This window comes from Rhinolophus ferrumequinum, chromosome 8 (assembly GCF_004115265.2).
Source record: "Rhinolophus ferrumequinum isolate MPI-CBG mRhiFer1 chromosome 8, mRhiFer1_v1.p, whole genome shotgun sequence".
In the NCBI taxonomy this organism is placed as follows: domain Eukaryota; kingdom Metazoa; phylum Chordata; class Mammalia; order Chiroptera; family Rhinolophidae; genus Rhinolophus; species Rhinolophus ferrumequinum.
The window spans coordinates 19,675,436-19,819,614 of record NC_046291.1 but is presented as its reverse complement, the minus strand read 5'-3'; the positions used below and the strand labels follow the sequence as shown (position 1 = coordinate 19,819,614).

The window sequence follows — 144,179 nt, the reverse complement described above, 5'->3', positions numbered from 1 at the left end:
CGGGTAGTAAATGGCCATCAACTGTGATTGGATGTCCATCAGCTGTGGCTAGTTGGACGTTAGCTGTAACCAGTGAGCCACTGGCCACTAATATAACTGCTATGGCTTTGTTAGCAGAAAATGGGGGCTAGCAAGAAGATGGTGGCTGAGCTGGCAAGTGTGGATTGCAGTAAGCAAGTGGGGTTGGTTGGCTGGTAGAAAAGTGGACGGCAGGTTGCAGATTGTGTGGCTCCTGCTTCCTGTGTCTCCAACCCAGCCGCCAGCAAGACTATAGTGGTATGACTCCCCTACCTATGGCTCCGTGGGTGTTCCTTTTTGGCCTCACCATATCCTGCGTTCTTATGTGGGGAGCTGGACTAGAGACCCCGCCTGACACCCTGCATGACAACCAGTTAATGATTAAATTACTAGTTTCAAACCCTCATTATAAAGCAATAATGTCAACTTCCTTGGTTTTCTTGATTGCTTGATTTAAAAGATTTTAACTCAGTACCATTAGTTAGTCCATATGCTAACATTTGAGAAATATTTATACCATGAGAATTTTTTTGGGTGTTTTATATAATACTACCAAGTACAGCAAGAAGCACACTTTAGGGTTTATGCTGATTAAGAGAAAATAAATCCAGACTCCTGAATTCTAAAACCAATGTGTGTTCTTTCTTCAATCTCTTTGTGTAGAAAAATGGGATTTTGATTTTTAAAAAAAGTAGAAAAAGAGGCATAGCTCCCTAGAATTCTGTGTTCGAGTTCTCAGAAAAATCCTGATTTCTATTAATCCTTTGAGTTCCAGCAGCAGAGCCACTGAACGTTTTGTGAACTTGACCTAAGCTTCTGACTTCTGAGTCTGAACCTTTCTCTCTGCCCTCCCATCTTCTGGCTTTTGCTAAACTGAAGATGGACTCCCTCTCCCAAATGCAATTGACAAGGCTCACTGTCACTCTCAGCAAAGCTATACCACGTGCAAATTATTTGGCTATTTCTCCAAATGCTATGGAGTAAGTGGGATGCCATCTGTACAGGGCGTTTCACAGACTGTTGCTCTGACTTTGGCATTTAAACAGTGCTACAAGCTGCTATTGTGGCATAATGGGCTACACCAGCTAATTCTCAAACTTTCAATGATAAAAAAATTAATTTTTTTAAATTGTTCTCTATAACTTCCAGTTGACAAAGACACCTGCCTAGCAGCACCCGAAGTATGTCCTTCCCACTTCCCACTTCCCACTTCAACTCAGTGTACGCAACTATCGTTTACAACTAAGACTACTGGATAACCCAGTGCCAGAATCTGGGTGTTCTCTGCCCTAATTCTGAGGCAGGTGGACTGGGAAACCGATAATAATGTTGGGCTGAGGAAAATCCATCCAGGCTTTGGCTCATGAATCACAGGCAGCATGAATTAGGTAAAGAGACATACCAATTTCCTTTGTTGTCTGCTCCCTGACTCTACAGTTCTATAGTTGGTGCCAACGAAAACCCTGGACAACCACCCTTTATCTGCATGAGACTACTGTTCTTTAAAACAAATGAAATAACATACTCATGAATCTGTCCTCACCCTCATCTTTTCTATGCACTGACAGAAAGCATATTCCAGAATGCAACCAGACAGCTGCAAGGGTGATCATGAAAGAGCAATGAGAAAAGCCATTGTGCCCAGCTACAAGAGAAGTGCACTATGTGGAGATAGAGAAAGGAAAAAAGGCTGCTAGCAATCCTTTTGGATATATACTGTTTTTTAAATCCATTGGTGAAAAGTATTTGAGAGAAAAAACAAAACAAAACAAAACAATGGGTGTAGGGAAAAATGACTCCATATTAGAAAGCAGAACTAAATTCAATGAAAGTGCTTTGTGTGTATTATTGCATTATTCTCTTTACAGCCACATAAGTTAAACACTGTGGGCAGGAAAAGTTAATTTTTCTTCTAAAACACAGTGGGATCTAGTCCCCAAACGCTTTGGAATCTATTCACTAATTTAGCACATTTTTATTTCGTGTCTACAAAGTCATGGTCCTGTAGCAGCTATCAAGCCTTATCAGAGACAGATGGTGTGCATGTCACTACATGCTGAACTCTCCGGAGTCACAAATAATCAAATTTCAACTCAAAAAAATGTAAATGACCAAAGAGAAGGAAAGAGAAAGTGTTACAAGCATGCAGAGGAAAGAAAAAGGCACCTCAAGGGAAGGGAATTAAGAACTTTGAGTTTCCCAGTTGCTTGAGTTGAGGCCTTAGTTAGAAGGTTAGGGATGAGTGGAGGTGAGGAAGAGCATGCCAAATCAAGGCACTGGCAGGAGTAAGAAATGAACGAAGAATATGATCTAAGACAGAGAAGGGCAGCATAGACGTGGAAATCCTTGAAAACTCAGCTAAGGGGTCTACAGATTTTTTTTCCCCCACTAGAATGCAACTGGTGATTTTTAAATGTCAAAGTGAAAATATTAGTACTTTGTTTCAAGAGTCAATACAAAACAGACTGTAAATTGAATTGAAAGGGAGGATTGAAGGATAGTCGGGGGAAAAAAAACTGTTGAAATAGATTGAGTGTGATTTACAGAAAGCCTGTCTTATCATTATATTATTTTACAGCTGAGGAAACTAAAGCACTCAGAAGTTAATATGTTCAAAGTCATACAAATGAGTGACAGAGTCATGACCCAAGTCTGGAAATCTAGTTCCAGAGTCCATGCTCTTAAACATTCTGCTGTTGGACTTCATTATATTAAGACTTTTTAGTAATAAATTGTCCTTGCCAGCATTCCGAAAGCTAAGAGCACTGCCATGACATTGCATGTAATAAACAAATACTTAACGTATAAATAAAAGTAAGAATAAAAATGTGAGCGATCCAAAATTTCTATAATAGGCAAGTATACAGGCATCGATTATGAAACACATTGACCATGGGCATTAAAATAATGTTTCAAAGAATATTTAATGGCATAGGTATAGTTTCATAATATGGTCAGTAAAAAAAAATCAGATTATCAACCTACATCTACATCTATATGTGTGTAGCATAAACACAGGAAAGGTTTATACAAAAATATTTACAGTTCTTACCTTCAAGGGAGGATTTGAAGTGATTTTTATTATCTTTATTTTTCTGCATGCTAGGATTTCTCTGCTTGACTTCTTTAATAGAACTGCACAATTTTCTAGTGCCAAATAACCCATTTGCTCAGGGTTGTCACCTCTTATACACATTTCTTATGTAGACAGAGCCTCAGAGCTTCATGTTTAGTTTCTTTAATGTATTTGAGCACTAAGCAGGTACCGGACCCTGTGTTAAGCATTTGAGTTACAACTGTGAATAAGACAAATAGAATCATGAACCTTACAGCCTAGTGGAGAACAAGACATTGAACAAATAAAATGTGATAGTTGTTTCAAAAGGGAAATTACAGGAAGCTATGAGAGTAGCCACAAGTACAAAGGACTGGCTAAGGAAAGAGGTTTAAGATAACAAGTAGATGTGAAGTAGTGTGGGGTGAGAGTATTCCAGGATGAGCAAAGAGCATGCATGATGTCCTCAGGAGAGGGAGTGTGGAAATGGAGAAAAACACAAGGATTCTGGGAAGTCAATAGAGATCCCCGCCAGTATGGAAGGTGAGGAATTTTGGAGAGATACTGTATTATTTCCCATGACTTTGTCTTGCAGGTAATGGAGAGCCACCATTGTCCTGTGGAGACCGGTCTGGAAAAGGGAAAGAGAAGTTGCAGAGAAACAAGTTTTTCTAGAAAGGATGGTAGCTTGCACCAGGAGAATAGCAATAGTTGAGGAAAAAAGCAGATGAATCAAGAATATTTAATCAGCAGGACTAGCTTGGGTGTGGTTAGTGGGGGTGAGGAAACCATGGAAGACGACTCCCTGATGTCTGTTTTGAACAACTGAATAGATGGATGTAACTTACTAAGCTAGAAGCCTCTAGAGGTGGAAGAGGTCAGCAAAGAAGGAAACAGAAACTTCACCTCTAAAATCTAAACTAGTCCAACAAACTTCTGATGTAATGTCTACACTTCCTCATGAAAAGTTAAACTGGCAGAATAAGCAGCTGATCTAGAATGTAATTTTCAAGGACCTGGGAGGGAGTGATTAGCTTTTGTTAAGTCTTATAAAGATGAATGGTCCTCCTGACAGCTGGGATTTGAAAAGAAATACAGAAATTCAACCACTTAAATAAGCAATGACTTAAGTAGAGCTTAGCATCATTTGTCATCCAGACAAACAGGCAGGTGCCTCTTTCTGCATGGGTTCTCACTAGAATCTGGAGGAACACATCTTAGCTCAATTAAAGCAGCGTGGTAAGCCGCTTGCTCTCAGAGCTTGCCAACACGGTTATTGCTTCAAGATGGATTCTGTCTTTAATTAGTAGGAGCTTTAAAGATAATGTATTGTTTTCAAATCCTTTTCTGATACTCCTTTCAAAATAAACTCTTTTGTGATCTCATTCCCTCAAGGGTTCTCAAGCAGCACCACTCAGTGATGCCAATGATTGATTAGGTACCTGGAATGGCATCTCATAATTCCCAATGGGCAGATCAGAAAGACCACATGAGTAAGAGCAGGGCTTGGAAAATTAAAATGTTTACAGAGGCAAGGCAAGTTATTAGACTGCGTAACAGAAAAAATGCAAGCAATATCAAATGATAAATAACATATTGCTGAGAGCTGGTAACACATTAGGGAGTGGTGAAGCCTGTAGCACTATGGACTGTGCTTGCCCTCTCCAAAAGCAAACTAACTACTCAGCTGATTGTTGCTATGCAGGAATATGGGCGTTGTGCAAGCTTTTTTCTTTTATCGTAAATTTTTCTCCTGATTTGTATAGATTAACAACTACTTCATTTTTTTCATGTGTAAACCAAATAAAACAAACTTATCATAGGCTGTCAACTTGCAACTGTGATAGAAAAAAAAAAAGACAAATTTGCCAATATTTTTCAGTCACACCTTAGCTGAAAGAGGTGGTCCTTTCTGATTATGAATATCTTTACTATCTAGTATTCCCATTTACAAACAAGTTATGAATACGTTTCCCATGTGCCCCTGACAGGAGGAGGTGCTGGAAAATTTAAAACTTTGGAACATATTATCTTTGAAAGAAACGAGGCTGAAAAACTATTTGTGGCATAGTCAAACTTTGTAGATAAATCCTAACTAACTGAATCAAATCCATTTTTTTAAAATTATATTTCAGTGTTTGTTAGGCAACAGCCTAAGACAAGACAAAATGGAAAATGTGGCCCCTGCCCAAGAGGCATGAAATCTACACAAGGAAAACAAAACATTCCCAAAATAAAAACACCAGCTGGGAAGGAGACATAATTAATGAAACATTGCCAAGAGTATTGTCTTGCTGCAATTACCAGGTGTTTCTGACACTTCAACAGAGACTGATGACTCGTGGTGAAGGGGACAGACCAGGGACTCACATTCTCCGAGTTCTACGTAGGACTGAAATGGAGTGTAAAATTTTCATATGCTGCAGTGCCTCACTTCTGTCAACAAAATGAGCAAGCAAAACTAACTGACTGCAAAGCACGGTAATAATTCTTAATGATAGTCGTCCTACAATTACACATTTGCCTTGAACTTTACAGAGAATTAATAGCATCAAATTGCCTTCCTCTTCCAGGTTCACCTCAACCTATTTTTAAAGGATTTTGCTCTTGCTGTCTGACTTTTAACAAGATTTGAGTAAAGGATTAGGGGAAATAGATGGGGCACATACCCTGTAACCAACATAATAAGATCCCAATTTTGTTTTTACAAAATTTATGTATGCAAAGAAAAAAGACAACAAAGAAATAAACCAACATGCACTGTTATCTGTGAGTGGTTGTTATCGCAGGTGATTGTTACTATAACAGCAAGCAGAAACCCACCATGAGTTCTCAGTATGGCTTCTACAAATCCATTCTGCGAATTGGCTGTGCCTTGCCTTTCACAAAGTTCTCAAAAATTTTTTCTGGTGACTCTTTTTTTTTTTTTTTAATTAGTTCCAGGTGCACAAAACAATGTAATAGTTAGACATTTATCATTTATATCCCTCACACAGTGACAACCCCCCTCCCCCCATCCACTATCCCTCTGACATCGCACACAGCCATTACATTTCCACTGTCTACATTCCTAATGCTGTATTCCACTTCCTGTAACTACATACATAATATATAAACTTGTAGTTGACATTCATTATTGTTCAGCTTCAGCTTCAGGTGTACAGTGCAGTGATCAGGCATCTACATCATCCCTGAGGTGGTCTCCCTAACGAGACAAGTGTCCATCGGATACCCTACAAAATCCTTACAACATCATTGATTACATTCCCCAAATTTACTTTCGTAACCCCATGGCAATCTTGAGGTTACTGACTGTGCTCTCTAATCCCCTCTCATTCCCCCTTATCCCCACCCGCCCTCCCATCTAGCAACCCTCAGTTTTTCCTCTATGTCTCTGAAACTGTTTCTGATTAGTTCATTCATTTATTCTTTTCTTTAGATTCCACATACAAGTGAGATCATATGATATTTGTCTTTCTCTGTCTGACTTATTTCACTTAACATAATGTTCTCTAGGTCCATCCATGTTGTTGCAAATGGTAAGATTTCTTTCTTCTTCATGGCTGCGTAATGCTCCATTGTATAAATGTACCACAGTTTCTTAATCCAGTCATCTACCGATGGGCATTTCGGTTGTTTCCATGTCTTGGCTATTGTGTATAGTGCTGCAATAAACATAGGATGCATAAACTTTTTTGAATTAGAGTTTTGGATTTCTCCGGATAGAAACCTAGGAGTAGAATTGCTGGATCATAAGGTAGTTCCATTTTCAGCGTTTTGAGATACCTCCATACTGTTTTCCATAGTGGCTGCACCAATCTGCAATCCCACCAACAGTGCACCAGGGTTCCCTTTTCTCCACATCCGTGCCAGCACTTGTTGTTTGTTGATTTATTGATCATTTTGACTGGGGTGAGGTGGTATCTCATTGTGGTTTTTATTTGCATTTCTCTGATGGTTAGTGAGGTTGAGCATTTTTTCATATGTCTGCTTGCCATCTGTATGCCCTTTTTAGAAAAATGTCTCTTCATGTCCTCTGTCCATTTTTTAATTGGGTTGTTTGTTTTTTTGGAGTTGAATTGAGTGAGTTTTTTATAAATTTGAGATATTAACCCCTTGTCAGATATATCATTGGCAAATATCTTTTCCCATTCAATAGGATCTCTTTTTGTTTTATTGATGGTTTCCTTTGCTGTGAAAAAACTTTTTAGTTTGATGTAATCCCACGTTTATTTTTCCTCTTACTTCCCTTGCCCGAGGGGATATATCAGTAAAAATCTTACTCCAGGTAATGTCTGTAAAGTTTCCTCCTATATTTTCTTCTAGGAATTTTATGGTTTCAGATCTTACATTTAAGTCTTTAAGCCATTTTGAATTTATTTTTGTATATGGTGTAAGGAGGTGGTCCAGCTTCATTTTTTTGCATGTGTCTGTCCAGGTTTCCCAGCACCATTTATTGAATAAACTGTCTTTACCTCACCGTAAATTCTTGCTTCCATTGTCGTAAACGACCATATAGGCATGGATTTATTTCTGGGCTCTCTATTCTGTTCCATTAATCTATGTGTCTGTTTTTATGCCAGTACCATGCTGTTTTGATTACTGTAGCCTTGTAGTATAATTTGATGCCAAGTATCGTTATACCTCCCACTTTGTTCTTATTTCTCAAGATTGCAGAGGCTATCCAGGGTCTTTTATGGTTCCATATAAATTTTAGGATTATATGTTCTATTTCTGTGAAAAATGTCCTTGGTAGTTTGATATGGATTGCGTTGAATATGTAGATTGCCTTGGGCAGTATGGACATTTTAACTATATTAATTCTTCCTATCCATGAACATGGTATATGTTTCCATCTATTTGTATCTTCTTTAATTTCTTTCTTCAGTGTCTTATAATTTTCTGAGTACAGATCTTTTACTTCTTTGGTTAAATTTATTCCCAGGTATTTTATAGTCTTTGAAGCAATTGTAAATGGGATTGTTTTCTTAATTTCTCCTTCTGGTATTTTATTATTAGTATATACAAATGCAACTGATTTCTGAATATTTTATATCCTGCTACTTGACTAAGTTCATTTATCAGCTCTAATAGTTTCTTGGTGGAGTCTTTAGGGTTCTCTATATATAGTATCATGTCATCTGCATATGATGACGATTTTTCTTCCTCCTTACCAATTTGGATGCCTTTTATTTCTTTTTCTTGTCTGATTGCTGTGGCTAGAACTTCCAACTCTATGTTGAATAGAAGTGGGGAAAGTGGGCAACCTTGCCCTATTCCTGATCTTAAGGGGAATGGTTTTCGCTTTTCCCCATTGAGTATGATGTTAGCTGTGGGCTTATCATATATGGCCTTTATTATGTTGAGATATGACCCCTCTATTGCCACTTTCTTAAGGGTTTTTATCATAAATCGCTGCTGGATTTTTCAAATGCTTTTTCCGCATCTATTGATATGATCATATGATTTTTATTTTTCATTTTGTTAGTGTGGTGTATCACATTAATTGATTTGCGGATGTTGAACCACCCTTGCATACCAGGAATGAATCCCTCTTGATCATGGTGTATGATCTTTTTAATGTATTGCTGAATTCTGTTCGCTAACATGTTGTTGAGGATTTTTGCGTCTATGTTCATTAGAGATATCGGCCTATAGTTTTCTTTTTTTGTAGTGTCTTTGTCTGATTTTGGGATCGGGGTGATAGTGGCCTCATAAAAAGTGTTTGGGAGCCTTCCCTCCTTCTGGATTTTATGGAAGAGTTTGAGAAGAATAGGTGATAATTCTTTTTTGAATGTTTTGTAAAATTCACCTGTAAAGCCATCTAGTCTAGGGCTTTTGTTTGTTGGGAGATTGTCGACTACTAAATTCAATTTCCCTAGTGGTACTCAGTCTATTCAGGTTTTCTGTTTCTTCTTGAGCTAGCCTTGGAAGGTTGTATGCTTCTAGAAAATTTCTTCCAGATTGTCAAATTTGTTAGCATGTAGTTGCTCATAGTAATTTCTTAATTTTTTTTTGTATTTCTGTGGTGTCTGTTGTCACTTCTCCTCTTTCATTTCTGATTTTATTTATTTGGGTCCTCACTCTCTTTTTTTTGATGAGTCTGGCCGAAGGTTTGTCAATTTTGTTTATCTTCTCTAAAAACCAACTCTTGGATTCGTTGATCTTTTGTATTGTTTTCCTGGTTTCTATATCATTTATTTCCGCTCTGATCTTTATTATCTCCTTCCTTGTACTCCCTTTGGGCTTATTTTGCTGTTCTTTTTCCAGATCCCTTAAGTGTGAAGATAAACTGTTGATTAGTGATTTTTCTTGTTTCTTTAGGTAGGCCTGCAATGCTATGAATTTCCCTTTTAGGACTGCTTTCGCTGCATCCCATAGATTTTGGGTCGTCGTGTTTTCATTTTTGTTTGTCTTGAGATATCTTTTGATTTCTTCCTTGATCTCATGGTTGACCCATTCAGTATTTAGTAACATGTTATTGAGCCTCCATGAATTGGTGTGTCTTCCAGTTTTTTTCCTGTAGTTCATTTCTAATTTCATAGCACTGTGGTCAGAGAAGACAATTAGTATGATTTCAATTTTCTTAAATTTATCAAGACTTGTTTTGTGGTCTAACATGTGGTCTATCTTGGAAAATGTTCCATGTGTGCTTGAGAAGAACGTGTATTCTGCAGCTTTGGGGTGAAATGCTCTGAAAATATCAATTAAATCCAAGTGGTCCAATGTGTCATTTAAGGCCGCTGTTTCCATATTGATTTTCTGTCTGGAAGACCTGTCCCTTGCTGTCAGAGGTGTGTTGAAGTCCCCTACTATGATAGTGTTACTGTTGATCTCTGTCTTTATGTCAGTCAATATCTGTTTTATATATTTAGGTGCTCCTATGTTGGGTGCATAGATGTTTACTAGGGCTATGTCCTCTTGTAGGATCGATCCCTTTATTATTATATAGTGCCCATCTTTGTCTTTTAATATCTTCTTCATTTTAAAGTCTATTTTGTCAGATATAAGTATTGCAACTCCAGCTTTTTTCTCATTTCCATTTGCATAAAATATCTTACTTCAACCCTTCACTTTCAGCCTGTGTGTGTCTTTTGATCTGAGGTGAGTCTCTTGTATACAGCATATGCAAGGGTCTTGCTTCCTAACCACTCAGCCACCCTATGTCTTTTAATTGGAGCATTTAATCCCTTTACATTTAAAGTGATTATTGATAGGTACATAGATATTGCCATTTTTTAAATTGTAGTTAGATTGTTTTCATCTTTCTCCTCTTTACAGAAGCCCTTTTAATATTTCCTGCAATGCTGGCTTGGTGGTAATAAATTCCTTTAGCTTATTCTTTTCTGAGAAGCTCTTTATCTCTCCTTCAATTTTAAATGATAGCCTTGCTGGATAAAGCAGTCTAGGTTGCAGGCCTTTGTTTTCCATCACTTTGAGTATCTCCTGCCACTCCTTCCTGGCCTGCAATGTTTCTGTAGAAAAGTCATTTGATAGTCTTATAGGAGTTCCCTTATATGTAACCCGCTGTCTTTCTCTTGCTGCTTTTAGGATTCTCTCTTTGTCTTTAACCTTTCCCATTTTAACTATAATGTGTCTTGGTGTGGGCCTGTTTGGGTTATCTTGGTTGGAACTCTCTGCACTTCCTGGGCTTGTATGTCAGTTTCCTTCACCAGGTTAGGGAAGTTTTCGGACATTATTACTTCAAATATGTCCTCGATCCCTTGCTTCCTCTCTTCACCTTCTGGTATTCCTATGAAGCCCATGTTGTTGCGCTTGATGTTATTCCAGAGGTCTCTTAAACCGTCTTCATTGTTTTTTATTCTATTTTCTTTTTGTTGTTCCGTTTGGGTGATCTCTGCTAACTTGTCTTCTAAGTTGCTGATTCGATCCTCTCCTTCATCTAACCTGCTGGTAATTCCTTCAAGTGTGTTCTTTATTTCAGTTATTGTATTCTTTAGTTCTAACTGGTTGTTCATTATGATTTCCCAGTCCTTCTTTATGTCGTGATTAAGCTCCTTAAACATTCTTATCATCACTGTTCTGAACTCTGTCTCTGATAGGTTGGTTAACTCTATTTCATTTGGTTCCAATTCTGGAGGTTTCTTCTTTTATTTGGGACATATTTCTTTGTTTCCCCATTCTGGCTGACTCTCTGTGGTTGCTTCGATGTGTTAGGTAGATCCCCTAGGGTTCTTAGTTTTTGCTGGGTTATCTTATGTAGTATGTGTCCTTTATATTTGACTTGTACCACTTCCTTCTTCTAGTCTGTGTGTGCTCCAAAAGTGACTCTTGTGTTGTGTATATTGTCCTGTTAATGTTGATCTTTAATTGCTTTTAGCTTGTGAGGAGGTGGGATTGACTGCTAGGCTGACTAACTGTGAGACTTGGCTCTGCCCACCACAGGGTGTTCTGCTGCATGAGGGTTGACTGCTTAAATGAGGTTTGGCCTCTATGGGCTCTTGTGCCTGTAGAGAATTCCCTCTGGGTGTGTCACTTGTAGGTCAAACCCGGTAGTACTCTGGTTTGGTCTGGAGTTGGCCTCTGGGTGTGTTGAATCTTGTGCCTCTTGAGCTGGGCCCTGGTGTAGGGTAATTTCAGAACAAAGCAAATCACCAAGCACAACAACAACAACAACGAAGAAAAAACCAAATACATTCACATGTAAAAACAACCAATAACCCACACCCAACACAGGCAAAAATATCAAAAAGCAGCACCAGTCTTGGCTTAAGCCCACCAAGTAATCTCTAGGTTGTCCTCTGATGTACCAAAAAGTTCTCTGCATATTGTGCAGGCAGAGCCGGTCACCTGGTGCCCAGAGTGACCTTGGGACTGCAGATTTAGATGATTGGGGCTAAGGGGTCTGGATGGTAGTTTCTACAAAGTCAGTGTAGTTTCTGCTCTTGCCTGCACATATGCGAACTGAGAGTAACACCACCAACCCTGTGCCCAGTTCTCCTGAGTGTAGGGCACTTCTTCCGTGTGTGTGTGTGTGTGCAGCATGTGGCAGGCGGGAGATTTCTGAGCTGCTGAAAGCCCAGAGCTGCATTTGCCACTTACTGCTGATCCCTGGGAGTGTCTCCACAGTTGCAATTGCCCTGCCCTAGGCAGGCCAGAAAAGGTGGGGTCTGGGGATGGAGGGGTCTTTTCTCTCCCAGCCCAGCAGTGTCACACTCTTCCCGCAGGCAAGAAAGGTTGGGGGCTGGGGATGGAGGTGTCTTCTCTTTTCCAGCCCAGAAACATCACACTCTTCCCAGCCTCTTCCCTGGGTCAGAGCTGCACGCTGGTCTTCCCAGATCCTGAGCACTAGGGCTCCTTGAAATCTGACACAGTTCAGGGGCCAGTTTAAGTCTCTGGAAGGGCAGGGGTAGGATTGGGAGAGTGGGGGAAGGGGCCCAGGTATGGAGTTTACATCCTTTGTCAGACCTAGGGCCCAGTTTGAGGTCTCAGCTGAGATTACTACATCAAATGCTGCATATGCTGCCCTCTCAGCGGGAGAGATCAGCTGTGGGACGTAGGGAAAGAGCCCACCTCCTGGCGTTTGTGGTCTCTGTTCTGTCCTGAGATCCCCTGCATCTCTGCAGCAGGGGACATGGGATGCATCCACTCTGTTCCCTTTCCTCTTCCCCTGGTCACCCAATTTGCCCACGTTCAAGTAATCCTCATACGAATCTCTTAGCAGTTCTCTGTGACGAGCAGAGAGTCCTTTGACGAGTTAATGATGTTCAGTTAATGATAACCTCCGGAGGAGAACTCAAGAAGTCTGCCTCACTGCCACCATTCCTATGACGTCACTCTCTGGTGATTATTAAATAATAAAAAGTATAATCTCTCTGGATAATAAAAATTTCAGTCTGGCATTCCTTGGAAAATGCCCATGGAAATGACTGTTTCTTTTACAGGGTACTTTTGCAAAGTCCTCAGTGATTCAACTCTGACTACAGTTCCTTCTCACACCCTGATTGACTCTCCTCTAAGATATTTCTGACACTCACTCAGCCCCTGGACTTTCAATACTCCACATCCACATTGGGGTCATATTGTCCCTCCATATAGTATTCTGAAAAAGTCTATTTTAATATAATCCCAGGCTGCTCCTTTCAATGGGGTCTATATCTGTTCCTCAAGAAACACTTTTGTCCCACCTTCAAAGGAAGCACAACTCACTCCCAGCATCCCTGGTCAGTCTCTTACCTTAGGATTTCTCCCGGAAGGAATCTCACCTCAGTTCTGACTTCACCAGACTCCAGGAAACAAATGTGAAGCCCTCCAGGTAGATCTTCTGAAACCCCTTATCTCACTTGGCCAAAGTGAAGAAGAAGCAATTCAGCTCTTCTATGCTCTCCACGTGGAAGATCACCCTGGGTTAACACCGCTGGCAGATTTCTCCATTTCTTGGCATAAGTGTTCCACATCTCACTTTAGAATGTGGGTTACATGAAACCTATTGCAGTTTTCTTCACCTTTCAAGTTTCTACTGAAACTCATTGATAAAAGGAATAACACTTTAACATATTGCTGAATTATTTTCTTTTATATGTTTTTCTCCTTTTTTCTAATTTTCTTACATTTACATGAATTACTTGATTATCAGAGAAAAAAATGAGTATTCTTTTCCCTAAGAGTATCTAATATTAATTTTGGGAAACAATTTGGCAGCAGTTGCACATATTTGTTCAACAAAAAATTTAAACATTATTTTTAACAGAATCAAACATAGGATAATTCCCTTGAAATTTGTAATTATAAAATATTTACAAGCTTCTCTTAGAAATTTGCCATATGTATAACCAGAAAATACCATCTCTATAACAAGTCACCATGCCCAAATCAACACCACTTCTTTCCTCATTAACATTTCTTGTTGTAAAGAGTCATGACGATAGATCAAAGGTTTATTAAGGAAAGACTACCTGCTACCTAGAAAAGGTTTTCAAGAATAGCACACATCTGGCAAAGTCACCATTATCCAGGGACTTAATTACAGCTCTTCTGTCTATAAATTCAACTTGATTAGGGACAGTAGAATTTATCAGACTCGGGATAACCAAACAAAATCATCTAAGAATGACATATGTGATATATATGTAATGGGTCCAAATGTCAGATCACAAACCTAGTTGTTCAATGTTACTTTCTTTATGTTCCCTATCTGAATTTGTCTTGTATTTTGAAACTTCATGCTGCTGAGTGAAGAAATTTAATATTGGTCATATCATGGTTATCTGTTAATTTAGGGGTTCCTTCCTCAATTTAGGATATCAACTCTGGAAGGGGGTGAAAGGCTTACGTAACTCTGGGGGAGGCCAATCTGGTCTTCTACTCTACTTGATGAAACACACTTTCCTCAGGAAAAAAAGCCTCCCCTGCCTCTTTCTTACCAAATTCCCTCCCACCTCCCCAAGCACTCACAGGTTGTCATTAATAGAAGTTGGCAGCTACCCCAAAGGAATCACTCTAAAAAATAGCCTCGAGCCAACCTGCATGAAAAAGAAAAGAAGTATAAACAAATAAATCAGAGGGGCAAAAGGCAGAGCAGAAAAAGTGGGCAAAGTGGGATAAGAAATTTAAAATTTATTCCATTGCCTGCGATTTCAAAAGCCATGATAAACTACTTTGCCATTTTCTGACTTCAGAAACATCCTTGTGGATTTAGGGGCTAGTACCAAGAAAGAGCTCACAATCCCCCAAAAAGACAGTGTAATGTTAACTATGGGCAACTCATCTTCAAGAAAATCACTGAGTCTGGTAGGGGATCATTTAATAAATTGCAGCCCTCATGCACTAAATGGTGCTTCTGTGGCCTGCGGAAGTTAATTTTTTTTTTTTCAAGAGCTCAGTAGGCATCCACCATATCGCTACCCTGCTGAGATCTAACCCAGAAACGATGTTGGAGCCAATTCTTCAATAGCACATATTTATTACAAGCCTGCAATGCAAAATACAACTCAGATCAGAGACAGAGTGTCTTTACGGCTGGGTTCCCAGAGAGCACACATAACCATAATACACAGTGGAAGGTAGCAAGTGCCCCAGGGAAGAAAAGATGGAGTGTTACAGGAGCTGAAAGGAAGGCATAGAGTATTTCAAGGAAAGGAATTGGGGACAGCTTTCTAGGGCTTTAAGCTGAGTTCTAAATGACAAGGATGTGGACGTTTGGAGGTGATGGAGAAGGGCAATCCAAGGACCTGGCATGAGCGGAGGCAAACAGCAGGAAAGGAAGGGATTGTAGAAGGAAGGGAAAATAGGTTGAAAACACAGATTAGGGCACAGACAAGGACGACCTTGAAAGTCTACCTAAAAACTTTGGAGGATGTTTTGGCGTTTTGTTTTGCTTCTCCCCCCTCTATACTTATGGTTATTGACCAATGGAGTATAAATATCAGAGCTGTGCTTCATAAAACAATGGAAAGGAGACTATAAAGTGGATTAGGGGGCAGGACTGGAGACAGTGAGAAACAAGTCTATTGAAATAGTCCCAGTGACATCTGCAGAAAGTCTCATATGGGACTGTGTCACCCTGCACCTCTGGCGATCCCAGACCCACCACTGCAAGTGCTTAAACATGCAGGTTAAGTAATTGTTGAATGAAGGAGATGAGGGAGAGAGTGAATGAGTCAAGTTCTTCACCTAGTAAAAGATTGGGAAATGTCACTTGAGGAAGACAAATGACTTTTGAGAGAAGAATAAACTGAGTCTTACAGATAAATCTAAAATTAGGTGCAAAGTTTAACATCATCTGGCAGGTGAGAAGTTAGGGTTGTGAAGGACTGAAATGATCTTAGAACTCTCACTGGTGTGCTCTCTCTCAAAGAATAATTTAGCAAGTATATTCTCTTTCCCTTGTTACCCCACCTAACTGCTATAGCCTCAGAATATGTGCAACAAAGCACAACTTTCATTAAAATATAAATTTTTAAAAAACCCTGGATTGCATTTTTTTTCTAGATATAAAAATATCCTCTGCTCACTAAAGGTATATAATTTAATTAATAACTTGGAGAATTCAGAAAATCACTTGTAATTCCATCCACAGAGATAAGCAGACTTAACTTGCATAAACCATTCCAAATATATGTAGATATATGGGCTATAAATCACTGGATTGGTAGATTTGCAGATAGAGTCATATACATTGCTAGGTAAACTTTTTATTTGGAGTGGTCATCTAAGCCATTCATTACGTGAAATAAATCCCTGTGCTTTTTTGTTATCTTAAAATTTTGTCGTTGCTTTTATACCTCACAGAGTCATCTCAAGATTAAAATCTACACTGAAATTAAGGAACTCTGTTTAGCGATCTCTTGGAGCACATTACTGTCCTTACTTTAATTAGTTATAATATGTATATAGGACATTTGCTGCGAGGGAGCTGGCAGCCCTCGTCAAACTCCAGGAAGTAAATAGGAACCACTTTTAATCTCAGTGCTCAGATTCATAAAAGCAGACATCCAGCAGTTCATAATGAGCTCCAGGTCACCTGGTCCATGAAAAGCAGGCCTAGAAATCAAAGCCAGAGTTCTTCAGACTGAAACTCTTACCTAAGGATAGAAATCTCTTCATAGAAGGTTCCATCTCGCAGACATGGAGCTGAGACGTAGTCTATTTCAGTCTCTTTCCTCTACAAATGTGAAAACAAAGGTGTTGAGAGTTGGATATCTGGTGTAGGCCATGTGGATGGTTAATGACTGATCTAGATAGTTCTTTCCATTGTTTTAATACTGGACAGTGGACACAGTTTCTTGACTACTGGGGGAGAAAAGATATTAAGGCAGATGCTTTTCAAAAAAATGTAAAAGTTAATTAAGGCAAATCTTGAGTAGAAAATTAGAGTTCATGAAAAATTAAGAAAAGATAGTTTGACTATTTTTGACTTGATGAAAGTGATTTAAAAGTTAATTTCATTTTTCTAAACTCTGCTACTTCAATGAGTTTTAAAATTAAGTTATTAAGTCAATACATGTTTTATGACTTTTAATTAACTTTACTTCTTAAACATTGCATAAAGCTTTGCTACACATTTAAAACAGATTTTGTCAATATGTGATATAATCCTATTCTTTTTACTTTGTGTATGTGGGGGACTGTGTGGGTAGATGTTTGAAAGGTCATACATGAAAATATTAACATTGGATGGTGAGATCTCAGGTGATTTTTATTTTTTTCTTATCTGTACTTGCATATTTTCTCATTTTTCTGTTATATGTATATATTTCTTATACCAAAAATAGATTTTGCCAGTGAATTAATGATCTTCCTAGGCTTTGTGGGGAAAACAGCCATTTATTGTATTTAAAACGCAATGTGTGATTTGCTCATCGTGGCAGATATACTATGTGTGGCTTTCCTGCTTAATACCCATTGCAGCCTGCTTCCAGTACGTTTTCCTATATTGCAGTGTTTGGAAAACTGAAAAATGGTGTTGTTCGACTCCTTTGCAGCTAGGGTTCCAGATAAGACTTGGGTTCTGCCAATCAGACACCATCACGCCCAGCTAGAATTTGAAAGGCAGGTAGTGGGGTGCACGTTATGGAAGATCACAGCAGAATCAGTGTCTTTCTTCAGTCCCTAGTCTTCAGCTTCCTGACTCTGCAGCTACTGGCAGCAGTGGTGGCAACTGTCCTGATTACAAAGGGGGAAGTATTGATTCTGGGGCCAGGAGTTGTTCCTGGAAATTCTACCTACTACCTGCTTCTGCTTTTCTGATGATATGATGATATCATCTTATACATAGTAAAAACCCATTCTGCTTAAAACTAGCTTTGATGGTTCTATTGCTTGCAATTGAACATGAACCCATGGAGTCATGTTCAAAATGTTCTTGTACACATTTATTCCAGTCCTTAAGCTCTACCATTAATTTTTCTCCTTTTGTAGTTACAACAATAATACCTGCCTGTTGTAAAAAAATAAAAATAAAAAAATCAAGCAATACAAAACTTATACGTTGAAAAATGAAAATCAGTCCTCGTGCTCCCTAATCCTCATCCTATATCCTAAAGGAATCCATTATTAATAGTTTGCTCTTTCATATCCTTCTAGACATTTTTTACACCTATTGGAAGTATGAAAACACAGAGGTATTTTTTTCATTTGTATAAAAATTATATTATACTACGTAGACATAAATCCTGCAAATTAATTTTTTTTAATCTTTTCATATTTGTGTGTACTGAGCTACCTGGTTCTTTTAAACTACAATGTGTTATTCTCTATTGTGGCTAAACTGAACAATTCTATGGATGGACATGTTAACTGATTGATAAACAATGTTGTAATAATCATCCTTTATCACATATCTTTTTGTGTGGATTTGAATATTTATTGAGATAGGTTCTAAAATCTAAATGAAAAATAAAATTAAATGTTAGCAGATTGTATTTAGCAATGTTTTTGAAGAATAATGTCTGTTTTGCTTATTACTGTATCACTGGTGCTCAGAACAGCATCTGCCATGTAGAAGACACTAAATAAATATGCATGAAATGAATGCCAAATGAATGATTGAAAATAGATTATGAAATGCATTAATTCAATTTACCACATGAATGGATTAAAGTCATATATATACATATATATGACCATATATATATATATATATATATATGAACGTTATGATGGATGTCCTTACAAATGAGATAAAACTCCACGTCTATTCTTGATTTTTAAGAAAAATATTATACATCAAAAAGTAGAAGAAAGATCATTAACCTGATAAAAGGACTTATCAGAATCCAACCGCAAAATATTTCTAAATATTTATAAAAGACAGTATAATTACTTCTTTCAAGTACTCAGTTATGAATAAAAATAAACTCATAGGCCTGAGATAAGAAAGAGTGCAAAAGTATTAAAATAAGATACAAAATATTAAAGACCCATAGACTCCCACAAAGAAATGTAAAGCATATCTAATCAAAATGCAAAATCATCAGCCACACAGGGGCATTAATGTGATGGAGTTTACTCGGAAGCAGTTCATCATATTGGAGGTAGGCCTAGTGGTCCAATTTTAATATCTGGAAACTAGAGGGTCAGACAAGGAAAGGTGCATAGGAAGCAACAACTGGGCTCAGCTCTTCTGTCTCCTTTCCAGTATCCAAGCCTCATCAACAGAAACAAAACCTGTTCACCTCTTTTTCTAATGTTCTGTTGTATCAATTCTACATGCTTCTCATCCCCTACTTATGGTCATTTTGTAGGATATGGACAGGTTAAAAACAAAGCTCTATTTAACTTTAGAAATGTCTGTGATACAAATTCAAATTATAAGAAACAATCAAGTATCCTATAATTTGGAATATGACATAATTATTTTAAAATATAGGTAGCTTTGTTTGTTCTTATATGGAAAAAACACCCTGAGATGTATTAAGTGAAAAAGTAAGCTAGCCATTTATATAGCATAATCATATATTCATCATTTTTGATTCTTTGTAACAACTTCATTGAGCTATTATTTACATAAATTTACCTATTCACAGTGTACAATTTAGTGATTTTAAGCATTTTCACAGAGTTGTACATCTATCACCATAATTTTGTTACAGAATATTTTCATTATCCCAACAAGAAACTCTGTACCCTTTAACAGTCAGTCACTCACCATTGTCCTTCCCTCCATCTCAGGTAACCACTAAACTGCTTTCTGTTCCTATAAAGTGGCCTATTCTGAATGTCTGATAGTAGTGGAATCATACAATAGGTGGCCCTTTGCAACTGGCCTCTTTCACTTAGCATAACGTTTTCGACGTTTATCCATGTCGTAGCATATATCAGTACTACATTCCTTTTTATGCCCCAGTGATATTCTGTTACATGAATATATCACATTCTATTTATCCAGTTGTTGGTAGATGGACATTTATTTGGGTTGTTTCCACTTTTTAGCTATTATGAATAACACTTCTATGAACATTAGTGTACAAGTTTTTTGTAGATGTATGTTTTTATTTCTCTTAAGTATATATCTAGGAATAGAATTGCTGGATCATGTGGTATCTCCATGTTTAACATTTTAAGGAACTGTTAAACTGCTTTCCAAATTGGCTGCATTTTACATTCCCACCAGCAACTCATGAGGATTCCAATTTCTCCATATTCTTACCAACATTTGTTATTGTTCACCTTATTTATTGTAGTCATCATACTGGGTGTGAAGTGTATCTCATTTTGGTTTTGATGTACATTTTCCAAATGACTAATGATGTTGAACATCTTTTCATGTGCTTATTAGCCATTCATAGATCTTCTCTGGAGAAATATCTATTTAGATCCTTTGCCCATTTTTCAATCGTGTTATTTGTCTTTTATTACTGAGTTAAAAGAGCTATTCATATATTTTGAATACTAATCCCTAATCAAATATATAATTTGCAAACATTTTCTATTCTGTGGGTTGTCTTCAACCCACATTGTCTTGATGATGCCCTTTCAAGCACAAAAGTTTTTCATTTTGAAGTAGAACTTATCAATCTTCGCTTTTACGATTTGTACTCTTGGTGTCATGTCTAAAAACATTTTGCCTAAGCCAAAATTTGTGTGGACATTTTCTAAAGCACATTAAAACTTATATAAGAATATGTGCTTTTTTTTTCTCTAAAGAGTCAAAGAAATGCTAACACTGGGTAACTTTGTGGAGAAAAACAAAGGGAAGGAAAGAGAATTTTATGTGTGTGGTTTGAATTTTTTATCGTCTGTACGTATCCTGTTTACTTTTAAAGATTTTTTTTAAAAAATCATCTTTGCTAAAAAAAGCAATTTACCGCCAATGGCATTTTAGAAGGCCTAATAAATGACAATCCTGTTTTCTGCCCGAATTCAGAACCAGCTGAGATACAGATACAGGAATCAGACACATGGAAGCCATAGCGTCAACCCTATTTTGACACAGCTGTATTGGTGGGAATGGCCTAGTGTAAGAGCCAAGTGGACTTGTTAAAACACCTTGACCCCAACCCCCCACACCCTGTTTTATACCTAGAAACAGTCTACCCAAAAAAAAAAATTTGAGTTTAAGAGTGTGCACATTTCCTGAGGATCAGCGCCTAGCACTGTTCAGGGAAAAAGACAACAACAAGAGACAGGATCCTCCATGCCTAGGAACTTTTAATATACTGGCTCTACCCAATAGAAATCTGTAAATCAATGCCTTTCACCCACCAAGCAATTACCTTGTTCTGCCTCCAGAAAAGAACTAATTGTGGAGGCAAGAGGCTTAAAGCATTTAAGAAAAACTCCTCTCCATTGACTACAAAGAAGTAAAGAAACAAGTGTCTCCCCCTAACAATTACCATGGCATATTAAGATATAGTAGGTAGAAATTTGTACCTAGATATTGTATATTCTTATATCTTGTTCCTGACAATTCATTATAAAATTGGTTTGTACATAACAGTATTTGGTAATTAAGTAGCAAATTAAGGACCTAAACCACCTTGGAAATGCCCAGGCATCTGGATAGGCATTATATTTCCTATGAAGGAAATTTGGGGACAAAAAGCTCAAGATTTTAGGATATAGTATTTATACTTAAAAAGCAGAAAACAGAATAAGATTATTTAATTTCTAAAGCACAAGAATGGAGCTGGGAGTAGAAAACTTTTAAATACAGAAAAATAATCAACAGAAGAGTTACTGAATTATTTCTTACCATTGTGACAGGCACTGGATAAGGCCAGAGCTTTCCAAATCATGTGCTATAATACCTGGTGTCCCAAGAGATTGGTGCTGTTAGCCCTCAGGAAAGATGGGCAGAGTGTGGAGTCATTAGAGCCCACAAGTTGGCCACTTTCAGGCAGATCGGTCTTTTTCATTTCCCTACTGGGTCACTTAAAGATTAATATTTGTCAGTGTTTGTCCTGATATGAATGACATTGGAAAACACTGACATTATTAAGATATAGTGAAGACTAAGGTAAGGACATGGCTTTCAGAAACCTCACAGTTCAGCGAAAGAAATAGACATGTAAATAAATAACTATAGTTACTAAAATTGAATTCAGTTAAGCGGTAGAATAGAAAGAAGCAGAAATGAGAGCCTCATTCAGGGAACCACAATAATAGCTTATCTTTGTTGTCATTACTGTGTGCAAAGCCCTGTACCAAGCAGTTTACAAACATTTCTCTTGTGCATAAGGACCCTCATAGGTGGGTTCTATTATAATTCCCTTTCCCAGGTGGAAAGATCAAGACACAGAAAGGTTAGGTAGCTCAGTTTCATAGTTAATAAGTAGAGGAAACAGGATTTGAACATCGCTGTTTGAACCTGGAGACTATGACCTTAAGAACTGACCATAAACAAGTTCCAACACTCAGTTGTGGTCAAGAAGAAAGTATTTAAATATCACACTCAATGCCATCTCTCAACTGCCTTCTCGTTTAATTTTCAGGACACTTTTTAAAGTTCATTCTTGCATGAAATCATCAGATTGAATAACACTATATTGTAAGCATCTAAACAACCAGTTAAAAAAAATTAAAAGCATAACATACATTTCAAAGTAAAGCTCTAAGTTAGGAAGCAGCTGAGCTCACACTCACAGCTCAGTGAGGACAAGCCAGGTAATAGTATCTTTTTCATCTTTGGGTCCTTCGCACAGTATCTAGTATAGATGAGAAACTCAACACTATTAGTTGGATAAATGATTGAATGAACAAATAAACAAATAAATAGCTGCTGGACACACAAAAAAATAATAGTCACAGAGGAGAAGCAAGGACATCTCCTTATGCAAAAAGTAGTAGTGCCTTAAATATCTCCAATGATAAAAAACAAAAGCTATATAAAGATCATAGTTCAGAATGATGATATTGAGCTTATTGCATTGTTTGAATTCTAGAATATCACATTTCCAAAAGACAAAGACGATATCTAGTCTGACTCGATTTTGTAAGCCTCCCTTGTGACCTAATAGGACATCATAAGACCACTATTGGAACACATCTAATGATAAAAAGCTGCTTGTGACCAGCTTAAATCTTTTAATAGACAGAAGTCTTCCTTATCTTGACCTAGTATCAGTTTTCCTGTCCTAGTTCTTTTCTTGAAATCACACAGGAGAAACCAATCCTTGTAGCTCATGATGGCCCATCAAATATTTGAAAGCATTTATCATGTTTCCTTGTTTGTACTTCCATATCTTTTCTGTATTCCTAGAGTACCATTTCTTCCTATTGATTTCATATGACATGTGCATGTGTGTTTCAACAAGATGGTGGCATGATTAATGGAAAGTGGCCACAATCACGATTAGAGGCCTGCAAAGTCCTTTAACAGCACATATTCATAGAGGCAAAATTATGTACTCCTGAATGGAGACAGAGCTTTTCAGTTCTCCAATGTTCTCCATGGGAGTAATAGATGTAAATACTACCTTCCCCTCCTCCCAGAGTGAGAATTCTGCTAAGAATATGGGCTCACTTTTGCATTTTCTTTGGACAATTTTTATATCCTCATGACTTGCTCTCCCAACTGCCTAGTCTAGAGTCTGTGTTTATATACTCACCAGGTACAAAGAAATAAGGCAACACGACCCTGACCCTAAATATTTACTGTGAGACTGACTTTGAAAATGTCAAGTTTATAGAAACGTCCCTCAGCAAGCCTAGGTTAAGTTTCATTCGTACATGCCCAGATTTTTTCTCTTATCCTAATTTCCCTCCTCTGGTCTTGCTTAACTTTTCTAATATCCAGTTTTCCATTCCAGGAGAATGGAATGAAGTTCCCACATGTGATGGGCTAAATCAGTACTGTTGTAGAAAAATCAATTCAGGCTCAGAATATAAAAACAGGATTTTGCTATTGATAAGAACTGTCTTGCAGGATGTAACGGGTACTGAAAGAAGAAACCACCATATAAAGTTCCCTAACAAATCTACATGACAGGCTTCAGTTGGTACGCGAGCATAATCTAAGACCCTCCATGATTTGCTTGTAGTCGGCAGGGTGGGTGGGTGACAGGACATTCAGTTAAGGAAAATGAGATCTCATGACATTCAGTAGGAAAGGGTGGAATGTGTGCTTACACCTGAGCAAACTACACGAAGTCTATATGAAAAGGGTATCAATATCATACATCTGAAAGAGGTCACAGACTTGAACAAGAAGACATTTAGGACCTCTAAAAGGTCACAGTGTTTGTCCAGAACAGGAGGGAACTGTAGATTTATCAAGGTGTCCCAATATCTGTCCAGGAACATAAAAATATTAAGGAACTCTGTTAGTTGAGAATGTTATCTTTTTGAAACTAGGACAGAGTTTCGTGACTTGTGAATCCTGTTTCCTTCCTCAGGACAGAATAAGCTGAGTCTCATTTCTAAAGGGCAACTTTTCCCTTCACCTCTCCCTAGAGGAGAAGCCTTCCCATTGCTCACTATGTTGGGAGCTGTGTGTTGATCATGTTTCACACTCCTAATCATCCTTTAGTCACAGGGACTTTTAATGTTTTGATGTGGGCAGAGAGTAGTTTCAAACTGTCATTACTGAACTAAAACAAAGAAAAAGTTTCTATATATTTATCTGGCCTTCTAAGTTGAAATTATGCTAAGGAATTATTAATATTAATACTTCTCTCTTTCAAGAAGTCATTTTTGCCATTTAGTAATGAAACATAATTGCACAAGCTGATGTTAATTTATGACAATGAAACAATAAAATATTGATGAGATAAAAATCCCTAGTCTTCAGTAATGAGAACAGGCATTTAAATCAATCCTTCACACTAGCACAAAAGCAACTTTTCCAAAACACTAACCGGTTTGTATTTATTGCTTACAACACTTCACTAGCCTCTCACCATTTGTAAGATAAAGTCCAAACTCATTATCAAGATAAAATATTTCCTTCTTGGTTGACGCTTGCTTATTGCTCATATTCCACCACTGAGATCTGATCTCCCTTCATACCACAGCAATACTAAGCTACTTATAGTTCCCAGACACACCATGCTATTTTATGCCTCCTTGCTTTCGTGTTTATCATTCTAATAGTCATCCCTTCTTCAATGTCCACCCAGTAAGATCCCATTCATCTTTCAAAAACAAGCCCAGACTTTCCCTACTCCAGGAAATGTCTGCACTAAAGCTTCCCTGAATGAATCACTCCTTTCTCTGCCACTTCTGCACTTCATCCATATTTCACTTAATTACAATATCTTGTATGCTCTTTGAAAACAAATTAATTTCTGTGTCCTAGTACATAGAATGCTATAAATGCAAGCACTCTATAAAAATGTTAAATTACATGACAGTGTAGGTGATTTGATAAACAAATACTTTTTTATAGACTCTGCGAAATGAATGCAAATACTAGTACTTTAATGTAATATAGCACAGACTTGAGCCTCACAGTAATCTTGCAAAGTAAACCAGACAAAGATTTTCATATCATTAATACAGAACAGCTAGAAAGTGGAAATGCTAGGATCAGAACCCAAGACTTTGACTCTCACATTGTCCAATACTCTATATACTACCTACTTTGACAATAAAACATTCACACTCAGACATTTTTCTCAACAGGTATCCTGATGAGAAAGATCCCTCTGGAATGAATCTCAAAATAATTATGCTGAGGGAATGAAGCCAGACAAGAAAGAGGGTATACCATATGATTCTATTTATATAAAACTCTAGAACAGAGGTTCTCTAACATGGCCAATTTCGCTCCCTAGGGAATATTTGGCAATGTCTGGTGACATTTCGGGTCGTTACAAGTGCAGCAGAAGTGGTACGTGCATCCGGTGGGTAGAGACCAAGGTTGCTGATAAACCTGCTGCAATGTACATGACAGTCCTCTACAGCCAAGAAATATCTGGTTCAAAATGTCAATAGCACGGAGGTTGAGAAACTCTACTACAGAAAATGCAAACTAGTCTATAGTGACCAAAAGGAAATCAGTGGTTGCTTAGGGATGGAGGGCAGAGCACGGAAGGATGGGGACAAGGGGTTACAAAAGCCCACCAGGAGGCTTTCAGGGCTGATGGACACGTGAACTGTCATGACTTTAGCGATCATTTCATGGGTATAAACAGATGTCAAAACTAATCAGTGTGTACGTTTAAATATGTGCAGATCATTATTTGGCTATTATGCCTCAATACAGCTGTTCTTTGCAAAAAGTTAAAAGTTAAATGATAGACCAACAACAGAAAGTTCCTATGGTATCAGCCAAAGGTCTCAACAAACCTCTCTAACTCAATATCACACTTATTAGGGGAAACCACAACCTAGCTTCAGGATGTCATCATTATCTCCAGGATAATCTATACGCTAACTTTTCAAGCATCATCCCTGGCAAGGGATGATCTGTTACCACTTCAGATGGTGGATTAGAGTTGAAAATAATATAGTAGAATTATAAGGAAAACTCATAAGCCAAGATGTGGGTGAGCGTTTGATACAAAGCGCAAGGGGTTTATTTATATTTTAAACAAACCAACACAGAACAGAGATGATATACATTAAACACTGTCCATTTATCATTGGGGGGAAAGTCTGCTGTTGAAATTAAGCACCTTGGAAGCTCCCATCAAAGTAGATGTGTTTTGTGGATCCTATAGAGCCACCTCCAAGAAATGCTCATTTTTAACAGTGCTAACTTTCTTCCACCCCTTTAGTTGGTTGACTGGTACCGTTAGACAACCAGGTAGAATGCTTAATGTGAGTAGGTGGTAAATCTCACCAAAATTCATACAACCCTTGTTGTGCTTGGTCCAGACCATTTGTGGTAGCCAGATTATAAGATAGCCCCCAATGATCCCACCTAATTATACTGACATCCTTTTATAGTCTTCTCCTACTTTGTACCAGGTTTTCTGTGTGACCAATAAAATATAGCAGAAATGATAGTATGTCACTGTTCAAAATTAATTATAAAAGGCACTTCAGTTTATATTTTGGTTTCTCTCTCTCTCTCTCTCTCTCTCTCTCTCTCTCTCTCTCTCTCTCTCTCTCTGATACGCACTCTGAGTTAAGCCATGACCCATGTCATGAGCAGCCCTATGGAGAATCCCATGTGGTAAAGAACTGAGGCTGCTGACCAACAGTCAGCAAAAAGCTGAGGCCAGCCAACAGCCATGTGAAGGAGGAAACTCTAGCCCCAGTCAAGCCTTCAGATGAAAACTTAACTACAATCTCATGAGAGATCTTGAATTCCTGACCCTCAGAAACTCAGATGATAATAAATGTTTGTTGTTTTAAGCTGCTAAATTGTGGAAAAATTTATTATGCAGCAATAGGTACTTAATACACCAAACTATTACTGAAACATGGGAGTTAGACATAAGCCTATATCTTAGGTTGACCACACACCAACCTAATAGCTACTTCTTGGATGGCATCCCAGAGCCTACAAATTATTCAATATGCTCTTTGGATGATGGAAGAAAAGGAAAAAGGATGTGGGGTGGTCAAGGGAGCAGATGTAACCTGATCTTGGGTCTCTGGGTCTGTGTGAAGGAGCTTGGTAAAGGAAGGACATCCCTGTGATCCAGAACAAGTACCTAAAGCTGATAGGGAAACTCAACATGGAGACTGTCACAGAGATCTTTCTTATGTACTCATTCCAACCAAAGAGACTAAGGGCTGGGGTGTGATTCACAAGCTAAGTAGAGATTTATTGCAAAACATTTCACTGAAAACATGCACCATTAGACCCACAGCTTTGGATATGGGATAAAGCATTATCTCCAGAAGACCTCAGTTAACATACACTTGCCACATGGGGGAGGAGCAAAAACCCTTTTCCATGATTACTTATGGCAGAAGAGAGGTTGGTTAATATGGTTAATTGTTTTCTTTCAAAATGCTTAAAGAGGAGAGGAACAAAATGAGAATAGGGACAAAGGTTGTTTCAAAGGTAGTGCTATCAGGGACAGCTGATTACAAAATGAACAAACAACATCAACAATAACAAAAAGAAACCCAGTATAGTGGTTCACAACCTAAGCTGCCTAGGAGAATTATGTAGGGGGCTTTTAAAAGTTCTAATGCCTCCATCTATTACTTCAGTGTCTGTGAAGGTGAGAAGCAGGCAGCAGTGTTGTTTTTGTTTTTGTTGTGTTTTTTTTTAAAGCTTACTGGATGATTCCAATATATAGCCACCATTGAGAACCACGGAGCTGTGGGATATGAGACATCCAAGAAAAGTGCTGAAAGAGTAAGGAGGAAAAAGGGAAGGAAAAAAAAAAGCCCTGAATTCAACAAATTTGTCATGCCTCTTTTACAATAGCCTAAATGCTTTAGCTGCCTGTTTACTTGACAACATAAACTCATCAAGCTCTCTCGGTATTCTATTCCTCATTTCTCACAGCATCAAGCATGTTGTTGACATTCTAGAAATGTTAAATAATAACAATGGTTTGCTGTCATTTTTTTTTTCTTTATAGTTGTCACTATGATAGAGCTGGCTGGCAGGTTTTGTTCAGCAAGTTCTAAGTATTTGGACATTACAGTGCTGGTCAAATCAGTCTACCACAGACCTAGGGCAGTGAAAGCACAAGAGGAACATCAACAGAAGCAGTTCATGGAGTGTCACCCTATTTTTCCCGCAGTTATGTGGCTCCATTGGCTTTCCGGAAAATCTGGGTCGCTATCTCTCTTCCCTTATCTGGCAGCCATCCTATATCCCTCCTCATTGCTAAGATGTTCTGTGGCCTAAACCCAAAATCTAGCAGACTGTCTCCCAGAGAACTGGCCCTCTGGCTCTTCACCCTCTTAACAAGACATTTCTAAGATAACCTGGTATGAACGTTTTGGGTAATTTAGTAAAAGGAGTACTGTAAAGTATGCAGGGTCTGGGGAACCTTCCAGGTGTTGATAAGGAAAACACAATTAAGGATCAAAGCCTTAAGAAAATTACATTTCCAATGTCATATATAATGACCTTGAATTGTGAGTAGTTAAGAATTATTCCAGTCCATTCTCTCATGTGTCTATCTGGAAACCTTATATTACAAAATTCAGGCTTCTGCTTTGTTTTAATAACGTCTTTAGGCTTCCACAGGGGATTTCCTTAATATGCAAAGATGTTAATTGGTGAACAAGAAACGTACTGGAAGGACTTCATGACCTACAGTTATTCTTTGGGAGAGTTAGATTTTTTTTTTTTTTAATATATGAAAGAATATTTGTGCCTCATCTTCATGGGGAAAATTTGTTGCCATAATTCTATCAACACGAGGCTATTGTGTGTTTTAGAATTGTGAACAAGAATTTCCTCTGTCAGAGGTATCATCCCAAGACAATTTAATGATAAAATAAAGCAAGAAAAATACAATCCTCTTGTGAATGCAAACAACTAATTTAATGAAGTACACAGTAGACAAAAAAATGAGGAAAATGCAAACAAGATTCGACTTTTCATTTATATGAGCCCCCCCCCCTTTTATTGGATACATACAAAAGGTTCAAAGTTTCAAGTTTTCGTCTTTCTAAATCAGAGACCAAGAAGTGCAAGGATGTAATTTCTGTTTTTAGTAAAAAGGACTTTTACCAGAGTAATGCCACATATTATTACACAGAGCCCATTGAAGAGAGGCAGAAGTGTATTAAAAAGTAGTGTTAATTTTGGGGGGTAATTTGTATGCTTGAAGTTTCTTATTATAATAATTTGAACTGGAGAGATGCAATTATTATGTAGCAATGACTATTGTATTAAAGTCTTACTTGTTCATTACCTGGTTTCATGTATGTTTTTATTGCTGCTTTGTGAAATTGTATGGTGGCACCTGTGTCACATGAAAGCACAATGATGTACTCGTACATGCCATATATGCATACATAGGGCCTTTAATTTTAGTACTGTTTGTAACTTCAGATAACTGGATAAAAACTAAATATCCATCAATAGGAAATATTTTAAATAAATTATGATTCATCTATTCAATAAAATACTAGGCAAGTGTTAGAACAGTGAGGTGATTTTTGAAATCCCCCTTAATATAGTTACACGAAAGTACAACATTCAGTTTAGATATGTAATATGCAATCATTTGAGGGACAAAAGGGGGATTACACATGTATTTATAACTTATATATGCATGGGTCAATAATAAAAGAATAACGATTATGGAGAAGAGGACTAAGAGTAAGAATTAGAGTCAAAAAGGAGAATTTTTACCTTTTCTGTGTTATATATTGTCTGAATTTTTCTTTAGAAGACTTCAAAAGAGACAATGTGGTATGTATGTGCATAATCATTATTATTAATTTATTCCTGTGCCCTGGGGCAGGGAGTTAGTTAATATTTGAAGTGCCTTAATTAGGAATACACACTTAAATAATTATTAATAATAATTAGCATATTAAAGTATTAATCAAAAACCCACATTTCACAGACAAATATAATCACATCATCAGTCTTGCTTTCTGATCAATAGAAAAGTTCATATTAGTTAAAAAATAGATTTTTTTGATTTATTTATGTATTTAAGACAGATTTATTAGGCAACTATATGATAACAGGCATTTTTGGCACTTAACCTATACCAGTGAACAAAAAGATTCATATCCTTGTAGCGATCTAACATTTTTTAAAGATTATTTTATTGATAAGACAGTGGATTTGACTTTTGCTTCCAGCCATGACGGACTAAATAGCCCCGATTCCCCTCCCCCAACACAATTAGAAAACTAAACATAGTATGAAATAAATGTTTACAGACACTGAAAAATAGGGAGCCCAGGTCAATGAATTCTAAGAAAAAGGTAAACAAATAAGGTGAACGTTACTTGTTGCCCTCGCTTTCTGCCTAGAGGCACTTTCAAGACAGTAGCACAGAAATGAGGACATTAAAAAAACCACAGTGGTTTTGCTGACTAGAAGAGACAAAGATCATAGTCATGGAAGCAGCTAAAATCTGCAGGGCAGACTAGTAGAAAAGAGAGTTCACAGAGAGGAAGAGTTCAAGAAATCTGCATAGACATACTCTTGAGTCAGAAAACCTACAGGGTGACTATCAGCTGAATAATTCTCAGTGCTCACACAGGGCTGGGAGACATCCAAATGTCATTAGCCAAAGTGGAGATTTCACTGAAGCACTGGCCCCTACAGTAGAGACCCCAGAGGCCCATGCCTAAGGTATGAGGCTAACCTAGTCCTACAGCAAGGACTACACAAGGCACACTCTAACAAATTTTAAGAGTAAGCCTCAAAGGTATCACACTGTCTCAACTGCCTGACAAAACAAAATTCAACATTCTTTCTAAACCAGACAACAAATCTTGAGTCATGATAATGTAATATTACAATATCTGGCATCCAATCAAAAAGTATTAGACATGGAAAGAAGCAGAAAACTGTGATCCATAACCAAGAAACAAAATCAATCAAAAGAAAGTCACTGAATGTCAAATTCAACAGAATTAACACACACACACACACACACACACACACACACACACACACACACACACAGAACTTTGAAACAGCTATTATAATTACATTCTCGGATATAAAGGAAAACATGAACAAAAAGAAATGGAACCTATAACAAAGAACTAATAGGTACTGCTAGAAATGAAAAGTACCGTATCTGAAACGGTGAATTCATATTATGTGATTAATATTGGATCAGACACTGCATTGACTTGAAGATATGACAAAAGAAAACACCCAAACTAAATCAGAGAAAACAATAATAAACAAAATTAGCAAACAGTTACTAATGGGACAGCATCAAGAGTTCGAATATGTGTGAAATTAAAACACAGAAACTCAAGAATCAACAATGTGGACAGAAAGAAAAATTTTAAATTCAATGGCTAAAATTATTCAAATTTGTTGAAAACTATAAACTTACAGAAATCCAATACGCTCAACAAACCACAAGCAAGAACATCATAATCAAATTGTTGAAAACCAGTGATAAAAAGACAGTTTTAAAAGCACAGAGAAAAAAGGCATATTACTTAAAGGAAAACAAAAAGGAAATTACACTGATTTCTCATCATAATTTATTTAAGCTAAAGATAGCAGAATGACATTTAAAGTGCTGGGGGGAAAAGAAACAACAAATATCAACCTAAAGTTCTATATCCAGTGAAATTATATTTTAAAGATGCAGGAAAAATAAAGGCTTTTATCTGATAACAAAAAGAAAGAATTGTTCCTTGCAAGCCTGTATGTAAGAAATATTAAAGGAAGTTCTTCTGATTGAAATAAAAGGATACCTCTTGAAAACTCAAATCTCTACAATGGAATGAAGGGAGATAGATATGGTTAATATGTAGATAATATTATTTATATTTTCTAACTTTTTAAACTATTAAAAAGAATATATTGTGGAGTGCACAACATATGAAGAAATTCAATGGTAACAATAAAGCAAAAAAAATAGCTGGAAGAAATGGAAATACATTGTTTAACGCTTTTATATATGAAGTGGTATAATATTATTTGAAGGTAGACTCTGAGAAGCTAAAAATATGAGTTATAAATTCTGTAATATCCAATAAAAAATTCAACAAAGAGGTAAATCTAAAAGGCTAAATACAAATATTAACATGAAATAATAATTTATATATTCATATAACATGAATTTATATAATATATGAAGAGTCAGGCCGGATACTATATTATTTGTCTGAATTTTGTGTTGTTTGTGGTATCTGTCAGATGCACAAACGTGAGATTTTTTAGATTTCTTTTCTCTTTCTAAATAAATACTCATTTTTATCTCTAGTTTTGTATTTGGGATTTTGTATTATTTTTTTCTTAACGAGAGTTCTCAGAACTATTTAAGCTTTAGGCCACATAAGAACTTTAAGCAAGTTGCTGCCAGAGAGCCTGTAAAAACAAAGAGTGGCTCTCCATCAAATTTCAGAACAGGCAGTATGACTGTTTTTGTGACTCTTTACTAATAAAAGTTTTTATATGTGACAGAATTGGGCCTTGTTTGCAATGTAATATACTACCCAATAAGGAGACTGCCAGGGAAAAGACCAAACTAGGGTAACCATATAATTTGTCATCTAACCAGGACACTTTTAAGAGTGCTAAGCTACTAAACTGAATGGGGCAGCACGGTAACAGGCATAAACAGAATATGGTCCAAGAAATCTGAACCAATTGCCCCTCACCTCTCTCTAATGACCGGATGCTACAGAACACCTCCGAAAAGTAACTTTTGACACACCAAATAGGCTTAGATCAGTGTGTAACAGGTTAAATTTATATATATATATATATATATATATATATATATGTATATATACATACATATGTACACATTATGTACATTATACCTGTATATACATATATAAATACACATGTGTATACATATGTACTTGGGTGTATATGTATAAATATGTATGTATGTATATACACATATACATATATAAGTTTGTATGTGTGTATATATGTGTGTGTATATGTGTATACACATATACCTGTGTGCATGTGCATTTACAAGTGTATACATATGCATGTGCATATATATGAATATATGCATAAACATAGATTCTCTGTTGCATACAGAATTATGTATATATGCATGTCTATGTACAAACGTGTGTATACATGCCTGCATGTATATACATATGAGTACATGCACATACATATGCATATGACTGTATTTTAATTTTTCAAAAATAAAAACTAAATCTGTTGAGGTTTTCTTAAAAAATAACTTAATCATCACTTCAGATACATAGTCTCTTCAGGAACCATTTAAGATGTGTTTTTAGTGCCACTTTCTACGCAAAAGATACAGATACCCAAGAACAAAATGAGGGACATTTGTCAGGCAGAATAATTCTATTACTTGCATTATTTGTCTTTTTATGGAATCCAGCTCTCCATTATTAAGCACAGTAAGAAAACTACAGACCTCAAGACTTTCTCAGGACCTTGTCGAGGCAGAGATGAGAGTAGGGAATAAGGGAGATATTTAAAGGGTTCTGAAAGCAGGAGCTACATTGTTTCTGGGTATCTGCTCTCTGCATAGCTGGTCCCCAAATGGAACATAATTCAGAAGCAGTATCAATTTCCCTTCATTAAAATCCCATGAAATAAGTGAATATGACTAGAATTTTCACAATATTCTATTTTGGTATGATTTCCTTAGAGGGTAGAATCTGAAGCCAAACAATTGCCATAAAAAAATCATCAGCATTTTGACATGTAGTTTTAAAGATTTTTGAAAATCGTAACTATTAATGACAGATTCTCTGTGTCTATTTCCCATTTGGAAAGAAATATATCATATCATATTTCCACAAACTGTTGCCAATGGGTTTTCATCGGAAGAGGTTCTGGACACATATGTCAGTCATCACCCAAGTTTCCAAATTCAAGGTGACGGCAGAGTCATTAGGAGAAAATATAGACTTGGTGTGACTTCACACTTCGGTGATTTTTTGGTTTCTTGTTTGACAGTATGTTAAAAGCAGTGAAAAGTGAAGATGTACAACACAGAAAACAAAATTGCTCAATTCTTAGTGTCCATGAGTAAGTCAACATTTATATTAAGAACAGTTTTTCTTAAAAAGACTCTTCTGTCAATGACTACAATGAAAGAAAAAAAAAGACACATTGATCAATAGAACAGAATAGAGAGCTCAAAAATAAACCCAGGCCTATATGGTCAACTAATCTATGACAAAGGAGACAAGAATATACAATGGGGTAGATAGTGTATTCAAGAAGTGGTGCTGGGAAAACTGCAAAAAAAAAAAAAAAAAAATGAAACCTAACCACTTTATTACACCATATACAAAAATGAACTCAAAATAGATTAAAGACTTAAATGTAAAACCTGAAACCATAAGACTCCTATAAGAAAATAAGCAATAAACTCTTTGACATCACTCTTAGCAATATTTTTTATGATACATCACCCCAGGCAACTGACCAAAATAAAAAATAAATAAATGGGACTACATCAAACTAATAAGTTTTGCACTACGAAGGAAACCATCAACAAAATGAATAGACAACCTACTAAATGGGAGAAGATATTCTCCAGTGATACATCGATAAGGGAATAATATCCAAAGTCTACAAGGAACTCAGACAACTTAACACACACACACACACACACACACACACACACACACACACACACACACAATCCAATTAAAAAAAGGGCAAAAGACCTGAATAGCCATTTTTCCAAAGAGGAAATACAGATGGCTAATAGACATATGAAAAGATGCTGAACATCACTAATCACCAGAGAAATGCAAATGAAAACCACAATGAGATATCACCTCACACTTTTCAGAGTGGCCATCATCAATAAATCAACAAACAATAAGTATTGGAGAAAAGGGAACCCTCGTGCACTGTTGGTGGGATTGCAAGTTGGTGCAGCCATTATGGAAAACAGTATGGGAGTCCATCAAAAAATTAAAAATAGAACTATGTTATGACCCAGAAATTCTATAATACTTCTGGGTATTTATCTGAAGAAATCCAAACACTGCTTCAAAAAGGTATATGTACCCCTAAGTTCACTGCAGCACTATTTACAATAGCCAAGATATGAACGCAATAGATGAATCAATAGATGAATGGATAAACATGTGGTACATATATACAATGGAATATTACTCAGTCATAAAAAAGAATGAAATCTTACCATTTGTGACAACATCGATGGACCTAGAGAGTATTATGCTAAGTGAAATAAGTCAGACAGAGAAAGACAAATACAATATGATTTAACTTATATGTCGAACCTAAAAATCAAAATTAATGAACAAAACAAAATTAAAAATCAAAATTAACGAACAAAACAAAAAAAACTCATAGAGAACAAATTGGTGGTTGCGAGATAGGAGGGTGGATTGGAGGGAATGGGTAACGAAGGTGAAGGGATTAAGAAGTACAAACTGGTAGTTATTAAAATAGTCACAGGGATGTAAAGGACAACATGGGGAATACAGTGAATAACATTGTAATCGCTATGTAAGGTTGGTACTAGACTTATCGGGGACATCACTTTGTGAAGTATATAAATGTCAAATCACACCTGAAACTAATATTGTACGTCAACTGTAATTGAAAAATAAAAATTAAAACAAGACATCCCTCAATTTTGTTCTTTAAAAAGTTTATGTTTATTCAAACCTTTTATTTTTTCATATAAATTTTAGAAAGCCGGTTTCTTAAATTTCATAAAAGCATCCTCCAGGTATTCTAACTAAAATTGCATTGCATTTAAGATTGATTTGGGGGGAAAATTAAATCTTTACTATGTTACATAATCTCATCCTTGAGTAACCTCTATCGCTTGACTTAAATAAAGTCTAACTTTTACTAACTCAATTAACTTTTTAAAAATTTTCTACTTAAAGACCTGTGTTTTCTGTTAGGTTTATTCCTGAAAATTTTATAATCTCTTTTTTTATTATGAATGTTATTGTACATGCTTATATTTTCTACTTAGTTTAATTATCTTTCACAGAAGAATGCTATTGACTTTTGTATGTGGAATTTGTATCATGATTATTTATTATATTTAGCTATTTTCTCCTTTCTGTTTACTTGTTTTTCTCTTTCTGGGATTAATATTAAAGAGGCTTGACATTTTTACCTCTGGTTTTTGTTAATTTTTCTTTCATTCTTTTCACTTTTTACACTTTTATGATGCCTTCACAGAGAGTCCCTCAATCTGATCTTCCAGTTTACTAATTCTTACTTCAGTTGCATTCACTCTTCACTTCAACCCATTCATTAAGTTATTTCAACAGCCCAAATGTTAACTGAAGAGTACCGAGTCACCCTAATTGACATCATGTGGTGTAAACGAATTACTCTACTGAGTTCTGCCGAATCTTGACCCACAAAATTGTGAGATATACATTTTTCTTAGAGGTGCCATTAAATTTGACTTAGTTTATTATACAACGATTGATAACCAGATCATCATGAGATGGTGGGAAATAACATTGCTACTTTGAGAGACAGAGGAATCAAATCCCATACTAGATTTTGAAAAGAAGAACCTAAAACTGGCTTAACCTAGACTTTAAAAAGAAAATAAAAGCAGCCCAGACTGATTCCAACATAGACGAGCTTTTCCCTGCTCCTACCTTTCAATGATGTCACAGGAGTCATGGCATCTTAGAAACGTCAAGCTCCCAGGGGCCTTCCACATCATTGGATTCATCTGTGTGGACCATTTGGGGGGCACTTCTGTTCATAGTGCTGTCACCTGTTTATTAACTGAAGTAGCTAGCCTCATTATGAATACATCAAAATGTGCTTATGTTTGCTCTTTGGATTCTCTGAGTGATTTTTAAACCACCTTTTTGATATTCTAAGAGCCTCTAATGAGAACAGAAACCATCAATTCTAAAAAACATTAGGCTGCAAAAAAGAACAGCTATTTTTTACTTTTTTATTTTTTTTATTTATTTTTGCTGTCAGTTGACAGTCGCACAATAGCTCGTCATTTATCAGGAGGCCTCACTAAAGAAGACAACCTACAACTGACCTTGAAGAAAACACAATGTATTTTCCTTTAATTTGCCTCAATCATGTAAAACTCAAAAGCCAGTTGCCCAAGAGAGACCACTAAGTAGTGATGTAAGGGGAACAGGAGTGTGAAGTTGTGAGATACGCTAAGCCCAAATAATATACCAAATGGAAAAGTAGAAAGGTCTTTGGGAAAGTTGTTGGGTTTTTTTTCCTACTTAGCCTGTTTCCCCATACATAAAAGGAAGGTAATAATACCCATTCTCAGGACCAAAGTGAGAATTTATATCTACTCTGCCGGAGAAGCACTCAATAAATGGGATCTGTTAGTTTTATCATTAATAAGGGAACAATGAATCTCAGTAATTCAGAATAGGGTTATAACCTAGAGAGGTCATGGAAAAAAAGCATTTTGTGAAGATGTCCTTCCAAAACCAGTGACACCATAGATTAACTAGAAAAACACCAGCAACATCACCACTAAGGCTCTTGAGGGCACTGGATCAGAGGCCCGGAAGTCAGTTTAGGTCAAGTATTCAAATGGAGTCAAGAGGATGAAGAGCTCATGTAGACAGAGTTTTGACCCGTATAGCCTATCCCACTCTCTGCCATTCTTTACAGGGCAATTTGCCTTGATTAATTTTCATCATAATATTTAAGAACAGCGAAATCTGTTGGTGGAAGGTAATAAAAATAAAATGGGGGGAAGAGATGTTGTTATCAAGAATTTCTCTTGGAGACGGCACTCCCAGTTTGGAAGAGTATTCTGATAAGGGTAGCAGACACTGTAGCCCATGTCTTCTTGTATTTCTCTTCCCGTTTTTTTGTGCCCCTTCAGCCCAGCTTTAATGTGCCTCTCAGAAGCCCTTTTCTTTAAGGGACAGTGACATCTTTTCTTTGAGGGACTATTTTGCTCAGGCTACTGAGTCCTTTGCCTACATATAGAGCCTCAAGTACAGCAGTTGTCCCTTACCTGCGGTTTCACTTTCCATGATTTCAGTTACCCGTGGTCAAATGCAGTCTGAAAATATTTAATGGAAAATTCCAGAAATAAACAATTCATAAGTTTTAAATTGTGCACCCTTCTGAGCAGTGTCAGGAAATCTCCTGCCATCCCGCTCCATCCCACCCGGGATGTGAATCATCCCTTTGTCCAGCATATCTACGTATATTGTGTATCCTACCTGCCTATTAGTCACTTAGTAGCCAGGTCGGTTATCAGATCAACTATCATGGCATCACAGTACTCCTGTTCAAGTACTATTTTACTTAAGAATGGCCTCAAAGTGCAAGAGTCATGATGCTGGCAATTTGGATGTACCAAAGAAATGCCATAAAATGCTTCCTTTAAGTGAAAAGGAATGTATGTGTAGGAAAAAACATAGCATATATGGGATTTGCTACTATCTATGGCTTCAAGCATCCACCAAGGGTTTTGGAACATATTCCCCCGTGGATAAGGGGAGACTAGTATACATGACAGTTTATTACCCTTCAGGTAGGCCCTTGGCCAATGAAAAGAATGGCCTTCAATGGAAGGCCAGTCTTCTTGCCTCAAGCCACCAACTATGAGGGGTAATTTATACTCCATAGAAAGGTCAAGTGCAGGACTTCACCTGAGATTATACCTTTGCTTGGTTTCTTCCTCTTGAGCTCTGCTTCCTTCATTCCTTGTCTCGGTTTTCCTGGGAGCACCTTAAATAAACAACTTGCACTTGAATTCTCATCCCAGGGTTTGCTTCTAGGAAGCCAACCTAAGACCATGAGCCACTTAGATGTTGGCTGTAACCCCAAAGACATGCATAAGTCACAGAAGGTTATCACCAGCTTCCTTCTAAAGTTGGCCCTATTAATCTAAGAGCCCTTTGCTCCAGCGCATTTGAAATTATATATTTAGTAGTAGTTGCTGAGATAGAGCTGGTTGTTTGGTGATATGAGCACTCTCCTAGCACCACACACACACACACATACAAATCATCTCCTCTATAAAATTTCAAGTAATGGCTATGTCACACTAAGATGTTCACACACACACACACACACACACACACACACACGGATTCTTGTGAAGAAATGGATCAAGTGCTGAGTTCTTCTGAGATGGGCAAGAAGTAAAAACGGAAATTGCTTTTGTTCACCTACACAGAGCCAGAGAATTAGGGCACATTTCACTCTGGTTACACCTATAAAAGACAAGATCCTAAATTGTGATCAACAAGATGGAATGGAAAAATAACAGTAGTATTATTAGCCTACTCCAAATCATTAATCCTTTAGCTATATAAAATGTTTGATCTATTTGTGCCCAGTTTCACATTCTGTTATCAAAAGTCTAACACAATTAAAACACTGATTTCCCTCCTTCCTTCAGTGGCCAAACACAGCCCTCTACCCTCCCCACTCCTTGGTAGCTCTTCTCCTACCTTTCCCTGTCTCCTTCCTTTGGGTGTCCTCTCACCTTCCTATAATTGAAGGCTGATGTCATCTTGAAAGAACATGCACTCTCTATTTTCAGAGGCTCTGTCAGCAGCGCAGCTGTCTGGCATCCTGTCGTTGCCCATCTCTGTCAGTTAATACAGGAACACAAACCTTCAGTGACATTATGCAAATGTGTAACCTTCCCTGGAGACTTTCTGCCTGGATGTCAGTGTCTAGGTTGCACAGAAATAACACATTGTCTGTGTAGACAGCCACTAGAATGCATGTCAGAAAAACAAAGAACAATTACCTTGACCTCATTTGCTAAGGGAATCTACAATTCCACCAAAGGTCCCACAAGGAAAAATGCCTTTAAAATGCCATAATCCATGTCATCTCAGAGGAGCCCTCAAAAGAAGTAGAATTTAAAACTCATTGAGCAAAATTGCCTCTTCTGGTGCTCCAACCAGTAATGTGGTTTATCATGAGTTATACCACACCCAAACTGAATGAGAAACAGAGGAAATTCATTCTTCCCACTTTAATCAGTTTCCCCAGCTCTCCTTCTTCTGTTCTCCTCTCTTCAAGTTCATCAGGCCAATACAAGTAATCTAGACACACTAACATCCTAAGATATCAGGACATATAAACTACCGTCATCACCTACAATCGCTTTTCAAGGCCATTTAGCCACCAATATCACTAGTCTTCCTTTTTATCCCTTCTTCCTTTCTCTCAACAAATATTTATTATTAACTCTATTCAAGCACATTATATGTCCTGGGGAAAACCCCACATGGAATCACCAAGGCCCTGTTCTCAATGAGCTTGCACCCTCGTAGGGAAACAAAGACACTTGAAATCAATGTGAGACCATGCATTGCCTTTCAAAGAAAGGATCCCATTTATAAGCAAAGATAGAGAAGGAGGTAGCAGTAATTTTCATGTTGCAGCTACTAAAAGATTATCATGAATTTAGTGCCTTAAAACATCACAAATTTACTCTCTGGAGACCGGAAAGCTAACATAAGTTTTAGGGAGCTAATATCAAGGTATCAGCAGGGGTGATTCCTTCTGGAGGCTCCACAGGAGAATCCAATCCTTGCCTCTTGCAGCTTTTAAGGCTACATTATCATTCCTTTACTGATAGTGGCACTACTTCAATCTCTGCTCCCATCTTCATACCACTTTCTTTTACTTTGATCTCCTGTGTCCCTTTCATTAGGATCCATGTGATTATATCAGGCCCACCTGGGTAATACAGAATAATCTCCTCATCTCAAGATTTTTAACGAAATAACATCTGCAAAGTCCCCTTTTGCCATATGAAGTAACATATTCACAGGTTCCAGGGATTAGGACACAGATATCTTTGGGGCAGGGGACATTATTCAGCCTAGCACAGAGCTGTTCCAGGTCATGAACATTTTCTGATGAAAGGCGTGTAAGCCAGTGGGACATCACCATGTGAGGAACGGCAGGGTGAAGTTTCACACAACGGAGTAGCAAATCTCCATGTATGTGAAAAGACAAAATGCTACTCAAGAGGCTTAAACCTTCATTTAAAGACAATTAGAAACAATCAAAAGTGTGGAGTAAAAGAGTGTTTTTAAAAATTAATATGGCAGTCATGTACAGAATGACTTGGAGTAAGAGTCTAAAATACAAGTGTGGTACCTTCAGTTGGTGCAATGCTCTTAGTGTAATGAGAACATGGTTCTGGGAGAGCCATGGAGGATGAGACAGCTCAGGCTCCATCCTAAAAAGGTCAGCACTGGGCAGCCTGAGCCAATTGCTGGCCCAAAGACATAGACCTAGTTATGTTAGAGCATCAGTTTTTCAAAAGAAGTGAGAAATCAGGATTTCATATAACATCTTTCAATTTTTAAATATTAATAACTATTGAAAATATTTTCATTAACATTGTACTATGGAAACAAAGCACGTCTGTGGACTCGGCAAGCCCACAGCTGACAGTTTGCAGCCTCTGGATTAGAGGAAGCAAGGCAATCTGCAGACCTAATCTCTGCTCTGTACATGAAGTGTGACTGAGATTAGGAACGTGGTGATGGACTCAATGTCTCAATTGTCCTTTCGCCGATTTTCACATGCCAAAATATTATCCACCACTCTCATCTAGTTGCAGAAACAGAACACAAACATGAGAGGATAATTAACTCCAAAAGGTCAGCTGTGCTAAGTGTCAATGCGTGTTACATCAACGATTCTTACAGAAATCAAAAGGACACTTTGATAGTTTGGCCTAATAGGTCTTTTGGATAGCATATTTCCTCAAGTCTGATCTTAATGATTTGGCCCCAGTTCTTACATGTACAATCAAATATCTTTATTCCTATTGCAGACATGGTTGTCACCTACCCGATAGCCAATCCTATGCCTGGTCTCTTCTTGCTAACAGAAATCTGAGTCTATGCAAGAACCTGTATCCATTTGTCTTAGGTAAAGCTGGGTCCCTTCCCCAACTCAGGGGGGACATCTTTAGTATAAGTGTATCATGGCAACCCATGGAGGAATGCCCCTCCCCCGTGACTGGTTTCAGAATTGGTACACAATCCATTCCTGACCATTGATATGGAAAGGCAATTCAGCTGGCTAACTTATAAGAGAGTTTTCTTGGCTCTTATTAAGGCACAGACATTCTTCCAGATATGAGAGATTGCTGTGCGATGTCTGGAGTTGCCGTAGCCATCTTTTGTCCATGCCAGGCCAAGCATGAGGACAAGAGGCAACATCCTAAAAGACCATAGACAAAAGATGGCATGAACCAGTGTCATTGTTGATATTAGCTGCTGAAAGTTAAACAGGGCACATTACAAAAGATGACACGTGGTTTGTTGATTCAAGATCCATAAGGAAGGAAGTCTACTAACTTTCACAGCAATGATTATAAATGTCAGGCCTTTCAACACCAAAGCCAGACCAGTGGGAAGAGCAGCATGAAAAGTGAGAAAGTAGAGAACAGATGAGTGCCAAGGGAGCAACTGAGAGCAGAACCGACTACAGAGATTCCAGGCAGGAAGAATCCAGAGATAGCAGGAAGGTACCAAGTACAGCAGTAGGGAAAGGGACAAGCTACCCCACCTTCAGGGCACCACTAAGAGCACACCAGTCCAGCCAGCCCAGCAATCTGGAGAGTGTTTAGTAAAAATGGAATGATTTTTTTTTAATGAAAAATTTCAACAACATCCTAGAGAACCTCAAATGGTGTCACACTGAAACCTTGTGACACGGTAACAAAATCTGGGGACATTTAGTGAATAAGCAGGTTAGTTTACATTCATTTAGTAGAAGCTAAAGTCTATTAACTCGATCTTTGAAATAACAGATTCTAGGGCCTAAAGAAGGCATGTGCCATGATAAGCTAAATGATAAAGCAATGGGGTAAAACAACTGGGTGTCAAGAGTGAATGAACAAAGCAAAAGAAGCAAAAGAACAAAAAGACAAGAAGAAGCAGAAAAGGCCATTTTCATCTTAAAAGAGAATAATGAGATTGCTATTCAATTTAAACAGAATAATTTAGAGAAAAACTTTTATCAATAAAATATGACTTCACTGAAGTATAACCTAAAGATCAGAAAATAAAACACTAGATAAACTATGAAAATTATAGTCATGTAACGCTAATAAAAAAATACTTCATTAGAAATACAAGTTGAGCACCTTGACTACATTTTTTACATGATTCTTGGCAAAAAAAATTTTTTTCTGTCCCTGTTTATTGATAAATGAATATATACATTATGTTTTATTATCAATTGTATTATGTCTGAATTATCTGTATTATGTTTGAAAGTCCAGTATAGCTTTAAGAAGCTAGATGTATTTGGGGGGAAAGCTATCAGCAAACTATAACTACTGAACAGTTTTTCAAATTCATAGATAAACTTAATACTATTAATACTTAATACTATTTCACAGGTTAAAATGCAATCTATCTAATGACTGCTTAACAAAATTCTACCCTAACAGAGGCCAGTGAATTACATTCTTAGGGAATTTGACCAGCGCAAAGGTAGTTACTTGCCTAAAGGTTTCAGGTGTCTCATAAAATACAGTCTTACACATGTATCAGGTGTTTTTTTTCATATTTGTATTCCTAGGTATGTACTATTCAAATTGCCTACATTAGTAGTTCTCAATAATTTTCTTCAGCTTTGACATATGTAATGGACAACTGTTGAATGTTCATATTCCCATAGTTATGCAGACTTTCATGAAACAAAGAATATCTGGGACCTAAAATATATTTAAGTAGTCCCACAGATGTAATGTAGAATTAAGATTCACATTCTTATTCACACAGTCTTTATGCTTAGTTTCTTCCTTATTATAAGTTGACCCTTTGGTAAAATTAAAAAAAATAATAATTAAAATTACAATTTACAAGAATTTAAATGATTCATAATCTCTCACATATTATCAGTGCATTAATAACAGTTGAATTCCAAGGACAAGGCTGTGAATTATGCACAATTTCCACCCAGCTAATGAATTATAACTCAACACTTTTTCTTCCATGCCAGAAAGCAGGTAAGTGAGATAGCATTGGGTCCACCTTAATTTTTAACAAAGGTAACTCATTTATAAACTTTGGTATTCTTGTTAATAACTAATGACCTATACCCAGGTTCACAGCCCATTTTATCGCAGATATATAAGTGTGACTTGACATTTTTGAGAACTGCTATCCTGTTAAATGCAAATTAATGGGTGTTTGCAAAGAAAAAAAATCAATTTCATATCTGTGCCTTCAGTGGGAAAAAAAATAAAAACGTGCTCAGTGTAGTAATTCTGGATCATTATAGAACATAAATTTCGAGAGCAGGGTTAGTGCATATTAATAATTTTTATTATTTTCTATCTTCCAAAGTCACTGCATTCATTCTACCTATGAAACAAAATTTAATGAAAATATGAAATGTTATTATAGAAGAAACTGCATGAGAAAATGCATTCATCATGCAGATCCTATGCAGATTTTTAAAATCTCATTATGACCTTAATACGAAATTTCTAATGTTCCTTGTGCCTGGTGATACTCATTGGTGGGGGAAGGGTGGCAGGGAAGAAGTAGTTTGAAGGATTTAGGAGTTTGAGTTGATAGTAAAGCTCAATTGGCAGGAGGCAATCAAAAAACTCTCACACATTCTTTTTCAGAAATGTAATATTCAGAATGAGTTCTCTTTCCTGCCTCTCAGACTATGCCTGGATTAATGTGTGCTATTTAGACCTTACCTTGTAGAGTGGAATATGACAAATAGGTGGAATTCAGAGGGGTGACTGAGATAGGGAGGAGACTTGAAATCCTATTGTAATAGGCATCTTTCAGTGGCCACAGGCTCGGCGCGAGGTGCAAGAACCAAATCTGCACTAACTTTGTAAACTCCACCCGCCCCACCTCCAAGACTCCCTGGAACCCCGCCCCACCCAACATGGGTGGCATCGCAGGGGACACTGTCAGGACCAAGACAACTAGTCCAGCAGCATGCACTTACAGAGGCTCTTTTAGCAGCTGAGCTGTGCAAGGAGCTGGCAGGTGGAAACAGGCCTAGGAGTGCCCTGGCCCTTTTGCTAAGAAGCCCGAGGCCCAATACTGATGACAGCCAGTTTCAGTTCATAGAGAGGCCACCCCCACACGCCTCCAGGTCCTGCACAGGGAGCAATTAACCACGTATAGCTTTGTAGCTCCTACCAGGTAACCCCGGGCTGGGCACAGGCAACAGCTGAAATTGGCCTACATGGGAGCCCCTCCCAAGAGGCATCAGAAATAACATACCCAAAGGCCAGCTTCAGACCAAAACAGAGCACCACCCGATTAGCCCCACAAGGAGCACACCCAAAGGGTAGTTTCAAAGGCACAAGAACCCACTGGGGTGAATCCCTGTCTGAGGGGTCAGCCCACATACAGCAGCTCATATACTGTGGGCATAGCCAGTCCTCACAACCAGTCATAATGAAAGTTAATCCATCCTACTGATGTGCCAAAAGCAATCAAGGCCAAACTACAACAAAAGGACACATACAACCAACACAAAGGGACACTTCTGGAATACATGGTGTAAGTGATCAGAGATATTGTGCCACTGGACCACATAGGAAACCGACTACATAAGGCCACCAGAGAAGACTGAGAGACATAGGAGATTTACCTAATACATAGAAACCAGCCACAAAAGAGAGGCCACAAAATGAAGAAACAAAATATAGATAGATAGATAGATAGATAGATAGATAGATAGATAGATAGATAGATAGATAGATAGATAAATAGAGATACAGATATAGATATATAGATGTAGATATAAAAGAACAAATAAAAGAACAGGAGAAAAATCCATGAAAAGAACTAAATGAAATGGAGGCAACCAACATACCAGAGACAGAGTTCAAAACACTGGTTATAAGAATGTTTAAGGAACTTAGTGAGAACATCAACAAAGAGACAGTAAGCATAAAGAAGAACATATAAACCATAAAAAAGAACCAGTCAGAAATAAATAACACAATAACTGAAACGAAGAAATACACTAGAAGGAATCAATAGCAGATTAGATGAAGCAGAGTATTGAATCAGCAATTTAGAAGATAAGGTAGCAGAAAACACCCAATTGGAACAAAAATGAACACAAAAAAGAGTTTAAAAAAATGAAGATAGTTTAAGGGACCTCTGTGATAACATCAAGTATAAGAACATTCACATCATAGGAGTACCAGAAGGCGAAGAGAGAGAGCAAGGGATTGAGAACCTACATAAAGAAATAATGACTCAGAAGTTCCTTAACGTGGTGAAAGAAATAGACATAAAAGGCCAGGAAGTGAAGAGAGTTGCAAACAAGATGTATTCAATGAGGCCCACACAAAAACACATCATAATTAAAATGGCAAAGGTTAAAGACAAAGAGAGGATCCTAAAAACAGCAAAAGAAATATAACTAGTTACTTACAAGGGAGTTCCCATAAGACTGTCAGCTGATTTCTCTACAGAAACATTGCAGGCCAGAGGGATTGACACAATATATTCAAGGTGATGAAAAGCAAGGACCTACAACTGTGGGTACTCTACCCAACAAAGCTATCATTTAAAACTGAAGGGGAGATAAAGATCTTCCCAGACAAGAAAGAGCTAATGGAGCTCATCACCATCAAACCAGTCTTACAAGAAATGTTAAAGGGACTTCTTTAAGAAGAAAAAGGGGGTTGGGGGGGAATCAAAAATATGAATAACAAAATGGCAATAACTATGTACCTAACAATAATCAATTTAAATGTAAATGGATTAAATACTACAATCAAAAGACATAGAGTAGCTGAATGGATAAGAAAACAAGACCCATGCATATTCTGTCTACAAGAGACCCACCTCAGATCGAAAGACACATATAGTGTGAAAAGAAAGGGATGGAAAAAGATATTTCATGCAAATGGAAGTGAGAAAAAAGCTGGGATAGCAATACATATATCAGACAAAATAGACTTTATAATAAAGACTATAATAAGAGACAAAGAAGGACATTGCATAATGATAAAGAGATTACTCCAATATGAGGATATAATCCTAGTAAACATCTATGCACGCAACATAGGAGCGCCTAAATATATAAAGCAAATACTGACCGACATAAAGGGAGTCATTGACAGTAATACAATCATAATAGGGGACTTTAACATCCCATTGATCCCAATGGACAAACCTTATAGACAGAAAATCAACAAAAAACAGTGGCCTTAAGTGACATATTAGAGCAGATGGATTTAATTGATATTTTTAGAGCATTCCACACCAAAGGAGCAGAATATACATTCTTTTCAAGAGCACATGGAACATTTTCGAAGACAGACGACATATTAGGCCATAAAACAAGTCTCAATAATTTCAGAAGGTTGAATCATATCATATGTCCCCTCAACCACAAAGGTATGAAATTAGAAATCAGTTATTAAAAAAAACCTACAAAACACACAAACACATGGAGGCTAAATAAATGCTACTAAACAATGAATAGGTTAAAAATAAAATCAAAGAAGAGGTAAAAAAAAAATACCATGAGACAAATGAAAATGAAAACACAATGACTCAAAAGCTATGGGACACAGCAAAAGCAGTCTTAAAAGGGAAATTCAGAGCAATACAGGACTACCTCAAGAAACAAGACAAATTTCACATAAATAATCTAACTTTACACTTAAAGGAACTGGAAAATAAAACAGCAAACAAAGCCCAAAGTGAGAAATGCATAAATTCCTAGAAGCATGCAATCTTCCAAAACTGAATTAAGAAGAAACAGAAAATCTTAACCAACAAATTACTACTAATGAAATCAAATCAATAACAAAAAAAACTCCCAACAAACAAAAGTCCTAGACTGGATGGGTTCACAGGTGAATTATACTAAACATTCAAAGAAGAATTAACATCTATTCTTCTCAAAATATTCCAAAAATTGGGAAGGCTCCCAAGCTTATTCTTCGAGGCCAACATTATTCTGATTCCACAATCAGACAAAGACAGGACAAAATAAATAAATAAATAAGTAAAACTATAGGCCAATATCCCTATGAACATAAATGCAAAAATCCTCAAAAATATATTAGCAAACTGAATTCAGCAATACATTAAAAAAGTCATACACCATGATCATGTGGGATTTATTCCTGGGATGCAAGATTGGTTCTACAGCTGCATATCAATTAATGTGATACACCACATAAACAAAATGAAAGATAAAAATCATATGATCATCTCAACAGATGCAGAAAAACCATTTGACATATCCAGCATCCATTTGTGATTAAAAAAAAAATACCTCTCAGCAAAGTGGAAATAGAGGGAACATATCTCAATAGAATGAAGGCCATATATGAAAAAACCCACGGCTAACATCATAGTCATTAGGGAAAAGCTAAAAGCATTCTCCTTAATATCAGGAACAAAACAAGGATGTCCATTTTTATTCCACATACTATTGGAAGTCCTAGCCACAGCAATCAGACTCAATAAGAAATAAAAGGCATTCAAATGGAAAAGCAAGAAGTAATAGTGTCATTATTTGCAGGTGACATGATACTACCTGGAGAAAACCCCAAATATTCCACCAAAAAACTATTAGAACTGATAAATTAATTTTTAAAGTAGCAGGATACAAAATTAATATTCAGAAATCGGTTACATTTTTATATACCAGTAATGAACGTGTCAGATAAATTAGGAAAAAAATCTCCTTTACAATTGTATCAAAACAAACAAACAAACAAAAAACTTAGGAATAAATTTAATCAGGAAATAAAAGACCTGTACTCAGAAAATTATGACATTGAAAACAGGAATTCAAAATATACTAATAAATGGAAGCATATACCATGCTCATTGATAGAAAGAATATAGTTAAATGTCCATACTACCCCAAGTAATCTATAGATTCAATACAATCCCTATCAAAATACCAATGGCATTCTTCACAGAACTAGAACAACTAATCCTAAAATGTTTATGGAACCATAAAAGACCCTCAGTAGCCAAAGCAATCTTAAGAAAAAATGAAGTTGGAGGTGTCATGCCACCTGATATTAAACTATACTACAAGGCTATAGTGATCAATACAGCATGGTATTGTCATAAAAAGAGACATATAAATCAATAGAACAGAATACAGAGCTCAGAAATAAACCCACCCCTATGTGCTCATTTAAACTATGACAAAGGAGGCAATAACCAACAGTAGGATAAAGACAACCTATTCGATAAATGGTGTTGGGAAAACTGGACAGATACATGCAAAAAAATAAAATAAAACGGGACCACATTTTTACTGCATATATAGGAATAAACTCAAAATAGATTAAAGACTTAAATGTAAGAGCTGAAGCCATAAAACTCCTAGCAGAAAAACGTCAGAAGTAAACCATTTGACATTACCCTTAATAATATTTTTTCTGATCTATCTCCTTGGACAAGTGAAATAAAAGAAAAAATTAATGAAACTACATCAAAACTAAAAAGTTTTTGCACAGCAAAAGAAACCATCAACAAAATGAAAAGTCATCACACTGAATGGGAGAAGATATTCACAAATGATACATCTATATGGGTTTAATATCCAATATTTATAAAGAACTCATACAACTCAATACCGAAACAACAATCTAATTAAAAAATGGGCAGAGGACCTGAATAGACATTTTTCCAAAAAGAACTTATGGATGGCCAATAGACATATGAAAAGATGCTCAACATCAGCAATCATCAGAGAAATGCAAATTAAAACCACAATGAGATACCACCTCACTCCTGTCAGAGTGGCTATCATCAGTAAATGAAAAAGCAAGTGTTGGTGAGGATGTGGAGAAAAGGGAACCCCTCGTGCTGTCTTGTTGGGACTGAAAATTAGTGCAGCCACTAAGAAAAACAGTATGGAGATTCTTTAAAAAATTAAAAATAGAACTATCTTATGACCCAGAAATTCTGCTTCTGAGTATTTATCCGAAGAAATCCAAAACACTAATTTGAAAAGATATATGCACCCCTATGTTCACTGCATCACTATTTACAATAGGCAAGATATAGAAGCAACCTAAGTGCCCATCAATAGATGAAGGGATAAAGAAGTGGTATGGGGGTGGCCGGATGGCTCAGGTGGTTACAGCGCAACCTCTGAACTGTTGTTGCCGGTTTGATTCCCACATGGGCCAGTGAGTTGTGCCCTCCACAACTAGATTGAAGACAACGAGCTGCCGCTGAGCTTCCAGGGGAGCGGCCAGATGGCTCAGTTGGTTAGAGCACAAGCTATCAAGAACAAGGTCTCATATGGGATGGTGGGCTGTGCCCCTTGCAATTAAAGATTGAAAATGGCAACTGGACTTGGAGCTGAGCTGCACCTTCCACAACTAGATGAAGAACAATCACTTGGAGCTGATGGTCCCTGGAAAAACACACTGTTCCCCAATATTCTCCAATAAAATTTTTTAAAAAATAAAGAAAAATAAGGAAGTGGTAGATATATAAATGGAATATTATTCCGCCATTAAAAAGAAAGAAATCTTACCATTTGCGACAAAATGGATCCTACGTGAAATAAGGGGGTGTAAAGTACAGTAAAAGGGAAATATAGTCAAAAATATTGTAAAAACTATGCATAGTGTCAAATGGACACTATACTTACTGGGGTATCACTTTGTAAATTATATAAATGTCTAAACATTATGCTATATATCTGAAACTAATATAAAATAATATTGAATGTCAACTATATATCATGTCAACTAAATATATATGTATGTGTACAAATACACACACACACATATGTATATATACTCATGAGTATGTGAACTACAGCCTAGGAAATATAGTCAATAATATTGTAATAACTATGTACAGTGTCAGATGGGTAATAGGCATTGGGGCGGTCACTTTGTTCAGTGTAAATGTCTAATCACTAAGTTGTTTGTACACCTGGAACTAATATTATATTGTATGTCAATGATACTTCAAAAATAAATTTTTAAAAATTAAAAAAAGACATCCTGTTGCAAAAATAAATAAATAAATAACTGCTTGAGGACATTAGGCTAAGTGAGATGAGCTAGTGACAAAAAGACAAATATAGTACGATTTCACTTATATGAGGTACTGACAGTATCAAATTCATGGAGAAAGAAAGTAGAAAGTTTGCCAGGTGCTTGGGGGCAGAGGGAGTGCAAACTTGATGTTCAATAGGTACAGAGCTTCAGTTTTACAAGATGAAAAGTGTTCTCGACATTGGTTTCACAACAGTATGAGTGGACTTAACACTACCGAACTGTTCACTTAAAAACGATTGAGATGGTAAGTTTTATGTTATGTGTATTTTGCCAGAACTAAAAACTTAAAAAGAAATCTGATGGGAAAACAAACCACGACTGTCTCATCAGGAAAAGAGAAAGACTCATGGGGCAGAAGAAAGAGGACAAATCTGTTAATGAAGAGGCATTGCATGGAAAAGGAACTTATTTTTGTGCCTCTAAGAAAAAGCCAACACCAACTAGTATTAGCTACTGGACTCAACACCAATAAGAATACTTCAATAGTCAGAATGTAAGACAGAAAGATAGAATAAGTGATTAATCCCTGTGGTCCGTGATATTAGTTACCCTGGAATAATGCATGCCCCAGGACAGATGTGGTGTACTAGGAAAGCATGAGGAAGGCAGTCAGAAGATCTAAGTGTAAGTTCACCTCTGTCACTTAAAATTGGTATCTGTAAATTAAGGGCTTGGAAAGGACTTCCAAGTTAAATAGCAACTGAAGTAGGCACTTACCTCCACACAGATTTCCACTCAAATAATCAAAAAGGGGGAACAACTGTGTAGCTATGTCAAAACTACAGAATTGTTTGGCAGAGATAGTACATATGGGTCAGTACAATGGCAGGCAGACACCAACATGCTACCTATAGCTCTTCCCGTGAAAGAGCATCTCAAGAGCAGAAAGAATCTTGGAGCATTATCCATTTACTTCACAGGAGTCAGTCAGTCAAGCTGATTTAGAGGAGTCAGACCCAAATTCATGGCTCTGGGGAAGGATGGAGAACATCACCTGAAATCATTCTGACTCTGCAGCATGATAGATCAGCTGTCCGAGACTGTGGTTTCAGCATTTGCTTTGTCTCCTTTCTTCATTAAATCCCATTCAAATGATAGTACAGGATAAAAGGCCCCTGAGATTAGATGGAGGCCTTCAGCAGATGAGCTATTTCAACATATTTCTAGGAGACAAAACAGATGGGTGTTGACAAATGAGATACAATTGGTGGAAGCTGTAGTCTGGAGTTTAAAAAAAATTAGGATAAAGTGCACTGGGGAGCTAATCGAGACTCCAGACTTAAGACAAAGAACAGGTAAGACAAAGGACAGGAGGTAGAAGAGAAGCAGAAGATAGAGTAATTGATTGTAGGTCTGTGTATACTACACGAAAGTTGATTCTCTTCCCATTCTACTCCCATGTCCCCACCCTTGCATGTATAGTATAGGTAGCTGGTATTTAACTCCAAGAAAAACAATGAAAGCAGAGATCATTTCCAAATTATTATTTTTTAGATCTGGGGATAACTAGAGATAGCTGGTGAGTATAATGGGACCCTTGAATATAGCCCTCCTGATTCTGACTCTTGGAAATAATAGATTGCTCTCTCCACACTCAGTCTGAAAAAAGAAGCCTGGTGTTACTAACCCTGCCCCTATACATACAGCTCTTAACCCATCAGTCCCTCTTTCTAGAATACAACTCAGTATCTGAAGTCATCGAAAGCTGAGAAAAATCTGTAACATTTGAGATAAAAACCAAGATAAACAACACCAGATTTAAAAAAAAAAAAAGCTATTTTGTGTCTTCCAAGATACTCAAGAGACTGTCACATGCAGAAAACAAGAACAAAATTAGAATGATGATTTTTTTTTTAAGTTTTAGCTTTTTAGTAATAAAACTGGAAGGAAATAGTTTTCACTAAAAATTTAGAAGTCAGAAACATTCTTTAGGGTTCCCTCATCGTTTTAAATATGCTACAATTTCTAGGAAATATTCCTACATCTAGATAAACCTATTTCCGTGTTAATTTCAGATGCCATCAAGGAAAAAAAAAAGAAATTTGCAATATTTAGAAAACAAGAACACCTAAAACTTAATATGGTTTTGAAATAAAGCTTTCAATAGATAAGTTAGGAATGCAAGAAAATCTCCCAGAATGTAAACTAAAAGCCATAGGTATAAAAATCTTCAGAAAGGAAAAAAAAAAAAAAAGAATATACCCAGAAGTTCAAATTTGGACTGATGGGTGTATCAAAATGAAAAAGGGTACAGAAAATATAGATATATTCTGTCTGCTAGTTTTAAAATATTTATCTGTACAACCACATACTCAAAGATTCTGATTCAGGAGATCAAGGGTCAGACCCTGGCTACCATAATTTTACAAGTGCCCAGATGATTTTGATTTTAGTGCACTGGCTGAAGAAAGCTATTACTGTTTGGAATTATCTTCAGTTGGAAGGTGAAGTAGAAGAAAATGTAGAGAAGAAAATTGATAAACTAGAAAAGCTAATGAGCACTCTTCCCAAAAGCATTTCTCCCATCCTCTATTCTTAAATGCTATAAAGTTGTACCAGTGAAACATGAAAGCTTATATTTCACCTCAAGTCTGCACAGACATGGTTCAATATCTTGCAGACTTTATGTTTAGTTTTTCTGACAAAGATCTCCTTGCAAAAGGACAACGCTTCAGAAATACTTATTAGAGAAGATGAAGAGTTACAAGAAAAGGGTTTCAAGATAATAATGAGAAAAATCAAACATTGTGAAGGGGTTGGCTAGTGGAAAGACAGGAGGAAGTGGTCCCTCTTCGTGCTATATGAGATGCATCGCTTCCAATAAAAGTAACTCAAATCTGAAGGACCATTGATTGCCTTCTGCTTGACAGACGAGGAGGAATCAAGCCCTATCAAGTTTACAAAACTCGTTTCAAGACCAAAATTTAGCTTCTTTCATTATGGCATTCTGCTACTTAGAAGAAACCAAGAAATATGTGTATTTCTTCAAGAAAAGCTATGAATGTAATAGTGAAAAGGTGAAGGGATTGTGAGAAGTTAATGGCTAATCATGTAGACATTCTTTTTAAAAATGTTAGAAAGTTAGGTTCCAGCTAATACTTTTACTGAAAAGAAGTTATATTTATTTGGATCAATAGTGGTTGATTTAATAAATAATACTAATAACAAAAATAATAGTTAATGACGTTGACCACTTTGTGCTGGTCACTGTCCAAACAGTTTACATGTGCCTACTTATTTCAGCTCAAATCACCCTGTGAGGTAGGTTTTAAGAGGTGAAATAATTCTCCCAGATTCTTACAATCAGGGTCAGCGGCAGAGCAAGAATTTGAATCCTACAATCTGGCTTCAGAATCCATCCTCTTAACCACAACACTTATAATTTTGAAGCTGGCAATGGAAATGGAGAAAATACCATGACAATAGGACAAAGAAATTGTGAGGTCAACATCTGCCACAAAAAGAATAACAACAGAAAAATAAGAAGTCAAAATGATAAAAACAAGCATCTTAATTTCAGGTGCACTGGGACATAACATGAAAAAAATTGAGATAAAATAGTACAGCAAAATTATGGATATTATCTTAGCTACCACCAAGATGTGGTGGCATGGAAATTGAGGCTAAAATGTGGAATATGCAAGAATCAGATCATAGATCTAAATGTAAGAACAAAAACTATAAAACCCTTTCAATGTAACATAGGAATGAATCTTCATGATCAAGGATTAGGCAATTATCTTTAGATAGGACACTAAAAGCACAAGTGACAAGAGAAAAAATGGATAAAACAGATATCATCAAAGTTTAAAAAGTTTTCTTTCAAAAGAGCATCAAGAAAATGAAAAGACAACTCACAGAATGGGAAGAAATATTTGCAAATTATATATTTGATAAAAGACTTGTATCGAGCACACATAAAGAACTCTTACAACTCAATAATAAAAAGACAAATAGCCTAATTTTAAGAAGGAGCAAAAGAGATAAATAGATATTCTCTAAGAAAGATACACAAATATTCAATAAGCACCTGAAAAGATGTTTGACATCATTAGTCATCAGGAAAATGGAAATCAAAACCAAAATGTGATGCCACGTCACACCCACAAGGCTGCTAGAATCAAAAAGGCAGATAGTAACAAGTGTAGTGGAAGATGTAGAAAAATCAGAACCCTCATATCCTGTCATTGGTAATGTAAAATGACACAGCCACTTTGGGAAGCTGTAGTGCGGGGTGTCATGCGGGGTCTCTGTTCCCGCTCCCCACATAAGAACGCAGGATATGGCTAGGCCAAAAAGGAACACCCACGGAGCCATAGGTAGGGAAGTCATACCACTATGGTCTCACTGGAAGCTGGGTTTACACGACGTGCGACCTGCTGTCCGCTTTGCTGCCAACCGACTGACTCTCCTCCACTCTCCTCCAATCTCTTCCTCTCTCCTCGACTTCCCTCCGTAGCCGCGGCAGTTATATTAGTGGCCAGTGGCTCAATGGTTATAGCTGACGGCCAACCAGCCACAGCTGATGGCTATCTACTACCTGAGCCAGCACCTTCCACATGAGGCCGAGAGCCTGGAAACTGCTCTCTGGGGCTCTGTCCCCACAGAAGCACTGTGGCAGTTCCTCAAATAATTAAACATAGTTCTACCCTGTAACCCAGCAATTCCACTACAGGTATATACGCAAGAGAAATGAAAACATATGTCCATGCAAAAACTTGTATGCAAAGGTTTGTAATATCATTATTCACAATAGCTAAAAGTGGAAACAACTCAGACGTCCACTTATTGTTGAAAGGATAAACAAAATGTGGTATATCCATACAACGGAAATTATTCATCCATGAAAAGGAATGAAATGCTGATAAATGCTACAGTATGGATGACCCTTGAAAGCATTATGCTAAGTGAAAGAAACCAGTCACAAAAGATCATACATTGTATGATTCCACTTACATGAAATGTGCTGTTGGCAATGTGCTGATGGTAATCTATTTTCAATGCGCTGATGGTAATCATTCTGCAGCCATTTTGCAAACCTGTATTTTTCCAAAGCTGTGTGTGCTAGATCAAAAGTCCTAATGATCTACAATGAACTGTTTTGAATCATTAAATAATGAGGAAGGATGTTTAGAAAAAAGCAAGTAATCATCTAAGTAATGACAGGATACAAAACAATTTTTAGGATGCCGGAACAATTTTTCACCAAACACGGAGACTTTCTTCAAGCCCTCCTTGCACTGAGATGCAAGCTCTCTTTCGCCTCCTTGAACCTGGACTGGCCCTGGGATCTGCTTCAATCATTAGAAGGCTGCACAAGTGATGCTGTATAACTTCAGAGGCTAGGCCTCAAGAGATTGGGAGCGTCTTCCTTCGCTGCTTGAAATGCTACTATCGTTGGGAAGCCAGCTGGTATATTCCTAGGCATCTCAGCCAAGCCTAAATTGAGAGACCATATGGACAAGAACCAAGACACAAGGAGCTTGTATAGCCAGTATCACTGCCAGTCATGTGAGTGACACATATTGAATCACCCAACCCAGTCAAATCTACAGATATGTGCAGTCCCAGCTGACACTATGTACAGCAGAACCGTCCAAGTGAATCCAATCAAGCAACAGGTTCATGAAATGTATTTGTTTATGCCACTAAGTTTAGTTATATGGTAATACGTAACACACACACGCGCACACACACACACACACACAAACACACACGTTAGATCAATGATACATACAATTTTTGTCTGACTTAAATTTAAAATATTTGTTGTCATTTGAAAATAATCATTTTAAGACTTGTTAAATGATCAGAAAATCCTCACAAATCAAAAAGTATGTCTTCATATCTTTAAATCATACCTCCTTCACTAGAAGTAAACCTGGTGATTGTGTAAATATTTATTTAAGAACCGATGCTTTCCAAGAGGTATATACATGTATAATGTCAAAAGTAAATGGGGTGTAAAGAGTGGAGACTTTTTGATAAGCAATGCAAAAAAACTCAATAAAAGACTTACTCTTTTGGAAATTATTTTGAACATTTTAAGGAGAATGACATTTACAGATAGAATGCTTTCCTTCAATAAAAAACAATCACAAGGAAAAGGAAGGAAAAAAGAAAATCACTATTGGTAATCTCATTTTATTAGTCATATTATATTGACCTTTGACTTCTGATGGTTTTCAGGAAATATTTCCTGTATAATTATGTAGATTTTTGCAAGTTTATATGTTCAGAGGCAAACTTGAATTTCACATATTTTTACTACACTGTAAAAGAACAAACTTCAGATTATACACATTTTTTAGATCTCTCTCATGGGATTACTTTGTAAATTGAATAGTTTATGCCACTGAAGCTCCCCTTTCTAATTCTTGAAGGTGATACTGAATCTATGCATGACTGAGAATCCAATGTAAAGACTAATCTTGATTGCAATTTATGATTCTCCTATACCACTGAGATTCTGTAATTATAAGGAATAGTTCAAGAAAATATTCTTTATATACTGTGAGGTTAAAAAAAAATTATGAGGCTAGGGAATAAAACATTTTCATATAAGAATATCTTATTTAAGAATGTAAATAATCTCTTTCAAGAAATCATTCACTACCCTAAAATCATATGACTGTAGGATAATAAATAATCTGAATTATTATCTGAATGACATAATAGTTATATCTTGGTATACAATAAAAGTATTCCATGATTTTATAGTGTGAGGCATTTATTAAAGATATAATTGATATTATTTACCTTTGATCACATGGAGTCTTCAAAGTATTTCCAATTTAGATTATTGTTAACATTGTTAATATTCTGACAATAATATTACAATTACTGCAAATCTCTACCTTGGAACTAGAGAGCTTCTGGAGATGCTCTAAAATATCTCTAAAATATCAGATCTATTGGATGTTAAGACTCCTCTACTTATCCTGACAGCCAATAACTTTGTCTGCCTCAGTCAAGTACATCTATCAGCTATTTTTTCCCCCTTTATAGAATAAATCCCGAATTTAAAAGGCTAGCTTGGTGTCACAAGCCTCCTAAATTATAATCCCTTATATCTATGGAGGACCTAACAATATCCACATGCCTTATTACTTAATGTTCGAAGCAAACCCATAAGATAGGCAAAGATTAATATTTTTTGATATAGGTTAAGAAAACTAGACTCTGAAAAGCTTTGTCCAGGTCGACAGTTAGCAAATGGCCTGGTGGGAACTCCATCCAGAACTTGGACTCCTCGTCTAATGCATTTACCATCCTATCATGCTGCTTCAGACCACACAATATACTTGAACATGGGGGATTGATAGTGGAACCTACAACTACTGATTTAAAAAGGAAAGTGTAAATTTATTTTACGTCGCATTAGAAATTACAGAATATTGTAAAAGGCAGGGACATAAAGTGTGGTTATTGTCAAAAAGAGCTTTTGCACTACAGTGCCTCAGAAAAGCATATATTTCCTTCCTGTATGTCTTCTGATTCACATCTGCTTAGTTTACTCATAAAAAATAAATTTTTTAGCACTACTTGTTTTGCAGAACTGATATTGCTACGGAGAAGCAAAATGCATGCTCTTCTGCCTCATGAATCAAAAATATTGCTACCTAAATCCTGATTCTGGAGTCACATTGTTGGTAATGACATACAAGCCAAAGGAATCGCTCTCTATTTAATAAAATTAATGGTTTCAATGCTTGCGTTCTTAATCTATAAAACAAAATGTTATTTGGCAAAATGTTATATTCGAACCCTGTCTCAGAAATACTGGAATTTGTACTGAGACAGAAATGCTTGACATCTTAAGTCGTGAATGTAAGCGTGTACTCTGATCCAAGAGTGGGAGTCACAGATCTTATTACCAGGAGACGGCAGTTTAATTTAATAAAGACTTGACTTTTATGTGGCAGAAATATGTAGCAAAGCTCCAAGAAATTGAGGAAACTTGTACTGGCCCAATCATGCCTAGCAGTGATTTGAAATTAGGTAAAGCAGAACTCTTCAAGCCACAGAGAGTACACCTACATAAATATCAGGAGCTTCTGTATGATTGCATCAGCCCTTAGCTTTATAATGGCAAAAACACAGCAGCTGTAGTCAGTAAACTCTATCAATGCCACAACGAAACTGGCTCCACGAAAACCGCAGGGCACACAGAGGCCTATCTTCCCCCAAAGGCGGGGACGACTCTTAAACCTGCAACATTGAAAAGGCTCTGTTCAGGATCTGGGGTTCCAAAGACAGATCAGCACTTAAATACATGTATCTCCAACATTTTTATGGTTTATTTTTCACTGGATGAGACAAATTTTGCCTCTTTTGTTGCTAGTGTATTTTACCTAAAAGTGTAATAAACTTCTCTGAAGTAGCCTATTCTCTGAGAGGGTAAAAATGAATTTTACCGGAGCAGAGGCAAAAGAAATGTATACAAGCCACTCTCCTCTCTCAAACATGGGCATATTAAAATCACATTATCTTCACATTTTAAGACAGGCAGATAGGGGAAAAATCACGGTTATCTTCTTCAGCCAGGCCATTTCCCAGCATTATAAGAAGTTGCCTTTAGCAGTGAACCTGGACATTTTCTTCATGGGTTAGATTTCTATCTGTTTCATCCATCTTGCATTGGAACTCTTGAAGACTCTTTTATTTAATGCATTAATTATATGATTTTTAAAAATGTACCTGTTTTTTGTTTTGTTTTGTGGGGCTGGTAAAGTTATACTCAAAGACTGATTTTGGCATTGCCAGCCATGTATGTAACACAGGGTACTGTGGGAATTATAATCATTTCGTAAGCCAATAGCATACAGGATAATATCTCTTAATAAGCCAAATTAAGAAATAACATACTCCGAAAAAATGACAGGTTAATCATACTGTTGTTCCAGGAAGGGGAGATGAAAAGAATAAAATCAAAATTTAATTTGACATATACCTTTTATACGAATTTGGTTTCTCTGGAGAGGTGGCTTAACCAGCTGGGAGCTGACTTCCAGCTGCCAGCGCAAAAACAAAAATCCCTTATTTTTTGAGCAGCTTGCTAAGGAAACGGAGGCGCCTGTGTTGGGGGAGAGGCTAGTCTCTCAGAGGGTCACTCCAGGGACCAGGGCAGGGATTAGCTCCACTGCCGACCCGTCTACGTGGCCACAGCTAGAGCAAATGTCTCAAGATCTTTGGAGAGCCATTTAGGTCAGCAACGTGTGCCTTTCCCAGACAGAAACCCTCGAACAGGCCTCACAAACTCTGTTTATAGTCTAAATGTCCCCTTGCTACAGTTGCTTCTCCACATGTTCTTATCAATATGCCACCAGCGGGGCTAGGAGCGGGGCTCCTGACTGCTCATCCAGGACAACAGAGATGATGGCATCCTGACACCACCTTCTTACATCAAAACAACTTTACTTCTAAAAACAACTTTTTCGTGTCATTGTCACAAACAAGTAGATTAAAACAACTTCATGAAAGTTATAAAGAAGCAGATGTGAAATCATATTAAACCAAGACACACAGGATGGCCAGAGCACCCCAAGCCAACCATGGGCAATCTCATCGATCTCTCTCGTCTTTTGGAGCAAAGACCAGGTTATCAGCCCATAGTCTCTTAAGTGAATGCTTAGTGGTTTGGGTTTGTGTTTCTCCTGGGAGTGGAGATAGACTGAGAAAATTCACATTCGTCTGGACTACAATCGTTTATGTGGTTGGCCAAGGACAGAGGAAAAGGGAGCAGGTTAATTCATCTCTGTGGAGTTCAAGCCCAATCGAGAGGCTTTTTGTCATCACTCTACCTAACCAATTAAGGTAACTTCGTAACTTAAGGTTTGAATGTGACTGTATATATTTGCATGCCATTCTTTTGCCAAGGGTCAAGCTCATTTTTTGTCTGTATTTTAATGTATGTAGCAGGAGCATTTTCTCATTCCCTCCAAACTTAGTCTCTCCGGCTTCTACTGGCTATAGCTACTGCTACTCCATTTCTTCCCTAGTTTGTTCTTTCTGCTACTGCTTCTGGAACATAACACACACATGCAATCACCATGTGTAAACACACATGCACACACACATGCATATTTAGACTAGGCCCTTCTTCTTAACAGTTCAATTTTTTTGTTCTTAGAGTCAACACTTTGCAGATGGGCTGCTCCTGTGAATTTCTGGCCAACAAGACATGCGAGCAGGAAGCAGTTTTTGGATGTGGCTGACAGAGCTGGTGGGCTCTTTTGCTCTCTCCTTCTTTCAGTCTAAAATGCAGACATGATGGCCAGAGCTTTAGTAAATACTTCGCAACAATGCTAAAAGGCGGAGAATGAGACCCACTGTTCCAGTCTTGAACCACTTGCCTCCAGATTTCATGTTACGTCAGAGAAACATAATTCCCTACCTGGTTTAGGCCACTGCCTTTCAGATCCATGTGGCTGAGCTATTGCTGAGACAGGCCCCATATGTTTATTACTCGATTTATGCCAAGCACTTTATATGTGCTCATTTAATCCACATGACCCTTCAATACATTATTGTCCCCATTTTACAGATGAGGAAATTGAGTGTCAGACACAAAGTTACCTGCTGCAATCATTCAAGTTCACTCTTATAACTTAAAGTTAGTCCACTATTAACTACTACAGTATGTTGCCTCTTTTATACAGCTTTTCAGAGTTCACTCTCATAAGAGTTGTTGCTTCAGTGAACTCAGAGGCTGCTTCGTTGTCCCAAAGCTTCTTCTGGAGCCAAGTCTGGGTTCAAAGATGTTGTGGAAGGCTGAGGTAGTTAATAATTCAGGCTCTTGAATCAGACTTCTGGCCTCCACTCTCAGCAGGACTAAAACTAGTTGTATTACTTTGGGCCAGCTACTTAAACTCTCAGAGCCTGTTTTCTCATTTTTAAACCGAGACAAAAATTGTACTGAGGAAATGAAGGCTGCTGCAAGAATTATGGAACACGTATACACTAATGAAAATGGTGTCTGATCATGGTAGGTCTACAACAGGAAGGCATTTACTTCTGTGATTACTATATAGTCCTAGCTTTAAGGAACTTATACAAATTAGGTTATAGTTTTTGCTTGTTTGCTTGTTTTTAATAAGAGCCAAAAAGACCATTGTTTTTCACCAGTAACTGGAAGTAAAACTTTCAGTATCTTTTTGATAGCTTCACTGAGTAAATGTTGAAATAAAAGTCAAATTCTGGGGTAGGGGAATGGAGAGAAAGAAAGAAAACTAGTAATTTATAGGGCAAATGGAAAAAAAAAAGTGGTGTTCTGTACACTGATGTTGGTGAACTTCTGATGACTTTATAATAAATAATTCCAAAAAGCCTGTTGAACATTTTTTCTTCTTGGGTGACAAAGCTAGAAAACAACCAGAGAACATCTAAGCTTTGAACTTTTGAGACTGAATGCCACTGACCAGTCAACGAGAGGTTTTTACACAAAGCAAAGCAGGAGAATGGTGATATCAAGGTGAATGGAAGTTTAGCAGAAGCAAAAAAAAAAAACAAAAAAAGTTAGCCAAAGACAATGCAATCAGCCTTCTGTTTAATACGTAAGACAGAGATGGAGGCAGAGACCTATTAAGGAAGAACCTATTAAAAATATCAGGTGACAGAACTGGCAAAAGAAAATACCGAAGTATAAAATGAAGAACAAAGGGGAAATGTAATAATCAGGAGGAGAAAAGCTCTGAGTTCCAATTCTGTAGCCTTGTAGCTTACGTGTGATGTAACATTTGAAACAAGAAGATCACTGCAGCAGTATGCTATTGTTAATGTCTTGATGATCATCTACAAATGGAAATGATTTACGAAGGAATAAAATTTTGGAAAAGGTTCAAGAGAAGAAAAAGGAAATGGCTCAAGATCAAGATTCTAGTTCACAATTTCCTGACACTCAGCACAGGCTTACAATCAAGGATGTGCTCAATTCTTATGTTCCCTTTTTGTGTTCTATGGATTCATTTCCTTCAAAAATTATCATGTAATATTTAAGGTATTCCCCAGTGGTAACCACCTGGATATATTTCTAGGGATTATCTGCTACCCAAAGCAAGCTCAGTGGTTTATTGCCCTTAAACCCCACGCTACACAGATTAATTGAAAACTGGATGACCATCTTACAGATAAAAAGCCACAAAACCTACAAGCTAATCTTTCAGTGAAGGCTTTTCTTCACCTGCCAATTCTTAAGAAGTTACAGTGTAAGGTAAACAGACATAAAAAATTATTATCTATACTTCAATGTGTTTGTTCTTTCTCCCTCTTTCCTCAACTACAGGAAATTGACTGATTTTCCACTTAACATTCCACCCCCCAAATATCCGATTGGTCATCAGTTGACCTTATCTTTTTGTGTCAACGTTAACTAATAGTTTTCTCTTCTGACGCCTGTTTAAAACCCCCATCACCTCCCCTATATCTAGATGACTTTTATTTGCATTTTAGCAGATCTCCTGTGAATACGGCCTCTACTTTTAAGATTTATAAATCTCAATACCTAAAAAAAAGAAAAGGAAAAAAAACAGTGCTATAGTTCTACCTAAAGAAAAAAAAACAAGATCGGAAGGCTTGCTGCAAAAAAAAGATTAAACATGAATACACTGATATTTTATATGAAGACTCCTACAGATACACGCAGGAAGCTTTTCTGGGTAGGGAAGAAATCAGTCACTTAAAATCATGATTCAAGCGTCCAAATCTCATTCAAAAGAGAAACTGTTTAAGTTCTGTTAGCAAGTTGCTCCAAGCCCCACATGACTAACCTACCTTATTTTGTAAAACATTACTCTCAAAGGACCCGATTATACCATTTTAGAGAAGAGGATGACCAATTATTTCTAACTGGCAGTAGTAATGCAAAGCACCAGAAGTTTTATTAACTATATATAAAAGGCAAGAATTTCTGGTTTTCAGAAGGGTAAGTACAGATGTTTAAGGCATTGCTCCATTGCCTGCCTCTTTCTCTGCCTGAAAACCATGCTGAGTAACTGGACGTTATCCCTCAACACAGTAGATGGTAGGTGAAAATGGCTTCATTAATCAGAGGAAAGTCAAAACCAGTGCCTACAGAGAGGACACAGACATGGAAGAGGAAGCTGACTGACTCCTCAAAACCCCACTTTGAGGGAAAACTCCACCTTACTAGCTACGAGTTATTTACCAAACCAAAGCCAGGGGTGAGAGCAGAATGAAAACATTTTTCAGACAAAACATTTACAGATTCTATTCTTTCTCCCGAGGCTAGGAGAGGATATCCTCCATCAAAATATATTATAGATGTAAAGCAGAAAACAGGGACTCTGACAGAGAAGAAAAGCAAATGGGTTTGCCAGGATCTGGGAGAGAAGGAAAGTCACAGCAGGTCCATGTTGGAGGGGAAGGGCAGAGGGCATCAGGAGGGATGTTTCCAGGAAAAACAGAAGCTAGTCTATTACCCAAACAGGTTTGTCTTAGAGAAAATGATATTGTGAGACGTTTCTCAGTGTGGTCAGAAAGCAGTAGAAGATGTTAGACATAGGTTCAAAAGTTGAGATATGGATTTTTTAAACTAATAGAAATCAAAGAAGGACTAAAAGATTTAGAAAAAAAGGAAATGCAATCATTGCAAATAACTTGGTAGAACAGTGAGTATTTCCCCTGAAACCCTGAAAAGAGATTTGGTTTACCGATTGGGAAGTTGGGGAGAGGAAAGGATGAGGGATCTCAGAGTGCCAAATGATCAATTATCATAACAGGAAATCAATAGATGTCTAAAATAGATGAACCAAGAAAATGCACTACACACATACTTAGGTAGAAGGCAAATAACAAAATAAATTACTAAAAGAGTACAAAGCGATTGTTTTTGAGTAGAGAGTGAGAAAAAGGTACAGGAGACTGATGCTGTAGCTTAAATCTTTTAGCACTATTTGACTTTTTAAACTAAGTACACAAATTACTTTGCTACGAAATGGAAATATTTTAAATACCAAAATCCATTTAACAAAACAAAGAATCCTTTCTTACTTTAAAAAAAATAAAAAAACCACTCCCTTCTAATGACTACATCTGAATTAAAAGAAGAAAAGCCAGCATGAATATTTAAAAGATGCATTTTTTAAAAAAGTAGATGAAATAAATCTGGATATCTTTTAACTACTGTTTAAATTATCTTGAGATTAAATTTGCTGACTTAGCAAATTAAACACTGAGAGCAAAGAACTAATTTCCTATTCATGACTTCAGAAAGCTGCATTTCCTATTTCTGACTTGACTCCCTAATTAAAGAAATCTTCTAATAAAATATTGATAAAATGTCATTCTTTTCTGCAAAAAAACTACAAGTATCCCTCAAATCAGAAAATGTTTAGTGAATATTATGGTAAAAATATTAATATATTTGATCCTATGAATGAGTCCTAGATACCTTTTTTAAAAGTAACATGTATGCGTATGTCCAGAGCAAATACTGGTTAATTCTTCCAAATGAGTCATGTGTGGCACAGTAGCCTTCTCACAGTATGTCCTGACACAGGTAAAGGGCCTGCCCTGGCAAAAAAAAAAAAACAACATCTGTTTGGCTCTTCTACTAGAGTATAAGCCCCTCGAGGGTTGTGGCCATGTCTTATTCACCTTAGTTGCTCCACGTGAACAATAAAGCCTGAAATCCAGGAGTTTCCCAATACACATTCAATGAATCAATGTACAAGTTAGTGAGTGAATCAGTATCAGACTCTTCCCAATACACATTCAATGAATCAATGTACAAGTTAGTGAGTGAATCAGTATCAGACTCTTGTTCAACCTCCTTTGAAAATGTACAGCTAGATACATATTTTTAAAAAGGAAAAGGATAAAGTGCATATGTATAATTGCTAGTGAATCTTTGCATAGTACTTTAAATAAGAGGATACTTACTGAAAAAGTCAATTGCCTTTTCCACAAGATTTTGTGTTCACATATCTGCAAAAGAAAGGTCAGTGGAAAATCTTCAGACTTCATTTACTTCTCAGAATGCATTAATTCCCTTTCAAAATAAGTTAAATGTCATACTTGTTAATCATCACTCCATAGCCCAGAAAAATAATCCAAATTTACCACGAGGTGTCAAGACTTCAGCACTCATAGAAAAAAGGGAGTAATTATTACAATGAGATAGTGATGACTTTAAGACTTAACAGCCACTATATAGCAAATTCCACATACCTTAGCTTTAGAAATGTATGTCTTGGGGAACCATATACAATACATGCCTGTGGTTACATTTAGTCAAACACTCACACATATGCTGCATTGCAGTGGGTGCTCAAATACAATGTTCACATGGTATGACCACGTCACAAGTAAATTTCTAACAATAATCAGTGCCAAAGCAGTGACTTGCAACTGTAGGAAGTGCAGACATAAAAATCACCTGGAAAGCTTTTTCAACCTATATTCCTCCTTCCCATTCTCTATCTTTGGGTTTGTTTTTTTTTTCCTAAACCCCTTCCGCCCCCCAACTAGGAGGGCTTGTCGTCTCAGTTCAGAGTAATTTCTGTACTGAGCTACAGTTATTGACTGAAATATGTTCTATACTTCTGGTATAATTCTAGGCTGTGGAGCAACAAACATATAAGGATTAAATTTTTAAAGCATAGGTCAGTTTAGTGATGGCAAATCCATCCATCTGCCGTGTCAACGTGACCAGTTGGTTGTGGCTACTTGAAACAATGGTTGAGAAACATTTGACCTTTTTAGGTCTCAGGAACAGATGCTGTGATTGGTCAGGTCTGCTGAGGCAGGTGTGTGGCTACAGCACATGAGGGATGGATGCCATCTCATCTTCTAGATGTCCTAGACCAGCCCCAAAAAACTCAAGTCACGTAGAAGACAGATCACAGGCTCTGTAATAGCAAATACTCTGATTTAGTTAAAGCAGCAACATACCCTGGGAGGGGTGTGTGGCAGAAAAAACACTAATCTGGGCCCTGCTAACAATGAGCTGGGGAACCTCAAGTTCTCCGCACCTGTTTCCTCTTCATAATACAACAGCTCCTGGCGCGTAAAACAATCTCTAAAGTCTCTACACAAAGGCCTATGACTGGTTTTTCTTTCTCCCTTTTCCTGGTTAGTTCCTAACTCCTAAAAGCTGAAATGTTTGAAACGTTACATGTCTCATTAACTCAGGAAAATCACAACAATTAATTAAGGCTAATTTTCTGATTTTTACATTTGAAGCATAGCTGTAAGTCCTAATCTAAACGTGCAGGGTGTGCACTGAATTTGTAGAGATGGTAATGACAAATGGTGACTTAGCTTAACATTTTGTAGAAAAATTTCCCCTCCCCACCCAGGACAAAAATTTACTATCACTGCTTACACAGCATCATCTATAATAGAAATAATCCAAATATTCAATAACAGGGATTTGGTTAAAGTATAATACATGTTGACAGGCTGTAACAACTACTGAAAATTATATAGAAAAATATTTAATTACATGGGAAAATATGGCGCATAAAAGTGTATTAACGGTTTACTCCTTAGTTATAAAAGCCGTGTGCATGCTTGAATCGAAAAACAGACGACGTTTATAGTTGTTATTTGGGGTTGTGAGTAACTCAGTATTTCCAAGGCCTGAGTAAATGAATAAAATGGAAGGGGTAAGACAGCAAGGGGTGGCAGGGACTGTGAAGAACTGAAACACACATGCCCTTTCAACAGCATTCAATAAGAAAAATGTTTAACACTATTAAGGCCAAACAAAACAATTAGTTACTTTATGGTTCCTGGATTTGGGGGTTATTTTCTTCTTTGTTTTTGTACTTTGCATATTTTCTACAGTAAGTACGAATACATTTGTAAGCAGAATTATTTAAAAATTGGAAGGTAGCCATATGGGTAAAATTCAGAAAAGGGTCTTTATACTTCATTGGTGGCAAAATATTTTGGTATTATTTTAGCCAGTATGTAAATAGGGGTGATTTGGGGAAATTCGTAGTATTAATAATGAAAATATGAGTCTCACAAATTATGGAGTCCAGGTAGAAAAGATCAGCATCTTTTTTAGAAATGTGTCAAGTTTACCCCAAGGTCATGCAGCAGAAGAGCTGAGGAGGCCAAAAGGGCTCGTGACACAATGCTGACAGCCGTCTGGCGAGTGCTTTCTAGGGTGCATGTCTTAGGCGTGGAGGCCTAAGGTATCCAAAGTAAATGCATGCAAAGGATGAAAGCTCAACAAAATCTTAGCTGAAAGGGCAGGAGAGGCTACACAGATGGGGACATTTCGCTCATAGAATGGGGAGAAACAGCAAAAGTGAGACATTAGCCAGGCAGGCTGGGTCCTGGCTGTTGTGAAGGCTCCTGTCAGTAACGTGAAAACAGGACAGTCAGCAGCTGGGCAGGTTTCCTCAGGACTGGGATAACCTGTGTACCAAAAGCCACCTTTTAAAGAGCTGCTTTTTGGGACAGCTCTAATCCATCCTGCTGACAGGTATTGGAAGGTGTCCTGTGAGTGCCTACAAGGCGCTCAATGCTTTTGTCCATCTCAGATGGACAATCTTTCCCCCACTTTATAAACCAGGTAGTAAACACATGTTAAACAAACCCAGGTCCCACTGACTTCAAAGCCTGGGCAGGAGTCATGCCATTCCTGTCTTTAATTCAATCTCCAAGCCCAACAGCAGGCCTCCTCACCTTCTCAGGGGCCTACACAGGGGCACCAGAATACGGCGGTCAAAGGACCCTTCCCAGGGCTGGGGGGTTAGTGACTAACCCTTTAGCCAGGTCAGTCAGAACAGGCTCGTGTTCCCCACTTCTCACACAGTGCCATTCTAACAGAAACATCCAGGTATCAAAAGGTGTACCCAGTTCCTTAGAGCTCTACAAATAATTCACATCTCTAATTCATAAGACTATGCAGTCAAGTAGCCAAACATAATACATATCAGTTAACTGAAAACATTAGAACAGTTGTTCAGTTTTACTTTGATGTGCATCTCTTTGGAAAGGGTTGACTTATAAAGATATAAATTAAGTTCACAATTTATACTTCAGTCCATCTGCGAATGAAGCAGTGGCTTATAGTTAGTGTTTCCCTGAAAATAAAACCTAGCCAGACCATCAGCTCTAATGCATCTTCTGGAGCAAAAATTAATGTAAGACCCAGTCTTATCTAACATAAGACATAGCCAGAGGTTCGTGGACCTCATCATACAAATGTCTATTCTCTAATCAAAGAACACTTTAAAATGGCAGGAAATAGGCTTATACAATACCATGTTTCCCCGAAAATAAGACCTAGCCAGACCATCAGCTCTAATGCGTCTTTTGGAGCAAAAAATATAAGGCCCAGTGTTGTGATGTGATGTAATGCGATGTGGTGTGGTGTGGTGTGGTGTGATGTGATATATGATATGATATATATGATGTGACATAAAACCCGGTCTTACATTAAGTAAGACTAGGTCTTACATTAATTTTTGCTCCAGAAGACGCATTAGAGCTGATGGTCTGGCTAGGTCTTATTTTCGGGGAAACACGGTATTATATAAGCATATTTCCTGCCATTTTTAAGTGTTTTTTGATTAGAGAATAGACATTTGTATGATGAGGTCCACGAACCTTTAGAACACAACTGACTTTTTTTACCCCAACCCATGGAGCCAGTAATAGCTTATAGGTAATGTGACCCCCTGTTCGGCATTTTATTCCCACAGGAAACATCAAACCTCCCAAAACATTATCTTCATCTATGCAGAGGTCACTTAATTGCCTCTTCTCAAAGCAGGCTCAAAGGAAATCAAGACAAATAAAATAAATGGTGAAACTTTATCTACGAAAACTATACTTAATGATGATTCCAAACTATCAAGGTTCATTGTATTCAGAAAAACTTATTTAAGGTAATAAACTATCTAATATACTTTACAAATATTTCTATCCAATAATAATTAACAAGCATTAATGTTCAAAATGATAAGCTTTTGTTAGCTGAAAGCTTTCCTCACAAATCTTGTTGAGTCTCATTCTTCGGGAACGCAGAATAAGCCACTTCTATAGAAAATACAGATACAGAAACATAAATAACTTTAATGATTTATGGTAAATAAAAAGGACATTGAATCTATGATTTAAAAATGAAATTACAAGTATATCTGCAGAAAACACAAGTTTCAAGAGCTTAACATCAATCAACTGCTGTCAAAATAAATATTTAAAGAAACTAAAAAAAAAAAAATGCTTTACAATGGGGGACAAAATATGACAAAGAAGACAGACCAAGAAAAGGAATAAAGGAAAATAAGCAACAATCTCCAAAGGTGTTTATAAACAGGGATTCAGAACAGAGGAGGAGACACAAACCTGTCTAGAATGTGACCAGTGAGCTAATAGAAAGTGATAAAAAGTCAGTGAATCATCAAAAATGACGACCCAAATCCCCAAGTCTTAAATTCTTTCATCCAGACGTGATCTAACCCCTCAGATTTGTTAGGCGCCATGGTGCTTATCGTTCTCCATGAGACTGAAACGTGGGGCAAACACATTACTGGTGGGTAAGGGTGTTTCAGAACTAATTCACCCTAGAAGGTCAGGGTCAGCAGTACATTACTGTGTTCACAGAATATGTGTCCTGATATGGAAAAGTAACATGTCAAAGAAGAAATTAAAGTAAAATTTATTTTGAAATAATCAGCAGAATCTGAAACTTTCAGATAAACGGATCTTAACATGTTCATTAGCACCAGACTCAGAATTCTAACCCAGTGATTATGAACTGTTCTCTTTGGCCCATGAGGGACCAAACTGGCAGGTCTCACAGTATCTTCCTTCCCATGTCTTTAATATGATAAGAACATGCAATTTCTAGGGAGAATTTTTTAGAGGATTCAGCTTCCTACACTATGTTTTCCAATGATCTAATCCACCTTGTCAATCACCAGTGAGAACACTCAGACTAGAGTAACTGCCGGGCCCGCCCATTCCCAGGTGTTTTCCTGTCCAGACTCTGTAGCCTTGAGCTCTGTGGTGTTAGGAGTAAGCCCTTCCCACTCCCACCTCTACTGATTGCTAAGGCCTTTTGTATCATCTGGATAAAATCTATTCTAAATCAAGTAATCTCCAACTTCTTATGCCATGGCAATCTAAAAAAAAAAAAAAAAAACTTTATAAATTAAGAAATTAAGACCTTTAAAAAAAGTATTTTAGCAATAGGTAGCAAAGTCTACTAGAAAAAAAACCTGCTTCCTAATTAATTTGCTAACGTTTGATTGACAACTTGCTATTCTAGTGAGACCTTCTAAGAAATACTGATACTAAAATGTGTTAGAGAAAATGCTCAAAGTATATATATACATGTATTGTAGATAAATACAGTAGCAAATTGATAATTATTAACAATAAGCAAGTGTATACAATAAAAGTATGTACCATAAGCCGAACGGTGATTTTCGCTACCAAAGAACAATCATGTTAAGGTTCAAATCATGATTCCCTGATGGATAGAAAAGATAAAAATAAGGGATAAAAATGTAGGTACAAATATCCAAGTAAACTATAAGAAACGAAATAAACACAATATAAGATGAAGACAACTGTTGATGGGAGAAGAATTTAACACCTGTGGTGAAACATGTAGACCAGGCACTTTATTTGCATTACAATAAAGCCAGAATACATTGTTTGACAACATACTTTGTTTACTAAAGGATAGCAAGTATTTTTGCTGGTGGCAGATGTGCATCTTCCAACAAAGAACATTAAAAGGCTGAGGCAATAATACCACTTGTATATTAACCAATAGTTTTAATACCTTCTTATTAATTTTTGACAGCTGATAATTTGAGTAGAAAAACATGATGAATCAAAACACACACCAGTTTTAAAAAAATCCTTCAAAGTAATCTATCATCTAACTGGTAAACACAGAATAAATTCCTAATCTGGCATATTTTTTAATTCAAGGAAAAAAACATATGAATGAGTACTTATAAAAATGTGAATGATCAACATAGCGTAATGACTGGGTTCTCTCACTAAGTTCGCTGTGAAAGGTTCGTCTGGTGTCCTATTTGTTGTCAAGAGGGAGCAACTCAAAGGACATCACACAATCGATAATCCAGCTGGAAGGAGCCATCCAGACTTTGCCCCGCCGAACCCTCTCTGGGAGATGATTAGACAAATCCTCATAGATGATATACTGTGTGCAGAAGCGCTGATCAGAATCTGGTTTGGCGTGGTACGCGACTGTATTGATGGTTTGAGTCACGTCACTGTCTGGTTTGGGCTTTCTACTGAGGATCTGGCCCCCAGCTGCAGTGACAAGCTTAATAAGATTATCCTTCGGATGGTGTTTGAAGGTTCCCCCAAAAAAGAAGTAACATCCATCAAACAGCTTTGGCAACTGAAAAGAAAAAGGAAAAAAAGCATGTTAAAAAGCAGATCAAAATATTTTAAAACACTGCATGTAAATGAGGGAATTAAAAATAATAGTCACAAGCAATAAGCAGTTACCATGTTTCCCCGAAAATAAGACCTAGCCGGATCATCAGCTCTAATGCATCTTTTGGAGCAAAAAATATAAGGCCCAGTGTTGTGATGTGATGTGATGTGGTGTGGTGTGGTGTGATGTGATGTGATATATGATATGATATATATGATGTGACATAAGACCCGGTCTTACATTAAGTAAAATAAGACCAAGTCTTAATTATATTAATTTTTGCTCCAAAAGACACATTAGAGCTGATGGTCCGGCTAGGTCTTATTTTCGGGGAAACACGGTACCTAAGGAGGGGCTGGTGCAAGTTGTATTTCCGGTAAACTCTTGAGTCGTGAAAAATATGCAATTATAGGTTTCCTATTTACTATCTTGTTTCCTAAGACTCAGTTATCATCTCAGGTACTTTTTCACTCTCCTCAGATTTTAGGTGTATTTTGTATAAAACGAAAAATGCAAACAAAAAACTTCACCAATCTTCTTTTATCAGAAAGTTTATTCCTATCTGGTGGGATGTAAAGCCTCAAGAACTCCTAGGGTATCTGAAATTTGGTTTAGGGATACGGGGCTAAACTTAGTTAAATTATAAGAGAAGACCTTTATATGGACCTTTATCCAATCCTGCCCACCCATATTCAGGTCCCTATATTACCGACCTAAGTTCTTCAGATCACCCACAGAGGGAGTGTGGCCTGCAGGGTTCTGGAGACGTATTCCTTGGGACACAACACATAATGAAGCCATGGCTAGGGATCCAATTAGCTATGAAACATACTTCTGAGTGCTTCATGAAAAAAAAAATTCAAAATTCCCCGCTATGAAAATTTTTCTTCATCATTTCTAATATACATATATATCAACAGGATAATGGAACACTATCCATTAAAACTGCAATATATAGCAATAAAGACATATGGTAAGTAAATCCGAGCAGCAGCTGTAAGTCTTCTTTCAAGTTACTTCCTGTATCTGCAACTTCCCTCAGATGCTGAAAGGTTTATGGGAATGTTCAAGATGCCAAAACTCCATTAACATGTGGAATTATTACCTTCTGAATTTTACTGCTCATAGCCATCATCTCTCAGAATCAAGTGCTTGAAATACGTACAATTAAAATTTTAATCAGTCACCTGTACTTGTGGAAAGGGCAGGAGTTTTTCCTGATGGTGACAATATTAAGTTATAATAAGAACAATGAAAGTAGCAGCAAAAGAAAAATACCAGCTGTTCTTTGTTGAGCCTGCTTCTCTGTGGTCCTTTAGGAATTTCATACTTTTCTTCCTGCTCACATTCTTTGCTTTGTAGACATGCTCTCACCCCTGACCAAAAAAACAAGGAGAAAAGCAAAATAAATATCAAGTGAACATTATTTCTTTCTCACTGAAATTAAATAATTTAAGTCATTTTTCTTCTTCACGGTTTCATTTCAAAATAGAAATAGAACCTTTATTTATGCCAAAGCAAAATATAATAAAACTGGCTTTCCGTATACGAGGTCTGACAATTATGTTCACAAACTCATCCTAGAAAAAGTCCTATATAACCTCATTTCTGATTATCACTACGGTCATCTTCAAAGTACTCCCCTTGGGAAGCTATGTACCGACACCAGCACCTTCAAAGCAATTTTGGAACTCTTTTTATGGAATGGCCATCAGAGCTGTCGTATTACTCTTGATGTCCTGAATGTCATCAAAATGTCTTCCTTTCAATATTTCCTTTATCTTTGGGTAAAGAAAGAAGGTATTGGGGGCCAGATCGGGTGAGTAGGGAGGGTGTTCCAATACAGTGATTTGTTTACTGGCTATAAACTCCCTCACAGACAGCGAGCTGGTCCATTGTTGTGATGCAAGAGCCATGAATTGTTGGCCAAAAGTTCAGGTCGTCTAATTTTTTCATGCAGCCTTTTTAGCACTTCCAAATAGTAAGCTTGGTGAACTGTTTGTCCAGTTGGTACAGATTCATAAAGAATAATCCCTCTGATATCAAAAAAGGTTAGCAACATTGTTTTGACTTGTTTTGGACTGATGGAACTTTTCTGGTCGTGGAGAACTGGCTGACTTCCATTGTGCACTTTGATGCTTTGTTTCAGGGTCATTTTGGTACACCCACGTTTTATCACCAGTGATAACGAAGCCCAAAACATCATCTTGCCTCTTCAAAAGGTCTTGGAAAACTTTGACTATCCTTCGCTTTTGTTCATCAGTGAGCTCCTTTGGGACCATTTTTGCACACACCTTTCTCAGGCCAAGATTTTCAGTTAAGATTTTCCTAACTGTTTCTCTATCGATGTTTACTTTGTCTGCTGTGCTTCTCACAGTCAGCAGGCGATTTTGATGCACAATTCGACGAATTTTTGCAATGTGTTTGTCAGTTCTGCTGGGTACTGGCCGTCCTGTCCTCCCTTCATCAGTGACACGCTCTCTCCCCTCAGAAAAATGTTTAATCCATTTGTACACTGCCGTTTTCTTCCTGGCATTACCCCCCATAAACTTGGACTAACATGTCCCTGATTTCACTTCTTCTCTTGCCAAGTTTAACTAGAAATGGAATGTGTGTTCAATGCTCTAATTCAAGCTCAGACATTCATGCGACAGCACACAAAAACATGCTACAATAATAATGAACACCACTCAGGAAGACACCACCACATGTCCACAGCTGTGAGATACTGATAGACCAAGGTTATGTATGAAACCTCACCGAGCTGTTCGTACAGTGCTGCCAATGTGCACGAAGGCAAGTTCGCAAATTTAAGTGTCAGACCTCGTAAAAAATACATATATATAAGAATTCTCTCTTACAGAGAGGACTGAACAATGATTAGGTTGGTGTAAAAGTAACTGCGGTTTAAAAGGTTAAAAATAATTGCAAAAACCGCAATTACTTTTGCACCAACCTAATAGTACCGAACACTGACAGATTTTATTTTCCTTTTTGAAAAACCTAAATCTATACAATTATTTCACAAAGAATAACAATCTAGATTATTATTTACAGCCATTATCAAAACGAGGGTGAATAAAAAGTCCCTCATTTAGTTCATCTCATAATGACCTGCTCTTGAGTGCTCATCTGCTCGTTTTGTGCAGTCATGTCTAATCACCTGTGAGACTTCAGTGATGTAACATTAAGGACACAGCTTTAGTCCACAGCACCTGGCTCAGCTGGCCACACAACAGGGGCTCCACAGGACTTGTTAAAATAAACAACAAGCAGAGCCTAAGACGTGCTTGGGATTTGACAGGTACGACACACTGAAGTCGCCAGTCTAGAGATGACTTGAATATTTCCAATGCTTTAAAGCTGCTTCAACTTAGATCTTCAAAGATGCTGCTTAACATATAAAAGTGAGAAGATTTTTAACAACTCAATATTCCCTCACTCAAAGGCAGAGCTTTGTCAAGAGACTACATTTTTTCTTAACTTGGACTGTTGATGCATAATTCAAATTCAACACTCAGCCTTGGACTATCATTCACCCTCATGTGGTTCTTAATTTGTTAGTTTTGCCTGTGTTTTAGTGTTCCTCTCCCCCAATGTTTTTAATACAAGAATCATACTTAGCTAAGTTTGCTATGATGAATTTCTAAATCCTATTCTTCTCACTACTTTATCATAAATATCATGATTCTTTAAAAAATGTTGGCTTTTTACGTGTAATAATTTCACAAATACTATAATTTTCAATAATCACTCACTGAGCAAAAAACTATCTAATGAAGCTAGTATTAAAGTATTAATTTTGCTGTGCATTGAAAGTGAGCCTCAAAATAAAATTTCTGCCTAGGTCAAGGTACCCAACAGAAACACTGCCAGTGTGCTGACATTACACTATACACTGTTTCCATATTAAACACCAACCCCTAAAACATTAGCAATGTAATTAAATCACTGACTTATCTCACTCATTCTTTTCCGTGTAAACTATTACTTTGTATCATTTGAGCATGTAGTCCCCTAGCTAAGTCTCCTTTCCTAATGATATCTGCAGAGCATTTATACCAGGATTTTTAGATAAATTAACATGCCAGCCTATAAATTCAAGGCCTTAACACTGAACACTCCTATGATATCTACTGTAACACGTGAAGGGCTACTGGTTAACTACAGAAATTACAGAAATAAATAAATGGGCTGTGCTTATACTGGCTGATTGTCCATTTTATGGCCTTATTTTCTGCCTAAAATCATATTAACATGGTGTCTGTTGTTCCTGGTAATGTGCTGACATTAGTCAGTCAACAGCTGTAGGCTTAGAAGACATTAGAATGGATGGAGTAAGCATGGCATCAAGAGAAATGAGATGGCAGACAAGAAGAGGGCAGCATGGCGCTGCCACAGGAAGGTGCCAGTGCTTTTATAGTGTCATTATGCCCCAAGTCATAAAACGCTCGGCTTTATAGCAATTGTTCAGTAAATTTCTGTAAAGGCAGAAAATTCCACGCTCCAATTACCACTACTGAGCTGAATGAAGGCTGCATTCCTCTGATAGTCCCTTATTCCAAGTTACAATGCGCTAATTCTCTAGGCTACATAATAACAACTAAAGAAGGAGGAAACTACAGTGTGTGTGTGTGTGTGTGTGTGTGTGTGTGTGTGTGTGTGTGGTGGGGGGGGTTCCCCCTAAAAATTAAGCAACAGTTTCCAGGTCTGTAACAACATTTTTGAAAGGTGACAACATGTTCTGTTAGAGTTGCTGTCATAGCATAGAAACCATTGAGAATTTTTTGAAAGCTAGGAGTGACATGTAGTCCAAGGGTTGCAACTCTAATCTCTAATACCTACAAGGGCCAATCAGGTTACATAAACATGTGAGGAACCTGGTGTTAACGGTAGGAAGTTGTGGAGAATGCAACAAATAGGAAAATACACATGATACTTACGGACACAAAAATTAAATGGATATGCTGGACATAACCACATAAATTGTGTCTGTTTTGGCCCTCTGACAGCCAATTTGAAATTCCTGATGCTTCAGCTAATCAATCTCTTCCTTTCATTGATAAGGAAACTTAAGGCCTAAGAGATTTAAAGCAGCTTGCCCAGTGACACAACTGAAGACAAAACTGTTTAAAAACTGAAAATCCTATTTTACTTAATATGCTAGTCTTAATAATTATCATATAAAAATATGAATTTTTTCAGGGAGTATCTTTAAGCATTCCAGAATTTTCTTAATTCTCTCATATTTAGGTTGTTCTCCCTACTTCTTGCTATTAGAAATAACAATGCATGTAGTTTTATTCTTTCATCTATATTACTTGCTTAGGGTAAATTCTCAGAAGTGAAACTATTAGATCAAAGGATGTTAATTTTTTTATTCTTATAAAGGATTTCTGTAAGCATTTAAAGTTGCCTAATCAATCTTAGTTGACAGAAATGCTTTGGTAGACTTATTTTCTGATAATTAGCAGTTTGAATAGAAAAGAATGACATTTATTTCAAAAATTCCACAGCACTCTCAATATCCACTTGAAGGAACAAATTTTAATAGGAAAGTATAAATATGTTAACCTGATTATGAGGTTATTTATCAAATGATGATACAATGATTGTCTGTCAGGTTCCATCCTCGTCAACTAAAACAAAAATCAAAAAGCACCCTATTTGGCCCTTCCTCGTCTCACAGACACAAGTCTAATGCCAACTGTTTGGCACATTCCCCCAGCAACTCCCTTAGGTGCTGAAGAGTTTCAAAACTTCCACAGGAGCAATTTTCTTTAAACTTAAATGAGACCAGGGAAGGAGAGATTATTAAAGAAAAAATGACGGCCATCTTCTCTCCCCTTCACAATGACATGAAAAACAACGCAGAATTGTTTTTTTAAAGGTGAGGCTAGAGGAAATTTTGAAAGCAGTATTCCAAAAGAACAAGTCAATAAAAGATCATTTCTCTTACTGAAAGCTGGTTTACATCTTTAAGATATAGTTTCACCTTATTCGTACTCTAAGAGATGAATAAAATGACTTATTTATATTATCTTCTATTCATTCATTCTAGTCACCTCTTTAATTACCAAAATTCACCCTCACAGAGATGGTTATAAGTTGCCTGTGAGGAATTACTGTCAAAACTAGGACTAAAACAAAAATCTTAGCCACAAATTTAATCTTGAAGAAGGAACTTCTCCTATCTGTATCTCCCATTTCCGTAAAATAAATATGACAAGACAGAATGGCTGGTACAATAGTAAAATTATGGCCTATTTTCAAAATCTTCATGCTAAGTCCATTTACTGTAACATTGTAATATATCCTACATATACAATGTATAGAAATAAGGGATATTAACCAATTAAGACACCATATGTTTAAATAGAAAAATTCCAATGGTTAAATTTGGATAGTTACTCTTTTTGTTAATTTGTTTAAATTTGTTAAATGAGTCAATTATCTACAAGAAAGTTTAGATAAAATTTCCTCTTAAATCTACATGGTTTATGGAAAAACCCTGTAAAAAAATATTAAAGTTTCTATATACTTAAGTCAGTAAAGGTTTCGCCTACCAGCAAGCTAATGGATATCCTCAAAACATTAGATCAAGTTTTAATAAATCATACATTTTTACAATTAATTTTGAAAGCTTTGGTCCACCTCCTCACTCTTTAACATAGATGGTTTTCAGATAGTTTTGAATAGCTCTGAAATTTTTTTTCAATCAAACTAGATGTTTACCACTAAGAACAACATACAAACTGTGTGAAATATGTATTAGGAAAGAAGGTATTTGAGGTTTCTTGCCTTCTAATTGTCTCAAACTCTGAAACTACCTCTCTTTGGACTCTGTATTAGACAATATGGGGGAATGAACTTCAGAAAGAGCATCCATCCATCCTTCATCCTAAAAGAACCACTGATATTAGAATATGTTATTCACTACTGTGAGAATCACCAAATAGCACACTATTAAGTCAGCTTGAGTCCATCAGCAATTCTATAAAAATGGCACGGCCAAGCCATTAGATTGACAAAAACTTTCTTAAAGAAGACAGCTTTTATGGACATGAATCATGTAGCCTGTCTATGTAACCAGATGCAAGTTCAGCATATTCACAGGAACTATATACTCAAAGTTAAGTGGTAAATGCCTTAACATTCAAATTTTCACATGGGTTCTTTATTACTGACACCTTATTATGAAAATCTATTCCTTCCTATAACCACTGGCAAGATTTCTGGCACAGATTCAGTACAAAAGCCTCTATAATCGTGGAACTATTTTACATCAGTTGTTTAAAACATTGAGGCCCAGTAAGACTTGCCACAGATCTGAAAGGGAAAAGAAGGTTCAAATACAAGACTGAGACAGAAGGGACAACTGTTTTCCTATGTAAATGGTCAGTCCAATTGCTTATCATGCTTTTGAAACTGGTCATGACTGGGAGAGACTAATAACAGACTGGCGAGGTCGGACACGGTGGCACTGCCGGCACGGCTGCTAATCCACCGCATCCCTGGAGACTAGCATCAAGAAAAGTGGAGCTGCATTAAAAGGACATGGATACCAACTGCTAAAAGAAAACCATTTTACAAACCGAACTGACTTCAAACTAACAAATTAGTAAGATAATAAAGATCTTAATAAATCAAGCATTTCTACCATAAAACCTTCAAAGCACAAAGCCATAAAACTAAGTTTTTTAAAGCTAATTCTGATCCATCATTTGCTTCTTAAAACGAAAAGTTTCATCAAAATTACACACTGGTCTTTTTCCTTTCACTTTTTAATTTGAAATAATTACAATTCCATAGGAAGCCGCCATGAAATGTACAGGGAAGCCGCATGCACATTCCTGCAGTGTCTAGTGTCAACATGTTCCACAGCCACAACACAGTAACAAAAGCGAGAATCTGACATTGATACAATCCATACAGCTCATCCAGATTTCATCACTTATACATGCAGTGTGCGTGTGTGTGTGTGTGTGTGTGTGTGTGTGTGTGTGTGTGTCTCATGTGTGCCTGGATATAGAGCTATATAATTTAACCACATGTGTAAGGTAACCACCCCTAGGATCAAGATACAAGACTGTATCATCACAAGATTCCTCCTATAACCCATTTATTGCCACTATTCTTTCCTAAACAATTAGTTAACCAAAAAGGTCAAGCCACTGTCCTATTTTTGCCACTGTTCCAAAAGTAGATACTTCAGCTCTTAAGGAGTAGAAAATAACTCTGTACGAGCTTCTTTTTTCATTTGGTTTTAAGTCCTAAGCAAATCCAAGGTTAAAAAAGGCAAACAAGTAAGAGTGGGGAAGGGGAAAAGCAGCTCTGAGGTGCCAGTGTTTGACTGCCAGCAGGCAACGGGGATACATTTTCAGGGGAGGTTAGACAATAGCTCCTATAACTGCCCCAAAACAGGTAATACAAAGCAGTCTCAATTTCCCAACAGCTACCTAAAATATACTAGATAAGCTAAGAAAGCAATAGGGTTTTATACATAAAAGGTCATAGAAATTATAGAGAGAAGGCAATAAACTACTTATGTTTCATAGCAATGTATTTAAAACATTCATTAAGTCAAATAAATCATTTAATAGTAATATGGATTACTTGTCCTTAAATGTTTACTATATAATCTATTAACTCTTTATTAAAATAGTTGATATTGTAGAAAAAGAGGCTTTAAAACCAGAACCTATTTGTGGACATTTACCAAGAACATCTAAATGATACCATTAATAAGAGAAGATTTTGCAAAACACCGTTAACTAACCAGAGGGAAGAAAATTAGCATATGTTCCTTAATTAGTGGCACTATGAAAAATGAAGTCTACTTAATTCATTTTGTAATTCTCCCAAGTCCAACACTTACACTCGAATTTTAGGATCCAGCATCCATTGAGAATCCCAAGCATACATTTCAAGGTGCTCTGAACTTTATCACCAGGAATAATGACATGAGTTACTAGAATACAAAAAAAGCAGTTAGAAACAGAGATATAAACCAAAATAATCCTTTAACTAACTAGTCTGCTTTTTATAACCAGTTAGTCCTCATTTTATTAACTTGTATCTTAATTTTCCTCAAAGGCAACAATTTTAACACTTAGGTATAAGATTTCTTTTTTTTTTCTCTAGCCTGGGCCACCAACATGAAACAATCAGATCATAAACCACATTATCTTAAAACCACATTAGCAAACATGCTTTTTTGTTTTAATTTCAAATTCAAACTGAAGAATTAAAGCATTATATACACTATAATTTGTCATTAGCAAACTCAGAACTTTGCTCTTCTGACATATTCTGTCCTAAACCCAGGGCAAAGCTTTAAACTTTGCATTTCCTAACCAAATTAAGCCTATAAGTAGCTTATAACAATAAAAATATTTTAGATTTATTACAAGATTCAAAGTATATAATCATATATCAGTAGCGCTCTACAGAGAAATTACCTATTTATTTTCAACCAAAAATAAGTCAATAATCCTCACCTGTACTGTCGAACTCAGCACATTTTTTAGCCTTGAGAATTGCTGCAAGCTCACCGAGCATTTTCTGTTGTTCTGAAGAAAGCCCACTGCCTACAAGTACAAGAGGTCCACCCCTACGCTGACAAGTGTTCACCTGTTAATGAAAAAGGAGACGCCACAGTGTTAAAAATACTTAAAACCAGAGAAAAGGTATTACACTGACCTTCGCTTTATATAAGTTTGAATTCCATTACTTACTTAGCTTACTCTATCTAGTAATTCTCAGTAATTTCCATTGACTCATCACTCAAAACCTCAATGCATTTGAATAATTACGTTTCTATTTCTTTATTTCCTCCACAATAAAACATTACTTGGGATAGCTCTCTATACCCAGGGCATCTTGTTTCCTTGATTCTAAATTGGGTCTCTCTAGAGTTTTACAACTTCATTCTGTCACCAGTAAGCCTTTTATTTTAAAATAACACAAAATACCCACTTAAAATTCACAATTCCCTCTCTCCCTTCTACTAACTTATACCAATAGAGTTAAATTCAACTTGGTCTATTTAGTTTAAATTGAGATTATGTGAAAAATCAAAGAACACTAAGACTTCTAAAACAGCAGTGACCTCAAAGAAAGAAACAAATTTTTAACATCGAAACAGTAACCTTTCAAAACCAAAACAATGAAAACAGACAAGCAAATACAAGTTAGATCAGATTCACAACTGCAGTAAGTCAATGAAGCTCATGAAAAGGAAAGTGTGCTCTACTAACAAAGACTAATATTTTCATTTTAATAAAAAGACTTAGAAGAGTATTACAGGAGACAAAATAAAGAGAAGGCAATAATGGATAGCACTAGAGATTAGATATAAACAATTAAAAAAAAACAATGGGATGACTTCAACAGTAGCCAACAGAAATTTAATAAATGGAATTGGAATGAGAGTTGGCCAGCGCTACCTGATAAATGTGAAGCAACAATGAAGAAAGAAAAGCTAAATCAACACTACTGCATGAAAGGATACAAAGTTAAACACAAGGCTGTTATTTACAAACACAAGACACAGGGCCCTCCTACATGTGTGACTGTGTATGTACACTGGACATCTGGGTTCTCAAAGCTCCAGAGGACATGAGTGAAACACTGACGATATGATCACCAGTAGAGCTCAGCAACCAGATTAGAGAAAGCTGGTATTTAATATTCACATATCAGAGTAGTGATCATTTATCCAGTCTGATACCCTAAAATATTACACCTAAACTGTTGGCTACATTTATAAACAGATCAATCTAATAATTCATTTACTTGAAATACATTAAATGAGTCTAGTATGTGCTAAGTAAGTATGTATACAAGACATTTTTCAAAGATTTTCAAAGTCTTTTTAAATGGCAATATTCAGCACCTAAAGGTTCAGCTTCCTGGATTTCCTTACTCCTCGAAGGCTCAAGTTGCAAAAGTTCTTTTTACTGGACATGCTATGCACATTACACACATATTTACATCACATTTCTGCCTGTGGATCTTTCATATTCGTTAAATTATAAGATGACACAACCATGTGTATCCTAAACACTGTACACACTCCATATATGGAAACAGTTCAGTGCACTTTATGGATTATTCAATTACTATACAATGGAAATACAAAAAAAAAAGTATTTCAATAATTCTTGTCAGTTATACAAATAAGTGCTCTAAAATAGCGCTAAATGGAACACATTACTTTTCAGTTTATATAACTCCATTTCAGCTAAATTAGTTCTCTACACAAAATACAAGAGTGAAAAGATATCAATTCTAAATATAGGAAGGACATGACACTATTTCTACCAGCCCAAGGCAGGCACCAAAGTGGGTCAAGCATTTTCCTATCACAGTTTTTAAATTTGAATACAAAATAGAAACTGGCACTAATTTCTCATAGTTAAGTAATGCTGTTTAAAAAAAAAAACATAAAGCAAACAGCTGCCAAAGCCATATGTCTGATTTGGGGCGGCGGGGTGGGGAGTAGTGGTGAGAGTGACAGGTGGGGTGGGGAGGGGGGCGCATTTGGGTTGAGTAAGCAGTGGTCTCACAACCATGAAGTTCAGACGACACTTAAGAAACATCCCAAGGGTTCAAATCCTGATTTTACAGAGATTAGACACTATATACACTGGCATTATACAAACTCTTATTTAAAGAATAGTCCGATAAGGAACATTTTCTTAGGTAAGTGAGTTATTCTTAACTAATGAGTTTATCAAAGATAGTGTTTACAAACTTATGGAGACAAAAAACAAAGGATTAACAAGCTGCTCAAAGGATCATGGGCAGAAAAGTCACACAATGAACACTGCAAGCAGCTTTTTAAGACTTGAAGCTTACAGGCTGCTTCTCAAATTTAAAGCAGTGCTTTCCAACAGCCATTCATCTATACTTGAGACAATCAAAACTTCTAAATGGGAAGTAGAGGAACTCAAACCCCACCCACTCATCACCCCTTCCCTTCTGCACGATGCTCCCTGAAGCAGCTCCCGAAACAGCTTAGAAATCACTGATCTGAAGGATCAGGCGCCTGTGCTTGTTTCAGGGCAAGCATACATCACGAATGGCGCCCCAGGAGTCAGTCAGTCATTCAGCACATACTTATTGAGCACCCACTATTGGTCAGGCCCTGTTCTCAGTGCTGGGGCTACTACAGTAAACTAAAGCAGCAAATGCCTGCCTTCATATAGTTTATATTCTAGTTGGGGGGAAAAAATCAATAAAATAAAAATGTCAATAAAATAAAAATAAACAGGGTCGGGGTAAGAAGCACTGGCAGGTTGCAGTGTTTGACATCCAGGAGGACAGAGACGTCTCTGGTAGAACCACACTGGACTCGGATCTGAAGGGAGCAAGGAGCACGTCACGTGCACATCTGGCTCCTGGCAGAGACAAGAGCTCGGGCTAAGGACCCGGTACGACGCATGCTTGGTGGATTCAAAACACAGCAGGACAGCCCATGTAGCTGAAAAAGAATGAGTGAAGGGGTCTGGTAGTAGCTGGAGGAAGGCAGGTCCAAGAGCTTAGATTTTGAGGATTATATAAAGAAAAATCCCTTTCAATTTAGGATTTGTTATCACTACCGTTTTCTTACCTAAGTATCTACCACTAAGATAGTAAATAATGAACTCTACAGGCCATATCCATGTGACATGTAAAAAGGATAGGTTTCCTACATTTAGTAACAACATAATAGTCATGGGGAAGTTGAATTGAGAGGATAATCACTTTCCTCTCTTCTGAAGGGCACTGCCATCCTCAGACTCCAAGAATACCATAAAGATAGCTTTATTTTTGACACATTTAAAATCATCTTTCTCCAGCTTTTACATAAAAGGAACATTGGCAAATGACAACTTAGTTATGCTATGTTCTGCCAGCAAAGTTCAAGTTCAAATGAATAACGTAAGTGCCAATTTATAGTTGTTAAGTATGTTAAGACTGAATGCATACTGACCTAAGATTTAAATAATTTGTGTTCTAAGTGACCCATTCAAAAAAATTTATTTTTATGGCTGGTTAAACTTGGGCAAATCACCTTTCTAGATCTCAACTTTCTCATTGGTAAAATGAGGAAATTAACCTTATTTCTAGGTTCTCTTCCAGTGCATTACCACCGTCCTTGCAAGACAAAGTTTTCTCTGTATGGTCCTAAATGGTCAACATATCCATTTCTCTTATGTCCCCCCATCTGAGCAGGTGCTCAACATAGTGAGCCCACCAGCCATCTCTCTGAAATCCCTCTTATTCTCTCCATCCCACATCACTATTATTACCAGCCACAGGTGCAGCCCTGACATTTCACACGTGGATTCTACAACAGCCTCCTACCCAACCAGTCTTCCTTCAGCCTTACGCCACGCTCCCACCTGTCCTCTGCAGGGTCCCACGCCAGTCAAAACACAGCGAGGTGCCCCATGAGCGAGGGAAATGAAGTCTAAATTTCTCCTCGGGGAATCTGAGGCCTTTCACAGACTGATCCCAATCCAGCTCTTTACCTTCAATTCTTCTTTAACACACCTTACGTTCCTCTCACACTAAACTTGTTTCTCAGATTTCTAAGGTCCTTTATGCTTCCCGGTCTCTGAGCAGCTGCTCCTCTCTTTGGGACTGCCATCCTCACTCTGTAACCTGACTGCAGTGAGCAATGTTGGTTGTCCACTCAAAATCCATTCCTCACTCCCCACACGAGAAGAATCCCAGTTTTGTTCAGATAACACTCTTCCAGGACTGACCCTATCTTTAACCACGGGGTATGTCAAAACCAATTGTGTGACCAAGTCAGACCAGTAAGACATAAGGGAAGTCCACCGAAAGGTTTTAGCCCTTTAACACTGGACACTGTCGCATGTGGAATTGTGGCAATCATTCCATAACCACTATGGGGCAGATTAGTGAGGACAAAGCTGCCAAGCTGAGGATGGCAAAGTACAAAGACAGAATTTGGATCTTTGGTGCAGCCACTTAACTGCTGAACTAACCAAGTGGAAAGCTATCAGATATTGGGATTATTTTTATATGATATACTATCTTTAAGCATTTGAGTGGAAGTTTTCTGTTAATTGCAACTAATATTCTTTTCTTTTAACTGAGATATAATGGACATGCAACATTGTATTAGTTTCAGGTGTACAACGTATTTGACATTTATATATTGCAAAATGATCACAAGTCTAGTTAACATTCATTACTATATACAGTTGCAATTACTTTTCCCTGAGAAATTTTAAGATCTACTCTCTTAAAAACTTTCAAATATATAATACAGTATTATTAACTGTAGTCACCATGCTGTATGTTACATCTGATGACATATTTCATAGCTAGGAAGTTGGTACTTTTTAACCTCCTTTTTAACCTCCTTCACCCATTTTGCCCCTTCATTTCCAACCCCCTCACCGCACCCAGCCCTCTGGCAACCACCAATCTGTTCTCTATATCCCTGAGATCAGGTTTTTTTGGGTTGTTTTTAAGATTCCACAGTAAGGGAGATCATACAGTATTTGTCTTTCTCTGACGAATTTCACTTAGCATAATGCCCTCAAGAGTCATCCATGTTGACAGAAATGGCTTGATTTCCTTTAAGGCTCAAAATTATTCCATTGTGTATATACATATACACAAAATATATAGACACACACACTGAAGAGTCAGGGTACCACATTTGCTTTATCCACTCATCCACTGATGGACATTTAGGTTGCTTCTGTATCTTGGTGTCATAACACTGCAACGAATATGGGGCAAGGGACACATATATCTTTTCCAGTTAGTCTTTTCGTTTTCTTTAAGTACCCAGAAGAGGAATTACTGGATCATATGGTAGTTCTATTTTTAATTTTTTGAGGAACCTCTGTACTGTTTTCCATAGTGGCTGTACCAATTTACATTCCCACCATCTGTGCATAAGGTTTTCCTTTTCTTCACATCCTCGCCAACACTGTTGATAACAGCCATTCTAACAGGTGGGATTCTCATTGTGGCTTTGCTGTGCATTTCCCTGATCATTAGTGACGGTGAACACCTTTTCATGTATGTAGGTGCCATGTGTATATCATCTCTGAAAAACTGTCCATTCAGATTCTCTGCCCATTTTTTTAATCAGATTTTTTTTTTTTTGCTACTGAGTTGTAGGCGTTCTCTTTACCAATAGCCTTGTATTAGATACCACACTAAAACTTTGACCTTTCAAGGCTTAGACATATTCGTTGTCACCTGCTCTGTGATGCTCTCCCTGATCCCTCTTAAAGTTTGATTCTCCCTTCTGTATGATTCTACTGTACTTTTTTTTTTTTTTTTAATTGGGGAATGTTGGGGAACAGTGTGTTTTCCAGGACCCATCAGCTCCAAGTCAGTCACTGTCCTTCAATCTAGTTGTGGAGGGCGCAGCCCAGCTCCAAGTCCAGTCGCCGTTTTTTCAATCTTCAGTTGCAGGGGGCACAGCCCATCATCTCATGTGGGAATTGAACCGGCAACCTTATTGTTGAGAGCTTGCGCTCTAACCAACTGAGCCCATCCAGCTGCCCCTCCAAAGGCTCAGCAGCAGCTCGTTGTCTTCCATCTAGATGTGGAGGGCGCAGTTCACTGCCCCATGCGGGAATCGAACCAGCAACCCTGTTGTTAAGAGCTCACGCTCTAACCAACTGAACCATCCGGCCGCCCTCTACTGTACATTTTATGGCTTCCATTATGAATTTATTACATGTGTAATAAAATTTTTTACATCTATATTCCCTACTAAACTACAGGTTCCTACGGAATAGGCATTCTTTCCACTTTATCGCAAGTTTGTACCTCTCCTAAGCAAGGCTCACATAGCCAACTACCCATTCAACATCTCCATTTGACGTCTTAGAGACATAAATTGGCAGAGAACTATTCATTTCCTTCTTCACGGCAGCAAATGGTACTACCACCTACTCTACTGCTACAGTCATAATAACCTACTTTTCCCCCACATTTCATCGATAATCCATCAGAAAATTCTGTTGTCATCAATTCAAAAATATATACTAAACCTCATTATTTCTCATAATCTCCACTGCTATTACCTTACTCCAGGTCATCATGGTCTCTCTAGCCTGTCACAATGAAATAGTCCTAAGCAATCTCCCTGCTGCCACTCTTGCCCCCCGCCACAGTCTCTTTATTACAAAGCAGCTAAAGTGAACTTTCTAAAGCATAAATTAAATCACGTCATCCCCTCGCTTTACATCCTTTCAATGGTTTCCCATTACTCGTAGACACTCACTAGTTGCCAGAAATAATGACCTTCTTTCACCTTTAAATACAACAAGCTCAACCACTGAGGGGCCGTTACACTTGCTATTCATTCTGCTTGGAACATCTGTCCTCCAGATATTGACCTGGCTACCTCCTCTCATCACTCAGGTTTCAAATCAAATATCCATTGTTCGAAGGCTCTCCTCAATGACCCTAGTTAAAGCAGTGCATCTTCTGGAGTCCACCACCTCCCCTCAATTACACTCTACAAAATCTTCGTCAAGGCACTCATTTGTAAGTTCCTGGAATTATTTTACTTGTATTAGCTTACATATTTACAGTCTGTTCCTTTCCCATCTCTCACTAGAATGTAAGCTCCTTGAAAACAAGAGTTCTATCAGTCATATTTATTACGTATGAATGTTGCCTAAAATATGGGGGGGGTGGGTCAATAAGTATTTGTTGATACATTTATTCTGATTTGTGTCTTTGAATTCACAATAGCTACTACACAGGAAGTGCTCAATAATTATTTAGTGAATGAAAGCAATTTGCTAACTGGAAATTTTGCCATTATGCTCCTTTCAGAACCAATTTCAATAAAAGCCATAAATTTACCAAAGCTAAACCCATACTTACTACTGGGCATTGGCTAGTTGACGATGATTCATTCTTCTCTGGTAGCAGCAACAGCGATTTCATATTTTCACTGTCTGTATAATCCACAGGTCGCAGACCAAATATGTTACTGGTGAAATAAGTACAGATGGGTTTAAGTAAACAAAATGTGACTTGATTCTTAACTAAATGGATGCACTAGCAAAGATTTTTTTCCAACTTCCTTAACACACAATTTTTACTAAAATAAATGACTCAGAATTCACATAAAGCATTAATGATCAAGCATCACAAGCTGCTGAATTCAATGGAAAAAAAAGAGGTGAAATTTTAATTTGACACCAGACCATTACAGGGGGTATTCTTAATTAAATATATTGTTACTTACACATAAATTTTTTCACAACTCAGTATTCTTCTGTATTCATATTCATATTTGAAAATACAGTTTCATAATTATTAATCACTATGTGTGAGATGCTTTCAAACGCAAATAAAAATCATTTACTGTAGCAATTATAGGCTCTATCATCTATATAAACAAATACAGAAATTAGATAAGTTCACAGGATAGGCATTTAGATCCACTAGAAGGAAAACTAATGCCACATGACAAAATTTAATACAGTAGTGAACAGGGCACTTTTTAAATTAATTTTAATATGTATGTACGCTATAATCTGTAATAATCACAGCCATCACAGAACAAACTGAAATGGTTTAGAGAACAAGTTGATGCAGACTGATGTGGACTTCTCCATGTACTAATTCATAAGTCACAGAATATTACCCTGGAAGAGACTTTAGAGACACAGCACGATTGTTATTTCACAGATGAGAAAACAGAGAGAAAGGCTCCAATGACTAGACTGAGGTCTTGCTTTCTTTGTTCGTTACAGTGATATTCAATGTTGCCCATCATTGGTCTTTTACTTCTAAGTAAACTGTTACAACTATACAACTTTTGTCTACTATTCTACTTCCTTACATGTGGTTTCAAAACGATTTTAATATACTATACTATAGAACAAAGTTTTCTAAAATGAGCATTTCTTTTATGGTTTTTAAGGTTACGGTATATCTGTATAATGGCCACTAAAGTTCATGTGAAAATGCAATGAGTTAAACAGGATATAAAATGATAAACATAGTATATTACCAATTTTTAAAATTGTATTCTATGTATTGAAAAGGAACTGGAAAGAAACAGTGAAACATTAGTGGAAGAAGAAGGAGGAAGGTGTCAGCTCTAAACACAGGGATGAGAGACAGAAGCATCTAATGGGTTTAGGGACAAGGTTATTAATGACCTTGGAGAAAGCTGTTTTGATGCTATAGTAGGAAAAGAAAACTAGTGAATTAAGAAAGGAAATGAACCATGGCAAACGTTTCTCTAATGACTGACATTTTACTATCAGATGTAGTCACTCTTCCTTTTTCAGACAATGCTGGGTAAACACGGACACATTTGTATTCTCAGATACCCACTTTACGCCCAGGTCCAATAATGTGTAACCTTCCTCTGGCAACAGTCTTTCTCCAGCCCAGGTATAGTATAATCAATTCTACTTCAGCTTTCTGATTTACAACAAAGTGACACAAGCCATCGTGTTGAAATTTGGGTCTTCCCAAATCCCCTTATATTTGAAACAGACAATCTCAGCTTATTTCAAAAGGTAGCTGATCTCATCACAATACTTGGTACTTCTCAATTTCATTCTCTAAATTATTATGCCCACATACCAAATACACAATCTCCTTACACACATACTCTGTAAGTATAACAATCAAAAAATAGAAATCTGAGTTAAACAACCAATATTCTAGGTCTTAAACCACCAAAAGCAAAAATGAAAAAACAAAAAATTGTTACACTATATGCCATCAAAAAAATTACCGCACACATAAGGACATTTTAACAAAGACAAACGTAGATTTTACACTTCAAATAAATAAAATTTAAGAACCCAATCACATGCTCTTTAATGCACAGTAACTGTAGCATACTTGTTTTACACAAATAAAATCCACTATAATAACATGGAAAAAATATTAATAAAAGTACTTTCCAAAGTACTATGACCATCAGCTAGTGAGGACTTTCAACCAAAAACCTAACAAATAAGACAGTCGTCTTGTAAGATGCTTTTACTGTCTGAAGAACTGTTTCATAAAACGACTAGCAGGATTCTAATTTACATTTAGAGTTCTTACTACACAAAGCTTATTGTCTCATATGATTTTTAAACCTGTGGTTCCTCCACTTAGATTACAGACAGCTTCTGCTTATATGCAATTCACTAATCCCTTAGCCCTCCTGTATTGCTAATGAACTGGATGGAGAATGGCACATTACAAAAGGTAGGTTGAAGATAATCATTTAAACCTCGGTCCTGCATCGTGGGAGATGAAGCCTATTAAATCCTACCATGTTTCTGCTTTGTCAAGGACAACTGAAATTAGGAATTAGACACAAGATTACATGTGGCACCTTCACAACACCATAGCAAGAGAAGACAGGATGTACGTAAGGTTTCTTCTTTATTATGGGAGCACAAAAAAGTCGTAACTATTTTTCCCATAATGATGTATTTGAATGGACTCACACTTTGTTTACAGACCTTGCGTCAAAAATCAGTTTCAGCTATACATAATTAGATTTATTCTTTTTAAAAAAATATAGTAATACTCATACATGGAGGAAGAGTCAAATGCACAAGGGACTACTAATGTAAATGTTTATTAATTGAACAGTGATAAATCAGTTATTCTCCATCACTACATAGGGAAAAAAAAATTTTAGAATAACTACAATACCATGAGCTCAAGACAAACATCAATAATTTTACTTCTATTTTATTAGATTGGGTTACCAAGGGAATTTATTGAATGATTTTTTTCGAAACGTTCTTAATATAGCACATGCTTATTTTCTTTACTTTAAGCTAAAGTCTTAACACTTAAACAAGGTATTTTGGAGGCATACATAGGACTTAAAAAATATTGTTCTTTCCCCTTAATCTTACTGAGCACAAATACTAACACAACAGGTTAAGTACAAAACTGGTAAAGTATAAACCAAAGCACAAATAATGAGGTAAAATGTGAGACGAATTCCAAAGAAGGTAAAGAACACACATTAACAAACAAAATAGCCTTGAACCCAGGACTAGAAACTGGAATTTGGTGGATGAATGTCAAGGGCTTGTGGAGGGAATAAAATACACGACTGTTGAAATAGATGGGATTAATGGACGAGAAAGCCTTCTATCAGGGCTAAAGAGCCTAATAACTCTATGTTCATGTGTAGGAGCCAAATGCTATAGGAAAATCAATGAAATAATCAGGCATAAAGCAACAGACATTAGAGACAAAGATGGTACGGAGCTGTGAAAATGGAAACACCAATGTAACAACACTTAATTAGGGCTGTTTTCAGATACAGAAAAATATCACCATCATTACTGCTGCCTTTACACAGTGTATGACAGTGTATTAATACCTTCCATACGCACCACGCTTGACCATTCAGTTCTCTCAATGCCCTGTCAAAGATAGTCTTATAACTCAGTGAATTCCAATCATCACATATGCTTTATCTATACTAAATCCTAAAAATTGTATTTTCCTGGTTATTGAAACATTTTACATGACTACTAACCAAGAAGATACTTTTCTGATTCTGAATTTTTTTTCTGTTCCTTTACAACATAGTATGTTGGCAAATTTTATCAGTTTTTTTTCTTCTAATGCATTCCAGCTCCATTGCTTTTGCTGTGATTTTAAATCATAATTTTGAAAAGACATTTCATAAAATTTCTAATGATATGACTGAAGATTTTAAATTTACTTTAAAATCTTGACAGAAGATCTAAGTGTTGATAAGTTACTGCTTTTTATTATTGAAAGCTACCCAGAAATACTGGAAGATCAATGCTACTGATAGAGCTTAATAGAGGCTACATAAAAATGAGTGTATGTATTATTACGCATGTACACAGCATACATCTACCAAAACTAGCAATAATCATTTAATTTTTATTTTATAGACAGAATGAGTACATGTGTATACACGTAGGAGGAAAGTTACAAACATCATTTGGTAATCGGCTTAGCAAATATTCATTCAACAAGTATCTCTAAGAACTCTTTTAGGCACTGACGAAGCAATGAGATAAAGGGTAGTTTCTGTCCTCACAGAGCTCAGTGGGACAAAGCAGAGACAAGCAAATAGGAAGGACTTAAAGTCTGGTAAAACTTCCCAGACATGAAAGAAGAAGGAAAAGAAGGGGGTACAGAAGTAGAATGAGAGAGAGAGAAAAAGAGACAGAGAGAGAGAAGGCACAGGGGAAAAGGGTGTTCTGGAAGTGTAAGCTGTGGCCAAATTATGTAAGAACAAAAGGGTGGTATTAAAGAGTTGGACTTTATCCCAAGGACAACAAGAAATCCTGAACAGCTCCCTAAACGGTTGTAAGCAGGAGGATGGCATCAAATATAGTGTAGCAGTGCAGAACTGGGGTTACAGAATCAAGACTGTCTGAATTTAGTTTCCAGCTCTGCCACTCAATAGTTGTGACTTTGAAGAATTACTTAACCTCTTGTGCCTCTGTTTCCTCATCTGAAGAATGGGGATAATAAAGCAACCTAATTTATTGGATTGCTGTAAGGACCAAATGAATTCATACAACAAAAGTACTTAAAACAGTGCCTGGCAGATAGTGAAGGCTCAATAATTGCTAGCTATTAACATTATTAGATTTGCATTTTTGGAAGATAGATACAGAATGAAGATAAGGAAACATAAATTAGATCTGTAGCATTGACCTTTATCTTTATTTTGCCCAATTCTATAATATACTTCAGGCATGTTTTGTAATGATAATTTGGAGGTACTAAGGAAAAGCATAGAAGCCTGTTTTCTTAACAACATTAACATAGGAGGAAATTTTCATTTGCCTGTATGATACAATCTAAAGATAAAAGAGTATGAACTAGATGACTCTGAAAATCCTTGTCTTCACTAGGATCCTTTTTTTTTAAATTTATTCATTCATTTATTTATTCAATCAGTATGAGCTCAAGGATTTCTATTTTGTTCAAGGGATTATAATCAATCAAAACCATTATTTTGACGCTCAAATTGTCCCAGAATGGGAGTCCCTTCATCCTGGTACCTGTCCTTTTGATAAATCCCCATCATTTTCTTTAAAATTAATGTTTATTGGGGTGACAATTGTTAGTAAAGTGACATAGGTTTCAGGTGTACAATTCTGTATTACATCATCTATATATAACACTGTGCGTTCAGCACCCAGAGTCAGTTCTCTTTCCATCACCACATATTAGACTCACTAGGATTCTTTCTGATCACTAGGACTGATGAAAACTAAGTACTTATTAAAAGGTAAACTACGGTGTTTAACATGTTAGCATCACCCCAGAGGCAGAGTTCAGAATATAGAGGAACACTTTAATGTCCTTTTCTCCTCAAGAATGGTGACAGACACCTGCTTACAACTGTGCTTGTGATGAGTTGCACCAGTATTAAAAGGGGGGAAGAAGAGAGATGGGTAAATTTAAACTAATACTTGGCACATACAGATCACTGAACCCCAAACATACACGCACAGAGGCGTTTTTACTAATGCTAAACCCATCACGACTGACAGGAGACAGTCCATGAACAACCGTGAAATTGCAAGTACATGAATTTTAATTTTTCAAGTCACTTGGCTTGCTGTGAAGCAGGGAAAAGCATAGAAACTCAAAAGAGCAATGTGTTTATTTTAAAGCTATAAAATATAAATTAGCTCTGTTATAGGAGATTAACTTTTTTTTTAAATTAAGTAGGGCAGTGGGGCATTAATAGGTCCAATGGTCTATATAATATTTTCTAATTAAGAATTCTACATCCTTCCAAGGAAAACTCTGTCAGTTGTAGACCAACTACCAAACCTGAAAACTCCACATATCTGTCAAAAAAAAAAAAAAAAAAAAAAAAAAAAGCATATGACATTCTCCATATATTCAAAATGATTCTGATATGATTGGGAGAACTTTTCTCAGGTTCACACAGGGTGTACAGAAAGCAGTGGGGCAGAAGAACAGCTAATGAAGTTTTGAACAGTTATCAATACAAATATTCTCAGGCAACAAAGAAGTATAGAAGATATGAACCTTTTTCTCATTATCAAAGGTTAAAATAGAACTAATTTTCCCTCTTGGGTAATGGACTCACCTCGCTGAGGTAAATTTCTCAGGCAAAACACAAGTAGGTTCAGAGTTCAATGAATTAAAACTATATTCAAATGCAAGATGCACTTTAAAAAAATGCCAATTTGCACAGCAAAAGTCCAAAGTACATAATCAAGTATTCTAAGTAAAATGTGACTTTAAAAAAAAGTGTTAGAATATTAAAATTAAATCGAAACAAAAGATATTCTCAAGTAGATACATGACCTTCTATTGTATATATATTTCCTCCATAATCATAAAAGATTTGGCGCCCAAAAACCTTGCAGGAAAATTCATTGTTGAAGATCATAGTCTCCATGGGAAAAAACAGGGTTGGGAGATTTCACGGGTGAACCTATGAAAGGTCTACATTTTTAAATTAAATAATGAAGATGGTTCACAAAGAATATCAATACTTTAAATTAGTGCTGTATGTGGTTAAGTCCTAGTCATCATGCCTTGCCTTATAAGGTTTCAAGATTTCCCTCCACCAGTTTCCAATAACATGGTTTTAAATTCACTTGGTTTGCAGTAGTTAATACTCCATTCTTTCTTTTCCAATGCCTGGTCTTCCATAATTATTCAATGCCCTATTATACTACTGAGTTGTTGCTTCTCCCCACTTCCTGGGCTACTTAATGGCTCTCAGTTATGTTTACAGTTTATAAATTACTACTGAATAGATAGTTCTTGAGCCTTCTTTCCAATATTTAAAGTCATATGGTCTTAGCACCATTCACAACATCTTAATAACAAAACACAACAGAACACAGCACATTCTAACTTGCGTCCTTTATTGTATATGCTTTCATCTCTTCTGAAGACATCCAAGAGTAACTCTAAGGCTAGGTTTTCTTTATCTCAGGTTTTCTTTCACTCAAGGCTATGTTACAAAAATCTTTACTCCTATCTGCAAGTCTGCTGTACCGCCAATTGAAATCATTCAAACTAAAATTCTACAGTAGCAGAAAAGGTACAAAGTCAATCAAAATATACCAAATGTTGAGTAAGAAAACACTTGGCGTGAGGACAGAGCTCTTTTGTCAAACATGCTTTAATAGAACTCCATTCATCACCATCACTTCCTTATGTCTATAGTGCGATGAAAATCAATGGATTTGATGCTGGCCTACAGGCCTACTTTAGCTCACAGGGCCCTGAAGTATATGGAAACGAAGATAACATTTTTCAGCATTCAGTACATAGAAACTATTGCAACACTTGACTAAAAAATATATACAAAAACAGGCCTGAAGCTTTATGGGTTTGAGGGCCTCTGATGTACTTGTGGGAAATACACAGGGGCCAGGGTCTCCTCACAGGCCCTGTCTCACTGGCGTGCCCTATGCTGAGCGTCAGGAAGCGAGAGCATCTTCCTGGGCATGCTCCAAAAACCCACAGCCTCAGATAAAACTGCAAAGTAGATCAACTTTGTTTTCATAGCCCAGAGGGACTATTTAAGAATAAACTCAATGACATAACAAAAAGTCCACTTCGTCTTTAGAACCTGTAATGTACTATTAATACATGAGTATTTCAGAGTGGTAAGTACTTGTAACAAAACATGCAAGTTATCAAAATAGGTAAAGGTTGTACCAGGTTGGAGAGAGAAGTTTATTTCTGTAAGACACTCTATTCACACTCTAGGACCAGAGAAGGTGGAAAGCATCCTGATTATCTCAAAAAAGCTATGAGTATAATTTTAATACCAAAATCTGAGGGCAAGAAATTAAAGATAAAACCACATTCTAACTCTAACTTATGATTATAGATGCAAAAGTCTTAAACAGAGCACTAGGAAGATAATGTAAAATATTTGTTTAAAGAATAACACTACACCAGCTCAAGTTCATCCTAGGAATACAACATGGTTTAATATTTAAAAATTTATCAAAGACACCAACAGGCAAAAAGTCGAAGATCATCTCAACATAAGCTGAAAATCATTTTTAAAAATATAGTCTTGTTATAAAATAGTAAAATAACTGGGAGAAAGATCTCTATTTTTAATATTGACTTTAATATTAACTTTAGGTTTACAGTCAATGAGAATAAACGAGAATAAAACAAACATGCCAACTATCACCATTAATTTATAAGATTGTTCTGGAAACTCTGATAAATGCAGTAAAAAATGAAAGTTAATAAATGATAAGATTCTCAGAATTAGGTGTTGACTAAGATATAAGAGAAATGTACTAAAATCAACAGCTTTCCTATGCATCAGGAATAACAAGTTATATTTATTAACAGAATATCCAGTTCACCACAGCAAAACAAGAATCACATACCTAGAATAATCTCAATAACTAATTTGGGGCATGTGTATATACACACACATATATAAAATACATTAAAAACGTTTCTAAGCTGTATAACAGAAGACTTAAATAAATGAAGAAATATACCATGATTCTTAATGAGAAATCAGTTTTACTAATCTACTACAATCTATACACTTACCAATTTCAATCAAAATCCTAACAGGATGTTTTTGAACCTTAACAAAGTAAACCAAATTTCACGTAAAGAAATAAATTGATAAAAACGGCTAATTCCCCTCTCCACCCCCCACCATGTTACTATTTTAATTCCGGCTCTCTCACTTCTCCCCTGGATTATTGGACACAACTCTTCACTGAGCTCCCTGCCTGGTGCAGAAGAGCAAGTTTTCAATTTAAAATTTGAACTCTTTAGCATACAAGGCCTTTCACTGTCTCTGCCCATCTTCCCTGGCCTCTTAGCTCATCATACTCTTGCCTTTCATTCTAGTCTTGTATCACTAATAGAAGCTTCTAGAACTGAATAAACAAGCAGTCTGGCCTTAGTGTATTTTAGCACCCATCATCTCCTCTTTTTGTAAAGCCCAACCTATCCTCCTACTCTTCTTCAAAATTCATTTGGAGTGCTTCTTTTTTCCAGAATGTCTTCATGACTTCCTCTGGTCGTAATTATAGCCCCAGTCTAAATTTTCATAGAATCTTGGGCACTGAGCTATGAAGGCATGTATCAGTCTATATATTCTATAATCAGCAATATAACTTCTCTGCTCATTTCTACTAGAATACAAGTAGTAGATAAAACTGGGAAGATGCTGAAGAGAAGGTAGCAATGGAAAGAGTGTGAAAAAACCTAACAGGATTTTATTGGAGACCAGGAAAGGAAGGCATCTAAGTGAAAAGACTTGAGGTAATGAAAACAAATGCCAAAATGTCTGTTCTAGAGCTAAGGATATCATTCAGAAATTTAGAATAAGCAAAAGGACCCTACCTACCTACAAGTTCAATTAGTCAAAGTATCAAGCACCAAAGAGGGGAAGAAAGAATAATTTTTGCCCTTTCTGGTTCTTACCTTCTTCTAGGGATGGGAAGAATCTAGTGCTGGTATTGAGAAAAGAGTTCCATCAACAGTAAAAGAGAGATAATTAGCAAAATAAAAAAACATGCTTGCTAACCCACATTCTAGAGCCTGAGATATTAATGGCTTAAAAGGAATAAGAGCTTCAGGCAAAAAAAGAGCAGTAAGAACCCCTTATAGTCCCCATGCCCCTCTTCCCATGCTTCCCTTAAGAAATGAAGGAAAGCACAAGAATGAATTTCATCTACTCTCACCTGTCGTACTTAACTCTAGAAAGATAATATATAGAACAATGGCAGAAAAAAAGGCCTTAAAAGTGTCAAGGCTATGGGAATTACTTTGGGTAGCCATGATCCCACAAAAGGTAACATACTATGGATGCTCAACTGGAGAAGAGACTAAATTCTGCCAGGCAGCACACATCATTTACTCTAACATCTACCAGGAACCAGTTCTACCAGTTCTACCTTAGAAAAGGCACTGCTTATAAGGAAACTTGGTTTTAGACATTCTCTTCACACCTTACAGTGAAACTGGGAGCGGAAAGAAGCAAATTCCTATTTTCATCTCATCTGACCCTTTATCAAGAGAGGAAAAAAACAGACCACCTTTCCAGGCATTCAAACACCTACTAATTCACGCTACAAGTAAATTGGGTGCAGACTCTGTTAGGCATTTGGCAGGGCCTGGGGGCGCCGACATGATCCCTGGCACACAGACCGTACAACCTAACGAGAAGGTAACAAGAAGCAAGGATACTACTAAAGTTCTGTGACTGGGTAGAAGCTCCACATACAGACAAAGGAATCAAGAGAGGCAGCCAAAAGGAAACGATACCTAAGATGAAACCCCAAAAATGAGAAATTGGCCACCAAAAATGAGTATTCCAAACAAAGGGAAAGCTCCTGTAATGGCCAGAAGGCAAAACAGTCTAGAACATTTTAAGGAAATAAAAATTTAGAAAGGCTATTGCACAAACTGTGTGAAGGAAATGGAGACAGGAGCCACTGCGGAAAGACGAGCCTGAGGAGGTAAAAGTGCCACCCTGTGCAGCGCCTTACAGACCATGTTTTAACATTTCACTTTCATTTTAAAAACATTAAGAGGTGCCGGCGAAGTGTTTTAAGCAAATAAGTGACCTGGGCAGACTTGTATTTTCCAAAAGCTCTTTGAGCTGCAGTATAAAAATCGGAAAAGAAGACCGGTTAGGAAATGGTGAAGCCAATCAGGTGAACAACTACTATAAAATAAAACAGAAAGCAAAAAACACAGAAAATACTTAAGCATGATGACCAATAGTCCGGAAAAGAAGGAATAACAACGTTCAGGAAACAGCTACCACAGTATTATACCCTGGAATAAATCAACCCCTGCATTTGTCCTGTAACTGTCCTTTATCCAGCATCATCCCCAACCTCTTATACTAAATAAACCCTCCTTCCCCAGTATCCTAACTGGGACAACCAACAAGGTGGCCATTTGGCACACATGGCTATTAAAATTAATGACAATAAAACACATGTTAAAAGTTAGTTCCTCAGGAGCAACAGGCACATTCCCAGTGTTCAACAGCAACAGACGGCTGGTGGCTACTGAGCAGCCGGCACAGCTATAGAGCATTTCCGTCAATGAGAAAGGCCTGTTGGACAGTACGGGGCTTCAGGGATTCCTAAATCTGCCATTTCACTAGATGAGCCTATTTAAAACAACACAGCTACCTGAGAAGGCACCTGTGAGGCAGACTCACTCACTGTCTCATGCCCACACCTTGTATATTAATAAGCTTCCCAGTGTAGGGAAGAATCATGGTTACAAACCTCAAGACAGGCTCTGTGTTTCGGCTCAGTAATCCTCACAACGCTCTGAAGAAACAAAAAAGCAGCAGGCATCACCCATGTTTTATAGGTGAGAATACCAAGGCACAGAAATTAAACTGCTTGAGGCTATAAAGTCAATAATGGAGTCACAAATAAATGCTGGATTCCTTAACGCCCTGACCAGTGCCCCATTCATTGAAGTAGTCATGGCTGATTTAAGAACCCAAGGATAGAAACTATTCAGTTTCACCTGACCGAAGCAACCATTTGCTTTATCAAATGGCTTGCTACACCCCCAGGAGGGTCGTATCTGTTAGGTCTATATATATACATGGAACTAATGTAACGCACACACATGCGCGCGCGTGTGTGTGTGTGTGTGTGTGTAACAGCAGAGGGAAAAAAACAGAATATGTATCTCCCGAGTTTGTCCCAAGTATCTAATCATATTTAATGGGAAATGAAGTATATTAAACACACTTACTAAAACTAATAACTGCATCAAGGTATAGTACATTCTTACATTATTAACGTTTATCAATTATGTTATATAGTTACCTATAAAAAATTATAACCTAGAAGCTCTGCCTTTGTAATTCTTATTTGCCTCTGCAACCAGAATAAGCAGGCTTACTTTTTGTGGGGTTCCTTCGAAACCTACAGAAGCAATGGGGGGAGAGGGGCACACACAGGTGATTCTTAGCATTTTTATTTCAACTACCTCAATAACTGAAAAAAATAAAATAATATATAAGGAGACATGAACCAAGTTAATAAAGACACAAAATCCATACACAGCCACTTGCTCAACACTCTACAATAACAATTTTTAAATGCAGCCACCAGCATTCACTAATGTGTCTCTGTGTCCTGTCACTGCAAAAGTTTACCCAGAGCTTCATTTGAATGATATGAAAAATCTAAGAAATAATTCAACTGTCCTTGCCTATAACATCTGAATTCTTGTATTTTAACTGTTGCAATGCTAAATACGCAGAAAAAAACAGAAAAGGACTGGAATATTTAAAACAACTCTTAAGGTACTGGGAAGCACATAAAATAGGTAGTTCTGTGCATCTAGCTGTTTTCTTATTAATAAGCACGAATCAATGTACAGAATATAAAAACGAACTGAATTTATCCACAAGGTCAAATCTTCCAAAATAAATTGGACAACTATTTCTGAATTAAAAGGGCTTATCACCCTCGAATAGATAAGTATCACCAAGGCAAGCGGCATGATGGCTGCGGTCACATCTGACTTTAGTTGTGGGAGACAAGAGAGCCACCAGAGCCATCGACTTGGACAATAATACGGTCTTTGCTTCATCACAGGTCTGGAATGAGGAATACAAGTCAGTGAAAAACGTCTCTCCGTGGAACTACTTACACGGCGTTCCTGGAGGCGCCATGGCAAAGCAGCAGCCTGACAATCTCCACGTGCTTGTTCTTGACCGCATCGTGGAGTGGCGAGTCGTTCTGGTACCCGGTGGTGTTCACCAGCGCGTGGTGCTGCAGAAGCAACTCCACCACCTGCAGGTGCCCATGACTGCAGGCTTCGTGCTAAGTAAATAAAGAGAAAAGGAGTGAGAAGAGTGATGGCGAAGAGCGATGGATAGCACCATAAAACCACACTTTAGAAAATCAAACGTGAACCTCAGTGAGTAAATCGGTTCTTACCTAAATACTCAATACAGACCATGAGCTGCTGACAGAGTAAAAGCCACTATTAATAATTGGTGATAAGATACGTGTGATCAAGATCTACATAATTAATGGTTTCATTTGAGCCTTGGGTCAAGTGCTCTTTCAGAATAAAATGTAGCTTTAAAGCAATTATTGTTCCTAAATTACTCTACAATAAGAAATTTAAAACAAGAAAAAAAAAACTTAGAAAGTATTTAACCAGATCATACATAAAATCTGAAATTCTCCAAGGCTGCAGAGAATCTAGTAAATCAGGTATTTACCTTAAGCTAAGTGCTTCACTGGCATAGCCACCCAACGGAGCAAATATCATAGAGTATTTACAAGATGAGTCTGAGCCTCTCATATTTGCTGAAACTACAGATTACTGTACGGCTGGTGTCAATGATAACAGGAATAATACGGAATAGGTATTCAAGAGAGCTTACTGAACGAGTGACATAACTGGTAACGATGGAGTGTTCAAAGACGTCTCACGTGCAAATCGTTCCTTACATTTAATGAACTGCTTGCTGACAATGCCACTCGGTTGTATTCTGACAAATCTATGGCATATTGTACTTTTTAAACACATCTATTCAATTTGTAATAGGTCAGACCACACTAAACATCTGTAGGTTTATTTCTATGAGAAAGGAATCCAAATTAGGCATCAGGTCCTCTAAATCACTCACCAACTTCCACTACAGTTGCCGTAGTGGCTTAAAAGAAAATTAACCTTTCTTTGAAAAGGTTAGCCAGCCTGCAGAGTCCAAACAGCAAAGACTCTGATCTAGACTAAAACCTCCTGCTTAAAATTTGGCAAGGAGAACTCACTACATACAACTTTAAACCATTTTTTTTTTGCACCCGGCCTAATGAGAATCTCCCAATTTCTGTGAATTTCCAGCTTACAGAATGAGGGCACCCACTCAACTGTTGACATGTCTACGCCTTCATTCAAATCACATGCTTATTGTCCTGATTAGCCCACAAAGCACATATCCTCATGTATTTGTGCCATTCTTTTTCCAGACTATTCTTCACACTGCATTTTAGTGATAATAAGCAAAGACTTTTAAAAATGAATGATGAAGCAAAGATTTCTATGCCTACATATTTGCAGTTGGATAGGGTATATAAAAGAGGCTGAGAGAGATCCTCAGGAGGAATCACTGCCTTGTGACACATTCCTAACCCAGTTCCTCTGACCTCTCTTTGTTCCACAAAATATTTGCAATGACACACAATGCTGCAGAATGGAGCGTGGTGTCGGCTGTAGCAGTCACCTCTCCACACATTTGCTAAATTCAGCACCATGGTATAAATGGTTTCCTAAATCTAAAGGCAGTCAGTCAAAAGGTAGCTCATCTCATACCTGTCACAACTGAAAAGCTAGATGGAAAAAAAAAGATGATATACAAACAACTACATAATCGTTAACCATAAAACATGAAGAGAATGGGAATGAAAAACAAACAAACAGAAAACTACCAATGGTGTCCATCCAGCATGGTCCTTAACATTTGGGTCACTTCCATTTTGTAAAAGGTATTCAACAGAAGGTACGTCGCCCTAGTAGAACAATGAAAAAGTAAAAAAGAAATTAAAAATCAAGGAAAGAAAATAAGATATTGAGATTTTCTTAAAGATTCTGTTTCTACAAGATAAAATAAAACTTAAATCTCTTCTCTTATGCCGACTGCTCATGAGTTACTAAATAATAAATTATGTATGTATAAATTGTTGTGTGGCTATGGAAGTCATAGGGTCCATCCTTGAATACAGTGTACAAAATCTCTGCTATTAGCAACCTATATCAAAATTAGTATCAAAATACCAAATAAAGGACACTAGCCAAAGATTATTTGATTATAATAAAGTTTTTGAAGTCATCATTTCATTTGTGAAAAACAGTCCTTTTTGAACATACATGAAAATGATTTGAGTATTGTTTAAAACAATATTAAAGCCAATAGGACTGTTCAGTGAAACCAGTGTTAAAATTGCCAAACGCTGTTGTCTTATGGGCTGTTACTCTATTTATCCTTAATATATTGAGTTTATATACACCTTATTTGCTCAAAGATATTTTTCTAAGCAGAAACAAGGCTTATTCTTTCCAAAAATAATGAACAGACCTTTCTCTGAAAAAGGCTGAATAAAAAAAGTTACATTTGACAAAAATTACTTATGACTATATTGTGTTTTGTGAGAGCTTCTTTAAGGAAAAGGAAATCTCTCTCCTCCCACTCCCAGCCCCGACACTTTTTTGAAATGAGATTTTTCTTCTGTTGGTTGATAATGTAGAAGTCATTAAGTTCCCTCAATACAGTTAACATTTGCTTTTATTTAATTGTTTTGGGCCACCTTTCAAATACTGAGTATCTTAAAATGGTAGCTTACTTAGTTTTCTAAAAATCACATCCACATACTCGTATAACATATATTTTTTTATGTTCCTAAATTAACAAAATGACCTTAAATATTCAATGGGCCTAAAAATTAAGCATTATATAGGTTTCAAATCAAATACTCCAGTTTGAATAGAAAACATTTCCCATAGTTCCTGAGGGGTGCAAATTATATACCTCTAGTGCAAATTAACATGTAGTTAGCAACTTTTGCTCTATGTTCAAGCTAGTTCCAAATAAGCTCAGGAACATCTGTCAAGATACAATTTTGAATTTAAAACAATCCCATGAATATAAGGGCAGATGAACTGCCAGAACCACACACATTCCCAGCCTTCAACACGAAAATAAACACAAAAAGTACACAAAAAAACCTTCTCAAAACCCTCTTCATTCTAATTTTACATGGTAATCACAAAATCTGTTCACCTAAAGAAGACCATAAAATAATATAAACACAATCATGGAATGGAAGAGTCATGGGGAAACAGTCACATAGGAATAAAGTGACAATTTGGAGACTAAAAGCAGAATCTCTTGTAAGGCTGCTACACAGAGGTATTTTTCTTTCATGTCACCCCCTCATATAATCAAAGATTCCACCTCTAGACTTCGCTGAACTGTACAGCGGATTTGAAAACTGTTTGCTTTTTATACTCAATCTGCTTTCTCTTCCCTGGTACTTAAAAGTTTGTCATATTTTCATCCTACTTTAAGTAAATTTAATGTCATGCACATAAATAAAATTATGATAATTAGGATCCACAGTAACTGAGTAAGCTTGAACCAATATGAAGTTTCCAGGAAATAAATTAACTTCTGCTTCTCATTTCTTTAAATTACTTTTTTCTGTAGCAGAATATTTTCTGAGCAATAAGCACTCACTTTTAGGCTCTTCACAACTTAGAAAAATATTGAGTTTTTTTTTTTTAAAACCACAGCAAGAAAAAAGAAATTATCTAAGGAAAGTATGTACCAAGGCTTATAAGAAATTATAAATAGATTGGGTATTTTGAAGCAATACCTTAAAAGCTGAAAATGAGGAAGCATGTGTGATACATTGAATTTTCTTTTTGCTAAGCTTACATTCAAAGGAAAGATTCTTCACACATTCGTTAGCACTATAACATAAATTAACTTTCCAACACACACACACACACACACACACACACACACACCTTTTTCCTTATAATAAAGGTTAGCTATTCCAAAATATTAATAAACATCTTTATAAAAATAGCATAGTCCATTACAATCAAGTGCAATAATAAGGAGTCACTCAACACGGTTAAGCTTTTCCACATAAATGACCTGATCAAGTACCTAAAACTTCTCTTTTTAGCAACTAGATGTCATTAAAAAAAAAAAAATTTAGTCACCTGGAATGGAGCTCTAAAATATATTAAACACTTCCCTGGCTTCTTAGTCAGAGTTAACTGAATAAATTAATTTCACAGATGCTTCTGACAACCTAGTCACTGTGACAGTAAGTTACTGATATTACAAAGGTGGTGGGTGACAGAGAGAAAAGGAACACTAATTCTAAGAGGTACGTTAGAAATTAAAGTTTTGAAAATACCACAGATGACAGTTTGCTTCTGAGTCCTTTGCTTCTTTCTCAGGAAGCTAGTATGAAGGGCATGGAATCACATGACTTTACACACAATATAACATGACTGCCTTAAAGTATAATGAATTCTGAAGTCAAACCCTGAAGGAGACTCCTCACAAGGGATTTTCTCTCTTCCCAGGAGATCAGTCATCACCTTTGTTATGTTAAGCACATCACGCCTTCTTTGTGTCTTCAAAATATTATCTATTATGCCTGCATAACAAATACATCCTGTGACACGCCAACTTTAAGCCATTCTTGTATTTCATAACACCTTCACCGCTGTGGCATGAATTATGAGAAATCATTACCACTTTAAAAATCTAACCAGAAAACTTTGGGAAGGTTTCTCCCAGCACCTATAAATTCTCCAGCAAAAGTGACGTAGAGCAACAGATCAAAATTTTCTCTATGTCTAAAGAAATGTCAAATACTAAGGTATTTTTTTCCATCAAATCAAAAGAATAAACAATACAAGTGTTTATCTTAGATTCTACTTAGGCATAAGGCATAAAATCTCTAATTTATAATACAATGTTCTCAGTAGCATTTTAACCACAAGTGACGTCCATGTTCAAATAGAAAGAAACATGGGGAATAAAGAAACTAATGAATCTCGACGGATATTCTGGTTAAATGAGAATGTTCACAAGATCCCAGACGTCATGTGAATGAATATTCTGCTTGCAATTATGTAGTGAAATAAAAGTATAAATAAGGTACTGAAGAATTGTGTGTAGAGTTTGCATTCAAATGGTGCTAAATGTCCAAAAACTAGTTGGCTAGACTATACGCCCAAAATCCTAAGGGAAAAAGAATTTAAGAATTGATAGTCCCACCAGTATCTGCTGATATAGTAAATGTCTACATTCTGGCAGCCTGAATATTTAGGCAGTTTGGATATTTAATAAGGGCCTTCTACTGCCAAGATAAATAAGATAACAGATGTTTTACATTAACCCAAAATTCCCACTTTTAGGAATTTATCTTAAAGATATACCTGCTTACATATGAACCAAAGATTGCTTACTGCCATACTGTTTACAAAAGTAAAAGAATGAAGAGCAGGCTTCCTTCAGTAAGGAACTAGTTACGAAATAAAAATTCATGGGAAGCTATGCTACTATAAAAATGTACAGAAATTTGTATAATATGGAAAGCATTTGCTTATATTTGCATAAAGAAATTCATAAAAGATACAAAGAAAATCTAAAATGTGGTAAACAGGAAGGGCTTGTCAGCAACAGGGTGGCTGGGGCAGAAAGAGGAGTGAGGCTTTCCAATATAAACAGTTTAATTTTTATTTGTGAAATGTGAGGTTATTATTCCTGCTTTGAAATTAAATTTTAAATAAGGAATGTACTCCAGATAACAACAAACTAATTGAGGAGTCATACAATACATAGAAAGCTAAATGAATGTAAGTGCAAACATAATAATGTCACCATAGAGAAGAAACTAACTCTGGGAATTCTGAAAAAGACTAACTAGGTAGGATGTGAGCTAGATTTTGAAGGTTAGGTATAAAGGGCAGAAGAGAAAAGAGAAGGATGCAGAGGAAAGAATTAAGAGGCCGAGAAAAGAGGATGTGACAGTATTGGCAGCATTAATGAATGTATCTGAATAATTCATAAGGTGAAAGTTCTGTCTTAAGAGGCTACTGTGGCTTTTTTTCAGGGCCTACGCCAGGGTAGGCAAACTATGGCCTGTGGGCCAGACACCTGATTTTGTATGTAAAGTTTTATAGGTTCACATATTGTCTGTGGCTGCTTTTGCACTAGGACAGCACAGGTGAATAGCTGTTATAGAGAATATTTGGCCTGCAAGGTTCAAAATATTTACTCTAATTTCCACAAGCATTAGCCAAACCATGACCTAGACTCTAGGTCCTAGAGATCCTTATTAATAAAGATAAATTATTCTTGTGGTTAAAAGAAAAATTCTCTACCAGTGTTAAATGGATGCTTACCTGGTTGTCTCAAAAGAATTCTCAGAAAGCAAAACATGGGAACTAAAGCAGCGTACGTTCTCATGTATTAGTCGGAAAAATTAACAAAAATATAATTATTATCATGTTAGCTACTTATGTCTGTAAAACACTAATATCATTATGTTAAGATTTATAATAGCTTATGTGCGCATATATTATACATATATGTATACATTACATATAACAAAGGAGACAAAAAATACAATCTGATTTTTAAATCACACTTTGCAAAAATCAAACTAAAATGTAACCAGAGCCAACTTGGAAAATTATGGTTATTAAAAGTATATGTAATCTCTAGCACGTAGTCAGGTTGCAGGTTCCCCCCTCACATCAGATATAAAGTATTCTACATTCATCATTTATTGGAAGCTAAAGCAAAGAAAAAAATAAAACACTAACATTTGGGAGAAACTCATTTTGGTGCTCTTCTTTTTCTCCACACAAAAATGCAGGGAATCCCTGCACCTGGTGTCTATTCCATTTCTTCCCACATGTTTTATGTTGCTCACCGGCGTCGTGTTTGGGGGCCTCAACGGGGTTCCTTCCAGACCCCCCAAAGTTCTCTATCCATGCAAAAGACCCAAGGACTTCCCAGTGAATTTACTGAAAGATCATAAAAGCTATCCTAATTTAGTACTAAGCTCTCCCATATCGTATTTTCTTAACGCTTGCAGAAATTACCCATCAGTCCGTAAAGCTATGGTGCGAGTGTGCAGTACCTGGATCACTTTCAGAGTAACCACAGCAAGCACACCTCAAGCTCCATAAACCAGCCATGTTCCAAAAAACAAGCACCGCCACACCCTACGTGTGGAGGAAACAAAGAGCATTAACTTCACTGAACAAGCCAGTAAAAGGAATGGCTGGCTGGAGGGCAGAGCAGCTCCTTTGTGGTGAGCCACAGGAGCCACTTCTGACAGTCAGATTTCTGACAGCTACTAGAGAAATGCACAGATCACATCTTTCAACCTTCCCCATTCTGGCAGTGCCCCTAGCAGTGTCATACACAGAAGCTCGCCACCTCTCACATCGCCCCTAGCTCTATGCTACGCCAAGACATGATGCCAGCAGTAACCTGGCAATTGTCTGTATTCAAAAGGCATGAGAAGAATAGATAAACTGAACAACAGACAAAATGGTGAAAACTGAACAAAACCATTATACAACAGACAAAAATGGAAGCAGTTGATAAAACGGAAGCTAAAATACTGAAATACTGGTTTCCTCCTGCTAGGTCACGTTCCCTGGGCCCAGGGGCCACTGCTCTGAGGTGGGGATGCAGTCCCAATGAATTTTGCTTCTCTGGTTCAATCTTTAAAACTACCACACCTGTGCTAGGTTCGTTATCCTTGTAATCTCATTATTCACAAACCCCCGAAGAAATTGATACTCATTCTGAAACTGTATTTCAAAGTAAGCAGCATACCTTAATTGAGGCAATGTGCAGCAAAGTCTCTCCTCTGTGATTTCTCTTCACAGCCATCAGCCTCCTGGGCAAGGGCGTCATTGCTGAGGAGCTGGACATCATTCGTCTGTAACTCGGGCTGCTCAGTGCAGGAGGAGGTACACCTGAGGAAGGGCTAATGGCTTCATCTAACACATGACTATTTTTCCTCCTTAATGTGTCACCAACTTTAAGTTTGCTTGAAGGTGGTGAAGAACAGCCAGGCAACGGCATGTTTTCTGGGAGCACTGCTTGCTTAACTAAATTGCCACTGGGGCTGGAGGTGCTGCTTCTACCTCTCTTAGAAATGGGACCGGAACGTCTCCTGCAACGCCCACGTTTTCCGGTACGACCTGAGGGCACGGATTTCTTAGATGTAAGACAACTTTCATGGAGATTCTTCTCGGGAGTCACTACTTCATTCCTGTTCTCAATTTCTGGAGACTCTATTTGCTCAGCCAATGGTAAAGAGCCTTCGGTTAAGCTTCCCAAACATTCCAATTCTGTTACAGAGCCACTTGCTAGTATGTCTACTTCACCATTTAGCTGAGGACCAGCAATCCCAGATGGTTGGCTAAAGAAAGATACCCGCTCTTCCTTCCATTCCTCTTTGGAGTCAAGTTCACCATCTTTTTTCTCTGCCTCTAAATTCAATTCTTGGTTGACTTCAGCTAAAGTTTCCTTGTTTTCTTTTTTTCCAGATCTTGTAGAAGCCTTTTTAGCCCTTGTAGAAGCCTTTTTAGCCCTCGCAGAAACCTCCACTGGAGGACTTGCAGAAGCTGCATATTCATACACTGAGGCCTGCTGAGCATTTCCATCATTTATCATTTGAGGCTGGGTTTGCACTGAAACTTTACTCACAACGTACCTGACCTTCTTACTTCGAGGACTAAACCACATTTTTATTGAATTCTTCTTATTTTCTGCATCATTAAATAAACTTTTTCTAGATGTATCTTCTTTTAAATCTGATAGAAAAAAATGGAAGGAAATCTGTTACAGGAACTTAATCTCTCCCATCTTGAGCTCCCAAAGAATTTTGTTCATAATTCTGAAATGTATCACCTTATATTTGTGTACCTCTCTCTGCCCTCCTAGACTATGAACTCTGTGAGCACAAATACTCACTCATTCAACAAATATTTACAGAATCCTACTTTAGTCCTGACAATGTTCTAGGGACTGGAGATACAGCAGCAAGCAGGAAATTTACATTTCACTGGGAATAGACAGAATATCCAAATAAATAAGTAGAACATACAGTATGCTGGTGACGATAAGAGCTACGGAGAAAAGATTAAATAGGGAGATAAGGGATTTAATAAGCAGTAGTCAAAAAATTAAGACTTGTTAATTGATGCTTCATTTTTTTAAAAGACTGAAAATCCATCAATATAATTCACTATATCAACAATAAAGGAAAACTATGTGATTTTCTTAATAGATACAGAAGAAAACATTTGACACAATCCAACATCCATTCATGATTTTAAGACTCAACAAATTAGGGATAGAAGGGAACTTCTTCAACCTGAGGAAAAGCCATCTACAAAAATAAACTCAGCTAGTATCACACTTAATTCTGAAAGACTGGAACTACTATTTTGTTCCCATTACCTTCTTCCTATTATCAAAATAAGGTAAAGGTGTGTCTGCTTTCACCATTCCTATTCAGCATCATACTGAAAGTCCATAGACAGTACAAGGTAAGAAAAAGATATAAAAGGAACAGAGATTGTAAAGGAAGATATAAAACTATATCTATTTATAGTTGACTTTATTGACTGTTCAGAATATCCCAAGAAAATCTTTTTAAAAAATTAATGAAACTAACAAGATTTTAACAAGGTCATAAAATACAAAGTCGATATAGCACTTTCAATTTCAATTGTATATCTATATACTAACCATAAATAAATGTAAACTGAAAGTTTTTTAAAATTTGGTACCATTATAATAGTACCATAAAGACATAAAAAAATATAAACCTAGCAAAATACGTACAATTTCTATTTGCTAAAAATTACAACACATTTATGAAAGAAATCCTATACAAATGGAAAGACATACCATGTTCATGAATTGGAAAATTCAATACTGTTAAGATGTCAATTCTCCGCAATAGATCTACAGACCACAACATAATCCCAGAGAAAATTCCAGCAGGTTTTTTTGTAAAAATAGACAAGCTATTCTGAAATTTACATAGAAAAGCAAAGGAACTATAATGTGGAAAACAAAAGACCTAGAATAGCAACAAAATATTGAAGAACAAAGTTGCAGAACTCACACTACCTGATTTCAACTTACTTCAGACAAAATGAATCTAGGGGATTAAAAGTAGTAGTCATGATTCCTAGGGTAATATCTAATATAATCTCAAGCTTTCTAAACCAAAAACATAGGCAAATGAATGAACTATGTAACTACAGACTCAAGTATACTCTGGAGCAAAAGAAGCCAGACACAAAAGAGTACATAAAAACAGCTAAAACCAATCTAATGTGTTAAGTCAGAATAGTAACTATCCCTATGGGGATAGGAGGCAGTGACTGGAAATGGACAACAAGAAAGGCTTCTAGAGTACTGTCTATTCTTCTGGGTAAGTTCAGTTTGTAAAAATTCATTAAGATATAGAGTTATGAGGTATATATTATACTTTAAAAAGAAGTTTCTAAAAACATACGTATTTGGAATTGGGAATTAAAACACAAAAGATGCAGTAGAGTTTTAAACAAAAAAAGGAATCACTGTCCCTAAGTTGACAGGCATACCATTTTTGTGGGTGAGTACTCTTTTGTATAAACCATCTTGCTTCTTTAGCTATGGTCACCAAGAAAAGCCTCTCTGAGGAGCTTGCTTTTGAGTTGAGACCTAAATGACAAAAGGAAAGCAGCCATGTCTAGGAAAGCATTTCCCAAGTGAAAGGAAGAGCAAAGTGCCAAGGTCCTAGGTTGGAAACGAATGTAGCATATTCAATGGACAGAAAACCAGTGTGGCTGGAGCTTGGACAAGCAGAAAATGAAGGGAAATGAAGTCAGACCCATAAGCAGAACCATTCTATAAAGAGCTCAGTCTCAGTTTTTTTTGTTTTTTTTTCTGCTGCTACTCCTCCTTTCATCAGCCTTTGAACTGGAAGGGCTAGGATTCTCTATCTGCAGTCACTCCCTTGGTAATCACATGATATGCACTGTTATCCACATGTACACTGACAACTCCAAATATTTATGTGCAGCCCAGACCTCTACCCCAAACTCCAGACTCCAATATTCAACTACTTACTTAACAATCTACTTGCATGTCTACTCCTAGTAAGTTTTCACATTGAACATGACCAAAACTGAGTTCCTGACCCACATTCTCCGGTATCTGCTCCTCCAACAAGTTTTCCCAGTTCAGTAAATGGAACATCCATCAGTCCAGGAGCTTACGACAAAAACCTTCGAGTCAAACTTGCCTCTGCTCTCTCACATCCCTTGATGCAAAATGCAAGTTCTACCAGTTCTACCTGCAAAATGCATCCAAATTCTGACCACTTCTTACCACCTCCACTCCTGCTACCATGGTGTAAGATACCATCATCTCACTAGATTACTACAATGGCCTCCTACGTCACCTCCTTGATTATGTCCTTGCCTCAATCTCCATAAGTCTATTCTCAACACCGCAGCCAGTGATCCTTTTACAAATGGTCAGATCATGTCACTAAAACCCTCCAGCCACAAAAAACTTCCAACCTGACGTTAAATAAAAACCAAATTCTTAGTATCATAGTTGTTTACAAGGCCATAAACAATCCGATCCTCCATTAGCTTCCTGATCTCATCTCCTGTTCACTCCTTACACACCATTCCAGCCACTGAGCCTCTGTTATTCCTCAAACACACCAAGTGTGCCTCTATCTCTGAAGCTTCACACTTCCTGACCCTGTGCCTGGAGAACTCTTCCCCAAATAACTGTATGACACACTCTCTGACCAATTTCAGGTCATTGCTCACATGTCATTTTTTTGTGAGACCATCTCTGACAACACTATTTAAACTTAAAAACCCTCACCTCCTATTTATTTTACTTATGTTTTCGTATCTTGTCTGTCTCTTCCCATCAGAAGATAAGCTCACTACATCTCACTAGACTCAATTCAGGGAAGGGGAATGTCTCACACTAAAATAATCACTCTGGCTGCTATGTAGAGAAGGAACTTTAGAAGGAAAAAAAGGGTCAGTGACCAATTACATGGCTATCACCCATGTAAGATTAAGATCATAGTGGATTTAGCAAAGTTTGTAGCAGTAGAAATGGTAAAAAAATATATATATATATATTATATATATATATTATATATATATATATAATATCATATACAAAATCTAAAAGACTATTAATTAATTAAACCCAGAGACGGGGAGAGACAATAAAATGTTTAAAGATCAGTAGCAAGAAGGTATTACCATGTTAATATATTTAAGGAACTAAAAGACAGCCAGTATACCTGCCTTGCAGAGACCAAGGAAGAAAGTGATGTACAGATAAGACTGTAAAAATAGGCAACAGCCGGACCATGAAAATTCTTGCTGGCAATGATAAAGACTTTGATACCTATGCTAAAAGCAATGGAAAACCAATAAAATGTTTTACATAAGTTCGGTGGCATGACTACATCTGTACTTTTAAAAGATCATTCTTAGGCTGGCCCAGTGGTTCCGGTGGTTGGAGCGCCGTGCTCCTGGCGCCGGGGTCACCGGTTCGATTCCCACATGGACTGGTGGGCTGCACCCTCTACAGCTAGGATTGTGGACGACAGCTCTCCCTGGAGCTGGGCTGCTGTGGGCAGCAGAGGTCAGCCTAGGCTGCGGTGGGCGGCCACGGGCTGCTGTGTGCTGCCAGGAGCAGCTGGTGGCCAGCGTGAGTGGCTGGCAGCCATCGTGATTGGCCGGCAGCCGGAGAGAGCTGCCGTGAGCTGCCAACCATATAGCAGCATGGGACAGGGAGCTGTGTCCTACACAACTAGACTGAGAAACAACGGCTTGAACTGGAATGCGGGCCAGTTCAAGGGGAAAAAGGGGAAAAAATAAAAGATCATTCTTGGAGTGTGGGAAAACAGATAGTTAAAAGGCCAAAGTAGGAGTCTAAATAGAAGACAACAGACTAGGGAGGTGGTGTTAGAAATTCTAAGTAGAATTATTTGAAAAATATTTCGGCCACAGGGGGGCCGGTTTGCTCAGTGGTTAGAGCACAGTGCTCATAACACCAAGGTCGCCGGTTCGATTCCCACATGGGCCAGTGAGCTGCGCCCTCCACAACTAGATTGAAAACAATGACTTGACATGGAGCTAATGGGTCCTGGAAAAACACACTGTTCCCCAATATTCCCCAATAAAAACTAATATATATTTACACACATATACATATACATATACACATACACATACACATATATATATATATATATATTCTGGACATAAAATTCACAGGATTTGGAATTTGGTGATATAATGAATACAAGAAGGACATGACAAAGACGATTCACTTGTATCTGGCTTACACACTGAATGAACCTAGAGAGTAAACACTGATGTTGGGAGAGAGACAATGTACCAAGGGTCCTGAGCAACCCTGTGTGATCCTGCATGGTGTACCAGGAAGGGAAGGCCCTAGCTGCTCTTCACCCAGGCTGTTTCTCACGTCTGTGTTTGTAGCAAGCAACTCTAACAGATGCGGTAGTGTCTCCCTGTGGAAAAAAAGCAGGCCTATTTTTGCTTCTACAGGAACACTCAATTCCCCAAGCTCAAAGTCTGTTTCCTATATCACAACCCACTGTGTGTACAGGAATCCATGAAGGGCCCTTTGCCAATTATGATCAAAGATACAGAACTGCTAAAAAACAAACAACAAAAAAAAAATTAGCAAATCAAGTCCAGGTATTACAAAGACGATATGATAAAATATTTGCAAATTTTACATGTATATACCCTTTCACAAAGCAACTGCACCTCCAGTAATTTATCTTACAAAATATTCATGCATGTGCCAACAAATACAAATGTGTAAGAATGTTAATCACAGCAGTGTTTGTAGTCGCACAAATTAGGAAAAAAAAGTCAGTGTTCATCAAGTGGGGATCAGTTAACTAAGGAGCATTTGTACCACAAAATCTTATGCAGCAATTTTATGTATATACATCAACAAGAAAAGATCTTCAAGACACTTCTAAGTTAACACAATCCCTTTGTTTTTTAAAGTTTGTGTTTATGTCCAAGTATTTTCATAAATTCATAAAAGAAAGATGGGAAGGTTAAACAATACAAACAATACCTCTGAAAAGTATAGGGATCTTGTACTTTTCAGTTGAGGGGAAAGGGTAGAGGGAGACTTTTACCCTACACACTTTTATACTGCTTCATCAGTTGCAAAAATGTTCTCTTATATTTATGTAAATTAAACAAATAGAAAACAAAAGTTGTGTAAGGTTATATACATAGTTGCTGATAGAGCTGGCATTTGAACTCATCTGTTGTCCCTAAGTAAACATTAAAACTTTTTATTTATTACAGACTATACATAATATTGTGATTTATAAGAAATACATATTTGGTCTTCGTCCACTGTTCCTGGCACATAGCTCCTAAAACCTTTGTAATTTCCTATACGAGAACCATAAGGGCATCTTTTGTTATAATATTTATGTTCCCAGTTCCTGAAATAGCTCCAGACTAATAAAGGTGAAATGGGTGGCCTTTTGTTCATCACGAGCGTCCTTCAACCATCCCTGAGTTTATGTTAATGAAGTAACTTTTGGAGAGCCCCAAAGAATGTTGGTTGCCAGAGGAAGCAACTGTGATTCGAGGGTTGGAACTTTCAGTCCCATCCCCTGACCTCCCAGAGGCGAGTACTGCTAGAGATTGAATCAGTCACCAATGGCCAATGATTTAACAATCGTGCCTAGGTAATGAAGCCTCTGCAGAAACCCAAAAGGACAGAGTTCAGAGACTTTACCAGCTGGTGAACACATGCAGGTGCTGGAAGAGCAGAACGCCCAGGGAGGGCATGGAAGCTCCACACCCCTTCCCACATACCTTGCCCCATGCTTCGCTTCCATCTTGCCGTTCCTAAATAATGTCGTTTTATAATGAACCAGTAATCGAGTAAGTAAAATGTTTTCCTGCTATCTGTGAGCTGCTCAAACAATAGCCAGCCTGTTAAAAGCACAGCCTGGACTTGACGGTGGGCGGGAGCTCTTAACCTGTGAGAGCTGATGCTATCTCCAGGCAGACAATGTAGCAATTCAGCTAAATTGTAGGGCACCCAGCTGGTGTCACTGAATGGTCGGTTGTGTGGAAAACGCACACACCTGGTGTCAGAAGTGAAGTAATGCTACAGTAGTGTGAGAGGAAAGGAGACACACAAGCAAAATGAGTTTTTCTTTGCAATATGTATATTATAATCTCTATAGGTCTTGTATTCTTAAACCTACCAATCTTGCCCATTAACAGATGCTCAAGAAATAGTGAATGAAGTGTACAGTTATCCACTTTATGATTCTAGCAATGACCCCCATTCAAATTGTTTTATTTTTGCCTTTAAGCCCATTCATTTTTCTTTTAAAAGTATTCCTTCGAATTCTCTCCTCCCACTCCATACAGACAGGTAAAACCAAGCCAGACCAGCCCAGCACAGTGGTAAGTGTACAAATGGTGCTCAGAAAATATTGATGAATAATTACTTGATATCCTCCCTTAAATCTTGACAAGTATTTATACAAGGAAAGCCACAATTCGTTTTAAGGAATAAAAGAAAACTTGAGGATCACTCATCTAATTCTCTCAGTTTAAAAATGAGGAATTAAAAGTTATAAAGAAAAGAGAAGGAGGGAATCTCCTAACTCACAATCCAGTGTTCTTCTCTCTACACAAACTGGATTATCAAGAGGCCATTTCAGGTACAAAAAAAAAAGGAAAGACAGGAAAACCGAAAAAACCACCACTACTTTGCAGGTTTAACAATGCTAACAAATAATTTCATGCTGCCTAATATTCACTCTCCAAATTAACACAGATTTAATAACCCTCCTCTGACCAACTGGAAAGCTTAGAATATGTTTTCTTTGTCCTATTTTTAAAATAAGAAAGGAAAACGACCTGAATTATGTTTTAACCTGAGAGGTCACTCCTCATTCAAGCTGAAGAGAATTCTGTATAAAACTTTCCTCACATTACAGAATCTAAAGAATAATTTTAATGAACCAAGTTCTAAAACTAAGTTACCTTAAGAAGAATACCAGTCTTTCTGCTAAGAACTGGTAACATCTACTGTGTAGGGAATAAACGTGTCTGATACTACTAAAGCATTATATAAAATGATCGTGTGCTTATTCTTGAGAAGTTTCAATACTTAAGAGATACAAGGTAATTTTAATTTCATTTTTCTTATTGTTTCTGGGGTTAATTTCTTTTCAACATCCTCATGTCTTAACATATTAGAAAGACAAAAAAAATTATGAAATATTATTTTTAATTCCTTTGGTATTTTTCTTCACACAGAATACTTTATCTTATCAGTTCAAAATTATTAATATACCAGAGAATTAGTAAACTAAAATCTCAAAACTTCTCTAAAATTCAAAACTGATTCCTCTGTCTATTCCCTTTACCTCATGTGTCTTGAGTATAAAAATATTACCTTTATAAATAGATCTGCCCAAGACAGCATTTTAAACAGGTAAGAAAAAATGAAAAATAGTGGATTTTGAGAAACAAATAATTAGTATTTATCTCAGTAGAAATTTCAGAGACATGATCCTAAACAAAGGAATTCAGTCAAAACTATACTCCACTCCAGAGAAGCTATCCCTTCCACGTGGTGGAAATAGGAGCACTGCCCTTGACAGTAAACTGATAAATCCAGCTAAAAGCAGGAGTGTGTATCTGAATTAGGGCAGACCCTCTGACATGCTTCTTATGTCCTGGATGAATGTCACCTGGTTCACAGAGTGTTATTAGGACAGGATCTTGGAAATCAAAAAAACCAGAATGAGGTATCCATTCACACCGAGACTTGACGTATAAAATTCAACAAGGTCTTTCCTCTGCAGTGGTAAGTAGATTTCAAATCCAAGTCATTTCTGATATAATCTCAAGTCTAGAGGAAAGGTCAAAATGAAATGTTACCAGGATTACTTTTTAAGAAAGACTCCGGATTACACAGGCTCAAGATTAATCCTTTGGTAGTCTGTAAAAACTTGTATTTGATTTTTTAAAACTTATTTTAAACAGTTGATGACATTTTCAACTAAAATCAAATCAAATCCTGAAGTCCTCAATGCTTATAAAACTTACAAAATGTGGAATTAGGTGTTTAAAGGAAAATTAAATTGACTAAAACAATCTAAATATAAAAAAAAGCAAATTTCACACTCAGATGTACATATTTCTTAACTTATAAAATAGTAAATGGAGAGAGCACATATTTATGTAATCTATTTGTACATAATAATGTTACTAATAGTCCAGTAAAATTAAATTCACTAAAAAATATTGTAATTCTGTACCTTGTCCTAACTAAGCAAGGACCACACAACAAACGTGATTGGAAGCTCTGGATTTTACGCAGCATATCGAAGTTAAGACTATGAAAAGTAAAACCACCACCACTGCTGGAACATAAATCACACTATTAACGTAGAACTACAATAGTTTTTATGGGTGAATGCTCCTACGCATGATAAATTATCATATTCATTTCATGAAGAAAAATACTGGTCCTTCCTCTACATAGTAAATTTCTTAACGATGACTTTTAAAAGAATTCTCTTCTCTGAATTTAAATATTTCTGAATACACCACAAACTACCCAGGAACAAAGATGTATATGAAGCCAAGGAGCTGTTTAGCCAAGTTTTTTCTTAAAATTTAATAATAAAGTATAGAAAAAGGAGGCGATTAGAAAATGTGATTTAGCTATCGTTAATCTACATCAAAGGATTATAATGATGTACATTGTGTGCCTTTCAAATCATCCTCTATTATAGGTTTCACAACAGAAGTCGAGAAATCTCTTTGACAAACTAGTCCCTTATTAAAAATCAAAGGAAAGTACTTTGCTACCATCTGTGTAACATTAACGCCTTCACTAAAGGATGATTATTTTGTAAGTTAAGAACTATTCAGTTCTATCTGAAAAAAAAAAAACCAACAGCAACACAGCTATTCAAATGCTCATCTTCATCTATTATTAAAAAAATCATGGCATATATGAAACACTATGTAATTTGCCACAGAAACACCACCATCTCTCCTGAAACCAGAAAACAGGAAACTGTGATCTTATGAAAGCATAATCAAAGTACTTTTTAATGTCACCCAACACCAACTTATGTTTCACAGAACTGGACGAGCACCTGCAAGGTATGATTTAATATGATGGGGGACAAGAGAAAATAAAACTTTTAAATTTAACTCCATTAGTAAAAAGCAGATTATGTTATAAAGTTAAAATTATCCATAAATGGTTGTCAGAAAAATTTATGACAGACAATCTCTTCTCTTTAAAGTACACTGAACCGAGAAAAATCTGTTCAAGTATTTAGAAACTCAATTTAGAAAAGTATTACTATAAATCAGGCTTCTTTATCTCCAGTATATACTATGCTATGCCCACGACTTGACAAGTTCTTCCTAATTACCTACCTTAATTACAGTAATTATATATTTTATAGTGAATGCAACTAACAGGTTCATTTAAAAGATAAATTGTGAACTACAGGCTTTAAACAATAAAAAAAAATGTGGGAGATGTCCAACCATGGACTTAATTCATCATCTTCAACACCTGACCACTTAACCATACGATTCTGGACTTAGACTTCAGGAATCATTTAATCTTATACCTTTATTTCATAATGAGACCATTTTCCAATGTCCCCATTATAAAGAGGATTAACCATTATTTGTCCGTTATTAGTTCCCTCTACCTACTCACCTCACTCACCTCACACCACTTTAGTTTTAGAAGTATTTGTTAGATAAACTAACATAAGAGCACTGCATAAAACACATTAACTAGATAAACTACAAAGAAACACATGGAAATACTCTAAAAAAATTTAAATGCCCTTCAAGGCTAGTTTGTTTTAGGGGACATCAGGAGGAAAAGGTGATGACAATGAAACTTATAAGTAAAAAAAGTTCCAGATAATGAAAATTACAGATCTGGATAGAAATTTATATTTCAGAATTTGTATTATATTTCAGATAGAATTTACATTTATCATCTTCTATAAAAGCGGCAAAGGAGGACGTTACTATTATAAAATGAATGTTGAAACCAAAACCTAAGAATTTCTTTTAAAATTATTTTGTTTTAATTAAGTTTAATCTCTGGGATCTGAATTAAGTCTTAGCACTGCCAATTTTTCTCCAACTCAATTCAACAAACCTATACGTCTAACAAAAGCAATGTGCTAAATGATAAAACAAAAAGCAAGAAACTTACAATATTACTGCCCAGTTTAATCTAGATCCTCAATTTCCTTATCTGCAGAATAAAGAGATTAAAGAGACCTTGAGCTCCTAAAACTCTGACTGTATGTTATCCAAATTGTGAAAATTCAATTCATCTTAAAACAAGTGATATTAAAGCCAGACTACTAAAGTATGATAAGGACTGAAGTAATTATTATTCATTATAATAAGGAAAACAAACACAAAATGGCCTTCGGAAAATTAATCACCATAATTCCTCAAACTCCAGCTCTACTTTTACGTAGATAAAAACAGACAGCATTCTAAAAGGCCTCAGGTCCCACACAAAACTTGTTCTGAATGCAATAATTTCTCTAAATATCTTTTTTAATGATGAAACATTAAGGTATTTCAATAGTCACGATCCACAAAATATGAAAACCATACTGATGATTCAAACATCACTAACCACAGTAAAATTTCTTAAGAAGTCATCAACCTTATGCTTCTTTGCATACTATGGTACCTACCTGGTACCCCGGTCCACCACCATCGACAGTGCATCAAGGGTTACTCTGTTCCCCTTTGATCACCATTAAAAATTTCACATTACTTGTTATGGGTTAAACTGCATCCCTCCTAAAATTCACATATTGAAGTCCGACACCCAGTACCTCAGGATGTGACCTCACTTGGAAACAGCGTCATTACAGTGTAATTAGTAAAAATGAGTAGGACGGGACTCTAATGCAATATGACTGGTATCTTTATAAAAAGGGGAACTCTGACACAAATACACCTACGGGGAGAACATGTGAACATGAAGACCACCGTCTACAAGTCAAGGAAAGAGTCCTGGAACACAACTTTCCCTTATAGACCCTGAAGGATCCAGCCTTACCAACACCTTGATTGAGGACACGTAGCCTCCAGAACTATGAGACAATAAATATCTTGTATTTTAGCGACACAGTTTGTGGCACGTACAGTTACAGGAGTCTTAGCAAGCTAATATGAATATATTACTTTATAACAACTGGAGAAGAATCAAATCAAAACATCACGACAGACACAAATCTCAGAGAAGCACCCCAAATCTCAGTGCGTGACCAACATTCCCAATAGACCACACGTCTTTAAGATTCTGACGAAAGCCACTTTCACACAGACATGAACATTTTTCATATTGTACACTTAATTCAAGAGGCTCCTAAATCCTCCCCTCTATCCCCATCACTGCCAAAGATGCATGGACTCTTAAGAACTCCTGCTTTAGCCGGCATTGTCTGAGTAACAATGAAAACAATAGATGAACTAATCATAAAACTGTTCCCCATTGTACAGTGATTTACCACACAATATTTACTTTTTCAAAAAGTACTTTTTAATATGTGGATGCGTATAACTTCATCTGAAAGTAAGTAAAATTTTATCACAACAGCACATTTTATCATAAAAGAATGGAGTCTAATATTGTAATCAAGTAACTAGATGAATACAACTTTTCATAAGTAACTATGATTTAAATTCTTCTTAAAAATATAAGACTGTAAGTGTTTGCCTTGTTTCTTTATTTTGTCCAATCACTTCACCTTTAACAGTTGACAGTGACACATCGTTTTGGAAAACTAAGATCAAAAGGTTTAAAAACAGAAATCCAACCATTTTATATGAGTATTATCAATCATCACGACATCCTGCCAGTCAAGAAAAGGTTCTCCTATAAAGAAATACAAGTTAAAACGACGTGATCTGGTCAATAAAAAGACAATTCCAGTATCTAATTATGAAGATTCAAAACACTTTCTTTCCACAGCTAATTAGTTCTCAGCAGAAAGCACAATGGGAAGATACATAGTTAATACATAGAGTCTAAGAACAATTAGAAAAACATTTACCCCATTTAAACAGAAAAAATGAATATTAGATTTCTGCTCTTTCAAAATGTGCTCAGGAAATTAATTCAGTCTAAAAAAGTGATTCATGGAAGAAGGTTGTAGTCTATCTTATAAAAGTGTATTTTAGTGAGATTAAGGACAAAATCACAAATATTGAGGACAAAATCACTATTCCACGTGTATTATATAGAAATTAACTATCACAACTGAAAAAGCAGGCAGTAACGGTGGTGAAAAAGTCTCTGGACTGACAATCAGAAGAAATGGGCTCTATTTCTCCTGCTTCTGATACTAACTACATGTGTTAATTCAGGCAATATCATTTGACCTCTTTGGACCTTGGTTTCTCATCTACAAAAAAAAGGGAGTCAGACTTAATTATCTTAAGGGAATCTGTCACCCACAATGGTTCTAAAGTATAAATCTTAAAATCTGAAATACGCTATTCAGAATTCTTGATAGATCTTTTATATACTTTATGTGATCGACATGAATTCATCAGTTATTTAACTAAGAGAGAGAGTGATATTTCTCACCTGAAAACTCATTCTCATGTAGCAAATTTCGAAGGTTACTACAGAGCTGGATCATGCTGTCCAGTTGTCTATTTATCTTCACATCTTCTATCCAGGCTGGGGTATAACACACTGGACATTCAGTTCCAATGCAGTCACTCACACAGTTACTTTAAAAGGATGAAAACATATATATATATATAATTATGAACACATTCAGTAAAATCTGAATTCCATAAAATAAACATAGTTTGAACAGAAATAAATGAAGAAAAGTTTGTTCTAACAAGTAATTAGCAATTATAAAACATTTGTTAAACAGTGTTTTTGAAAGAGTGTGATACACATACATACATCACCTAAATCTAAAGTTGCTTAGATAATTTACATCGAAGGGACTTTACTTAGTGAGACATGAGTCTGTAATTTTTCTCTGAAAATAAATATATAGCTTCTAAAGGGCAAGAATACAGAGGGAAACATAAACAAACATATTTAGTACCTAATGCATAGCAGCCATGCATCTCAACCTTTCCTATCCTCAACCTGAACGCTGTGCTTCATGGAAATACCTAAAATTACCAGAGAGACTAGGAAAGGTATTTTTTGTTTTGTTTTTTAACAAGTGTCTAAAGGCTTTAAAGCAATTTTTGGGAAAAGATCTTCAGTCCTTTCAGGCACTTTTATAACCTGCAGATTTGATTAAACTACGTTGGGTTATCTGTCCAGGATTTATAGTCTCATAGTTAGAAGGGTTTTCCTAACTTTGGGGGTTACAAAACCCTTTGCAAATCTGATGAAGACATACTCAAGCTTGTGTAAAAAAGGGGGTTCAGAATCTTCCCTGAAGCCTATCTATGAATTCCGACATAGAAACCTATAAATCTACTCCTTCGTTGGTCTCACCTGATGGGTTCTAGCAGGACTGGGGAATGTAAGTCGTAAAAGCCACATCTGCCCAAACACTCCATTCATTTTCATGTGACCCGCTCATTGGTAGGCACACAGGATTCTGACAATTAGAGCTCGGTTCAGAAGGGGCCTGTGGCATTTCTAATCTTTGTATCTTAGGTGCTAGCATTCTAGATTCCTGAATCTAAGTAACTCAGTAAATGTTGTAAACTGAATCCATAAACCACACTGGGGCCGGAAAAGACCTTCTAGATCACCACATCCAACACATACGAATTTTCTTTAGCAAAGAAAGGAACTTCTTTGAGTTTGTTTGCTTGTAATTAACTTGGAACCTCAACATATAAAATAGGTAAACTGATTCCTTAGGGGATTTAAATCAATTGTTGCGCAATACTTAATTATTTGAGGAACACTAGTGAAATACAGTCACAAGCCACTCGTCAAAAACCACTACCTCATTCTCAGGTAAAGAAAATGAGATCCAGGTAGTTAAGACACTTACCCAGCACCACACTAGTACTCGCACCAGTCTATTTTACATACTCTATAACGTTTGTCTTACGAGTATAACTGTTCTCAAATTATTTTGTATACATTAATCCAGTATTCTGGGGAAATATGTCATTTCTCAATACATCTGCATAACTCAGTAAGCCTGTATTTCCCAAATACATAATGCATGATGTCATAAAATCATGCTGGGTAAAAGACCGATTCAAACTACAGGATTTAATCAATGAAATTTAATATAACAAAGTACAAAAAGCTCATTGGCATAGTTTTAGATTCCACACTGTAACAAATTTAGGAAACTATATCACTTGCCAAGTAGTGATGTAGTATCAAAAAAAGAATACCCATAATTACCTAAAATACTCCTTTCTCCAACTACAGATATATATGTAAAACCAGATTTTCTTCACATACATCAATCAAAACAATATATCACAACAGACTGAATATATAAGCAGATATGATAACCTAGTATTTAGCAAGACGAGATTTGCAATAATGTAAAACAGTACCATTCCTTGTTTTTCCCTTTGGTTTGTAAAATAGTTATTTTTCCTTTTAAAAAAAAGTGTTTTTGTGTTAGTATGTAACAGGCTTATTGTTGTCCTTAAGTGAATTAGCATTTTTTTAAATGTCTTTTATATGGAAAATACACACACACACAAAAGCTTTATGGGGTTCTCAAGTTTTAAGTGTAAAACAGTCAGAGACCAAAACTTTTGAATCCTCCTGCCATTTGTCGGAAATGACTTATATCTTAAAGTGAGTATGTGGACTACTTTTATCAGGGCTTGGCATGAAAGTACGTGAAACGACACAACACTATCAATGATATAAAAGACTGTGCTCCTCCAACCTCCCCCCACCCCCACTTTGACATCTCAGTTGGATTGGATATATCCAAACAACCTTGTAAAACCTTCCGGTATTTACAGCATTGCTCAGCAGTTTTACATAACTCCAAACTTGCAAAAATACAAATAGGTACCTTAATACGTGGTATAATATAATCAAAATGAACCAAAACTGCACTGAATCTATTCTTTCTTATGTTTGTGTCATATACAAATGACCATTTTCTCTTTTAAGATATACTCATGACTCTCAATCTTTTTGTAGTCCCAGACCTCTTTAGAATCCAATTAAAGGTACAGATATGAATATCTCTCTCTTCCTCTCTCTCTCTCTCTCTCTCTCTCTCTCTCTCTCTCTCACACACACACACACACACAGAGAGACGCTTTACATATAATTTCATGGAGTTTGTTATGCTCCAGCAGCTTTGTCACTAATCTAGCATGCACAGTGAGCACATCAGCTGAAACAAATTAAATCTGCTTGCTACAGAGTGGGAACAGGGAATGTTTCATCATTTCATAAGGGGATCACGGGAGGCCTTTTGCAGGAGGTGACATTTAAGTTGAAATATAACTGATGAAAAGTTAGACTCACAAAAGTCCAGCAGAAATACATTCCAGATGAAAGGAATAGCAAGTGCAAAAGTTCTGATGCAAGAGTGAGTTTGGTATGATTCGTATTACTAAAAGGAGAAGGCGGCTGGAACAGTGTGAGCCAGAGGAAGTGCGGTCCAAGGGGCAGGCTGCAACTAGGTCCTGTACAGGGTCTTGTGGACCCTAGTGCAGAGTCTGGGTTTTATTCTAATTGTATAGGAAGCCACTGAAGGATTTTAAGGAGGGTAATGATATGGACATGATTTACATTTTTAAAAGATTTCTGACAAGAATGTAGAAAATGGGGAAGGGACCAGTTATGAACTTATTTCAATAATCTGAGGAGAGATAATATGATGGTACCTTGGGCCAAAGTATAACAATAGTAAATACAGAGAAAAGTGGGAAAATTCAAGATTGAGGGAACATTTTGAGGTGGGACTGAGAGAAGTTGATGACATGGGTGAAGGAAGAAAAAGAGAAATCCGGTAGGACTTGTGGTTTCTGCTGAGCAACTGCAGTTGGTGGCACCACTTATTGCTGTGAAGGCCACCAAGACAGGAACAGATTAAAGGGGATGATGATCAACAGACGTGCCCCGAACGTATCAAGTCTGAAATCCCTTTTCATCATTCGAATGGAGACAGCAGGTAGACAACAGGTATGATTTCCTATCCCATCCTCCTGCCAGATATGCCCCATAACAGATATATGTTTCTAGAAACAAAATCAGGACCCCAAACATAGCTGCCTCCACATATCCCCAGCCCCCTGAGGTCACAGTAAATTATTTTCGTTACGTGCTTAAATTTCATATTGCAGTTTGTTCATGCCAGATACCTTCATAGTCATGACTTGAAATAATTAAAAGATTGACTCAAAGGAGGCTATACTAACCCTGTCTCACACACAATTAAACTAAGACATTCAGTCTTTAAATTGATTTCTCCTGAATAAGAAATAGGATGAAATAAAAATAGAATTTTCTAATCTATAAGCCAGGCCTTTCATATAATAACATGGATATAATTTCACAATAACTGTTATGGCTTGAATTGTGTCCCCAGAACAGATGTTGAAGTCTTAACCCCTAGTACCGGTGAATATGGTCTTATTTGAAAATAGGGTCTTTGCAGATAATCAAGTTAACATGAGATCATCAGGGTGAGTCCTAATCCCATATAACTGGCATTCTCATAAAAAGCGGAAATGTGGACAGAGAGACAAGCATGCCTGCAAAGGCGAACGCCACGTGCATGTGAAGGCTACGAGCAGAGCGATGTATCTATGAGCCAAGGAATGCCAGCGAGGGCCAGAAGCCAAGGACACCCCACCAGAAGGTAGGAAAGAAGCATGGAACAGATTCTCCCTCAAGCCCTCAGAAGGAACCAACACCGCTGGTACCTGCACTCACACTTCTGGCCACCAGAACTGAGAGACAATACATTTCTGCTGTTCTGGTGCCACCCAGTTTTGGGTCCTTTGTTATGGCAGCCCTAGGAAACTAATACAATAACTCTAAGAACTAGACATTCATGATTTGGAAAGTCTAGATTCAAAATTAATTGGAAAAAATAAGAGACATAGTTGAATTATATAATAGATATTAATCCCCCCTCCCCAAGCTTAGCAAAGCTACTTATTAAGCTTTTTAACTTTGGACAAATCATCCTCTTATTTTAATATAAGACCAGGAATATAATATAATAAATATAATATAAATATAATATAATATAAATATAATATAATATAATACCGGGTCTTATATTAATTTTTGCTCCAAAAGACGCATTAGAGCTGATGGTCTGGCTAGGTCTTATTTTCGGGGAAACACGGTATGTGATATACATAATATATATCAAGCCACAACTACTTACCTACAGAAAATGTGTTCACATCCTCCTAAACACACAGGCTCCCTCAGAGTATTAGTGCTGTATGAAGAAAGGAAAACAATCAAGACTTAGTTACTGATAAATATTTTATACCCAACATGTCATAAGTCCAAGGCCAAACACTACCATTTCTCTCTTTCTCAAAGCAGACGATATTAAGGATGTATTCATCCTGGTTAAATATTGTATCATAACATATCTGCTAAATTCAAATAGCATCTATCAAACTCAGTGCAAATTGCAACACTTTTTATAAAATATATACTGGGAAGTCATCTCTAAACCTTTTACAACAGGAAAAGCCAACCACTGGCGGCTGTTTTCAACTACTAAGACACATTTGCAGTTAATGATCCATAGGGTAGAACACAAATCTCAAAGTGAGATCCGTAAGTAGAATGACCATATAATCCACCGTCCAAATGAGAGCATTTCTGAGAGTGAAGAGGAGCGTTAAGTGGATAGCACACTGGGGCAGCAGGTCTAATCCAGGACTGTCCCAGGGAAATCAGGACATCTGGCATCTTGCCCTTAAGAACTCCATGTTCCCATAAGAAAACAGTGGTTCCTGGCTATTTTTGTTAGGTAGCCAACTATTTTTCATAGCTGTCTTGTCAAAAAGACAGCCATCCTTTCAATTCACAGGAAGTCAATTGTTTTGTTCTTAAGCAAGTGCAAATAGGAGTCATCAGGCTGGCAATCTGCAGACTGAAAGAGATTCATGGCAATGGGGGAAGAGAGACAGAAACACAATTATCCCCAATGTTATCCATCACAATACTTGTTACACTTATTTGATAATCCTAAGAAGGTAATCGTGCTTACTAATAAACACAAAGCAAATCACTATATTCAGAGGGCATAAGGTAGCAAGAGCAAACAGAAGTAAAGTTTTTTAAAGGATGAACATATTTTTGTGCTTGGTTTATTACACTAATCCTAGGACCTTTAGGTATTTACACCATTATTACCCAATTACCTCTGTACACATACCACATATCAATAAAGTTTTCCACATTTCTTGAAAGATCAAAAGTATCACACTGCACATTTTGATATGAACTTAAAAGTGAAATTGAGCTTTCAGAGAGTTAAAAAAAGAATGTGCACCTATCTTTGTTATTCTAAAGATACCAAAAATGGTGCTCACTGACATTATAAAACCAATTACTTTTTAAAAACTCACAATATCTGATTTCTCTATCATACTATGTAGAACATAGTGATAAAAATATGACTTGTGATGTGCCAGCCACTTGTGATTCCGGCCATTAAGATGATCTGTTACAATATTCTTGTTGCTTCTATAATTTTTGTCCATTGTTTGACCTACCAAACCTAATCTTTTATCTCCCAATCAAGTATATAGAATTCTACTTCATTACAAGCTCTGCCTCTTAGATTAGATTTTAAAAGTCCTGCTAATCTCTCCTCCTCCTATCATACCATGTTTCCTCAAAAATAAGACCTAGCCGAACCATCAGCTCTAATGCGTCTTTTGGAGCAAAAATTAATATAAGACTGGGTCTAATATAATATAATATTAATATAATATAATATAATATAATATATAATATAATACAAGATCCGGTCTTATATTACATTGTATTATATAAGACCGGGTCTTATATTAAAATAAGATCTGGTCTTATATTATATTAAAATAAGACCAGGTCTTATATTAATTTTTGCTCCAAAAGACGCATTAGAGCTGATGGGCCAGCTAGGTCTTATTTTCGGGGAAACACAGTAATATCCTCTCTCTTTCCATCACCCTGACCAAACCTCCACCTTCAGGTTGTTCTCCAGAGTGACAGGACGCCATTCAGTCCATCAGCTCCCTGGACTCCCTATCTAGCCTAGGCCACAGAGTTCACCCCTTCAGAGCCATCTTTACCACCACCCACTTCCACTGACCCCCTAGACACTCATGGATGCAAACCTATAATGCTAGATCAGCCCACAGTTCACGACCTCCTCGCCTGCTCTCAGGATATGAATAACCATTATAAAAAGAAAGATACAAAAATATGTCGCTATAAATTTATTTGGTAGCTTTTTCACTTTGTACCCCTATCAAAGTGATGGATTAGATGTTCCATGGGTAAACAAATGAATAGACAGCTATTCAAAACAATCTTCATGCTTCTAAATCCCATTAATCTTACTGGAGCCAAATGGTGTGAGCTTTTCACCATCTAGACTCATTCCTACCTCTTCAGCCATAATCTTACCCCTCCCTCCAGTCACAGAAAAAGATCTCCTTCAGTCATTTTTCTTCTTAAAATGTGTTGCTCTATTTGTCCCTAGACCCCGTCTCTTCTCTGGCTCCTGGAGCATTCTATTCTCATCATTACAGTCACCTTCTTCCATCTGCATCTAAACACAGATAATCCTCTGCACAGATAAACCTCTCCCTGCACCGGAAAAAAATACTCTCTTTAAATCCTGCTTCCCACTCTACCTCCTGACCAGCTCTCCCCTTCCTTGCAGACAGAAGTCCTGACACAAGTGCTCTACTCCAGTTAAATCCATCTCCTTACCTAGCTGGCTTGAACCTCTCACTGCTGAAAGTGCCCTCCAAGGCATTTCTGGTGCTTACTCACTCTGACCACTCTGTAAAATAACAGTGACATCACCTTCTTTCCTGAAACCTTTCCTTCCACTGACTTTTATTTTTCTTATTTATCTGCCTATTTCAGCATTTCCTAAGCGGCTGCTTTTCCTATCTGTCAATGTAGGGCTACACCCCAGAATGCAGTCCACAGCATTCTGACTTTCTCTGACAATACTTGACTTGATGTCTTAATTCTTCTGTTTATAAACTTAAATTTCCTTCCTAAGATGACTCTGAACCCTTTATCTATACAATTTGTACCTTTCACCCTAGCAATAAGATGCTGTAGTGTAATTAGCAAACAATCTAGTATCTATGAATAATTGATCAGGTGCACTAATTCTTCCAATTACTGAGCTAGAATATATTTTTTGTTACTATTAATAGATAAGGAAAGACATTGGAAGAGCAAACGAAAAGTATGGCAATGTGTGTATTGGGGGAAGGAGCCAGAAGAGGAGTGTGTTACAGCCAAAGCTGGGAGAGGGTGGTGCCAATTTCAAAAGAATGCTAATGGAAGAGCTTGGTGGAACCAAAGTTTTGCCATCCCAAAATATGCCTTGTGGGATATTGACTTTAAGCTGGTTATTAAGAAACCTAAGACTCAGAAAGAACCTTTGACTCTCTCCGTTACCTGCCTGAGGTATTCAGATAAAAAAAACAACACCTGCTTATAAGCAAGAAAAGGAACATCACATTAGTATTGTAATATAAACTAAGTATGGCAGACAGGGAGAAATCTAGCCAAGTCTGTTTGTTGGACTCCCTTCTTGTTGTACCATTTGTTTCTGGGTGGCCCAGCAGGAATTTGTTTACCACATTTGCTGTTTCTCATTTACCTGTGAATTGTCTACTGCCCTTTGAAACCCAAAGCCCCTGTCCCCTTTCCTTTGTCCAAAATGGCATATAAACCTAAACTGCCAAATGCATCTTTTTTAGGGTCTCATGTCTTATGGAATCCTGCATGTACATCTGTAATACATTCTGGACACTTTCTGCTGTTAATCTGTCTCATGTTAATCTGATTATTAGCCACGCTAGAACATAGAAGGTGGCAGGAAAGTTATTTTTTATGCCCCTCAGAAGCCCAAAGGGAAGATACACTACACAGAGGGTGGCATTGATCTGTGTCAAAGCCAGACTCTCTGACAATGCGCAGAGCTTAACTGACAATACATAAGAACTTTATTACAACCAAACAATATCTGTCAAAATTGCAAATGCATCCAACTTTAACTCAACTATTCCACTGCCAGGAATTTATCCTTGAGATACACTTGGACGCTTGCAAAACAAAATTCAAAACACCAAAGGTATCTAGACACGATGCCAAAGCTTCCAGAGATTAAGGAATAATAAAATTAAAATGTCATATATCTGTATTTTTAAAGGAGTCATAATAGCGTAAGAATCTCAAGGATAACAAGGGATGCTTGGCTGTCAAAATAATAATTGACAATTATTTTGTACTTTTAATTCTATAAAGGTGACAGGATACTTTGAAGGATTTAGCAATCTAGTTTGGTTTACTGAATTATAGTTTGATTTACTTTATTTTGTAGTTTATTATTTTTTTCCTCTTTTTCTCCCTCACCGGCCGATTTAATTGCTTTGTTTTCCCAAGGCTACATGCATACCTCGTTAATCTAGTTAATCAGCAGAACACTAACATGCAAGAAACGAGTCAGCTGCAATTCTGAACTGTGATTTTCTGTCAGATGATATCTGAATCACCCCTGACTTATGAATCACCCCTAAGACTGGGTCCCAGACAACTACTGCAAAACAAACCAAACCCCAGAACATGTTCTCCTGGACGAGTCACATACTAACACCCCCTTCCCTTTGTTCTGCTCCTTCTTGTGTACCTATAGGACCTTCTGACCGTTCTAGGAACGAAGAAAGTGGCTTTCAAGACAATGGTCCACCATCTTCCCAGAATGCTGGCATTTTGAATAACCTGCTTTTCTTTCCACCAAACCTTGTCTCTCAATCTTTGGCTTATGAGCGGCAAGCAGCCAAACCTCAGCTCAGTAACAACTCTATATCTAGTCATCTTCCATAGTAGAAAGTTAATATGTAATAACAAGAAAACTCATCTTTCAGAGTAGGAAGTTAATAAATGCTATCTAAAACAAAAAAAAAGTCAAGAAAGCAATAGAAATATTATTTGGAAATGTAGAATACTTGAAGAACTTACAAAGATGGAAGAGGCTGTGTCTGGAGTGTAGAACTCAAGGGTGATAAGGAATGAAGCAAAAGAATGTTTTCATTACAGTCTTTGCCCTATTTACAACTATGTTCATATATAATTTTAATCAAAAATTTTTAAATGTAAAGCCACGTGGACGAAGATATTCACACCGGCGTTGCTTATTACAGCAAGACCAGGAATAATCTAAATTTCTACCAACAAGGAAATGGTTATATAAATCACGACATGTCTATCTGATGCATAGTATCCTCTCATTTGAGATATATAATGCTTATATGAACAGAGAACCTCTTACAGGATACACAAGAAATAGTGGGTTCTTGACGAAGATTCAGACCTACTTGTCATTCATTTAACACATATTTAATGACCATGTACTATATTATTTTAATCATTTGGCATATGCATGAATTACTTTAATTTTTAAAAACTTAATGTTAAAAAGTTCTTCACAATCTGGTAACTCTGAAGCTAGACAACTATGGGGATGCAAAAAAATAACTTTGCTCCCACCTTCTAAGTTCTTCTAGCTGGGCTAATAATAAAATGAGCATGAGACAGACTGACAGATAAAATGTTCAAAGTATATTAGGAATATAGTACATGCAGGGGTGACATGAGACCCGGAAATAGACACACTGGACAGTTGAGGTTTATATGCCATTTTGGACAAAGGAAAAGTGGGGTAGGGGTCAGGGATTTCCAAGGGAAAGTAGGCAATTTACAGGTAGCTGAGGAAGAGCAAATATGTGGTAAACGAATTCTTGCTGGGCTACTCAGAAACCATGGGATACGAAAAAGTTCCACCCACAGGCTTTGCTGGATTTCTTCCTGTCTGCTGTATTTGCTTCATATGCGCTAAGGAGACTATGCTAAGGTTCCCCTCTTGAAGCCGGTTTTTATATCTGAATTTCTTTAGGGAGCTAAGCGGGAGGGTCAAAGGTTCTTTCTGAGTCTTTTGTTTCTTAATAACCAGCTTAAAATCAATATCCCAAAAGGCACATTTTGGGGTGGCAAAACTTTGGTCCCCCTCGCAACCTTTTCTCTCACTGCTCCTCAACAAAACCTCTGTGCTACCATCAGGCCAGTGTCTATAGCATTTCTCAAATATCCTATATCCAGTTCCAAGCCCACAACTTCTCAGACTGTTATCCCTCCTTGGCCCCGCCAAAATACACTTCCTCCTCCCCCAAAACAATTTAAACCTAATGCATTACCCAAATACTGTCCAGGATGGTATAATAAAAATGTCACTAAACAAAGAAGCACAGCAATCCTTCGATTCTGGTTCCCATGCTATCACTCACGCAAAATCTGTATCCTGCACCAGACATGTCAAGAATACTGTTAAACAAAAATCTTATCTACCGCAGCTGAAAGTCTTTTTAAAAGAATGGGTTTATTAGGCCATTGCTAGCAAAAAAGACCGGTATTGAAGCATGGAATCTAAACCACCAGCCGTGTGGCGAGATAAAAAAGACAGTCACGTCCATCGTCCGGAGTTTTGCAAGTGTTTCCATTCATCAAGTAGCAGGGAGACAGATGTAAGCCCTTCCGAAAAGAATTTATACTAGCTATGGACAGAGGGGATGGGAGACGGGGCGCAGATCCCCCAAAGCTCTTATGTAAACAGGAAGCAGAGGCTCCTGGGCGCTCAGTGCCTGGCTATTCCCTCTTTTCAGGTAATCTTGGAAATAGCCACCTGGAAATTAATAATTCCAACATAAACTAAGAAGTATGAGTGTTCTTTCGTTGGTTTTGCACAGCAGTTGTTAACTGACCCATTTTTGTTTCTTCCGTCAGCCCTCTGGTCTGCTGTAATTTAATTTATCTCAGAATTTTCTCCTTGTCAATACAAAGTTGGTCTAAGGGGCTTAGCTGGGTAGTGTTATAAGCCAAGTTATCATATGACTTAAGAGAAGCACAGAAAGAATGCTCTGAAATTCCAGAGATCATACCTAGTTGAGGCTCTGGAAATCAGTGTTGAAAACAAAATATTTTGTATTTTACCCACCTGATCCCCTCCCCCCTTTTCTTTTGGCCTCAAAATGGATTGCAGCCCTACAGGCAGGAGATCTTGACTTTCATTTTTGCTGAGCTCCCCAACATATTGTTGCCCACATAGTATGGTGCTATCTAAACAGCAGGATTTCAATAATTCCTTAGTGAAAGAATCAAATGGAAGACTATACCCAAAAATGCATTTATATTAACAATTTTATTTGATCCTTCCCCTATTTTTTGTCTGATATACATATATATTAGAAAGAAAAAATCCAGAATAAGAAAAGGCATTTGCATGGTAAAACGATTTCTGTACCTTGAAATGCAGCTATTCTACTTTTTCCCATCCACAGACATACTTCTGTTACTTTACATGTAGTTGATTTGGAAAGATCAGTGCAGTCAGAGGATTATAACTTAGGAAAGAACTAAGTAGTGAAAACAAACATTTTTTTTTTAAATAAAAAAAGGTCCTACTGATATAAAATTTTCTTTAAAAAAAAGTAAAATAAATTCAGGTGAGATTATAAGGCAGACCTATTTCTTAACTGAATGGTTTCCTAGGCTTCCATAAGATATCAACTGCTACTTAATATTAGGCAAGATAGCTAGTACCAAAGTGCTCTTACATTTTAGAAAATTTCCAAGGTATTTTTATGTGTGGAACAACATATTTAACACTAAAAGGTACAGGCTTTCCAAGCCAATGAAACAATTTGTTGTGTTTACCTCTAGGAGAATAAACAAAATTGTTAACAATTAAGGGATATGAATAATGGAAGCATCTTATTTTGTATAGTTATTTTATAGGCCAGATTCAAGCAAATTACATGGTAAAAATAAGAAATCATGTCTAATTGTTTAGTGTCAATAACTATTAAATAAATCAATAAGTCAAATATCCCAGAAGTCAAATGGACAATAGAATTCTATTAATGACTAATTATAATAGACTCTATCATGAGACAGATAAGCCACAGAGAATATCATGTGTACTCAACTCCAACAGTTTGCTACTCTATCTTCTATTCCCATTTCTCCAAAGCAAAACAGTATCTAAGTAACTGCTGATACTCCTCGGTCCTTAGTTTCACCTCTGCCACCAGATGCTCAAATGTTGAGTTGATTTCCAGGCTCAGACCTGGGCATTTGTCTTTATACTCTCCTCCCTGCTCACTTCCTGAAGTATGCCTTCAATGACCATCTATATGCAGGTGACTCAAATTTCAGTCCCCAGCCTAAAATCTCTCCTCTGAGCCCCAGACCTGTAGCCCAATGACTTCACTTGTCAGTTCCACTTGTACTGCCCGTGCTATGGGGGATGCTCAATGTGTCTGAGAAGTTTGTCTGGCGGTCAGGCCCTATGTAACTCCAGGTATATGTAAGCCAGTAATGGGACTGTTCCTGTGGTGGTCCGAGCTCTAAATCCCAGGGGGAAACACCTGTACCTTCTACATCTGCCCTGAGACCTTAGTCACTGCTTGCTTACTATGAGCTATTAACCCCAGGAACCTATGGTGTATTCGTGGTGATTCAAGTGAATGAACCAGGTCCTCCTAGTATTTCCACTTGCAAAAGCCCCTTACATGGGATCCTAACTTACCCTAAATTCTTTCATGTGTTAATTTAATGAACACTAAGAAAGTAGGTGACTAGCACTGTGGCTGCAAATGTGAACTTGTCTTTATGAAATGTACAGTAGATGCACATCAAAGAATCAAAATACCACATACGTAAATAAATCCCAGAATTGGAAGGGACATGATACATACTAAACAGCGACTTATGCCCTTTTCCATTATATACGTTGAACTTCAATAAAAAGTTTTAAACAGTTTGCATCCAATGGACACTAAAATTATTGAATCTGTAAACCAGTGGGAGCCTTAAAATCAGTTAGTCCATTTTCCTCATTTTATATAGGTGAGGACACCAGAGTCTCAGGAAAGTTACATGAATTGCTCTTTTTAGGAAGTAACTACAAGCAAGCATACCTCAGAGGTATGCAGGTTTGGTTCCGGACGACCACAATAAACTTTGGATCACAATAAAATGAGTCGGAATATTTTTGCTGATGGAGTGCCTTGTCTTCAATTTGTGTAAAAAAAAAAAAAAAAAACCCAAAAGCAACCTCTGTGGAGTGCAATCAAGTGAGGTACACTTGTATCTGATCCAACTGCATAGTCTGTTGTTAGGCTATGATTTGACCCTGTATTAATTCTCTGCCCACCCGACTCACTCCACTTTTACTCTCCAAGACTTTTTAGCGTAGTATTTGCTAATAATCCCCCACATGCATTCATCTATAAAAATCTACCGAAGGCCCAATTCAAAAGCCCATGAAGCATTCCTCCCCTGGCGCCATCCAAGTACTCTTCTCTGCATCCTGCTGGCCTTCACCATAACTTACCCTAAACTGTGTGTACATTTTATCCTTTATAATCAAGCATGTGCTCCTTAAGGGTAGAAAACAAATGTCTCACCTTATCACCAGTAACATAGTGCCTCAGTGATTTCGTTATGAATAATGAATAACCAGTGCCAGAGCAACCGAAGGGAGTAATCCCACTTGAGGACCACTGGTCTCTGAACATTCCAAACTCCTGAAGAAAGGCAAAAGCCGAATGCGGAAGTCAGGAAATCTATCCTGTACTTTACAAACATTCACATAGCACTTGGAACATAACGGGCACTGTTCTAAGTACCTTATAAATATTAATTCATTTAATTCCCATTACAACTTTATACAGTAGAAACTAATTCATTTTGCAGATGAAGAAAACGCATACAAAAATGAAAAAATTTGCCAAAAATCAGAGTCAGAATTTGAAGCCTGGGTCCAAAAATCCATGCTCTTAACCACTAAGCTATACTGCCTCAAACCCTGATTGCCTATTAAATGACAAGAGATAATTCAGAAAAATAAAATCACCTATTCTTAAAAGAAAAAAAAAAAAAAATCACAAGATTACTTTTTGACTTTTTACTAAAAGTTGATTTACAAGGTGCTGAGGACTCCAAGTAACAATTGTCATAGATGCCAACCCTCCCCCTGAAAAAAATATGTCAAGGTACCTAATTATTTTAATTCACAAAATAGTATCATATAACATCTGGGCTTTTACACTGCAGCTCCTATTATCACTTCCTGCTTCCGTTAGAAACACATTATTACTATGCTTTCTGCCAGCCTCTCAAATGATACAGTCTTCCTGTCTTATTCTTCCAAATCTTTAAATAGCTTCTGTCTGGTTGTGAGGCTTGGACCCAATACAAATGTCACATCTGGCCTCTTGAACAATTTCATCAGCTTCACTTTGGAGCCATACTTACGTTAAAGGTCAAGAAAGGATGCCCTGTAATGTAGCCAATCCACCCTCACCCACAAGTAATGCTTGCTGCAAAATAGATCCAATGTGCTACACAAGACAGGTGACAGCTGGGAACATGAGATAGATGACAGCTGCAAGCTGAATGTGAGGGTAATCGGGGTAATCACTAGCCCACTGGGTAGAACTTTGAAACTCTGTAAAAGGACCTACTGACATACAATCTCTAATAATATGACACTGCTTTCAATGGTGAGAAGCAAAAGCAAGAAGCAGACCATGTTGAGTTGCTCCTTTCGAGCAATGTCAGGCAGCTGCCAGGCAAAGGCAGAGGTGAAAAAATGTTTTATTTGTCCCCATAGATAAGGAGCAACTGGCCATGCTTTATTCACTAGACAGTGCCAAACATGCAGAGATACCAAGACAGGAACACAAAATCATTTCTAAATATTAAATCCTATGTGATATAAAATTTTACACCAAAAAAAGGATTTTTAAACTTGAGACATTTTACCTGTTAAAACAGAGTGACTAATTAGTGTATAAGTTCCAAATCAAGCCAGGGGGCTGCTTTTGTACAGCCCTTCGGCTAAAAATGTTTTTTGGTTTTTTGGGTTTTTTTTTTTTACATTTTTAAGAGTTGTGGCAGCAAAGCCTAAAGTATTTACTATATGACCCTTTACAGAAAAAGTTTGTAGAGCCCTGTGTTAAAACATGCAAAGACACAGCTGAGATTTAGTTAATTCATCAGGGGTTTATTATTTTTTCAAAAAAAATCCCTGGAGTTTAACATCATTCTCCGGCCAAGGGATAAGCTGTATTAAAAGTCTAGCTAGACCTACTAGCTATCGATGTCCACTTTCAGTCCTATGGCTCTTATTTGCTGCTCACTTTGGTTAGAAACAGGAAAAATATTTGGTAGGGGATAAAAAGTGAAATTGGCTTTATTAGATTTCAAGACAACCTATACATTATTCGTAGAAACAACCTATACTGTCTCCCCAGAACTATTCAGCAAGCAGACTATGCTGCTTTCTATTTTTATAAGACACCTATTACTTATCACTTACTCTATGACAACCACCACACTTAACACTTTACATGTATAATTTCACGTAGTTTCTTCCCTCCCGTAAAATTTTACATTCTCAAGGGTTGAGGGTTTTTTTTTTCCATTTCGTTCACTAAGGAATCCCAAATGCCTAGAACAGTGAGAGTCTGCACTTTGTAGGTGTTCAATTAATTTTTTAATTATTATTTTAACTTAATTAATAATTTAATTATTATTGTTAACGAGCACTATCATAACTCAGATGGGAAAACTGAGGCACAGAGAGGTTGAATGACTTGAGCTATTCAGTAGCATCAAAGCTGGACTCTGAAATCAGGAAGCCTAACTATACAGTCTAAGCGAAGCACTATACTGCTGCCCCAGTGCCTTCCACACAGAATTGTCCCGTCTGAGTGTCTAACTTTTGTTGAACTGACTATTCGGGTATGACAATTGCTCCTATTATAGCAACTACTGGAGCTAGTTTTAAATTTCTTATTCTCAGATGGATGACCCCTGTGCTATTGGAAACACACACAACTCAGCATATCTTCATGTACTCATCCTGGCGAAAGTGCCACTTTTCTATGGGCTGCAATGATATCATTTTGTCACAGGTTTTAAAGTTTTTGTAAAAACAAAATATAAGAGCACAACTGTGATGGTTAAGTTCTTTTCATTTTTAAATAAAACACCGCTACATTACTTATACTTTGTGAATAACCAAGTTCTGCAAGTTGGAAATTAGAGGGGAAAAAAATCAAAACAAAGTCCAAAAAAGAAATATGGTGGGGACATCTACAAGAAGAGAGAAAACCTGCCAGAGTGATATCGATGTAGAAATCCTGAGCTGTGCACACAGTAGGTGCTCAATAAATGCTTTTGGAAGAAATGAAAGTGAGACATGCCCTTGTCGGGTTTAAAAACCTTCTTGGTTTCTGTACTACCATGTTTCCCTGAAAATGAGACTGGGTCTTATATTAATCTTTGTCCAAAAGGCGCATTAGGGCTTATGTCCAGGGGATGTCATCCTGAAAAATCATGCTAGGGCTTATTTTCTGATTAGGTTACGTGTATTTTCCGGGAAACACGGTAGGAAGAGCTATTGGAAAAGGAGAAGCAAGGAGCACCAGCCTGGAAAATGATGTCTTCATTGAGAATGAAAACCTTGAACTCAGATGACTCACATGGTAACAGCATAAAGGAAAATAAACCAAAAAATCATAGTAAGTAACATCCCTAAGAGCTGGAACCCCAAGCCATACAGTCTTTCGACCAAACCAAGGAAATGAGACACTGAATGGCAGTGTCCATCACACTGCCATCTTCAATCTACCTCCAATAAGAGTCCCCAAAACTACCTCCTCCCACCTCCCCCCCCAAAAAAAAGCTAACACGGAGAAAAGGTCAAAGAAGCCAGTTAAGCAAAGTGTAACAGCTGCTTCCAACTAGGCAGCCCTCGGAGTTAAGATTCTGTCTGGAATAAGCTTGTCACAAGGATCCCGGGACCAGTAAAAAGTGCAGATCGCTTAGCCCCTCCCCAGTCCTACAGATTCAAACACTGGAGGCGGAGCCAGAGATCCGAATTTTTTTAACCCCGCCTTCAGATGATTCTTATGCCCCCTCAAGTTCGAGAACTACCATCTTAGTTGGGATTGACGCAAGAAAAGGCTGGGAAGCCACCCAGAAAAGATGTCAGTGGGGGCCAGGGAGGGGATAACTCACACCAGATCCCGGGGCAGGTACTAACTCTGCTCGCCGGCGGACTGCAGGACGGGAATAGGAGACCGGAGGTTCGAAAAGATCCCCCGGCCCCCGAGACTGGGGGAGCCCTGCCCTCGCGGCAACCTCCTCAAGGGTCCCCATTTACCAACGAGAGCAGCGCAGCAGCTTCTCCAGCCGGTCGAGTGCGGCGCGGCTGTGGGCCCAAGCCCCGCCACTCGCCGGCTCCGTGGCGGGTGCGGGATGAGGCTCGTTCCCGGAGCGGACCCTTGGCTGCCGGTTCCCCGGCATCGCCCAGCCTTCGTGGAAAAGACCCCTCGGAGAGCGGGAGACAGAGAGGACTCTGACAACGACTGAGACGCCGCAGGCCTGCAACCCGACCCCCAGCCTGGGGTCCCAGTGATTCCCGCGTCTCGCCGGCAGGACGCCTGGGAGGCGGGGCGCGCGGAGATGGGCGGGGCAGGGCCAATGAAATGCGCCAAAAGTAACCGCGCGCGGGACCGGGAGGGGTGGAGCCGCGAATGCCCGCCCAGAGTCCAGTGGGCGGGGCCTCTGGGAGGTTGGCGGGGGAAAAGGAATCAGTCCAGAAAACGCCCCCTTTCTCCGGGGTAAAAGCCGGAACAAAAACAAGTTGTTAACTTTCCTAGAACAAGATAGGGACCCTCAGCCCAACTTTCACCAATGAAAAATCACCGAGGAGTGCTGTTTTGATTACTGTTGAGCTAAGAAAAGCTTTGCTCATGACACTGAAAATGGCACTCTCTTTATTCCTAAGGAAGTAATTTTTCTCCCTTCCACCCCAGCTTTTTGTCTGTTAAAGTGTGTATCCTCATGAGGTTCTTTCATTGACCGCCATATTTTACAGATAACATCTGTTGAGCTCCTCTTCACTCTCCTACATCAATCCACTGCTATAATAAATACTTGCATTTTTCCCCCTTACTCTCAGATCTACCCACTTCTCTCCATACTCACTCCACAACAGGCCCAGTTGTCTGATCCTCACCTGGATTGTTTCCATAGCCTTCCAGCTGGTATTCCTGTGCCCATCCAAGTCCCCTCCAATCTTTTATGCTACACTGTAGCCATGGGGAACATTTCCCCCAAAAACGTTTGGTTAATAGAAGCAGAATGAGTGAAACTACATAAGATCATACAGTGTTTTGACTGACCAATGATAGCACACTAAACTAACGAAACATGTATTTTTAAACTCAGAGATAGCCAAGAAATTAAACCTTGATTATTAACCCAGTTAAGCTATTGCTTACCCTTTGCAAAGCTTCAAAGAAATCAAACTCTAGAAAATTTAAAATGTTGAACTTGGAGAGATGCTATGATGTGTAACGGAGTAAATTGGGGATTTCAGGAATCAGACAGTCTCACTTCTAATCGCACTTCCTCCGCTAAATAATTGTGTGATTTAAGGACTGAGCCTCGGCTTTACTGGAGATGGGATATGTGTTTTTGAACCAACCCTTCCTCTCAGCCCTGGATCCTGAATTTGAAGAGCCATTTCTTTCCCCTGCGTACATACGTGTGTGCAGGTAAAAGATGGGCAACCCATCCAGGATAAGGCACCCCAACAATGTGTAAAATCCTGGAACTCTGGTCCCAGAGAAATACTTCCCCGGGAAAATCTAGTCCATCTATGGGGTCTCGGTAAAGCCATAGCTTAGGATAATAACAATTTTCTCTCTCCACTTTAAAAAGGGCTTCATGGTATGTTATTTCCCTTTTTGTTTCCCTGCAAGGACCTCCTGAATTAATCAAAGTTTAGTTTTATTGCTCCATTTTACTCCTAGTTGAATCTCCTCCTCTTCTAACCAAACAGTATTTCTAAGTACCTTAGACTCTTTCAAAATTATTCATCCTACCCCAGTGTAATACTATGGTCCTGAGGGCATTATGAGACATACAAGTTGGCTTGCTTTAGTGTGTTTACACATGCTTCTCTCTCCATGCCGTCTACCTCATTGCTTTGATTACAATACTCCAAAGGCATCTGTGGCCTGGATCTCTTTCCTCATCTTCAGGCTCAATATAATGGTTTGTTGGAAACAGTCTAAATGCTACTTTTTTTTACCCCCTTGTGTTGTGAAATGCTTTAAAAAGTAGTAAATCTTCCTCATATTCACTTGGATAAACATATATAACAAGCAAAATGGGACAAACATAATACGCAGATTCTCTCCTCCCATGGAATGGGAAGCTCTTTCACAAATTCAACATTCACACTAATTCTTCTCTATCTTT

General features: G+C 37.2%; 1 protein-coding gene across 1 annotated transcript; it reads right to left on the bottom strand.

Moving 5' to 3' along the window:
- Nucleotides 1–72,103: 72,103 nt before the first annotated feature.
- Nucleotides 72,104–142,355, bottom strand: BARD1 (BRCA1 associated RING domain 1). Its single transcript, XM_033111361.1, has 11 exons — nt 142,072–142,355; nt 128,968–129,024; nt 124,233–124,381; nt 110,322–111,307; nt 104,371–104,451; nt 102,581–102,753; nt 89,804–89,912; nt 82,420–82,552; nt 81,798–81,890; nt 74,198–74,295; nt 72,104–72,880 (listed from the first exon to the last, which is right to left on the bottom strand). The coding sequence occupies exons 1-11, from the start codon at nt 142,212–142,214 to the stop codon at nt 72,545–72,547; spliced, it is 2,358 nt and encodes a 785-aa protein (XP_032967252.1). The 5' UTR covers nt 142,215–142,355; the 3' UTR covers nt 72,104–72,544.
- Between the last annotated feature and the right edge of the window lie 1,824 nt (nt 142,356–144,179).

Coding starts and splice junctions, on each gene's coding strand:
- BARD1 (XM_033111361.1), bottom strand. CDS start 142,214: ATGCCGGGGAACCGGCAGCCAAGGGTCCGCTCCGGGAACGAGCCTCAT. Junction 129,025..142,071: donor CTGCTGCGCTGCTCTCGTTG/GTAAATGGGGAC, acceptor TTCTTCATACAG/CACTAATACTCTGAGGGAGC. Junction 102,754..104,370: donor ATGCTGGATGGACACCATTG/GTAGTTTTCTGT, acceptor TTATTTACTTAG/CACGAAGCCTGCAGTCATGG.